General features: G+C 32.9%; 2 protein-coding genes across 2 annotated transcripts in view; one reads left to right on the forward strand and one right to left on the reverse strand.

Moving 5' to 3' along the window:
• The window catches only part of LOC129217531 (cell division cycle protein 20 homolog), a 44,704-nt gene extending 34,402 nt beyond the window's left edge, over positions 1-10,302 (forward strand). The window contains exons 9-10 of the mRNA XM_054851848.1: positions 6,872-6,989; positions 10,031-10,302. Coding sequence (XP_054707823.1) covers positions 6,872-6,989; positions 10,031-10,209 — 297 coding nt within the window. The 3' untranslated portion in view covers positions 10,210-10,302. The remainder of the gene's footprint in view (positions 1-6,871; positions 6,990-10,030) is intronic.
• Positions 10,303-25,765: 15,463 nt separating this feature from the next.
• Positions 25,766-98,021, reverse strand: LOC129216689 (ribosomal protein S6 kinase 2 alpha-like). Its single transcript, XM_054850904.1, has 19 exons — positions 97,995-98,021; positions 94,685-94,813; positions 89,420-89,501; positions 70,933-71,013; positions 66,249-66,328; positions 64,776-64,882; positions 62,432-62,606; positions 56,073-56,143; positions 54,844-54,932; positions 54,619-54,759; positions 47,262-47,365; positions 42,163-42,291; positions 42,018-42,032; positions 41,886-41,975; positions 41,451-41,609; positions 35,395-35,633; positions 30,777-30,894; positions 29,661-29,798; positions 25,766-25,885 (listed from the first exon to the last, which is right to left on the reverse strand). Exons 1-19 carry the CDS (start codon positions 98,019-98,021, stop codon positions 25,766-25,768), a joined length of 2,094 nt encoding a protein of 697 aa, XP_054706879.1.
• Between the last annotated feature and the right edge of the window lie 46,158 nt (positions 98,022-144,179).

Consider the following 144,179-nt stretch of genomic DNA (forward strand, 5'->3'; position numbering starts at 1 on the left):
ACCCCAGTCATGCAGAATGATTGGTAATACATTATAAGTAAGGAAAAACATTCTTTTACTATTGGTGTAGTGAGGTGATGAGATAGGATTATTTACTGTTGTTATTAACAGGCATTTATGCCTAACAGCGGATACATTCGTTGCGAGCACGCACATCTCGCGACAGTCATTCAAGTTCTCCTTCTTTACTTCTATTTTGTTTAGAATTAATATTGTTAATCTAAAACGTAATCATTTCTAGATAATATAGACGGATTCGCTGCTGTAAGAAAGTATTTGCTGCTTTGCGGATATATTTGTTGGGGAGAATTTCTAATCTAATAATATCTCCCCAATGTTTCTTTGATACTAGCAGAGTGAGTTCGGAAATAAGACTTAATAAACTATTTCTAACTTGCATGAAGTTTATTTAAACAATAATGTAAATAGTTAAAACACACTGTAAATGATAAAAATAAATACTAACACCATAATCTCTCCACATGCTACTTTTGCATGAGATAACTAACACTGCAATGCAAACTGCATGACTATTGACTAAAAACTTCGATGAAGTAAACCCATTGGGAAGTAAGCTAAGTCCAGCTCATCATTTCTAATAAAGGGCGAGCGGCCTGAACAAGCAAGTTCAAATACCGATTGAGCGACCGCCTACAACAAGAGATGATCCAAGAGAGAGAGCATAAGCCACGAGCAGTTTAAATATCCCCCCGGGTCATTAGCATATCAGAGTCACGTGAACGGACACATCACTGCTATCGTTAAGCACACGTGCCATCAGATTCCTTCTAGAAGCATTCTATGACATCATTCACAACGGAGTTCCCTCTAAAGGTGAACAAAAGTGAAACAAACATTCGGTCGATTTGATCAACGTGAATGTGTGCTGATAAGAATCTTTTACCCCAGTCATGCAGAATGATTGGTAATACATTATAAGTAAGGAAAAACATTCCTTTACTATTGGTGTTGTGAGGTGATGAGATAGGATTATTTGCTGTTATTAACAGGCATTTATGCCTAACAATATTCATTGCAGACATGCGCATCTCGCCATAGTCGCGAGTAATGTTCTAGTTTTCCACTCGTCCTTTTTTTCCAATTGTTAAAAAATTACTGAAATGTTATTCCTCCTTTTTCTCCCATGCATCAAGAGGTGATAACTGAGCAATTCTTTTCATGTGGCTTAGTATTTCCTTTTTCCTCTTTTTTTTTTGTGCTCATATCAAATCCCAAAAGCACCTCTGTGGCTTTAAAGCTTGTCATATGGGGGTAGCAAGTTCGATTTGCCGTATTTTTGGAAATTAGCACCGCACCCGACGTAAGCGCTACACTTTCAGTTTAACAAATAATGTGAAAAAAAAATTGTTTCTGTTTGTTTGTTTTTTTTTTTTTTTTTTTTTTTTTTTTTTTTTTTTGAAGATATCTGGAACGCAATTTAAACAGATTAAATATTTAAAAAAAAAATCCTAACTACTTATTGACAGTTAATTACCCTAAATCCGACAACCACGGGCTTTGCCGAATTTCGGATTGCTGCCGAAAATGTTTACATTGAGCATGAAAAAATCTTTGAACGATCGCCTTTATGGATGTTTAAAAAAGTTATGAACTGAATTTGAAATAATTACAGGATAAACTCTGCTTAAATTTCAGCACCTTAGTCAAAAGAACGATGCTTAAAGCAGAAGATTCGGAATTGACCGCGAAATAAGAATTCCGCAAATTTTCCAGATCATTGCTCGATTTTTTTTTTCCGATTTTAGCTCAATTGTTTTAACTAAAATCTCAAGACATAAAACACATTCTGGCATAATTTTATATTATCTTCCCCCTTAATTACAAAAGACTTAAATTACATTGGAAGCTAAATTGTGCAAAAAAGGTGGGACACGCCGATAATGAATTCATCATTTTTTTGCACAGTTGATCGCTTGGGGGAGGAAAGCGTGTTTAATAATACTACCAGAAAATCAAGAGAAAAATTTTGTTATCTTTTATTCGAAACACATTTTAAAGCGCATTTCCTATCATTTTGAAGAAACTTCCAAGCATTTAGTTTTCCTTCTTTTCAAAATAGTTTATTTTCTGTAAAATGTTGTAAACTATTTAAAAAAAAAAAAAAAACGCACCATATGCGCCACATCTGCTGTATCCGCCGCATCGGCAATGTATAAACTTTTTTTCTCAGAAGTGCCGCGATGCTTACGTTCAAAAATACGGCATAGTTTTGGAATCCTTGTGTGCATTGAGCTATTAAGGGACCAAAAGCAGATGGGGGACTTGCTCCTTGTGGTATCTCTCATCTTCATAAATAACACTTATGCTACTTGATTTATTGCACTTGTTTGTGTCCCCTCCCTCAACAAAACATTTCCAAGAAGCAGAGAATTGCTAGTTTTTCCTTCATTCTCAGAAATTTGGGTATCCTTCTGATTTTTTGACTTGACAGCTTAACCCCCTTGCGGTTGGCCAGTCCCAGAATTACATGTTAAATGGATGAGATATCTAGTCAAGAACTGCAAGGTGGTTAAGAAAAAAAAGGTCTCATCAATGTATGATTTGCAGTGGAGATATAATTCCTAAAAATATGTGAGCTTACGCATGCAAAGATATCTGCTAAAAGAAACTTAGTTTTAAAATTTTGAAATTTATCTTAGGTTTTTGCATTTATAGGATCACATAATTGGCACGGAAATTAGTTCTAATTATACCTGCTAGTATTTATTACTTATGATTAAAAATGTTTTTTCTTTTTTTTTTTATTTTGATCTAATGACAAAAAATCAGGGAAAATTGATTTTATGATTTTTTTTTTTTTGCGTTACAAAATTAAGTACTCTAATTCCCTACGCATTTTCCGCCAATTATCTGTTCAAAAAATAAAAGTAAAATTAATGAGGTGCGATTATACACTGCCGCATATTGGTGCATCTTTTTTTCTCAACGTCAAAGTATTAAATCTTACTTATTAACCACAGGATGAACTTCCTAAGATTGCTTTAGTGTCTGTTAGGTTTATTTTACCTAGCTTGAAGTTTCCTTTCACGCTTTCAATGCCACGTAAAATAAACAACCATACAGGCAAAGAGGAAGCCTTCATTAATGCCTTAGCTCCTTTGCTTTTATTCCATTGTCTTGAAGTAATTATCCTACTGTAATTACGATTTCAAGAAGAAATCTTTGGTTTTTGAATGATTACTGATGAAAGCTTAAAAGTTATTACTTCTTCGCAATTTTAATTTAATTGCTGAAATTGAATTTTCAGTAAAAAAAAACTTTGTTTTTTGCCATTATACTATTTGTTGTCGCCGCAGATTATAAAGGTTTTCTTTTCTTCGGACTTTAATGATTCTTTTAATTTATAACCAAGTTGTAGTCTTCTTTTATATGTTTTGAAATTAACAAATTGCTTTTTTTTTCTGTTTTTTTTCCCCCCTTGCATTTCAAAGTTTGTTACAAAATCAATCTAAGTTTTTTTTCGTTACATAACAAAATCATTTGAAATAGAGTTAACTTGTGTACTTAAGTAAATATCTTTATTTTTTATTGTTTAAATACTGTGTTCATTCATTAAAACCTATGTTCTTGATTAGAGAAAAGCTCCCTTTGAATGGATGTCAAATGGTTTCATCTGTTTTGCATAAATATGTCAATTAGTTATATAAGAATAACTACATTAATTCTATTCTTTCACTATTACTTTTTATTCTTGCAACAATTATTATACTGTTTGAAAATTTAGTTCAAAATAAATTCAATTACATTTTAGTTCTATCAGAAATACACACATGTTTTTAAGAGTGATTTTAATAGTTTCTTAAAATTCTTATGCTAATTGTTTCATGGAAGTAAAATATTTTTTAAAATTTCTATAATCTTTCCATGTAGAAAAATTTAATATACTGTTTTGTAGGGTTTTTTTTTATAAAAAAATTAACTTGATATGTTTTTTTAACCATTTCATTAAAAAAGTAGCATCTTTTTAAAATATATCTTTAGTTCAACAACTTTATACAACTTAAAACGTTTAAAATACTGCATTTTATACAAACATACAATGGATTTCAAGTAGAACAAAGAAAGAAAACCATTATCATTGGTAACGTAAATCAGGGAAATTTGGTGAACTTAATCAGGGAAAAGTCGGGGAACTTTTTTTCACAGTTCCTGTTGCCACCCTGTAATCCTATCGGCAGCATTTCTTACCGATTAGCGTTTAAATCTTTCATCTAAAGACTCCCAAGCACACTTCTCTTTACTTTGTAAATTATATTCAAGTGATCGAAAACACTCATTCAAAGATCAAAATTCTAACGCTAGAAGTGAGTCTGCAGCACTTGTAAACAACCGATCATATGTAAACAAAGCGGATCGTTGCCAACGGTGAGAAAGAAATAAAGGCTCGTTTTGCGCCACACGTAAGCGTTTTATATAAAGTATTTTAAACTGTTCAAAGTTGAACGAAAACTTCAAATCAAAAAATGAAATACCGGAATGAGGTGTCATCAGGACGATCTAGAAAATAGTTTGTTTGAATCGAACAATTTGTTCAAAAGTTTTTTTTTTTTTTTTTTTGGAGGGGGGGAAGCAGATAGGTCGACCCCTACTTTATCCTATTACTTACTTAATATGATATTTAATTATTTTATCTATTTTTTGACTTTTTTTTTTTTTGTACTGAGCAATATTTTTTCGATACATTAAAACACCTTTCAACTTCATTCAACCACCTTTTTTTGTCCTTTATTTTACTTGGATGAAAAAATCGGCTAAAAATAAATTCAAAATATCGTCTATAATCAAAAAGCAATATTATTAAAAAAAGAAAAGATAAAACATCGTGATATGAAAATGAGATATACTTTTTAATTTTTTATTTATCTTCTGCTAATGTTTAATTTTATATTTATTAAACATGTATTGGCATCTGTTAGAGTTGTTTATGTTCTCAAGATTTTGTAGGTCAATTGTCGCTATTCAGTGATTTATTAATATCTTTTTTGGGAAGTAAAGTGCCTTCTAATTTTTTGTACTTAACAATGTCTATGTGTGCTGGCTCTAGTGTAATAAACGAAATCTTGAGATTAAGGTCATTCAGAGCTGTGGATTGATACAATTTTTGATTTCCGTTTAGTTACAAAATTACTAAACAAAAGTAATTTAAAACATATTCATATATTTTGCAATGGAACATTTAGTAAAACAGTAATATTGTGTTTAATAGCGCCATTAGAGACATATTTTTTTTGTTTTGTTTAAGTTCTAATAGTTCACGGAACATAGTTCCTATTTTAAATACTAATAAAAACTTAATTAGACAGTTCCAGCATGTGAACATTGTGTCTTTTTATTGAGTTCATCATTTATAATAGATTTCAAGCAAGTTCACTTAGTCCCTAAGATTGGTAAACGAACTTGAACGATATTTGCACTTGGCTCATAAACTATAAGCTTTTACTGCCTAATTTAAGTTTCAGAAATCTTTTAAGAGAAATGCACAGGTCTCCTGGCTTTTGCTATTGTCAGTTGCTAAGTATCTGAATTATTATTTGTTACAAAAGCATCAATCAATAGAACAATAATTAATTGTTTCAAATTTTATTATGGCAATGTTGTTGAGGAAGAGTACTTTAACTCAATGCCATTAAACCTTGTATGAACTGACTCGATATTCAAAATAATTTTGATAAGTTTTGAAGGTTTTATTATTTTTACTTATAAATGTATTCATTACTTATTATTTTTTGCTAATTTTCCGGAAAAGTAATCATGTGTAGCAACTCTTCAAAGTTATGTTGTTTAAGACATTATCCCCCCCCCCCTTGTATCACCCTATTTAACTTATGCAGTCAAGTCTCAACTTAGGTGAGGTATGCGTTCCAAGACCACTGACATGAATCAAAATTTCTTGTTGTGGAAAAGGGTGTTTATACAAATTCTTTATAAACATACCAATTATTTTGGACATTTCAAAACAACCCTCAAGCTGAATTTTTACTGCATCTCAAAAAAGAAAAAACAGCTGTGTTATTCAACATAAAATACTGTTATGATGCACAAAATCAATGGAGGAGAGAGGCATGAAATGAAACAGTAATAAAATGCAGCCATAAAAATATTAGTACTAACCGTATATTCGACGTACTTTTTAGTTCCAGCATATGGAAAATCTTTACCTTTTCTTTAATTGTCAAAAACTCTTTTTCTTTCCATTTTCAAACTTTAGATCAACAGCGTGCTCAGGTGAAATTATATTGCATCAACTTCATAATAGTAAACAAAATAAATGAAAGATGCGGAGGGGTTTACACTAACGTTGCGATTTTTAGACTAGTACGGTCCATTCACAAAACCAGTATATAGTAGCCGATAGCAAAGGAGATAAATAATCAAGCCCCATGATTCCTTTCTGAAAATTATTTTGTGTTGCAGAGGGAAATTGCGTTAGCTCTAAAATTCCTTACTTGTGAAAAACTAGTGTTATAGCCTTTTCGGGCAAGTGGAATAATGTTGTAGCGCAAATTCATTGTATAGTTAAATAGCTCAGGGGTTCTCAAAGTGGGTGTTGCCAATTGTCCATATCATCAATATATGTATATATAATAGATAGACTAGGATGCGAGGAGAAATTCTAACTCTTCAAAGCGGGCCATGAATAAAAAAAAATTGAGAACCACTGGAATAGATTATTAAAAGGAATAGATATTTAAAAAAGGCATGTGTGTGTGTGTGTGTACTGTCAATTTAAATGGGATTTACACTCCTTCTAAAATCAATCCAATTCTGTTTTCCACTTAAGCATTTGGATTTTAGCCCTTGTCATTCAAAAGCCCTACTGTTTTTTTAACAATTTTAATTTTATTTTTAGGTATGCTCCATATTATGGTCTAAAGAATATAAGGAAATTATTTCTGGTCATGGTTTTGCTAACAATGAATTAATTATCTGGAAATATCCTTCAATGACTAAAGTTTGTGAATTAATTGGTAATTATATTTTTCTTTGTATCATAAGTAATCAATGTTGGTCTTTGCATCAAAAGACCAAAAAATATGGCACATTATTGGGAATGTCATTGAGAAAATGGAAAAGCATTATTCTCAATTGTCTTTCTTTAATATTCCTGCATATACTTTTTTTCTTTTTCTCAACTATAACACTGTTGAGTAAAATTATTCATTCCAAGAAAAGAAAGGATATATATATATGCAGTGAAATCTTGTTATAACGAGCACCAATGCAACAAAGTATCCGTTTCAAGAAAATAAATAGTCAGTCCCGATTTCATTGCCACTCTATTGTTTGAATTCCATTACAATGAACAAAATATGCAGTCCTTTGAAATTCGTTGTAATAAGATTTCACTATATTTATTTATACAGCAAACTCCTGACTATACACAGTCCTTCACACTTTCAAAAAAACAAACAAAACATTTCAGCAATGATTACCTGAATGTAGATGAATGCAACCATTTAAACTTAGCAAGTGCAGTATCTATTTTTAGACATTTCTCTTTCTTTATCCCTCTCCATTCTTCTGAACTGCTGACCCCAAGTGATTTCAATCACTTGGAGCCTGGTCAGGACTGTAAAGAGTGCTGTGCCCAATCCTCCCAATGCAAAAACCTCGTCACACTTCTTGTTTCATTGATTGGACATGTTTCCGTCACCGCAGCTCTGCTCTGACATTTTATCCTGTAGGCAGGGGCGGCAAATAGGGGGTGCTAGAGGGGGCAATTGCACCCCCAAATTTTTCACTAAGAATGATATAAAATGGTAAAATTCAATTTAGATAACTTAGAAGATCATTTGCCTGAATTTTCAGAGCAGAAAAAACTGATGGAGGATAAGTGTTTGCCTTAACTAAAGAAGTAATCTCTTCATATGGGTTAAATATTTCAAAATTGAGTAATCTATGTTATGATGGTGCATCTTGTATGAGATACCCGTACAGTATAGAGACTGCGCAACTTTTACGCGTAAATTCCATGTCATTTTACATAAATTTTTATGCTCATATTATAACTTAATGTTCAGCTAGTAAGTGTTCATTGATGCCATGTACTAGAAACACATTTTAGCAACTCGGTGTATCATATGCTTTCATGGAAACTTTTTGTAAAGATATGCTATTTTTGAAAAACATCTCACATCAAAAAATACTTTCACATCAACAAATGTATCTTGAGGCTCTTTACTTGACAATCTCTGAGTGACACAAGATGGTCTTCAAGAGTTATAAAAGCCCCCTGGAAGAATTACTGGAAAGCGACCTTTCATTGATAAAAATTTTGATGTCATTTTAATATGTATGCCTTTGTCTGAATTTTTTGTTTACTATATTTATACTGCGGAGCGTTTTTTTGATAAATGCTACACTCTATCATAAAAATTTTAATTCGCTAATCTTAATTCTTGGATTGACAATTGAAACTCTTAGTAATTTTCGCATTAATGCATACTTGAACCAGGTGTGGAACTTTGTGACAGAACTTTTCGTAACAGTTTTTAATGAATGCCAATGTGGAAGAGGTGACAAAACCCCCCAGATGAAGTTTTAGTCAAAATATTAAATCAATATTTTGAATAAACTGATCAATTCAGTTTCTCAAGAAATTGAGACAGGATTTAATGAGATATATTTATTATTGGTCTTAACTTCAATATTATGTTGGTCGGTTATAGAAAGCGAAAAAGAAAATATTACACTTATAAGTAATAGCATGAGGGAAGAGGAATTGTTTTGTGAATTGTGACTATACTTTTTAATGACACAAAATAAATACTAACCTATTTAAAAAGCTTTCTTGGTTATTTTAAAGAGAGGAATCTAAAGGAAATGTGCTTTTTTTGACATAACTTTCTTGCTTCCATTGTTTTTTGACTGTTTCAATCAGGTCAGTCATTTGAAAGATGACTTTCGTGATTAAATTGTAAAACCGACGTAAATAAAGTACAAATTTACACGAAAATACAGCATATAGCTATTTCAAGGCTACAATAATGGAGCCTCTTCATTGGTGTAAAAAAACTATGCACACAACCAGAAAGTTGTAGAACTGAACGTCAACCAATTTTGACTTTCGTGTCTCAGGAGGTTAGAGAATTGCCTTCGAAGCGCAATGAGGCAAAGCAAGACCTTCCTCTTTAGCTATACTGGCAATAAATTAAGTCATTGGATATTGATTAACTATAGTTACAAAATTTTTTGTTCTTCCTGACTCCAAAAATAGCAGATTAAAACTTTACTAAAAAATAAAAACTATTACCGAGATATTTTGTGAGATAACTTATAACAAAATAAATTTAAAGCTTCGGTCAAAAAAATTTTAATTGTTCTTTACAAACCTAATTATTCTTAACATTAAAATCATCTAATTATCAGTTCTTGTTAACCAATATGTATTTTATACCGTACTGAGGAAATTCATGTTCAAGAAACTGGACCCCCCAAACGAAATGCTGAAATGCCGCCCCTGCCTGTAGGTGAACATCCAGCTCCATCCACTGCTACCGTTTAAAGGCTCTGATCATTTTCATTATTTTTAGCATAGTTTTTACTCATACAGAAAATCTGCACATCTGTCAGAGCTCTTGTTACCTTGCTTTTTGAAATGCCCTTGTATTTACATCATTTTATATTTTTCAAATGAAAGATGTTTCATATTTAAGTGAAATTCATATAAATTTCTTATAAAAAGATGTTTTTTTTTTTTACTCAAATCTGATTTTAAACCAAGATACTTTTAAACTTTTTTGTTACCCAATATAACCCTGTTTTGACGATTATCAAGGGACTGGGAAAAGTAATCTTTGAATCAAGGATGTCGTTAAATCGAGGAGCATAGACATTCAAGTCAGTCGAATCCAGACCAGTGAAATGTATCATTAAATTGAAGGAATTGTTGAATCGAAGTTATACTGTATTATAAAACATTTTGCATGCCTGAAACAGTTACAAAAGTTTAGCCTGTTTTTTTCTATTGGTGATTTTTATATTGATTTTTTTTCATTTGTCTTTGAAGGTCATAAATCAAGAGTTCTAAATCTTGCCATGAGCCCAGATGGAGCAACAGTAGTATCTGCTGGGGCAGATGAAACATTACGATTATGGAACTGTTTTGCTTATGATCCTAAGAAGAAAAAGGTTTCCTCAGAGATAACTTCGCATCGAAGTGACATAATGAGAAGTAGAATTCGCTGAATGTCTAGATTTTTTTTTCTTGTACAAATATTTGTAATGTGATGTCAATGTAAATCATGTTGTGAGAATGATGACTTTTAATTTTTACCTTATGTATTCATGTAAAAAAATTAAATAAACATTTGAAATTTTAATTATCTGCAAAAGTATTTTAGTTTATTAGCTATATGTGTGCTAAACACGTAAATGCATCCAGTTTTGAGATATCTACTGACATTTTAATCTCTGTGATGGAAAATTATAAAACAAAGAAATTGCATTTGAAATGTATTGAAAGCATAAAGTACATATTTTATTCACATGTAAAGCAGTTTTGAATAAACGTACATAATACATTTGATTAATATCAGTTTTGGTAAATTAGCCAACATTACAAGTTGAAAGAAATTAGAAATACTAAATGGCAGCATCTGTCTGAAGTTGACTGAGGGAGAATTTCGATCATCACTTCATTCTCGATAATAATTAACATCTGAATCAGGAAAATAAAAAGTCACTATTTCTATTTTTTCTTGCAAATTTAGCAGTAACTTTTTTATTTCTATCATCAACTTCCACTTAGAGCTAAATAATACTTGTTTTCTTTACAAGTTTCACAAATACTTAGTACCCAGCTTTTGCTGCTGAACTATCTTTATAATTATCTAGTAGTACTTCATCCACAAAATTTCTTCCTCATAAAATTACCACAACCATACTAAAGCGTTTTTACTCTTTATTTATGACTAGCTGCTTTGCCTGGTCTACCTTAAAATTAATAAAAATTGTGTCAAGTGACCTATATTCAAGAATCAGGCTTAAATAAAAATTACAAATAAAAAAAACAAAACATCATGCAAAGTTTCCTTTCCAAACAATGACGACTTAAAGAAATTAAATCGAGAAAATAAAATTTGAAAACGTAACCATAGAAACACAAAATAAAATAAGTTTAAGGAATTAAAATGCGAAAGAAAATAATTAACAATTTGATTGGAAATGAGATTTTTTGAACTTGATATAAAAAGGCTTGTAACTTTTTTCCTTTTGAGATAGAAGCTTAGATCTGGAATAAAAAATGTCGCTTTTCCAATGGTGTCAAAAAGAAAACTGGGATAATTTCTTCACTTTTTATTGATGTATTTAATGAAGAAAGAAGTGCCTAAATTTCAGCTAAGACTTAAAAAAATCGAGCTAAAAACGCAAATAACATCCGCCGTTATTAAGTTAGAGCATCGGAACAAATTGCGTAGAACGTGGAAAATTCTTCCCTTTCCAACAATATGTAATACTATGTGCAAATAATTTTACTTCCCTATAATGGGGAATTTATGTAAAAGTTGGGCCTAAATTGGAATAAAAAAAGAACTCATCGAATTTTTTTTTTGAACCAGTCCACAAACCTTTCCGATGCTAAAAGAAAGATACTGTGAAAATTTCAGCGAAATCGACCGGGTAGTTCTCGGTAGTGCCTTCAAATAGATGCTTTTTGGAGACTTCATTTTATACTATGTAGAGATAACAATTTTTGGAAACTCAATGAGGGTAAATTACTCATTTTTGGGCACTTTTTATCCACTGGCAACCTTGCTTAAGAACCGGAAAAAGGTAGGAAACCTTTCTTAAGCGTTTCATTCCCATCTTTTACTCTTCATTTATGATAACAGGGCCAGAGGAAATTTGGGCCCGTTAACGGACCTTTCACAAAAATACAATTAACCGAAACGGACACTGTATTTGAAAGAGCAATTCAGAAGTCAAAATAATGCATATTTCGGAGTATAATCCAATAGTTTTTGGAAGCTTTTCTGAAGTTAAATTAGAGATCAATTTTTACAGAATCTGTTTACTTTGCAAAAAAAAAACGACTCTTGTCATGCTCCTGCAAGCGATAAATAACTACTATTTCCAAATGAATATACAGTGGAGCATCGTTTATGTTTCACTTTTATACGTTTTTTAAATTGGTCTCTGCAGATTCCAATACACATTAACGTATACCTATTATACGTTTTTTCTTTCATACACTTTTTCATACAGTCCCTTCAAAAATGTATAAACAGTGCTTCACTGTAATGCATGTTCGTTTCTTTAAAAGAAAATTAACATCTGAAATACAGTTTTGTTTCAAATAATTTTGCATGTTTGTTTTATCATAGCTGTTTTGCAGCGATGTTGAATCAACTTCTCTGAAAAGCAGCGTAAGCACCCCCTCCCCTACTCATGATTTAAACAACAATAATAAAAATAATATATGTCAGCAAAATTAACTTAGAATTGCAAAAGGATAGTAGGCGTGGGGAGAAAATGACCGCTTACCAGTTTTAAAATTATCTCCACTTAGCATCTGGTGTTAAACCTTTATAGTGGCTTCATTAGAAAATAATTCTCATCATTTTACCAGCTTGGCAATATCTGTGTTTTGTTTTTACAGTGAGATGTTGATGTTAGAATGTTATTTAGTGGAAGGAAATTATGTGGGTTTGAGTTTTTGATGCTAACAAGGATGATTAACTTTAATAAACTTTATTTACCGTTAATACTTTTGATGCCTTCATTTTGCAAAATGCAATCTGTTTACATCTGATATGAGAATCATATTTTTTATTTTTTCAAGCTAACTTCGCTTTATTAGGATGTAAATGAAAGACAAGTCTCTTTATTTCTGTTACAGCGCTTATTTCAAGTCTTTTAAGAGAAATATTATTTTCACTTCCACTGTGTCGATAAATATTGATGATATGTTTATCATAGGCCTATGAAGTGCAATTTTAAATTTTACCAAAAATATTTGTTTTACAAGCCGTTTTTGTACTTTTGACGCCTTTACTTTAAGGATTGCAATCTCTTTGCATCTGCAATGGGAATCGGATATTTTGATGTTTAGTGCACTTTGTTAAGACTTGGAACAAATAAAATCTTTTTATTTTCATTAAAATTTCGAAAATTTTAATGCTCTTTAAGAGGGTCTTGGGTCTAAAAGTTAAATGTAGTACCCCTGCCTGTTTTTTTTTTTTTTTTTTTTCATTTCAATTCTTTTAAATACAATACATGCAGCATTTCTAGTATAATTTAACATAATGTATTACAGATATTGATACTTGAAGGGTGCCCACCTCCCAGACAGCGGTGCTACTCCCCCCCCCCCCCCCCCCCACCTCAAATACTTGGGGAAACCTGCAAGGATGAAATTCTAAATGCAATTCTAAAACAACAGAAAAAAGGAAAACACTCAACTAAAAGTTTCAATAATGCAGTTTTGCCATCTCAAAATTTTGTAATTTTGTCTTTACAAACCTTTTTTTTTTTTTTTTTTTTTTGCATAATTATTTGATTTTTCACAAAATTACTTGATTTTTCGCTAAATTATTCGATTTTTTAGAAAAAACGGACCTTTTGAAAAATCTAGGACAGACCCCTGAACAATTTTCGGAAACTCTGAGGGTAAATTACTTATTTTTAGGCGCCTTTAAGCCCATTGGCAACCCTGATTAGCTACCCTTTCATGAAAGAAGTAGAAATTCTTCCTTTTTCGCTTTATTTGCAACTTTTACTCTTCATCTATGGTAACAATTTTTGGAAACTCGATGAGGGTAGGTTAAGCGTATTCAATCTCACTCTATCAATACCTATTTCTTTTTCGTTTAAAAGGTATGGATTTATTTATTTATTTTTTTTTTTTTCAAAGGGTTATTTTGGTAACATTCTTGGTAAAACTGTCCCAAGTATAGGTCTAGCACTCTGCTTTGGTTGAACCCATTTAAGAAACCATGCAGCCTGGATATGTCTATTTATCAAAGTGTCATTACATCATTTGACATAGTTGCAATTTTAAGAAAAAAGAGACTATTTTAGAGGCTTTTCTACATCTGGCAAATATATTTTGTAGACTTTCCATATTTGTGATGGAAGGTATCCCTATAAGGGTAAAGGCACAACTTCTTTTAAAAACATCTATAGCCAAAGCATCATCAAGAATATGATTTATAAATAAAAGAAGTTTTAGGAAGAGTCTAAGAATGGGATAGTACTTCATTTATGCCAAAATAAAGTGTGAAAGAGTATTTCTAACATGATCCACAGATGTAGTTTCAAAAGTCGAAAGCTGCTACATCAACTGGACAAGCTAGAAACAACATTTTGACTCTGGGAAGAGAGGGGAGTTGTTGGAGACTCTCTCTCGATCCTGTTGGAGATTGTTTCATTTATGTTGAAAATATAAAACTTTACTTTATAAAGTAGAGTTTTAGGTACATAAATAATATTTCATGGAAGTAGGTTAACTTGCATGTTCCTCGGAGAGCAATAGCATCATTTTTCTTCCCATTGAGTATTACATATTTGAATTTAACATATTCAGATTACAGTCCGTTAACGCTGGTTACTGCTTAAGGCCTGGTATTTATTGTTTAGTTCTCAAACAAAAAACAAGCAAATTTTTAGAATTTTCAAATAGGTTAACTTTTAATCTTAATTTTCATTGCATGAAAATTTCCTTCTCACCATAAATTAGGCTCAAAAATTTATTAAATTTTTGAGCTACAAGACAAATTTTTGATCTATTTAGTTAGTCTGAATCCCATCCCCCACCCTAATTTAAAACTTCTAGTATTTTAGTTGTTGAATAAAAATAAATGATTTAAAAAAAAATTTTAAACAACAAAAAACAAAATTTAACATTTTCATAAAAAAACCATTTAATTTTATTTTCAAATATTACAGAAAATATTTGGAATGCTCATTACAAAATTTAGAATACTGGAATTTATAACATAGAACTTTCATATATTTTTATAATACGAGGGCTATTCAGAAAGTAAATAACGTTTTGATCTCACGGAACCAGGGAGCGTGAGGATCACGTATAGTTTGGTGTTTGCGAGCTTGGCATCCAGCCATCAGAACGAAACATCTCTGCACTGCTTGTTTATTCAATATTCAAATTTAAAATATGCACTGCAATTGAAAAACCAGAGAGTTGTGAGGAGCAGTCTATGATTCAGTTTTTGTTGGCAACAAACCAAACACACAGAAATGTATCGACAAATGTATGGAGTGTATGGAAACAACATAATGAAAATTCTGTTCGGAAATGGTGCATTCAGTTTAAAAATGGCCGAACTAATGTTTAGGATGAAGGAAGATTGCAAACGAGAGATTTTTTCCCTCATTTGCCTTATAGTCGTTTCCAAGAATGAAAAACTGGCTAGCAACACAGCACTTTGAGGTGACAAGGAGCTTTAGATGTGCATTACTGAGGCTGAGATCGCTGGCGACAGAACTTTACAACAAAAAAAATTTCAAAGCTTGTTCACAAGCTTTCAAAGTATCAAAGTAGTGACACTACTATGATAAGTGCCTGAATCGGTCAAATCAATTTCAAAATGTTCCTTAACTTTCTGAATAGCCCTCGTAGCTGTGCATATATACATAAACAGTGCAGTAGTTTTGCTTTTTTGCTGTAAAAATAAAGTAAATGCTTTCACACCACCTTTTCTTTTGGCGAGTTCCTTCAAACATTGTTTTCCAAATACAGCACTATACACATATATATTTTTTCCTACATTTCAAGCATGAAAATATCCAAAGAATTGGGAAAATCAAGTTAAAAGAAAAAAAATTGAAAACTAGTTGCAATTTTTTCACAGAATAAAATATTTGAACCACAAAACTAAAAATTAGTTTTTTTTCTTTGTTTTAATAGTTATGTTTTTGCCAAATACATGATTTCAGTATGAAATATCTCTTAAATTAAGAGAGGAACATGCAGTAATCAAAGAATCAGGGGCGGCGCAAGCAGGTGGAGGGGCTACTGCACCAAAATAGGGGAAATTTTATTTTTTCTTGAAACTTCAGTAAATTCTCAATTATCTGCAAGATAGGGTGGCACAGCAAGTGCCGATAAGCGAATCTTCCATGTAATTTGCAAAATATTTACTCGATTATCCACGGAATAGGGTGGCGCAGATAAGCGAATCTCACGTGTAATTTGCAAGGTATTTAAAGAACGATACTAGGGTATGCAATAGCTTTAAAAAATCGATAACACTCCCATACATTTAAACTATAAACAGTAACAATATACGCAAAAGTTTAACAAAGATTTTTATTATTGCAAACTGATTGCACATACCTAAAAAAGGTGTGCCAGTAGATTAATTGAAACAGATCAAGCTAGGTTCAACTGGAAAAGTATACGGGAAGGGAGAGGAACATTTTGAGTAAAACTGGTCAGGTCATTCGTTCAATACCGTAATGGAGATCTAAAATTCAGGTTTCAACTAGTGACCGCCACTTATGTGAAACATGTTTGTTTCAAATAGTTTGTTCGAAATAGACTTAATGAAGCGGATGATTCAATAAAGCAAAACTGTAATTATACATACAATTTAAGAAAGCTTCTTTTTTTTTTTCAAATAAACAAGATAAAGTATCATTAGAAGTAGGTTGTTCTTTGATTGTTTAAAAAATTTTATCATAAGAGAGTATGAAAAAGCAATTATGAAATTCAAGCTTTAATGAATGTGCTTCGGAAAATGTCTGCTACTGATTGCTAAAAACATGTACTAGTAATTAAAATTCACTCTTTTTAAGTACTTTTATTATACTTGGCCTGATTGTCACGGTGAAATCTGAGGCCTGCTTTTGCTTATATCTCAACATCTAGACCACTTAGAGACTTCGAGATTTCACTAAATGATATCCTTAATCTTAAGGTACAACTTAATGCTAAAATATTCAATTCTAAAATTAAATTATTATTTCGGTTAGGATTGAAAACAGCAAATTTCATGTAATTTTCCCATTAAATGTTTAAATATAAAACCAATTGTTACAAATTTTGTTGCCTTACAACAGCAATATTTAATTGTAATCATAATAATTTTGAATCAAGACTTATCTGTAGAGAGCACAAAATTTAGAAATTTATACACTATCATTGCTTTCTTAGGATTTTTATCCTCGTCTATGCCAATAATCGAAAACGGGGCAAAGTAAGACACATATTAGGATCTTTATCATGAGTAACTTGTATGTTATGAAATATGAATTAGTTTCGCAAACCTTTAATATTTAAATGGTTCTAGGTAAACAAACTCAAAAACAAATCCTAGAGGGGAGCCAGGATTAATGTTTAGTGCCAAATGCTTAAAGTTTTAGACATGTATATAGTTTTTTCCTTTTAGTAAGAATCATTTATATGAAATAAAGAGGTGAAATTTTGTAATAGTAACATTATTCTATTTCTGAAATACATTTACACTAAAAAGAATAAAATAACAGAATTTTTTTAAAAAATACCAAGCATTTTTCATAATGCACTCAAAAGGACAAAATAACTTTTTTGGGTCAGAAAGGACAATATTTAAATATTCCTGTAGTTTTCAATTATTCCAAGAAAATGACTTCACAAACGAGGAAAAGTGCGGCTCAAGTAATTTCAAACCAAACTTTCCCAGAAAAATATACATGTTTCAACACTCAAATTTACGACAGAAAGTTAAATGATAAAAAAAATTTCTACCCAACTTGAGCCGCACTTTTCCTTGTTTGTGAAGTAATTTTCTTGGAATAATTGAAAACTACAGGAATATTTCAATACTCTACTTTCTGACCCAGAAAAGTTATTTTATCCTTTTGAGTGCCTTATGAAAAGTGTTAAGTATTTTTAAAAATTTCTAACTGCCGATAGTTGCACCTACACACCTCATTGTTCCAATGTTAACACTACCAGTGACAAATCCTAGAGCACAGATGTTCCATTGACAGAGCAGTGTCCAAGGGAAGGGTTTTAGGCAAACTGATTGCACATACCTAAAAAAGGTGTGCCAGGCAGATTAATTGAAACTGATCAAGCTAGGTTAAACTGGAAAAGTATACTGGATGGGAGAGGAATATTTTGAGCAAAACTGGTCTGGTTATTCGTTCAATATTGTAAATAGTGGAGATCCAAAATTCAGGTTTCAACTACAGTGACCACCGCCAAGGGCGCCCATATGCAAAACTTTAAGGGGGGGGGGGGGGCTCGGATATTTTCTCCATAGAAATCGATTTCAGTACATATTATAGTTATCAAAATTTGACATTTTCAATAACTGATTCTCTTTTTTTTTATTCAACCAATGCTGGAAAAGAAATGCTTTTACATTTTTTCAAAAAAAAAAAAAAAGTACTAAAAGTAAGGAAATACTAATTTCAAGGGGGGGGGGGGCTTGAGCCCCCTATATGGGCACCCTTGACCGCCCCTTATGTGAATCATGTTTGTTTCAAATAGTTTTGATTTCATGAAGTGGATGATTCAAAAAAGCAAAATTGTGTAATTATTTTTTTAATGTAGAATTATACATACAATTTAAGAGATTTTTTTTTTTTTTTTTTTTTTTTGTCAAATAAACAAGTTAAAGTATCATTAGAAGTATGGCATTCTTTGATTAAAGAATTTTATCATAAGAGAGTATGAAATTCAAATTTTAAGTATGTGCTTCGAAAAATGTGTCTGCAGCAGATTGCTAAAAACAGGTACTTAGTAATTAAAATTCACTGTTTTCTTTTTAATGTCATAAAACTGCCGATAGTTGCACCTACGCACCTCATTGTTCCAATGTTAACACTATTGGTGACAAATTCAAGGGGAGAGTTTTAGGAGTTAAACCCATCCTATTAGGGGGGGGGGGAATAAGCCAAATGAAGAAAATTTACATTTGGCAGGAAAGTTTGTTTGTAGCGCTTTTGAAAAAAAGAAAGGAAAGGAATCTTTTTTTCTGAAATTTTTCTGCTACCTATGACTGTTAGAGCTTTGCCAACTGGAATAATAGTTTGGAAAAACTGTGGTGGAAGAACCACTGAACGATTTGTTAATACAAAGCATAATGAGTTTGGTATATGTGGCAGCTATGAAGATGCATTGTAAGAAATTATATGCTCCATGCGGTTACATTACATAACTGACAGGGATCCCATGATTAATAACTGGGATCTCCATAACTGCATAATGGGGCTTTCCGCAATTGCCTTCTGTGCAGATGCATGAGAGCGCCTGAGTTCATATGGCTATAGACAGTCGTGAAGACATGACTGGAAAAAACCTCCGGACCAAATAGCGGGATAACTTTATGGCATATCTTTTGACCGTTCTTCGAGAAAAAGGGTAAATTGGCTGCCCAACATGTATATTGTGTCAGTGAGTAGAAAAATAAATTAGTTTGCGTGTGTTGTAAACATGGTCTCTTCAATTCTCTTCCTCTCCAAAAGTTGATTAATGGAAAAGGTGAAAAAGAAGTGGGGAAAATTTTCTTCATCATGCATTGATTGTGTTTAATAAGGTAACTTGCATCTGCAATAAGCTCTTTTTAGTTTAGTTTATTAAGCATTATTTCTAAGTATAAAACCTGATGTACAAGCTACATTATGAAAGAATTTGTGGACAGCCTTTGATACTTTCTTTGCAATATATTGCATATTAAACAGACTTGATTAAAAAGAAACAAACAAGGTTTTGGTTAAACAATAAAACAAAAAAGGTTTGCTTAAAAAGAAGCTGTAAAGTGAAGGAATACTGTTGTCTGTTGCGCAGCATAGCCAGAATTACCTTTAGGGGGGATAGCAGTCTTTACAGGTCGTCAAATGAACTTAAAACTAAAGTTTGTGAGAGATTAAACTCCCCCTCCAGTTATGGGATATAGAAACTTTAAAACCTCACCTTCATGAAAATCTGAACACGTGCCTATTCGTCGCCACCATGTCACTCTCAGTCTCACTGACTTGGTTTGATTTTTCCGATAAAACACTCACTAAAAGTGTGCAACACAATACCTCCCCCTCCTTTCACTATTTACAAAATATATATATATATATATTAAAAGAAAAAAAAAACTGTGCAGATGCACCACATGTTTGTAAGCAAAGGTTAGTCGCATACTCTTGATTCATTAAAGCGGAGTGTTCGATTCAAATCTTCGGCAGTTTTTGATGTCAAAGCTGGATTTTGTTCTGTTTTTGAGGATTCGACTCAAAAGAGGTTACCCAAATAACCCTACGCTCATTGTAGTAGTGTAGATCTAAAAATAAGTTTTTTCCATCCAAAAATCAGGTTTGAACAAGTCAGGTTATCATGACCTTGGAAGATTTGGTGTCATGGAAGGTAAAAGAAGGAAATATGTATGTCTAAAAATAAATTTTTCACTTGCTAAGTTAAAAAACGGTGCATTTATCTACATCTAGTTAATCATCGGCAAATATATATAATCAAGAGTTTACTATACATACTTTTTTTAAAATATGTACATTTTTTGTGACAGGGCCACCAAATTTTATCAGGGGACCTGGACATCCCTCTGACTTGGTTAGGTCCTGTGTCTGGGTATTTTTTCACTAAAATATTAGAGGATTTATGAGAAAATTTTGCTTAATATTGAGATAAACTAATTATTAAAGATTAGATCATATTATTACAGAATATTGAATTGTCACCATGTTTGAGGTCACGTAACTTTTAAAAGAATTGCAGCACAGGAAGTGGGTGAAAATTAAATTGCAGGATTCCAATGAAATTGTTAAAAAGCTATGAGGTAATAAAAGTCAGGACCAATTTCTACTTCAGAATCAACAATTAAAATTCAAAAGGCTAAAATAAGCAAAATGCTACCATTTACACTTGATTAAAATAACACTAGGGCAGTGGTTCCCAACCTTTTTTGCTTTGCAAACTCCTTTCAAAATCGGTACAGGTTTGGTGAACCCCTCATGCACTTAGTAATAATAAAGTAACTAAGTAATAATGCACTAAGTAAAGCACCCCCCCCCCCCCCCATACACACACAGTAAAATTTGAGCGATTTTTTTTTTTTTTTCAGAAGTAAAAATAATAATTGAAAAATATAAAAATATGGAAGAACAAACAATGCTACAAGCTAAAATGATGGCTGAAAAAATACTACGGAACAAATTCAATGAGAATTCTTTGAGTTTCTGCCCACTTTGAACTAATTCCTAATGGGATAATTGTGGATCAAAGAATTCCAAAGTTTGGCTCAAAGGTCTTAGTCTTACATTAGGTTCAGTATTTAATTTCCTTCTGCATTTATCTCTATATGCTGAAATTCTTTTTTTCCCATGGAAATTTTGTCCATAAGGTGCAATAAAATTTAAAATGTCCTGTCACAAAAATACATTTACTTGTAACGCTAAATCAGTCAATGAAAAATGTTCTTTTAGAAAAAAATGTCTCAGATTAACTAAATCATAATTTTTCTTTTAGTAAAATTAGAAAGTTCACGAAATTTACATCATCTTAGTAATGACAGCGAGTCTAGTTGTTTGATAAGGATATACTGTTTACAGTAAACGCTTGAGTGCTGAAGAATTTTCTTTTTCTTATGCTAAAAGTGTAGAATAAAATGTGTAGTTATTTTTTATGTTAGTTTGTTTTTGAAAAATAATAGAAACGTCTGAAATTAACTCTTAATTATTACATAAAAAGTAAATTTTACCCACAAAAACATATTTCTGCTCATTTTTCTGTGCAAATTTCACGAGTTTCTTTTTTCCATGAAGTGCAAATTTTCATTTTTTAATTCCGAAATTTTTTTTATGACGTTCTTCACTATGGCACCATTGCACTAACTGCGTCACTCGCATTTTCGACAAAGCTCAAGAGAAGCGCGATAGCTCTTCACCGCACAGACTTCATTTCAAACAAACATGAGAAATTTCTCCCATTACAGTATTATTTTTGCGAACCCCCTTGGTATCTCTCGAGAACCACCAGTTGGGAAACAATGCACTAGGGTAACATTGTTGCACAAATTTTGTTGTGTCATAATTTGTATTTGTTCAAAAAAATCATCTAAAGTTAAATTAGACTTTCAATGATAGGAAACATTTTGAAACTTGAAATTTTGCCACAATTGCAAACTTAGGGCAAATAATAGAGCAGCGAATTTGGATCAAGAAGCGATCTGAATGAAACTGCATGCAGTACCTGAGAGATAATCAACTTTAACATAAGAAAAGTAAGACAACTATATGATCCAACTTCTTTTTGGACTAAGGGAGCAGTTTAATAAAAGAAATAAAATATTGAATTTTAAGTGTTGAATATACTTAAATTATTTTTTCAATCAGCAAATAAACTTTAACTAGTACCAGAAACTTAGCGATTACACCTTTACTTACTTAATAACATTTTATTATAACTGTAAAGACAAGCAGATCAATTCTTGGAAAATTTTCATACTTGATATATTAATTTATTTTAAGGCACTGGGCTTTCAAAATTTAACACAATAACATTTTACAAACATTTTCATTAATACAATTCTTAATTCAAATGTAAAGAAATACTGATTAGTGAACACAATGTATAGACTAAATGCAAACATGAATTATAAAATCACATTATAAGAACACAAACACAATGATAAATATATTATTAAAACATCAGAAAACATTAAAATTATTTAATTTCACCTGGAGACAAAATGTACTGTGATAAATGTTAGTTGCCATGTTTTTTAGCAATATAAGATAAAAATTATGTTGATTTGATTTTTAAAATCATTTTAGAAACATAACAGCAAAAATGCCTTTCATTTAGGGGAGTCAGAACGGGCAATTGAATTATAATGTCTGCCACATAATTTCCCTTTTCAATACAAGTTTTAAGTTTTAGCAGTCACAACAATTCATTAAATCATTTAATCAAACGTAACCATTTTATACATTTTTGCCTGTAGAAAATTTTTTTCATTGATTCCTTATCCCTCTGAAATTTTATTAAAACTTCTTCAGCATCATTTAAATTTTCAAAATGCTAACAAATTAATAAAACAAATCTTTAAAAGAAAAAATTCCTTTAAAAAAAGGGCAAAATAAAATATTGAAAAATAATATAATGTTTTCTGAAGTTAACACTCATTTACACAATTAAAAACATCAACTTGGCACAAAATAGAAACTTCAACTACACTCAAAAAAAAAAAAAAAAAAGACGACATAATTTGGCATTATTCAACATTTTTTCATACGCAAATCAGTATGTTGCCTAAAAATATGTTTTTGCTTCAATCAAATATTTGTTAAACAACTATCACAGACTTCTAAAGTAAAATAAAAATTCAACAATAGTCAATACATACAATAAGACCAACATATGCCTGAACATACTCAAAGAAATATTTACAATATTATTTTGGCAACACCTTTAAATCCCTTTGATAAAAGTTTCATTATTAACTCAAATATCAAAAGAATGAAATACTTTTTGCACAAAAAGACAAGCACTTTGAATTATATAAGCATTAATACATTTACACAAGTTTTACTTGCAATTTAATGCTATCAAACATTCAGTTATCTGCAAAGTTTTAGTAATTAATTTCAAATTTTACCTTATTTCAGAATAAAAATTTCTGAAAAGCTAACTTAGTAAGATAACCTAGCGTTCAGAACAATCAATGCTCTTTGGGGTGTTTTCCACTACAACAATAGTATTTACTTCATTTATTTTTTACAAAAATCTGGCAAATTTATTAACTATATAATAAGAAAAATATTTTTTTTAAATAAAGCTATAAAATATTTAGAAAAAAAAAACAGGTCAAGGAGTATCTTTTTAAAACAGAAAAAGAATCGAGTCAAAAGAAAGTAGAAATCTGCTTATAATTATAATGGCTCATCCAAAAATAATCCGACAAACCTTATATTATATTTACATTGAAAGGGCTTTCTTGTGAATAGTTAAATATATATCCTTTTTATTTTAATGAAAACTTGTATATAAATGCATTTTACAAAATAGTTTAGTCAACTTGTACAATATATATATATATTTATAGTATTTGAAGTCAATTTTAGTAATATAAAATTTAAGTTTCAAAATTTTAAAAATTATCTGTATTTATAAAAATTTGTATTATTTTCAGTATGTTTAAAATTCAAAATGCAATTTTATACATTAATATAAAAATATCAATATGAAATTGTATCATATATTAGTATATAAGCTTCAAAGTGTTCTAAACTCTTCATATTTAATTTTTAAAAATTCTAGTTTAGGAAAATCTTCTAAAAATCGTTGCATCTATATATATTTACAGTCGAAGCGTAATTAAATATTGCCGCTCAAAAATTATAGCTGTGATTAGCTGACATTTATAGAACCAATTGAATATTTTGGAAACCTTGATAAAAGACACAAATTTAAAATTGTTCTTCATTCTTAAAACATTTAATGAATGCAGTATTCAAATAAGCTTTTATGAAAAGCTGTAGCAATAAAAAATGTATTGATAGTCACAAACCAACTCGAAACAAATACAGAATCAAGACAAAGCCTGTTAAAACATTGGTGCTGTAAATATTACAAAATGGTTCATAAACCAAGGCTAAAAATATTTTGCATGCATTGCTTAAGCATGCAATTGCATAAAAAAAAAAAAAAAAAAAAAAAAACCATAGATAAATGAGATACACAAATAGTAAAAGTATTAAAATTAAGCTTGACTAAAATTTTATTTCATTAAATACTTCATTAAGTCACAGTTCAAAAAATTTGTTCTAATACTCAATTCATAATAACTTCCAGTCATTATTAATTATCAGCTCCTTTTAAAAAGTTTTCTGATAAATATATGAAATTATAAATACATAACTTGCAGTCACATTGCATCAATTTTAAATAAATCATTCAAAAATCACTTGGGCCTTTTGCCTCAAGATTTGACAGATACGAAAAATAAAACTTGTTCATTATAAAATGATATGGAAATAAATGCAGAAACTAAATCATTCAACTTTCCTCAACACATGAAAGTGAATATGCATCCTAAAAAAATCTTAAACATTGTACAGATTACCTCCCTTAATGGAACATACAATGCATAAAGCTATTTTTTTTTTCTTTTAAATAAATAAATAAATTACAGAAAAAACTTTGGTTTATTGCCTCAAAACTTAATTTTTTTAAAATTTTATATTAAATATATAGCTTTTTTCGTGCAGGAGAAAATGATATTGAAGTAAATGCAAACGTAACAGAATACTCAAATTTTATAAATACATGAGAAAATCATTAAAAATTACATAGATTAGTTTTTTTAAAGTAATAGGGTAAGATTTAAGGAAAATAGAAATTGCATTATATGATTAAACACTTACAAAAATAGACCTCTTTGGCATTTTATCAACCATTAACACATTGATAGATAAAACCTCTGTTCAAGAATCAAAAACAAAACTAAAATGGGTAATTCACAAATTTAAAAAAAAAAAAAATCCTATGGAAAAAAAACAGCTGTTTCAACATTTAGATTTCGACTGTAAAGCTAAAAATTTGGCTATCTGAAAATATTTTTTAGCTATCTGAGCTCAGCATTGAAGAAAGATTCACTGGTATGTTGAAACAGACGTTTGCTTTTGTGCAAGATTTTATTTATGAATTATCCATTTGGTTTGCTTTCTCTTCCTTTAAAACATTTTCAAAAGATAAATTAGATTTGATTTGGAATGCAAAAGAATTTGTAAAAATATTGTAAAGTTGTAAAGACAACAGAAACATTGTCATATTGTACGGAAAATGTCACACCACTAGACGTCTTCTGGTTTTGCGTCTTTGTGCTAACTCTGATGCTTCAACTGGCAAAAGTTTTAAAGGCTTGGGTGATATCCTCATTGCTTCAAATGTAACCTTAACAGCCCCCTTTAAAAGAAAAACATTTATTTATACATTTAAAATGGTTATTAAATTATTCAAGATTCTATAAACTTAATTTCTTTTCTCAAGAGACAAAGCACACAACAAAAGACTTACTCAGCAATGTGTATCAAATGAAGGCTATAATGCTATAGAAGTTATGCTCACAAAACAATTATTAAATAGTTTGCCCAGAGCAGTGTATGAGAAAAGAAAACCTTTCAACATTCATTCTGGGGTGAGCCAAATTGGAAATATAAATACTGTCAACCCCGCTTAATCCAATATCTTCGGTTCCAAGAAATATTATTCGATTAAGCAGGGTATTTGATGAAGCAGGAAAACGTAATAAATAATATTAATAATGTATAATTTCGATTACAAATCAAAAGTTTTATAAAAGAAATAACTAATGATATTTGTAAAAAGTTTTAGAAATAAGCTAAGTAAACAAAACAGTTCGTATTTTATAGTACATATGAAAATTATAAAAAAGTAACTTTCAACTTGAGTTATGAAATGTTGGTATTGGCACTTTATTTCAGTCCAATGTTTTTTGAAAAAAATTCTGTAATAGTAGATTGCTTGCTCAAAGGTCTTTTGAGAACACTTTTCCAAGTACTTTTCTCCTTTCCCGTCTGCCGTGTTTTACATTCAATATTTTTCTATTTATTATCATCTGAAATGAGCATATTTCTTTGTATTATTTAACTTAGTTATCGACTGAGCTGTTTATAGTAATGGCAACGACAAAAGAAATTAGATAGAATGTAGGAAATGTTTTGATGAAAAATTGAAGTTTTTTCAAGCCTGTTGAAAGCAAAAAATATTGTTTTATATTTTTAAGTCAACAGTTGTCTTTATTCAACTTATTTCTAATTTATTCAAAAAAAAATTTTTAACAAAACTATTTGCGAAAGCTGATAAACATTATTCGATCATCCGGGGAAATTATTTGGTTAAGCCGGGATCTTTTACATTGCGTCTATGGGGAAATATTCGGAGCCGGGAGGTTTTATTCGTATAAGCAGGGTATTCGTTTATCTGTTACCCGATTAAGCAGGGCTGACAGTATTACAGCTGATATTTGAGAGCAAATATTTTTGAGATTACAATACCGTATATACTCATATATAAGTTGAGAAATTCAGTACAAAAAATGAGGGTTAAAAGTTAGGGGGTTGATTTATAAGTGGGGCAGAATTTCCGAAAATTTTCCCTGAACAACTCTTGGGGGAAAAAAGACCCTCGAAAACTTGAACATTTACCCGATTTTAGTCCACCCCTTTTGAATAGATGCTAAAAAAGTAAATTCTTACACATTCTGCTATAATTTTACATAGTCTGACTGAAATAAATAACTACTGTAAACGGTTGAATACAGGATGAAAGGCGAGAATTGCTGGTAATCGCGAATTTTCCTTATAGTCGTGAATTAATATCTTTTATTATTTTTTTTTTTTTAAGAATGTAATATGATTACAGGTCAAAATTTTATTGATATTGATTCAAAATAAAAGCAACAAGTAACAAAAAAATCGCAACAGCGAAATCAAACCCTTTACAAAAATCACAATTGCAGAAATGAACCCTCTTCGTGCAAAAGAATAAAAATCTGACTTTTTTTAACATAAGAATGTTCATTACATTTCATTTTCCTCCTTTTTATAAACATATGTTCAAAAATAGCAGCAACTTTTTACCAATTTTTTTCATAAATTAAAAGCTCAACTTATAAGCAGGTTTTCAATTTTTTTGAGATTTACTACCTAAAATTAGGTTGATATGCGAGTACAGTCAACCCTCGTTTATCGCAGTTAATTCGTTCCAGACTTTACCGCGATAACTGAATTTCCGTGAAGTAGGATTCTGTATTTATAAACCATATATTTTCCTAATTTTAGCACATAAAACTTACTTAGGACAATTTAACATTGGTAGAGCCCCCTAGACATGAAACGTAGCCACCATTACATTTGCATTATTTATAAAATTGCACAAAATATGAGAAAATAAGATATGTTAGACGTAATAGGTAGCACGTTGTTAATTATTGGGAAATAAACTACACATACAATGCAGTTCGTACACACTACTACTAATCTGTGAAAATAGCTCAATTTGTTGGATGATGAAATAATTGCCAGTTAGTGACCGTATGTACCCTTGTTCTTCCTCTACAATTATCTTCATTTAAGGTACAGTGAAACCTCTATGAACGACCACCTCTATATAGCGACCACCTCTATTAACGACCAATTTTCCATGGCACCAATTTTCCCCCGTATATACCTAATGTTAAAATACTTCTGGGAAAGACCATCGAAACCTCTCACAACGACCGGCATATCAAAACTTCAGCTGTAACAAATGCTAGGAATTTTTCGTTAGAAACCAAAAAAGAGAGACAACAAATGAAAAGCAATAGAACATTTAGTTTGCACACATATCAGTCTTCTCTTGTTAACAGAAGTGGAAAGAAACCAGAATAAGGGATTAAAATCTATTCTCCCTGTGGTTTCAAACACGTTCCTTTCTTGTCTTCTCCTGTTCTAAACCTCAAAAATGTCATAAAAAGGAGGGCGTAGTTTTTCGGACCCTTGGGAAGTTAAAAGGTTGCACAGGTATATCACCACTCAAGTCAGGCGTGCGTCCCCTATCATTGAGGAAGGGTGATAAGAATAGAAGTTCTCTAAAGGATTGCTTCTTGGAATTTCTTGGTTACTACGGGAGAGGGGTGATTAGAGTGAACAAAATCTACAGCTCATTTTTGAATAGCTAAAGTATTGGTTTCAGTGCTGCATTGGATCTGCATTTGATCAACATCGCAGTAAAAATGTCGAAAAAGTGAGTTGATCTCACGCTCGAGAAACGTATTAATGTTATACATTTAATGAAGGTGATGAAAACGCGGGGTTGACGGATGCTGTACGACCAAGGCTGTCAGCTCAACAAACTAACAGAGATAGATAATCTTATGTTGCACTCAGATTGCACTAATGATGAGGACATTAATAACTTATTTTTACAGCTAAAAGCTAAGTTAGAATCTAAAGTTGTTTCAGACGAAACTAAAAGCCTGAAGCAGGCAAATCTCTTTACATATTTTAACGCTACTAAATAGTGTTTAAATGTAAAAATCATGTAAAAAATTACATTTTACATTAAAAATTTCAAAAAAAAAAAAAGAAGTTTCTTTGTTTAAACGTTCTTATTCTATTGCTTTTGATTACCCTGCAGGAAGAATATGAATAATTTCCATAGGTGCTATATCACCTTTGTATGTTAAAAAATGACCTAATGAGACCAACCTCCATTAATGACCACTTTTTTCAGGAACGGAGAGCACTGTATTACGTATACAACTTAAAAATCTAATACATTCTTGAACACCATTTACAGTAACAGATGTAATAATGCAATGATTTATACTTTTCAGTTAGTGTTTAATGATTAAAATGAGATAGCGATTCCCAACTCTTTCTTCGACGATTTTATACCTCCACTCCCTCAACTAGTACAGCTACAGCCCTCAGAAGCGCTTACCTTACTTAAAAGACATACTTTGTTATTCTTATGTAGGAAACAGTTTACACGAGCGCATAAAAAAAGTTAATTACTATATTTGAAAAAAAAAACCACGATGTAGTGAAGACGCGAAAATCGAAGCGCTAAGTAGCGAGGGACGACTGCATACATTGTACTTCCTGTTTACTATGTAAAAGGAAGTAAAAACATGACATGTACTTGAAAGTTAAACACATATAATTAGCAGACTTACTTTTACTGTTTCAATATCTTGAAATTTCAACTGAGTATTAGGAAGAAAGTGTGGTGTCCTAATAAAAGGATGATTCAAAACATCTGATGCAGAAATTCTCTTCTTCGGATTCATGTTCAGCATTTTTCTTATTAAATCCTGCAAACAATAACTTTCTTCATTATCATTTCATTGGTAGTACATTTTAAGGGATAACAATTATCTTGAGGGGACAAACTCGTCATTTGAGCAATCAGAGGATGAGTCTCCAAATTTCAGAAACAATATAATTATACATTTTACATTTGTGTGTGCATTTTATAGCTTTTCCTTGTAAAATGCATTGAGTATATACTTGCCCCCTCCACAGAAATTCTTGAAAGAAGGTCCCTGGGGGCGTCACTTTTCTAAAAAACTTTGCACAGTATATGGGGAGGGCGTCGTGTGTAATAACACACTTTCTTCAAAAGAAAAAACATTTTTTGCGAAGAAGGGAAATGGTTTTGAAACTGTATTACCTGGAATTAGCTTTATAGTTATATTGCGGTTTTAACCAAGCTAAACATCAGTAACTATCAATTTTAAATGAGCTCTTAAAGATGAAATATACACTTTCAAAATCAGTCACAAACTTACTAGAGTCGAACTCAATTTATTTAGAAATTATAGCAACTGTCAACAAATCATTTTTTATTTTTTTGTTTTATTTTTTTAAGGGGGACAGCTGCTCTTCCTCCCCCCCCCCATGAGTTACAGGGAACATGCGCCACTGTAAAAAAGTACACACACACACAGGTAACATAAACAGCATCATAATAAGTTCCTTAATCAATTCACATTTTTGATGATTGTACAGGCCAGTTCATGGCATAAAAGTGAGAAACCACATGAATTAAGTTAGTAACAGAAGGAATGTTCAAAAATATAAAAGATAGCTGACTTACTTCAGAATAAATAAATAAAATAAAATGGAAAAATTAAGCAGGTAGAGCATAAAATGTACTTTTTGTCTCTGCTGTAAAATTTTAAAAAATGTATTGAGCTGGTTTTAAAACTAAACATTGCAATTGCAAAATTTTGCTGTTAAACAAAATTTAGTTTCATCAAGTTCCATCGATTTGGATTATTAAAGCTTACTTTTGCGATGTCTGAAACACGAGTCCAGGGACCTGAATTCATTATGAGGTTTCCATCTTCTAAATGCATTAATATTTGTTGAACATTATCTTCAATTCCAGTCGCAAACGGAGTATAGCTATTGGATAAAATGTAAACATCTTAAGCAAGACTGCATTCGAGAAAATTTTATAAATAGAGAATGAATTTTATAACATTATTAACCGTTTCCCCAAATGTTCTGAAAGTGGGGCATGACTAAAAATGTTTCCACAAAATAAAGTTTTAATGAACAAGTTTTTATCAAAACTTATAATTAATATTTTAAAATGCAGTTTGAATGTTTTTATATTGAGGGTTTTTTTTTTTTTTTTTTTGATTTTTCAAAGATTCCAGTTATTTTTAGATTTATGTAGCTTTTTCTCATTAAATTTACCAAAAATCTGCTTTTTCAGAGAATGTGATGACATTTATCATATGAGTTTGAAATACTTATAGATATTTATAATGGTACTTTGAGATATTTATAATGGTATTATAATTCAAAATAACATTTTCCAATTTTGGAACAATGGCACTTTTAGAAAGTCCAACTTCTAAGAAGTGAATTGCTCGACTCCAAGGGGGAAATTTCAAGTTTTGTTATCTCATTAATGCAAAACACATTAACTTTTTTCTACTAAACACTTTTTTCTGAGAAAATCTTACTGATACTTTCCCTGAATAAAACATGCATTTTACCCTTAAAAACATTACTTATTCCATAGAAAAAAAAAACGTTTTAACAAGGTTTCTCTTTGAGAAACACAAAAAACCCTGGGTACATCGGCTTTAAAAAAAAACAGGTTTTTGACAGGCCTGTAATAATATTACCATGGTGGCTAACAATACTGATAAAACTGAATAAAAAAACTAAAATGCCTTTTTTTTCTTGTATTTTATGAAATTCCCGAAAATTCTTCGACTTTTACCAGCTAGTAAAAAATTCCCCAACTATTTCTCCTTTCTCTAACAAAGTGGCCAGCTTGTATATAAAAATGCACACCATTTTTCTCCATTTAATATGCACTTTTTAATTTTCATGAAAACTAGTAGACCAAGAGCTGACCCCCCAAAACGCGATTTATCTCTTTTATGGCTTGGGGCCGGTTAAAATAATAAAAAAATGCAATTAAAAACTTTATCTCTAATCCCCCCCCACACTAATTTTGGGTCACACGGCTGCGTGGGTGGATGAAAGGTCAAAAAAAGAAAAATATTAAAATGATGAGTTAAATGGCTAAAAATTAAATATTAACATTAAATTAATAAGAAAAAACACGTAGCAAATTTCTCCCTCAGCTATGTTGGGGCGAACGTGGCGGCCCCCAGGGGTAAAGTATCGATTATTAAACTAAAAAAAAATGATCACTTTCGTGGGGGGGAATTTTACAGGGTATTAGTTTCATTATTTTGATTGCCAAAAAAAATTCTCCCCCAGTAACTATGGGTCAATTTGTCAAAAAAAATTTTTTTGTTCCTCTTTATTTGGTCCAAGTTGAGTATTATTCGAACTTACGCATGATTGTTTAAGTTGCAAACCCCCCCCCACAAAGTTTGAACATTTATTCGTTAAAAAAACTCGTAGCAATCCCCCCCCCCCCCCACCTATGGAGGGGGTTGCTACGCGGTGCGCGGTTTTACAACGTGGTGACCCCCCACCCCCCCGGGGTGAATTATCGATTGATTAAATAAAAAATGATCACTTTCGTGGAGGGAATTTTACAGAGTATACATTTAATTGTTTTAATTGCAAAACAAGATCTCCCCTCCCAAGCAATTTTGAGTCTACTAGCTGCATTGCCCGGTGTTGCACGGTCTACCCCCAAAAATGTACGTGTATTCGGCGTTCCAAGCATTTTATACAATTATATAAATTTTCCCATTTTCATTACATTTCTTATTGCTGCTCCACTCCTATTAGTCAAAGTGCAATGTTATATAGCCTATAGCCTTCTCAATAAATGGACTATTCAACACAAAATGAATTTTTCAGGTCGAACCCGTCGTCCCTGTAGACCATGAGCTGAGCCCCCAAAACACGGTTTATCTGTTTTATGGCGGGTGGCCTGTTAAAATAATAAAAAAATTTAATTAAAAATTTTGACTCTAATCCCCCCCCCCCTCCGCCCACTATTTTTGGGTCACATGCTGCATGGGTGGATCAAATATGGGTGGTCAAAATAAAAAAAAAATATTAATATGATAAGTGAAATGGATAAAAATTATATAAGAACATTAAATTAATAAAAAACCACGTAGCAAATCCCCCCTCCAGCTATACTGAGGCGAATGTGGGAGCCCCCCCCCCCCCCAGAAGTGAATATTGTTAAATTTAAAAAAAAAAAATGATCACTTTCGTGGGGTTGGGGATCGGGAACTTTACAGGGTATTTGTTTCATTATTCTGATTGCCAAAAAATCTCCCCCCCACCCCCAGTAACTATGGGTCAATTTATCAAAAAAAAATTTTTTTTTTTTTTTTGCTTCTCTTTATTTGGTGAGAGTCGAGTACAATTCGAACTTTCCCATGACCTCTTAAATTTAAAAAAAAATTGCAATTATTTATTCGGTAAAAAAAAAAACATGTAGAAACCCCCCCCCCAACTATGTTAGGGCGAACTTGTTGCCCCCCAGAAGTGAATTATCGATTGATTAAATTAAAAAAAAAAGATTACTTTCGTAGAGAGGGGGGATTTTCCCAGAGTTTACATTTGATTGTAGCAGGAAAAAAAATATCCCTCCCCCCACAAAAAAAATGTTTTTAATTTAAATTAGAAATTTGGAAATATTTTTCAAAATGAAAGGAAGCAATTCAGCGTCCGTACATCTGCTTCTACCATTGTGTGCTCAGCATGAAAAGAAGGAAGGGGAAAGTACACGCCTGTGAAGATTTCTTCTTGCTGTTTTGAGGGCAGTTTCGTCAGTGATCAACTGTAGCCAACACAGTGAAGTCGTTATAGCTGTTGGTTTTTCTTTTCGGAGCACGCTGTATTGCATCCTTAAACTGAAAACTTAAAAAAATCCTTTTTTCAAAAATATGTTTTGATGTTTTTATATTATGAGTGTTTTAAAGGGTTATTTTAGCTGTAGCCAGCCACCAGATAAAAGATTGAATGTTTTGACAGAAACTTTATTTGAAGGAATAAAAGTTTCAAAGATTTGAAAACACTGAAAACTGAAATTCGTGATTTAGATTTTTCCGAGTTCTTAAGAGAAGCAGATTTATATCATCGAGATTGCAGAAACATTTTTATCAAACTAGATAGACACTATCACAACCAATATGCTGAAGGTAAATAAATCTATATGAATTACCAAATTATTATTTTAAAAATTCATTTAATGCATCAGATTAACGCATTAAAATTTACAAGTAAAAAAATCGTTATTGCAATTTTAACATAAAATCACTTTTGTTTGTGAAATAAACTCATAATTACTGGTGTAGGAGGAGATTTTTTTTTTTTTGCAATTAAAACAATTAAATGTATACTCTGCAAAATTCCCTCACGACAGTTATTTGTTTTTTTATTTAATTAAATGATAGTTCACCCCTGGGAGGCACCACACTGTAAAACCGCGCATCGCGTAGCACCCCCCCCCCCACACACAAATAGATGGGAGGGGAATTTGCTATGAGTTTTTTTAACGAATAAACATTCAAACTTTGTTTTTTGCAATTTAAACGGTCAGGCTAAAGTTCGAATAGTACTCGACTCAGACCAAATAAAGAGGAACAAAAAAACAATTTTTTTTGGGGCAAATTGATCCATAGTTACTGGAGAGGGGGAGGGGGGGAGATTTTTTTTTTTTGTTTGCAATTAAAACAATTAAATGTATGCTTTGTAAAATTCCCTCCATGAAAGTGATCATTTATTTTTAATTAAATCAATCGATAATTCATCCCGGGGGGCACCGCGTAGCAACCCCCTCCATAGGTGTGGGGGGGGGGAATTGCTACGAGGTTTTTTAATGAATAAACGTTAAAACTTTGGGGGGTTTTTTTGCAACTTAAACAGTCATGCGTAAGTTCAAATAATACTCGACTTGGACCAAATAAAGAGGAACAAAAAAAATTTTTTTTGACAAATTGACCCATAGTTACTGGGGGGGGAGGGGAATTTTTTTTGGCAATCAAAAAAATGAAACTAATACCCTGTAAAATTCCCCCACACGAAAGTGATCTTTTTTTTTTAGTTTAATAATCGATACTTTACCCCTGGGGGCCACCACGTTCGCCCCAACATAGCTGGGGGAGAAATTCGCTACGTTTTTTTTCTTATTAATTTAATGTTATTATATAATTTTTAGCCATTTAACTCATCACTTTAATATTTTTCTTTTTTTTTGACCTTTCATCCACCCACGCAGCCGTGCGACCCAAAATTAGTGGGGGGGATTAGAGCCAAAATTTTTTTAATTATATTTTTTTATTATTTTAACCGGTCACCCGCCATAAAAGAGATAAATCGTGTTTTGGGGGCTCAGCTCTTGGTCTATAGTGGGAGCAATTTTATCTTCCTCACTTCAAATTCTCAGACACATTAAAGCATTTTTTATATAGATGATTGTTATACCAATACACAAGGAAAACATACCCTGTTAACATGGTACACAATGTGATGCCCATACTCCAAATATCACAAGCCTCATCATAGCCTTGCTTGTTTAAGACTTCTGGAGCAGCAAACTTTGCTGTGTAGCAGGGAGTCATTAGCAAGCCATTTTCGGCTTTCATTTGTTTTGCAAAGCCAAAATCACAAATGCGCAACGACTGAGGATCACCAGAAGAATTGGCATACATTATGTTTGAGGGTTTGAGATCTCTATGGACAACCTGCGAATATAAATATAAACGACTTAAAAAATATAAATTTTGAAGCAGAATGTTACTTTTTTGTTAAGTTTTAAAAATTCGAGACTTCCTGAATTAAAAAATAATAATATGCATGAAAGTTTAAAAAAACATGAAGGAAACTATAAATAGTTAGAGACTGGTAATTGTGAGAATGATGCCACCTCTTTTAGCTCACTTAACTACAAAACAAGAAAAGAAATAAACATTAGAAATAAATAAGACTGAAAGTACGCTCAAACTTTCGCCAACAAATTTTTAGTTTGTCCTAAGGGAGAAAAGGGACCTTTATCTTAACTTTTAAAGGTTAAAAGTAGAGTTACACTGATTAATCGGTCATAATCGGTACTCGGTCACTCTCTCTCTTGCCGATTATTTACAAACCGCCAATTTTTACAGATTGATTAGTTTTTCTTCTTTTTTTAGGCTATTAGAAAAAAATCTAATTATTGAAATAATTTTTTAAAAATAATAATAGTTAATAAAAAATAATTTATCAGCTAACTTCAAACACATTTTTACTGATTAATCAGAAAAATTTGCCCTTAGGTATCAGCCAACCCCATATTTTTTAAGCTTTTTTTTTTGTAATAAATTTCTCAACCTATACACAAATACATACAACATCATCATTAGAAATATTTAAGCTTTTTCTTAAAAAACTTATTATGCCTTTTTTTTTAATTAATTCAAAGTCATGCATGTCTAGATTTGTGAAAAATTTAGGAGTTTTAAAGGATTTGATTGCATTTTGAATCCTTCCTTCTGCAATTAAGGTCTTTTTCAAGAATGCACCCATTCCATCAATATCATGAATTGCATTTTTCTTCCAATCATAATGAAATTAGTCTTTGTATAAGTTTCTATTGGGGATTGCAATACCAGACCAAAAATTCAATACCGGTATTCGGTATTTTTAAAAGGCGATACCAGAATACTGTTATTAATACCGGCATTTGAAATTTATTAAAAAATGATCGAAAACATTCTTTTGCTTCCATATTTCATAATTTTGTACACAATTGTATTATTTATAAAAACATATTGTGAACAAAATATAAAATGAAGGAACAAATGTCATAATATAACGTAATAATAGTAAAAAACATAGCATCTATTGAATTGTCCCTAAGCCTGGAACTAATTTTAGTGCTCAACTTTCCTACAGTTGAAAATAATCTTTCTGAATTCACACGGGCAGGGATTTTCCCATATGGTATAATATGCTGTGTACTCTCAAACACTTTTTAGACAGATTATGTATATGATCGAATACACATAAGTTATAGTGATGTGGATCGGGTAAATACCCAGTGAGTAGGTAAATATTTTTTGGGTATTTACCCAAGGCCTGGGTAAATACCCAAAAACTGGGTATTTTACAAAAAAATGCAAAAAGTGAATGGGCTTTTTTTAAAAATCTAAATATGAAATAATTGGTAAAACTGATACAGACATATGTATTACACAGTTTAGAATATTTTTAATAGAAAGACTTGATGAAATTATGAAAGAAACATATTGTGTGAACCAAAAAATCTTTCTTTTCAATGTCATAATTGGAGAAGATGTTTGTGTTTTTCTGTAGCCAGTTAAGCTTTTTACTTTTTGCAGAATGGCTTTTTATATCTGAAATTTGGCAATCAACATTGATTGGGCATATCCAACACATTTAATGTGAATATCATATTAGATTGCTAAGTTGTTTCACACAATAATTCTTTAAATATGTGATCAAAATACAATTTTTGGGCAAAAATTTATTGTTTTGTATATGGTTGGTTATACAAGGTGTATTCTGAAAGTAATGCAATTGTTTTCTCCAGGCCGCTTTTATTGGTCGGAGTATATTCGAACTACTTGGTTTAGGTGAGAGAGACCCTAAGGTTTTCCGGAAAACCAGTCTCAGGGTTCTCCGAGCTGTGGAAGTGGCTAGACGTAAGTTTATGTTAACCTCTGTGCATCAATTGTGTCAGGGGAAAAATGGTACATGATTAAGTTTTGTTGCTAAACCAACAAAGTCTCTTGAAGAGACAAACAGAATGATTCGTTAGGCTTACAGGGACTCTTCTCTGTCCTATTCACAAGTTTTGAGGTGGTTAAAGAGCTCTAAAGTGGACTGGGAAGAGGTTCAAGATGAACAACACTCTGGGCGGCCGTCAACCAGCAATACTGACAACAATGTGGCTCATGTTCCTCAACTGTTAGACTTTGACCCTCTATTGACTATCAAGATGGTTGCAAATGAACTGAACATGTCGTCTACTTCTGTATTTTGCATTACTCAAGATTTAGCGATGAGAAAAGTGTGAGGCAAGTTCAGGGTTCGCAGATATATATCATGATATATATCACGATTTGTATCCCGATATATATCCGATATTTATTTTGAAAATATCATGATATTTTCGATATTTATTTTTTCAACTACGGTATTTTCAATTTAAAAAGTATATTAATCATAGAAATATTGTTCATTTATTATTAAAAATAACCAAAAAGCTATGTACTATATATACTACTGTGTACTATAATATTTTTATGATGTATTAATGCATGATTAAAATGACAAAGTAATATAAAATTCCTTTTTTACTTATATTTTATATTCATAAAATTATTAGTAATGTAACAATTTTAATTATTAAAAGTGCCTTAATTAAATGTTAAACGTTGCTCAGAAAAAAGGAAAATGTCTTATGACTGTGCACAGACTAATGCATATTATTTATTTCTGAATCATATAACTGTAAAAGTAGTTAACAGAAGAAAAATGAGTAAAATAGCTATTGCTAAATTAACTCCATTATAATTGATAGAGATGTAAAATGAAATAATAGATATAAATAATGAAAGAAACCTTAATTTTAAGTCTACATATTGTAATTATAATATAAGAAAACAAAAAGTGATTTGAGGATGCATTTACTATTCTGAAGACTTTAGTTTGTGCTAATTGAAAATATCAGATGTATATCAAAATATCCGATATATATCAAAATATCGGACATTTTTGAAAATATCATGATATTTTCGAACCAAGGGCAAGTTTGTGCCCAAGCACCTTGCCATAACGCGCTGCGAATCCAAGAGTTCCTGGCTACACACCATTTGAAAACGCTGTCCCAGCAACCTATAGCCCCAACGTCGCTGCCGACAGACTTCGTTTTTTCTCTCGGATTAAGGCAAGCCTGAAATGAACCCATTTTTCATCCCTAGAAGAGATCCAATTAGCCGTGACAAAGACCTTAGTGGAGGTCCCCAAAAACACCTTTCAGGACACTTACCAGTCATGGCAGAGACTACGAAGAAATGTACAGAAGCCCAAGGACATTACTTTGAAAAATTTTAAATGTTTGTGCAAATCTGTTCAATAATTTACTTTTAAAAAAAATTGCATTACTTTTGGAACAGACCCTGTATATATATACATAGTGGAATACATACAGAAAAGTATTTTAGTTGAATATAAATTTTTAAAATAAATACCCGGGTGAATACCCATTTTGGTATTTACCCTGGGTATTTACCTCTAAAAATAAATACCCGGGTATTTTACATCACTAGTTGTGCAAAGTGGATTACTGGGAGTATACCCTCATAAAAATTGATGGGAACATTACTGGTCAGTGGTACTGTTAACAATGTGTGACACACCTCCTCTAATTGGCTAGAAGTCCTTCACCTTCAAGTAACTCGGTCTCTTGCGTGTTATTTTTGAATAAATGGTTTTGTGTGTGTATTGTGTATATGTTTCTTTTGTATTGCGTACATTGTTATTATTATTATTATTTTAATTTATAGCAATTGAACTTCTTTCCGAGAGACGACACTTTTCCAATAGTATAATTTTTTTCCTTGAGCAGGCAAAGTTTGTGTTTGCTCTTTATTAGTCCTTTGGTTTGAAATTTATGATAAACTTGACTAAATTTGATTTTGTTATTTTCTCTAATTCGATTTTGCTTTCTTTTCAAAATTCATTACAATTGTAATTATGTTAAAATCTGAAAATATGTTTCGATTGATTATGCTAAACCTCTATGCAAATTTTCAAGGCACTAATTTCTAAATGTTATTGTGCCAAGTATAAAGCCAAATACAAGACGGGACAACAAACAACCAAGAAGTGACAACCAATTACCATTTGTTATGCTAACAAAAAGAAGTTTTTATCAAAATTTAGTACAGTTAAGACAAATAATTGAAAAAGGAAATCAAAAAGTGTTGCTGCAATTATTGGTTGAAATGATTGCAACCAATGAAAATAAAAACATGATGCACAAAAGCACACTAAAATGCGATTCATCTCATCATCTAGTAAATACAATAGCATTTTGCAATCTTTCTGATAATTTTGTTTAGTGAGATTCTATTACTTTGTGCTTTGAAGCCAAATTTTTATATCAGTAGATAGATTTTGGTTCTGTATCAGGGAAAAAGAAAGGTAATTACATCTAATAAGTCTTTTTAAAATATAATTAGACATTTAATAAGTTCAACTAGCTGCATTGCCTGGCTTTGCATGGTCTACCTCAAAAAAAAAGTTATGTCAAGTGATGCAAAAATCAGTAAAATTGTGCTTCAGCTTCCGGAAAAATAACCAAAAATTAAACATTTTAAATCTTTCGATAACAGAAAAATCCTTAAAACAAAACCCAGAATTTTATTTGTTCATAATTGGAAAAAAATGGCAACAGATCTTTCTTCTCAATGATTTTCTTCTCGCTACAAATTTTATTAAAGCATTGTTACGGAAAGTTGAGATGAAGCACTGAATAATAATTTAAATGGAGAAAAGCCTTCGAAAAATAGGGAATTTGTGTTGAAATCTAAGTATCATAATTAATAGGTTTTATAGTTTTAAATTGATATCTCCGATAATTATTATCGGAGGATTATGTTAAATAGCCAAACATAAAGACAAGAAAATTACAAATCCATCGATACCTGGATCGATGGTCAGTTTACTGGCGTTCGAGAGAAAAAACTCGGAGATAGATAGATACATACATAAAGGGTGTCCCAAAATTAACGCAAAATTTGAATTTGCCATCATTTTTTCCATAAATTGTTGACAGCCTTGAAAAAAGAACAATTTGACAGTTGAGAGTTTAGGGTTAGTAAAAATGGGGTGTTATTGTACCATATAGCTAGAGAGTGAAACATTTCAATTACTGCATAAGGCATTTCCTAGTCGCGTACTCTCTCATTTCGGTGATCAGAATTGGAACCCTAAATCATGTGATTCAACATTTTTAAATTTCTTCTTATGGATTTATTTGAATTCAAAGGTCTATGTCAACAAGCCCACAACCACCCGTGCATTACCGTGTTGCGATACCGAGCGCCAATAACAGTAACTGCTTGACCAGCTTCAACTTTCATTATTTTTGAAACAATTGTTCAATAATGAAAGCGCGTTATTGTATCGTATAATGCTCCATTTTTGATTACCCTAAACTCTCAGCTGTCAAATTGTTCTTTTTTCAGGGTTGCCAACCATTTATTGCAAAAATGGCAGCAAATTCAAATCTTGCATTAATTTTGGGAAACCCTTTAGATAGATAGGCACATAGGCTGTTTTTAATTATGTAAGATTGAAAATTCTTTAATTGAAACTATTATTTTCAGCTGATACCGAAAATACCAGTATTTTACCTCGGCAAATACCGGTATTACGAAATGCTCGAAATACCAGTATTTGGTATACCAGTATTGCAATACCTAGTTTCTATAATATATTTTCAGTTTTCCCATTTATCCAAAAGGAAAAAATATATCAAATCCTAAAGTACTTACGCCATTTTCATGTAAATAATAAATTGTTTGCATAATGACTTTAAAAACACAGCTAGCATCTTTTTCTGTGAAGAACTTTTGTTTCATAATTCTTTCCAAAAGTTCCCCTCCTTGCAAAAGTTCCATTACTAAGTAGAAACATTCTTCATCTTCAAATACCTACATTGATGTAAACATAGAGCAATATTTAAAAAACGGATCAAAAAAAAGGTAGCAATTACAGATCATAACATGAATAGTAAACAGCATAAAACTGGATTACCTAATGATAATGTAGTATTAATTTTTAATTGTGTCAGAAATATTTCAAAAACATAAAAGATAATTTTAAAAAATATTTCAATCCTTTGCTGCAACAATCTATATACATTAAAGCAAAACATTTGAAAGGAAATAAAAAGTTGAATACTTAATTAGTCCAAAAAATTTACTTACATCATATAAAGTAACTATGTTCTGGTGCCGGCCATGTCTAAACAATATTTTAATTTCTTCACTACAAGCTCTACCAGTTTTTTGAATAATCTAGAAATGAACCACTCACATTTAGTGTTAAATTTATTTAACTTCAGTAGAAAATTTCTTAAAATTAAACTTCACAAGTTACAAAACAACTTATGTTTTAATGATTTTTTTTTTTTTTTTTTTTTTTTGTGAAGAAAAATATGTTTGTTTATTTATTTTTTTATTTGAAAAACAAATAAAATATTACCTTCACAGCAAATTCCTTATTTGTTAAAATATGTACACACTTTCGACAAATAGAATAAGAACCAAAACCAAGAGTTGAACCCATTTTATATTCCTCAAAAAATGTTGTCTTATAGTCAAATTTTTGAACCTGAAATTTAAAATTTTCGCATAAATTAATAATTGCATTAAAAATACTGTATGCATTTACATAATAATTTTCAACTATTGTACCAGAGTCAAACAACAGGTGAGCATATTATTGCAACTTTCATTCCACCAGTCTTCAAATTAATATTTACTATTTTAAAAGGAAGTGAGAACGCAAGTCCAAATCTATCACACTCACAGTAATGGAATTTTGTACACAGCCTGAAAGCAGAGGCAGTGTATTTAAGACTAATTTCAGATTTTGTTTTTTTTTACTCTCTCGCTTAAATTTTTGGATCGGATTTTTGCATATGGGGGGGAGGGGGTTCACACAGTTTCAAGACTGGTCTGAGAATACAAAATTTATTAAATATTTTTGTATAGTGAACTATAGAAGTCTTTAATATATTACCCTTAGGCATCAACCAACTACTGATATGTTTTTTCCATTGTTCATACACTCCTGGAAGTGTTTGCATACAAGGCTGTTAAGGGACTTCGCCATAGCAACCTGGACCGTTGAAATTGAGTCAAACGGTGAAAAAAGATCGAAAGCAATAAAATCAAATCTTCTTATTCCTCCTGGGCCACAAAATTTTATCTTTAATTTATTTTAATCAATACACCCAAAAATTTTCAGAGTGGGGCCATGAAGAAATCAGCATTTATTTTTAAAAAAATCAGTAAAAACTGCAATAGTGTCATTATATTGTTTGTTGTAATTGATGTCCTGGTCCCATGCTGAAATTTTTTTGGATGAATACATTAAATATCATACAGGTTTATCAAAAATTTTCAAGGACACTATCCCAAAAATTTTGACTTCTTGCGATGCATTCGTGGTATCTATCAACTTTTTTCCTCAAAAATACAGTACACAACTTTTAAACACTGGGCCAAACTGAAAATCAGGAAAAAAAAATAATAAAATACACTCAAACCTGTTTTTGTGCGGGGACCATATTCAAAAAATTACATTAAAAAAATTGTTCGAAGCTTCACGAGTAGCTATAAGAAATAGTTTTTACAACACATTTAAATATTTTTTTTCATGTGATGAATAGGGACTACAAAAAATGCATCAAGTAGAAAATAACCCAAAACTTACGAAATAACTAGGAATTGCTTCTTTAGACAAATTCAATGTACCACAGCTACTTGGAATCTAGCCGAAGCTTTTATAATCTGGTTTATAAAATACACATGCAAACATCTCTAAAAAAAATTATTGGCATGTGTCCTTATTTTACACATGCAAAAATTTTTCAAAATGTATAACCGACCACTATTCTTTGCAGTATAACAGCACGCAAACTAAGGTAAACTCAGGCAGAGGACTGCTGATGGCCTTTGAAAAAAGTGAGAAAGGTGACAGATTTGAAAACAAAGGTGACTAAAAGGTGACAAAAAAGTAACTAAAAGGTGACCAAAAGCAATTTGTTAAGAACTCAAAAAACAGAAAAGGATTATCCCTTTTTACTGACTTTTACCCAAATAGCCTATATACTTTTTGTACTGATTTCTTTACAATTTTGGAAATGAATATTATAGGGCTAGAAGGAGTAAAATAAAAATTTTAAGACGATTTCAAAAAACTTTCAGTGTAAACTCTATGTAACCTTTATATATATATACATATATATATATATATATATATATATATATATATATATATATATATATATATATATATATATATATATATATATATATATATATATATATATATATATATATATATATATATAGGGTGATTATAATTAAAGTTCCATTTTCAAAACGCTATAAAAATAAAACCACTGGTCAGAATGACGTCAGATTTCAACAGCATTTTATCGAGGAAGGGGGAAAACGTATGGAAAATTAAAATTAAATAGTTGAAATTTTTAGCAATAGATGGCGCTGTAAGCATCATAATTTAATAGCGGTCGTTTATTCTTTCATCAAATTGGTCTTTGTGAGTCTGGCACAAAAAATGTTCAATATGCTTTCCCCCGTTTTCTGAAAAGTTAAAATCGAGAAACAGCATGTTCCACAACTGATCAAGTTTTTCCGGGCTAACGTTTAAAATGTGTTGCGCAATGCGTGCCTTCAGCTCAGCTAAGTTTGAGCTAAGTTCGGAGCACTGAACACAACAGCTTTCAGATAGCTCCATAGCCAGAAGTCACACGGGTTAAGATCAGGTGATCTGGACGGCCAGGCTGTATGGAAATGGCGGCTGATAATTCTAGCATTTCCGAAATGGCGCTTCAGCAGCTGCTTCACTGGACTCGCGATGTGCGGAGGTGCATCATCTTGCATAAAAATGACTTCATCCACGCATCCGTGCTGCTGTAGAGCTGGAATGACGTGGTTGCGCAAAAGGCATTCACAGCGCTTACCAGTTACGGTACAAGTAACAGGACCGGAGGCACCACTCTCTTCGAAAAAATATGTTAATCAAGACAGCTGTCATGCGCATTAAATTATGAAGCTTACAGCGCCATCTATTGCTAAAAATTTCAACTATTTATTTTTCATTTGCCATACGTTTCCCCCCTTCTTCGATAATATGCTGTTGAAATCTGACGTCATTCTGACCAGTGGTTTTATTTTTACAGCGTTTTAAAAATAGAACTTTAATTATAATCATCCTGTATGTATATATATATATATATATATATATATATATATATATATATATATATATATATATAATCAACATAATAAAGCTTGAATTTGTGAAGTAAAGAGCAAGATGATGCATTTATTGCACATATAATTTATATTATTCAATCATTTTTAGTATTGTTTTTTTCTCTCCTTTTTTAGCTTGTTGAAAAATTATCAGCATTCTTTCTTTTTTCTTAGTAAATACAAAGCATAAATATTAAACCTAAAGTCTTGACAATAGAGAATAACTGAGAAAACCAAATTGAAAAATCAGACTTTAACAAAATGATAATTGTACTTACAATGCAAAAATAAAACGTTGAAGTATGAAACTGAAAATATCATTTCATATGCCTGAAAATGTTCATATTTTTTCCTTTCTTGTTTTTATTTATTTTTTATTTTTTTAGCAAGCTCTGAAAATATTCCATGACATGGCCATGGGAGGTAAAAAATGTAGTGTTAAATCAAGTTATTAAAAACGCTTCAATGCTTTTTGCAAAAATTATGAAAATAATTTTTTTCTACTTTTAAAATATTACTTAGAATTTTTTTATATATTTTCTGAAATCCTCATATTTTCTGTATTACTGTAAATTTTCATAAAAATTGGCTGAAAAATAAATGAAATACAAATTATTTTCAATCAACGAACAGAATCGTCATAGTTTGGAAAATACTAAACATTCAAAATTTCAACTGGCTCTAAAATGAAAACTAAACCAGATTGAGAAGAAAAAATTGATCTGGAAACTTTTCTACATTAAAGGACTAAACTCACCAAGTTTTATCAAAATTTGTGTCGGTGGGTGTCAAAATGCTATTTTTTGGTTGAATTGACATGGAATGACCCTGTTTTAATAAAATCAATCTCGCCATTACATAAAATAAAGCTTTTGGAAAGCATCTGCTTCCAAAAGCTTTATTTTTACTGGAACTAGCCATAATAAGGGTTGAAACCAAATAAAAAAGACTTTCAGAGATTCTCAGAGACGCACCAAAATAGGCAATGTTTAGAAATGTTTACACAGACCAAGTTCACTTCGCATTTGCGCAGCAAAAATATAACCCAAACTAAACATTTCTGTGCAAACACAAAGTGAAACTACGAACGCAAATCAAAAATTCACTATTCCGCAATCAATAAAGACATCGAGGCACGCCTCCTTAACCCATCACCCCTTTTTCAAATCGAACTGCTTGTAGCTGCTTAGTTGCGGCTTTCGAGGTCAGTAAAAGTAAAACAAACAAGTAACGCACCCGGCTAGAGATTAGCGTGAGATTCAAAGACTCTAGATGATGTTACTTGATAAACACAGAAGACAACTTGCATTCGATGACCGCTCACTCAACAAAGTGTGCAGAAAGGAATTGAGCAGCTGAACTTTAGTCGAACAACGCTAGATGGCCAAAAACACGATAGGAAACAAAATGGCGTTTTGCCGAGACTTGCAGAAAATGCGTCTGACGGCCGAAGGGGGGTAGAAAGACTGGTTCTGCTCATAGGGTGCAATTGCAGGCAATACAAAAAATTCCCTGATTTCCCTGCAGCATAGCTATTTTTCTTAAACAACAACAAGGTAGGCGGGGGGGGGGGGCGGAATATTTAATGCTACTCTTTTAATTAATTTCACTGTTACAGCTATCATTCAGATACTTTTCAAGGATTTAATTATCTAAAAAAAAATAATCCTACGACACATTTCAAGAAAGGTGAGAAAGGTGACAAAAGTTGCAAAAGGTGACTAAAAGTAACCAAATTTTCAAAAGGTGACTAAAGGTGAGAAAGGTGACTGACTCCTCGGCCTGTAAACTGGTTCAAAATCACTCTCGTCACTTGAAGGTATTACGGCGCACTTGTTTTATAAATAGTTTCATCAATTGAGTCTCAATCTGATTAGAATTTTCATAAAACCCTACGAAAAAACTTTGCACAAAATAAGATTGCACAAAAACAGGTTTGAGTGTAGCAGTAGCAAAAATTCATGAATTTTGCTCACAGTGGAAAATTTAAGGAATCTGAAGTTATTATTACTTTCCATTACACAACTTTTTCACACTAGGACACATTGAAAATTTTAAAAAATGTTTTTCTTGCTCTGCCCTAATATATGTATGCGATGTTTATGTTACTGCAAAAGCTTAAAACCTGGTAAAGGCTGACATTTTTGGTGAAAGTCAACATTCACATAGGAAGATTTAAGCAAATATTTCTGGCAACTCTAACTGGTGAGCTGAATGCTTACATGTGCCAATCAAAAATTATAACTTTTATATAAACTTAGAGATCAGTAAGGAAAAAAGGAGATAAAATCTAACTTTGTTTGAAGTTCTTGTACTTTCTTCTAACAAATCTGTAGCCACATAACTAAATCCCATGAAAACTGCATGAGCTGCTGCACTAGGGGGTTCACCAGGAGAATCTAAGCAAAGAAAATAAAACAAACAATTTTTTTTTTCAAGAAGCCTTTAAGATCAATTGCATAAAACGTTAATACAGCAGAACTTCTTTGAGCTGAACCCTGCTCATATAAAAGTCTGTTTAATATAGACCAATCTTAATTTAAAAAATTGCAAAATGAAAAGATTACCTAAAATAATTTAACTATACTTAAGAACATAATAGATAATTCTACACACATAACTTTGTGCACATTGAAGAAATTAATCCATGTAAGAAACTAGTGCAATACCTGAAAGATCATATTTCCATTAAATAAAACCTTTTATTTATTTATAAGTCATTCTCCAGAAAACGTAACTTTTGAACGCAAATATTTTTCAATTTCAAAACCTTTTTTTTTCTTTTTTTTTCATTCTCACATGAAAGTGTTACCTACCAGAAGTAACCATAAACAATGGCCCAGCTAAGTTCCAATTATTTTACTCATAAATAAAAAAAAATAAAAAATGCCTTGCTCACAGAAATAAATTTAAAAAAAAAAGAAAAATACTTTTAATGATTAAAAATCAAGGCCAATATAATATCAAAGTAGTAATTTTGTTAATGAGAGGAAACAATCAGCTATTTTAATGATTAGTGGGAATGTAATATTAAGCTCTCTTAATTAACCCATTCGATAACCAGCCCGAAAACCCTTAACGCGCATGCCGCAGATAACGAAACGGAGTTGCTTTTTGCTACGTTGTAATAACACTTTTCTCCCCATTTTGCTATCGGTATTTTAATGTTGTTTTTGCTGTTCAGCTTGCATTCGAAAATCGCTTCACTTTATTTGTTTTTAAGCACTGAATTAAATAGTGCAATAAAATACAAGGTTGCTAATATGTGCTGAAATATTCATACATTTACGCAGTACATAACAGGAAAATAAGAAACAATAGAGGATTGGACGAAAAGAAATTATTTTCATAACACTAATTATTTTATTAATTTATTTTTCTTTTTGCTTTTATCTCAGTATATATATTTTTTTTCTTTTACTGTTAAACGTAAGATGATCTATCTTTCAAAAGGCCTCAACAAAACATTCTTCAAACAATTGACTGATCGATCCAACGTGTGAGCAAGCGGACAAAACGCTGAATGGACAAAAACGCTTTAAGTGTGGGAATGATATTCTAAGAGGATAAAAAGTATTCTTCGGTGCCTTTTGATATATTGTGACACTTCAAAACGACCAATAAACACAGAACCCTTTGATGGCAGGACTATGGTCGACTTTTATCGTAATTCAGGTGACTTTTAAATCCCTTCTGAATGCCCAGATATCAGTTGCTCAAGCGTGGGAAGTATTTTAAAGATAAATGATTACAAAAGATCAAAACTTGCGGCTAATCCCATATTTCCCTAAAGGATACTTTTGTGCATGCAACTAAAAGCCCCCAGCTGAGAGAGGAATAACTAGACCAATTGGGAGGTCTGTATTCTCCAAGGATCCTCTTTGCAAACATCCGAGCAAGTTAGTTCCATTAGAAGAATGGTCAGAAGGTTTTAGTGTTTTGTGGTCAACCCTTCCACATTATTTTCTTACAACAAAACAGTTTAGCTCAGAAAGGAATTTCAAAGCAAGCTTTTATGCTTATATGACGGAACATGTCTTCAGAAGGAAAAAAAAAAGGAGATCTTGCTTGAAATCGAGTCGGATTTTAAATCTTTTTTTTAAACATACTTGGATAAATTTTAGTTAGTTTCATAGGATTATTTACTAATTATGGCAATTTGATTATTGAAAAGAAACCAAATATTTAATTTATATTTTTAAAATCTCATAAAAGAAGGTACAATTAAAATATTGGAGCTATTTTAAGACAATAAATAAAATCTGAAAAAGAATGGGAGAAAAGGAATGTTTTGTTTCTTATGAGTAAAGCGTACAAAAAAAGAACTCAAGATATTATCATTTTATTCGTACTGTCGTATCTGTTTTAAGTTTTACATAGTCAACTTTTACGTATAGTCAATGCGGTCGTCTTTTTTTTTTTCGTGAAATAAAAAATATTAAAAACCGTATCACTAAAAATCCATCAAAGGGTGAAGCGAAAAGAAAAAGATATAATTTACGTTTCAAAATATCATGATTTAAAAATAAATAAGCACTAAAAAATAATAATAGTATACAAATAAATAAAAAGCGTAGTAAACACATTATAATAATAATAAAAAAAAAGTACTCGTACAAAATTAAGATACGTAAGATAATTTTTAAAAAAATATTGCGTAAAATAAATTATAAAATTTGAGGATTATGAACAATTTAGTGAAGGATACTTGCGTAAGAAGGTGGATTTTTGATAACAAGAAAAACATATATCTGTTTATTTGCTTTATTCAGGCATAGAAATATTGATAAATATGTAAGGAAATATTTTCACACTTGTTCATCAGGAGTTCAAATGCCAGAATGCTAAGAAACAAATCTTCCACGAAAAGATAAAAATATAATGCCTGATTATTTGAAGCATTATACGTGTCCCATCAAAGAGTACTTGAAAAGTTAATATCTTAGTAAAATAAAATAAATTACAACAAGTTCTGTGAAATACTATAAGTTACATCCCTTTTGTCTAAGAAAAGAGCTTGATTACCGCTCCCCTAAAAGCTACAGAACTCAACAGAGAAGCGCAATAACAGGGTTCTGCTCCTGGAAGGATCGCCGACACATATTCGGCCGAAGCAAAAACTGCTAGAAACGCCGTGACGACACAGGATCGTCGAAGGCAGTTAGGAACCATTTTCTTGCGACGAGCCTGAATCGGCCGGGGCAAGGAATGGGTTAAAGTACGACTTAGTTAGTAGTTTCAAATGCAGGTTAAAAATAGTATTTGGGTCATTCCATAGTGATGAATGTAACATTCAGAGAGACTGTTTCATTGCATAACATGAGTTTAAAAAGTTTAATAATCATTTACTTGTGGTTTTTTGGAATTTTGTGAAAGAATAAAACTTTTGTGTAATATTCGTGCAATAAAACATAGTGTAAATCACATAAATTGGTTTTTGAAACTAAATTACTATAGTGTGACGAATGTAACATTTTTGCAACCTTAAATTTGCAACATGAAATTCAGCTCTCAATTTCTCTGAAGTTTAGGTAGATATTTTTGTAAAAACAATTCAATGCGTTATTTTCCTTCCTTAACTTTATTTTTCATACAGAATAATACTCATTTTTCTTATAATGTAACAAAAGTGAATATTTTTTCAAAATATGACGTGTGACGAACGTAACATTGAAGAGTAACTCTGAAGTTACGTTCGTCATGGTGAAGACTCTTGTAGTTTTTTAGACCTTTACATGTCTAAATATTAATTAACAAGTAAGCAGTAATACTTTGTCTTAAAAGTAACACTTATATCAACAATTTTACAACATGGATTAAATAAATGCTTTTTTATTGGCATTATGCAAAATTTATTTTATTTTTTCTCCTTTGTTTTGAAGTGAAACTCTTTATGCGAGAGTTTTGATTTTCTCATCCCCAACCTTTTTGTGTGACTTAAGTGACGTAGTTGTTTTTTAATTGTTGCCAGAAAAAAAAAGAAAAATGATAGCATTTAAATTAAATTTTGTTAATAAAATTAACAATTTAATATCAAGGCTTAAGTAAGCATATATTTGTGAGTTTTGATCACTTTAAACATTTCAAGTGTGTAATATAGGTTTTCGAGGATTTCTTTGATTCAAGTTCAAGAGCGTAATCCACATTGCGAAGGTTTAGCCTTGAATTGAGTGTCAACTTTTTATTATCAAAATTAACTTTATTATTATACTATTATTTTTTATTGTTTTTGGCAACAGCTAAAAGACAGATTTCAAGAAATTTTTAGTTTTCTCACTGTTTAGAATCTATTTTCTTCATTAAAGTATATAATCATGTTGTGAATATGCCTAAATCATATGCAGAAAGAACAAGAGCTTGGCGTGCGAGAAAACGTAAGGGTGAAATGGCAGTTTAGAATGTGATAAAGAAGAAAATATAAAAGTTTTTATTCTGTCTTGGGTCTTTACAACACTTTTTTTTTAACCACACACAAGCGGAACTTTTTTTTTTGTCCAGAAAGCCATCAAGAAATGTAATCTTCTTAACGAAAACAATATCCATTGTAATTATTGTTTTTTCAAGAAGACTTCTTCCAGGAACTTTTTAACTTTCATTTCTTCCACAGTAACTCCATTATTATTATGATTATTTAGCAAGATAACATATAAAAGCCTATTTTTTTCTGGGACTACATGGAAGAGCATGGTTTTTGAATCTTTCCGTAATCTTAGCATGTTGAGAAAGGCGAAGTTGCATTGGTTCATAACTCTGTACAAAGCTAGCTTACTAGCTTCTCTACAATTGATTCTCATCTCCTGACTTCTCCTTTTCGATTCCTCAGTCTTCTTGATTTTTTTTTTTTTTAATCATTGCGTGCATGTGTTTTTTTTTTTTTTTTTTTGCTGTAATATTCACACACCTGCTGTTTTCCCTGTCATTTTCTTTTTAACTGCCACTCTTGCCCTGCTTTAACTGCCTTCTTTCTCTCTCTTTTTATTTTTTTTGAGCTGCCGATTTTTCCATAAAATGCAACTTCAGAAATTTCCACAAATATGTGTTGAAAATCGAGTTAATTGTTGCAAAAATTACAAAATATTATACAGTCACATTGAAAAAACAACTATTTCAAAATATAAATTCCATTCCTTCTTTATTGAACTAAACGTTCGAAAGAAGCAGTGTTAGTTTCAAGCGATTACGTTCGTCAAAATCAATATGTTACGTTCCTCACACTGATAGCTAATTGTGTAAATAATTTAATAAAAATTCAACATTTTAAATGCGTTCTAGGAAGCTCTTGGGAAGAGAATAAAGCAAAAAATTTCTTTTTACAGGCCTATAAAAAGTGTGAAAGGAAAAATACAACCTTTTGTGACAAATGTAACAGGCCATTCAACACAGAATTCAAATTAGGCTCAATGAGAAAAACATGAAAATGCAATGAAAGAAATTAAAGAAACTGAAATCTCAAAATATAAGCAATAACTTTTAAAAAAATATATTTACATTGAATGTATGCTTAAAAAATTACAGGTCGCGTTTCTTGAATGCTTTATATCTAAAATTTACATGTTGCTATGGCAGACCTTCAAGCAGTAATTATTCTATGCATGGCATCCATCATGAAAAATCTTTTACAAGATTCGAAAATTAAGAATGTTATCTCTAAAATTATGTATAACACATTAATATTGATTGAGTTTGAAATTTTGGCCTGCAGGTTGACATTTTCGTGGAATGACCCATTTAGTAAATTTGAGGACATACTGGCAATTTATACTTTTGGTAGAATGCCTATTATTGATGTACTTCCTTTCCATCAGTTATTTTCACCTCAGAAATAATGACACTGATAAGGTCTATCATGGAGGTGAGATTCACGGAAATGAGGATCTTTCCATTAATATAGGTCTAATAGATAAATTTTTCATAGAATTTTTTTTTTCCTTCGTTGCTACAATCTATACATGTTAAGCATATAAAAACATGTTCACTTCTTTTATTACATTAATTTACATCCCTGAAATTCAAGTTCACGGAGGTGAAAATAACCACACTAGGTTTTTAAAGCAAAATCTATCTTCTTGTTTTTCGACAAAAAACTCACAACTTCAACTATGCTTGAAAATAAACAAAGGGGCTCCCTTGTATCATGGAAAATAAAATTTGATATTGTTACTGCCACCTGTTAATGAGGAATGGTACTTTGTGTATAGGTAACGGAGGTGAGAATTTATTATGTGACATCACTCCTTATCTTACTAAAATAAACTAAAACACAATATTAAAAAATAAAATATACTTAAACAATTAGTATTTGAGACACTTGTGAAGAGAATAATAAATAAATAAGGATATACTTTCAAAAAAGTTATCAAGCAACATAAACAGCCACACAATGTGTGTGACATGCCACGGAGGTGAGAATTCACATGTTGTGAGTCAAAAATATACTAAAATAAAAATTAGTATTAAAAAAATTGCGGCAGGTTTAAATCGATATATTTTTGATGAAATTAAAAAACCATTGTTCAATGAATTGTTCCTTAAAATTTTTACTGTAAAAGGCGTGTGACAAAAAGTTACACTTTTTGAAGAATGACCCTTATATTACATTGAAGATCTTTTGGTAGGCAGATGTTTGCCACTAGATCACTTGACAAAGTAATATTATTCTTGGTGCGGAAGCGTTACAATCCAGAGAGTCTTGTAAACAAAATGGTTGTTAATTTTGTTTTCACTTAGCTCTTTCACTCTTTCAACCTGTAGTGCTATACTTAAAACGTATTTGCAGCATCAGGATGGGAAATGGCAAAATAGTCTGTCTCACCAGTTTCTTCTTGATAAGTCTTGGCTTACTCTCAGCCAAATTAATGATTTATTTTACATACATGGTTTCAGTGTCCCAAGACAAGCATTTAGTGACAATGTATTCAGTTGTTTCTTTACAGCATGGGATATATTTAATTAATTGTAATAAAAATGGAAACATTTCCTCATTATACCTGTTTAAATCAAAAAGGCTGATACCGTGGTACTGAGCATACATTTTGTTTTAGAACACCTCTACCTTTCCCATTTTTATCAAAATTTCGGATTATAAGATTTTTAAAAAAAATTCCAAACAGGAATCAGTCTAAATAGTCCTGATTAGCTGGGTTCTACTGTAGTTCTTAAGATGAAAAAAGCCGATAGTTTCAATTTAAATATTGGTAAACATGTTTTTAAAATTTTGCCACGTAATTAATTCAGAACCAGAAACTTTAAGAGAACTGTTTCTTTTTTTCCTTTTTTTATGTTTGCGTCAAATTAGTACAAAAAATAATTCAAGAACCACAAAATATAATTCTTTCAGAAAGAATATGTCATAGATAAATCCTTTAAACATTTGATAGTTTCATGCTGAATATCCAAGAAACTTTTTCCTGAGTCCTGTGATTTTACAAGTTTTGCTGGTCTCTAAACTGTAACTTCCTATGATTCACTTTTTAAAGTAATGTTTCATTATATCCCCTTGTTTCAATGTTACCCTTTCCCAAACTATTTTATTAAACTTACTTTTTTGCAGGGTATGGAAAGTTGACAGTTAACTCTTTGATTATAACTACAGAACCTTTTATAAGGATACACAAAAATATTATGCATGCATTATTGAAAACAAAAGTATTACCAAGGGGTACTCCAATTCCAGTTACTTCTTTAAAATAAAAAGGTACAGCTGGAATGAAAGGTGGAGGGATTTCTTTACGGTACAATTCATCAAAATCAATAGAAGAAAAAAAAGGATGCTGTTGTAACTCTTGGGCTGATCCTATAAAAACAGATTTTTTTTTAAATGTAATGCACCAATGAAAGAAATTGTTTGAAGTTGCAGAACAATCAATTCAGTTCTTACCTAATCTATTGGCAGGCCTTCTTTTAAAAAGAGCACGCAATAAACTTTGAGCAGGCTCACTCAAATATTCCGGCATTAGTAATCGAGATCTGTGGATTGAAATAAAAATTTCACATGTAAACAATGCTAGTATAATTCAAGTGATTTCAAATAAATAGTGGCAGAAACACTATTGATGCAAACAAGTCTTCATTTTAAAGGAATGTAATATGAAAAAATTTTAACAAAACTGTTAAAACATTGGAAACATTTTAGATGATGTGAGAAAAAATATTTTATTTTCACAATTGCTGCCAAATGCCATACTAAGTCAAACTTTTATTTGTGCTTTACCTGACACTGGACAGTCTAAACTGCAACAAATCTTAATATAGACAGTCACTGAGTAGAGCTTCGTTAAAAATCTGTGTATATTCGTAAAAATACAATAGTTGTTGTTGCCATATCTATGGGAGCTACATAAAGCCAAAAGCATGGAAAATTAGAGCTGCCAGTTCTGGAGCAAAATCGGCAGCAACTGCAAATTTTTCATTTTTCATCTTTGGCATTTTTGTCATCTACTGTACGTTAGCTTTATTGTAGAAGCTTGCTTATTTGGTTTCCAAGGGAAAAAAGTATGAGAAAACGTTTCATTTCAACATTTCCCTATCCCTTAGTATTAAAGCCAAAACGCATTTTTTTCAAACATCTCAAAAACTCATTTCTACTGATACTGCTGTTTACCTTCCCACAGCAGTACAGAGGACATCCTGTGGTGGTGCTCCAGGTTGAAAAAGAGAAGCCAAACATTCCAGGAACAGAAAATGGATTTGTGTCCTCAATCACCCTCCATATTCGCCTGATCTATCTTTTAAGCGGCACAATCAGCCAGTGCATTTTGCTGTTAACTGAAAGGTTGGTGGTTTAAGCCGCAAGGAGCGTGGTATATTTTGCAATTTTTTTTTAATAGCAGTTGAGGGACAGACGGAAGTTATGCTTTCACTGAATAACGTAAGTTTATAATGATGAAGGTATATTGAAACAAGATATTGAATGAAGTTTCAGTTCAGCTTTTAATGTAGAAGTTTATAATGCTGCATTAATAAATTTATGTTATTCAATAAAGGCACAGCTGCTGTCAATCAATCCCATGACTGCCATTTGCTTGTTTGTTTTTTTAATCAATTGATTTAAAACATGATTAAAATCACTGATTAACTGATATAAATTGAAGAAAAAAATCGACTCACTTCATTACACTAGTCATTGTTTCTTTTTTATTAGGTCCTTGAAAAGGAAGGGATCCAGTAAGCATTTCAAACTAAATAAAACATAAACAAATGTTATCAGCATAACATATGTATTCCAAAATATTCATGAACACATGGGATAAATATTGTTTAAAAAAATAGATTGACATTTCCACCTCATATACACCAATTAGTTTTCAACTACAATTAGAAAACAATATGTTGAGGTTATAAAATGCTTAACTCATTAATAAAAAAGAATCGCTTTTCTTCATGATTAAGTAATTCTTGGTATCATTCAAGGAAAGTTTTAATAAAACCAGTTATGTTTATCACAATGTTAATAAAGCATTACAATAATTCCAAAGTATGTAAAGAAATTTTAATTATTGGAATAGAAAAGTTAAAATAATTAAATTTAGCAATACTTATGTATTACTGTCAACCATGCTTAATCGTGTAACGGATAAATGAATACCCCGCTTATACGAATAAAACCTCCTGGAACCGAATATTTCCCCATAGACGCAATGTTAAAGATCCCCCCTTTATCGAATAATTTCCGAAAATAATGGAATAATATTGATCATCATTCGCAAATATTTTTGCTGTAAATTTTTTGAAATAAATTAAGAAAGAACATTTATTGACGTAAAAATATTAAAGTACTATTTTTCGTCGACGATGGGCGAGAAAAACATCATATTCCATCAAAACATTTCCACTATTCTATAGTTTCTTTTACAAAAAAAAAGATAGCATTGTCAATAATTCAATTAAATAACACAAAGAAATATACACATTTTAGGCAGTAACAAATTGATAAATATTAAATGTAAAACACAGCAGATAATGGGGATGGAGAATCAGAAATGTATTCCCAAAAGACCTTGATCAAGCAACCCACTGTTATGGAATTTTTCAAAAAATAATGTACTAAAAAAAAGCGTCAAAACAAAGATTTCATAACTCAAGTTGTGAGTTACTTATTATAATTTTCATACGTATTTGTAATAAGTATATTTTCTCATTAGTAAACTTTTTTTTTGTTAATTCAGCTTATTTCAAAAACTTTTTGCCAATTACATTAATAAATTCATTTATATGGCTCTTGCTTTATTATCATGTTTTAAGACAAATGTTGACATTTTAGAAAGGTAAAGAAAGTTTCCCCGCTTAATCGAATAATATTTCTTGGAACCAACAATATTCGATTTGGCGGGGCGGACAGTATAAATTATCCAAACAAAAAAACTTTTGGAGAGGAAAACTATTCTTTTCTCAAATATTTTTTCTTGGAATCACTTCTTTTCAAAAGGTTTATTTTTGCCACACATTCATACACACATCATAACATGAAAAGATAAATCACATTCTAAAGCTATAATGTAATGCCAGGGGTCAGAGTGGAGATTTTTAAAATTTTAGGACACAATTTTGAAAAAATTTTAGGACATTTTCAGGACAACATATATTAGGTTTTTTTAAACTTTAATTTATATGGTTGATTTTCGCAGTGAATGATAAAATGTTTCAAATTCAATCTTGAAAAATACAATAGAATGCATTCAATCTTTTATTCTTTAACACAGTGACACATTATGAAGTAGAATAAATGTATGTCCAATTGCTTCTTTACTTACCTTGTTGTTGTTTCATCAAAGTGAATTACAAAGAATAATGAAGAAATATCCTAAATAAGGAGGGATTTAAAATATGGTGCAAGTCCAAAATTTATTATATTTAACCTTTCAGATAATTTGATACTTTTTGTTACCACAGAATCAAAAAAAAAAAAAACCCTGTTAGTTACAGATAAATCATTTAAAAATGCAAATGAATAATTTTTTTTTTACAACAATTATAACTAAGAAAACCTCTGCTTTCAAAATTTTATATTGGAGTGGATTTGCACAAAAGCTTTGGATTGCTTCATTATAACCAAGTTGTTTTCAGTAGAAGATGAAGAACATGGAATTTAAAATACGCTTGATTTTTCAAGCTACTTGTCAACCTCTTATGTCTCGCCACATCAGCACAAGAGAATACCTGTGAAAATCCTTGATTTTCAATATTGGAAAACTAATGTACAAACAGAACAAAATGCTTTAAATTCATCCTTTTATGCACGGCACCATGTGCTGTTCTTGCATCTGTTTCTGTCTGCTTTTTTCAACCACAACAGGGTTCATACTCTATTCGGATGAAAAAATTCCATGATTTTTCCAAGACTTTTTCATGACTCCATAAAAAAATTTCATGACCTTGTTACATGAAGAGAATAGTACTATTTAATTTCAAACTGGACATTTTTTGAAATGAGCATTAACGAAACTTTTACGTGAATGCTTCTACCTCATCGAAGCACTTACTTGTGATTGAAAAAATATCAGTGTACACCTAAAAACTAAACTATTCTTATTTGTCTTCATCATATAACTTTTAGTAAAGTTAGTAAAACTACAGTGAATGAAATATAACGGTGCTTAAATGTTAATAATCTTTATAAACAGGTAGAATGATAATAAATGGGACAAAGTTGAATGAATCATTACTAAGTTTCACTACATTTTCTTCAAAAATTGCCTTTTAGCATCAGCAGTGCATTTAAGCATACACATAACTTGACGGTACTTTGGTTCATTAAAGAAAAGCCATTCTTTAGTAAATTCATGTTTCTAAACCAGATGTTTATATTTAAAAAAAAAAGAAAGAAAAACATTCAGCAGCGAATAAATCTTCAGATTCAAATGTACTTGTTTACTAATTTGCACATTTTCAAATGCATATAAATTAGTAGGTTCAGAAATTCCTGAACATAGGGTTTGATTTCTGACATTAACATAGCAGTGGGTTGCATGAATTAGTTCTGCGGACTGTATGCTGGGCAGTACTGTTTTAAAGTATTAGAATTCCCCTATTTCTGTGTTTTATCACCTGACTAAAGATCTTCATTTTCTAAAACTTTCAACAAACTGAGATAAACTCTGATAAATTTAGCAATAAAGTTTTTACGAATGATGGAAACAAACTCGGATGCAATTGAATTGCATTTTTTAAGTGGGCGTGGCAAAATCAAGAATGTGCACGTTCGCTACTACAGAATACAAAAAGTCTTGAAAATAACGGTAAATGCAAAATGAGTGATGTCCAAGCAGTAAAATCACATTGCAAAAAAAGATGAGTGGCTGCTACAGAAGTAGATGTAATGAGATTTAAAAATTCAGAATTTTTTTGGGATCATTTAATTTTCCAGTTTTAATATGTAAGACTGTTAAATCACTCAATATTTCTGATGTTCTTTTAGCTACTGTTACTTTCTCTTTGTCCAGGACATTTTTTCATGACTTTAAATAATTTTCCATGACTTTGAACGAAAACGTCAATTTTCCATGACTTTTCCAGGTCTGAAATTCGCTAAAATTTTTTCCATGACTTTCCAGGTTTTCCATGACCCGTACGAATCCTGCCACAATGAAGATACAGTCGAACCTGTTTATCTCAAACCTGCCTATTTCCAAAACCTCTCTATGTCAAAGTTTTTCATTTTCAATGTACCATAAAGTATTAATTCAATGTTTTCCCCCATGTTTGTCTCTAATGAAATTTTCTGAAAAACTGTATATCTCGAATTTCGACTAAAGTGTCTTTCTTGAATTCGATCCCCAACGATCTTTATTAACTGGAATTTTTAGACAAAAACCATTTTTTTTAATATTAGCAGTCACATAATGCTCCAGAATAAAAACTTTATGCACAAGAAGCAAGTTTTCCAGCTATTATATCCATTCGGAAACTGAGAGGAAGGGGACATTGTTGATTAGTAAAATTGCTTCCAAAGTTTTATTTTCGAGTCATTGCTCCAATTTCTTATTTTTAGAACTTTTTTCAAAACCTCTGTGTCTTGAAATCTCCATATCTCGAATTTTTCTTCTCTCCCGTAAAATTCGAGATAGACAGGTTCAACTGTAATTTTGTCTTCCGTGGCATGTTAGCAAAACAAATTACTATTTACATTTTTAAAGCAAGAAGTTAGTGACTAAATTTAAAAGGTATATGTGCAAGAAAAAATCCAACTTCAATGAACAGAAACATAAAGCAAACTGATTCTTTGCACTAGAAGTACAAGTTAATGCTCAAACCACAAAACAAGCACTATATAAGCTGTTTTTATTTTGTTTAAATTTGCAGAAGAGGAATGATTACAAGAATTACAAAGTACAGATTAAACAAACAGTTTTATATTGAGCATAAGTTTTGGTTAATTGCACCTCCCACCTAGAGTGTCCAATCCCACACCGATTCCAGTCCCGCAGGATTTCGGGATTGTATGGAGCCAATCCTGCGGGATTGACTTTATCCTTCAAAAAATTAGATTTTAATTTCAAATGGAAAAAAATATGCTTTTTAGGAAGAACTGATTGTTACTTTTGAGTTAGTAGTTTTCTCGAATTCCATACACCAATTGTAGAGCACTACAAATTCACATCCCAACTAGCAACTACCGTTTGGCATGCAAAACTGATCCCTAAAAAGGTCCAATGCATCTTAATAAAGAAGGAGCTCGTATGGGATGGGAAGGGATTTTTGCATAAAAAATAACATGCTTAATGAAATGCTGTGAGTAACATATGCTGTGGCTCCACTGTATTTGGTGTTACAATTAAATAATTGTGGACATTCAGCAAAAGATCCCTAGTAAACTTCATCACCTTTTTAAATAGATTTGTTCTTTTCCAATAGAGGTCATGCTTGGTTTTTTTTTCAAGAACTGCAAATTTTGGACAAAAAAACATGCCTATTTTATTTGCATATCTTGCTACATAGAACACACTTGTTGCTTAATTAACGTTGGTCATTGTATCAGAGCATTTGGTTCCATTACAACAGGGGTGAATGCTGATTGGTCCCACAAAGTAGTAGCTTCAGTGAAAGTTTTTGGACAACTTCACTAATATTACCTCTCATTTTAAAGAGACATTCAAAAATTTGAACGATTTAACGTATCCACTGTCATTCGAGTCATCCTGTGTATCATCCAAGTTTCACTTTTCGAGTTTTGCCGAATATTGCAGATTGCTCATATAATTACCCAATATTATTTTCACGGTACCACTCATATTTAGAATATTAACTTAATGATGAGAAAGACATCAGCAGGCATTTTTCACAGGTTAGAAATCATAAATGATGTCAGGCTTTTCACTGCTTTTTCTTTAGAAAAAAATATTGTGCACTTTTAGTAAGTTAAAGATCTTTAGTGCATTCTTTAAGCTTACATAAGCATTACAGTATTTCTTTTAATCTACTCCAGTGGGTTTTGCAATCTGTAACACACTTTCTCAATTTTTTCTAAAGCGTAATTTTCAGGGATTCAAATTTTAGTGATAGTTTTCAAAAACGTTTGCACTTTTTATGCATATCCCAATATCTGAACAAATGGAAACCGAAACCTCGAATGAGAATACCAATGCATTCTCTTGAAGGTAAATCCACCCTTCATCATATCACCATTTCAGAGCAACAGTAAAATATCTAATCGCAGAAATTACACTAAGATATCATACTGTTGCTCTGAGGTGACAATATGCAACACAAAGTTTTTCTTGCTTTTCTTGCAAATATGCGAGGGGGTAGGGGGTTCATGCCTCAGTTGATGTTTGTGAAAATATTCGTTTTATGAAGGGTAAAAGACGGAAAACAATTGCACTGAAAATCTTTGCGGGATTGGAAATCCCGCAGGGTTTTGAATTTAAAAAAAAGGCAATTAAGAGAAAACTTTTCCCTTTTTTTATTATTTTTCTCACAGCATGATAATTTGATAACATGTTTTGTTAATGTTTAACATGCAGGGAAAGGCTTTGTTGTGACAAGGCTGAACTCGATCCAGTAACTTAACTGTTTTACAGGTAAGATTGTGTTATTTTCGGGGAATGAAGGAATGAAAAAATGGTCAACAATGAACGCTACCTACTGGGGGTTTAGGGTTAATCCACTGGAGTTTGTGTTACCATTTCAAGCATCAAACTATCACCAAACAGGCAATGGCTGCGTCCAAACGTAGAAGCAATTTTCACCTGTCATAAATTGACGGGCGATTTTCCAGTATTAGTTTATTTAGCATATATACTTATATCCAATGGTTTAGAAATTAGCTATTGGAACACAATGAGGGTGGACACACTGCATTTGTGTATACAAATAAATGCATATACACCTATTTTCAAGGGCATTATTTTCAACAAAAAAAAAAAAGATCTTACTCGCCTGCTGATTAAAATACACACATACACGGATAAATGTATGACAAATAATATGCTTTTCACAAAATAAAACATGTTTTTGAAAAAAATATTTACCATCAAAACACCAAAAGACCACCAATCAGCAGCAAAAGAATGTCCTTGCCTATTGATAACTTCTGGAGCCATGTATTCAACTGTTCCACAGAAAGAGAATGCTTTATCATTTAAAGACTCCTTACTTAAACCAAAGTCAGTCAAACAGATGTGACCATCTTCACCCAAAAGAACACTGAAACATTTTAAAAAAAACTTTTAAAGCCAGATATTTTTCCTTCGTATTACTGTATTTTCCGGTCTATAATCTCTCTCATTGGATTATTACCTTAAAAAAGTGGAAATTTATGGCATGCGGACAATACACAATTTTTTTAATTCTATTAATTGATTTTTTTTTCTTTGTGTGTGATGACAAAACTTCAAGAAATCACAGATGGCACCATGAATCCAAAGATTTATGTCATTTTATTCGACTCGTCTTTTACGGGCAAGAGCCAAATTGGAGAGAAGAGAGTCCTCTCAACCTCCATTTAGCTTTCTGCATTACTAATTGTGACATGAGTTTTTCAAAATGGCAATGAGTTTTAGGCCAGTGGGAGCAATGGAGTTTGTCAGATACCCAAATACAAATTTACTGGAGGCAGCCATATGAAAATGGCATTGTAAGCTGAAATCACCAAACAGGTCAACTCCCCATTGGAACGAAGTCGCCTAATCGACAATAAGGAATTTGTTCTGCAACGTGAGATTGATAACTTCAACAGACGATAGTGACTAACAATTCAATATAAAATCTCTCAAATGAGGAGTCGATGTCAGAAGATATATTAGGAGTATTTAATGCTGAATCAGATGTATCAAGTTTTTATGGATTTATGTAAAATAAATATTGTTTTTGTAATATTTCTGTCATAAGGATATTGAAAGTTAAAAGCAGGTTCATATTTTATGCATTTTCATAACATACTGTTTTGTATTTATTAATTTGTTTAAACTTTTGTCATTAAGAAATGAAAAGTGGTATACTTAGATTCACTTTTTATTTAAAATCTGGTAAAATAAATAGTTTTGAGAAAGTCATATTCATGAACCGTAAAAACACAACTTTATAGCATAGATGTACAAGCTTCAGGCAGCTAATTCTCAAGTTTCCTCATGAGGAAAGTTCAGCGAATACCATTTATTTGTAGAGAAACAAAGCAAACTGATACTCTTATATAGTGTGTATTATAAGTAAGCTAGCAAACAGGAGCAGAAAATAGGCCCCTGTCGATTGTGCACCAAAAATACGTCAAATAAAAAATTTGCAATGTGAGAAAATAGGAGGAACGGAAGCAATTAGAAATTTTCATAGCACATAGAGTTTTTTTTTTTTTAATTCAAAAGACAGTGGAGTTGGTAAGAATCTCCTGCAAAGTATTTATAATGAATTTATGTAACAAAAGTGACTACAGTGGAGTCTGAGCAGATCTTTTCATCAAGCGTTTATTTCTGCGCAAAAATCTGTTTGCATTAGGATAATGATTCAAGAGATGCACCGAAATTTTTCACGGCATCCATATACTTCTTCGCACAATAAATGTCAGAGAAGTATGCCCTCCATGCACAATAAATGGCTCCTTCATGACTCTCACATTATATATTACAATGACCCTTAGCCAGATCATGCTATAGGCCACTTTCATTTTGTCAACAGGTTAAGTAAAAAGTTAAAACACATTTTATTTCATCAAGCCTTTTCTCAGACCAGGCTCTATTATTTTGGTTCCCCCCACAAAACTCCATGGGAAAGCTTATTTGAACATGACTTTATAAGCTCAAATACTTACGTAAAAAAATTCATTGTAAAATTAATTTAAGTAAAATATAGGTTGTTTCTAAAATGCAGAAAATACTTTGACACAAAAATGGAATTCTACAAGACAATTCCACAGGACGACTACCACTAAATCACAAATTTCAGCTGGATTGAAACTACTCCAAGATAGAGAACCCCAATTCTAACTAGTACTTTTTGAGAATTTTTAAAAGTCCAATAAATCTTAATTCCAATTAAACGACCAAAAAAAGGGAAAAAATCTATTGCAATCAATGTTAATTTTATAAAACTTGATTATATGAAATCAATGAATGACCTTTTAGACAAAAATAGATTTAAAAAAAAGTTTGCATGAGGCTCCAAATACTTCTATTTAACATTTGGGTGATGTTCAGATTTGCATGCACGAACCAGAGAATTTTTCACCCTGATATAAGCAGGAACTTTCTTTGTAAGAAATAAAGCTTCACTAATTGGCTTTAAAAGATTTCAGTAACAGAATCTGCCTTAGGTTTTGGAATGAAAGAAGAGGAGAACAAGTAAAATCTTAATTTTCAGCTAATTTTAAAAAAACAAACTTACTTTTCTGGTTTTAAGTCCCTGTAGATTATGCCTAAAGAATGTAAATGGCCTAATGCCAGTACCAATTCTGCAAGATAAAACTGTACATCACTCTCTGTAAACATAACCTGCACAAATGAAAATGCATCTATTTAATACAAATTATTTTGTTAGTTTTAAAAAGATCAATATTAAACAATACACTACATGTTATGAGAGATTATATACTATGCAAGATTATATGACTGAGAAACAAAGGAATTTATGTGACAAAAGAGGGATTTTCAGTAAAACAGATACAAGTTTAAATAGTAGGGAGCTTTAATTTAATCGTCCTCCTCAACTACTTGGTGTGACAGAACCAGTCAAGGGTACTACTAACATCTCTTGCTGCAATATAGAGGGATATCTTATGAATCATTTGCACTACTTATCTTCAAATTTTAATTTTTGTCACTTACACCCCTTTGCTTCTTTAGGAGTCGCAACTACTTTCAACGTTAGTTTGGAAAGAAACAAGGTACAAATTGGACTAATTCTTTGAATCTCATGAGTTGAGCTCTACCCCAAATCCGTCAACGGACTCAACGAAAATGCTAAATTGGCAAGCTAACTTCAAACAATTATTTGGTGAAATTCGACACGGATAAAAAAAAGGGTTGAATTGAAGTTTAATAAATGTTGTGCATGGAAAAACAAATCAATATTTTTATTATTAATTTACTTCTCTTTCTATAAAATATCCCAGATTTTATAGTAATTAGTTTTATCCACTCGATTATAAAAACATTTTATTTCACCAACAATCTCTTTCTGATCTGTAGTTATTTCTATTAATATTTTTCTCTTTTTCTTATAATTTTTTAATCTATTTAATCTCAACAAATATAATTAAATTTGATCAAGTTCAGCATTTTTCCTATTTTGCCTACCTGTCTCACTTGATTTGTTTAAATGGTACAATAATTTGAGAGAAAATCTCAAAACAAAGCCCTATTGGATCATCTCAAGCAGCTCATTTTCAAAAAAGCAACTAAAATTGACCGAGGTGTGTTGGAAAAGGAAAAGGGATCAACTTCAAAAAAAAAAAAAGTTTCAGAAATTGCTGAATGAGAAAAAACATCATTCGACAGAGTTCTTCACAACTGGGTCTCACTTTAATGCTTATTTTTATGCTAATTCAGTGCCTGCTAGGAGCTACTGCTCAAACACAATCAATGGATAACACTGCACTAGTTCATAACTGTTTAGCTCAAAGAGAAAAGCATCACTACTTGAACGGCATCATGTGAGTACCAAAGAAAAAAATCACAGGCATAGAAAATTTTATCCTCAAATTTTCAGGCGCCATGACAACTTGGTACTATTTATTTGTCAAGCTCTGTTTTAGAGACATAAAGAAATTAACAGAAAAAAAGGTTTGTTGAAAAATTATCCAGCAGTTTTAATCATTAAATAATAAACAAGTTTGATTTGTATTAACACTTTACATACTTCTTTACTTAGTCTTGAAAACAAGTCTCCACCTTTTAAAAAATCCAATATCAAATAAAGTTTCCCTTCTGTTTGAAATGCTGAAAAGGTGCAAAACGTAAATAACACAAAAACTATAAATGCAACTTCAGAAATAAGTAAATGGTCTGTTTGAAAAATAGTTAACAAAAAAAAGGAACAAAAATATATTGAAATACTCATACCTTATGTGTGCTAGAGCTGGACGATATATCGATATACAGCTGAACACCGGTTTCGTAGCCATATCATAAAAATCGGTTTTTTTAAAACCGAACCCATGATATATCACGACCGGCGGTATATCGTAAACGAAACCGGTGTCCTCGAATTCACCAACATTGGAATCGACTGCACGAAACCGGTTGAACTGCGATCTCACCGACGGTCGTTCGACTTGCCTGAAGATCGGTGATTCCCCTCCGAGAATGGATCACGCTTGCGCTACTTCGAGGGTGGATGCAGGGTGGGAGGGGACACGCCTAACAATACCAGAATTTGGTAGCAAGCTTCGTTGTTTCAAATTTCGGAGGATATACGAAGATTCGAACTTGTCGAAGCTGCTGAAACTTTTTTTCACTTCGCGAGCTTCACTGAATTTATAACTAAGCTTTTATCTGGAACCCTTCATTTGGTTTTCTGGCACTTTATTAATTTTTTTTTCTCTGTTCTCTTTACTTAGTTATCATTATTTTTACCTATTTTAAAATAATTATTGTTTATTGTTCCTATTTTCTTTTTTCAACTTTCTTCTTAGTTTATGCTTTTAGACCGTTTGATGCAACTTATATCACAATATATAGTTAAAACTTATTCTGACAGGGGTACTCACAGGGAGGGGGGTATAGCACAACTTGCGCCATCAAAAATATTTTTTTTGGGAGGGGGGGGGATTTTTTTTATTTATTTAATTTTTTGATTTATTTTTAATATAAATTATTTATTTTGTTCTGTTTACATTTTATTTCTTTATTTATTTAGTTTGTGGGTGGGTGTCATTGGCGTAGCACACAGAACTTTTCTAATAAAATAATAATAAATTAACAATATATATAAAAATATTTTAAAAAATAAATGAAATAAAAAGGAGATCTAAATAATAAAAAAATGAGAGGGTTGAGAAAAAGGGGGGGGGGGCGACTGGCACCCCTGTATTCTGATGTGATAGGCTGATTGGTATCTGAATAGTATTTTATAAATTTTAGAAATTGTCTATATTATGCCAAAATCTTTATAATGCAAATGATCCCAAGGTGTGTGTTGTAGCGCTCTTGTACTGTACCTATAAAGGTTGGGAAATTCTTCAAAACTCTCGTTTTGAATTTGAAAAAAGTAATTATTAATATGATCCTGTAAAAAAATGAGAGCCTGAATTTGATATCTATTTCATATAGGTGGGGAGAAGGGATGCAATGATAAGCCACCCTCTATATGTATACAGCTGATTATACCGATATATCATGATGTATACTTTGATATATCGCGATATGCAAATCCAGATATCGTCCAGCCCTATGTGTGTATATACATCAATTTTTATTTGGGAAAACTCAGTATCAGCCATTAATGTTTGTTTTAATATATGTATTACACGCAACTCTCAGTCACTTAGTTTGATCTCAGCACCTCAGTTCTGGCTGTTTTGGCTTTCAAAACTTGCTAGATTAGAAAATGTTGTGAAGTTTTCAATCAAACACGTATTAGTAATTAATTATGAAAATTCTACAGCGTTCAACATTATGCAAACTTGAAATGTAATTTGCAAGCTTTTTACAAAAAAAATTTTGAAACAATTTTGTTCCCCTAATTTTTCTTCCTTTTTACTTTCTTCTATATCTAATATATAGAAAAAAGTATTGGATTCGTGCAAATTTTCGAATTTCGACGGATTCGAACGTTTTGAGGTGTGCTGAGTCCATTTCGACTATTTTTGGAAAATGTCTGTCTGTATGTGTGTGTCACGTCTGTGTGTGACCAGTTTTTTGTGGCCGCTCTACAGCAAAAACTACCGCATGAAATCGAACGAAATTTGGTACACATATGTGCCCCTATGTGAACTTGTGCCCATTGGTTTTTGGCGCGAATTCCTCCAAGGGGGGTGGAGCAATGGGACGTTTTTTGAGTTACGCGTGCTTGCTATTCCTCAGGAAGTAACTGGAGGAATCAAACAAAATTTGGTCCATACGTTGCCATCAACAGGAACTGGTGCTGATTCAATTTTGGTGTCAATAACTCAAACGGGGGTTGAGCTATAGAACGTTTTTTGTCGTCAATTGTGACTGCTGTATCTCAAGAAAGAATGAACGGAATGAAAGAAAAATTTATCGGCAAGTAGCCCTTAGTAGGTATAAGAGCTGATTCTATTTTGGTGTCAACAGCTAGAAAGGGAGTAGCGCAATCGCCCGTTCTTTTTTTCCATCGTGAGTGCCCTATCTCAAGAAGTAATACTACGTTCTGGTTGAAATTTGGAATATATGTTAATCCATATGTAAACAGGCTTTGGTTCAATTTTGACACCAATCGCTCCAAGAGGTGTTGATTTTTTTTTTCTTTTTTGCGATTAAAAATAGCTTTATTAATGCAACAATAAGAAAGATAAATCGTAATAGATTGTCGTCTGCGTATTTCTCGTGATTTTAATTGTATGGAAATGATCGGAAATATTATCTCAATAATTTAAAATTTTTAACTGTTGCCATCTTATGTTTGTTAACAAATAAAATATTTATAATTAATTCAAGCAAAGCTTTTAAAATAACTTTCAATTTTCGCTCTTTGCTTTGCTTTTGTAATAATTCAGACATTGGAATTGTCGTCTAGTTTTTGCATGTGTAATTTTGTTTTTGTTGGGAATATTGCATATTGTCAAGCATGGGGAGGGATCAGAAAAAAAAAAAAAATATTTTTAGAATTGTGTTCACATGGCTCAATGCAAAATTAGATTCTACTTACAATGCACTATTAAACAGAAGATTGCAAATTTTGGACTTACATCAGTCTGGCTCTGAGATACAGAATTATTGAATGTCAAAAATTAATCTTGTTATGAAGGAAGCACACAAAGGTACACACACATTTAAGAAAAAACTTATGCTGAATAAAGTTTAACAGGTAATGCAAATAACAGACGATCCAAACTGCACTATGAAAGCGTATGAATGGATTACAAATTACAGTGAAACCTCCGAATAGCGAACAGTCAAGGGACTAGAAGTTTTGTTCCTATTAGGAGGAACTACTTAATTTACCTTTTTCAAAAATGGGCTGTTGTTCCCTTTGTAGAACATAATCAAACAATTGCGAAAGGTTTACTACATTTTACGTCAAGTGTAATTAATCTGTTTGGAGTAATACCCCGCTTATTGGGAGTTCTTTGCACGAGCAGCTCTGAACCATTTCATGACAACCTCGTCGATTTCACTGGTTTCTGTTTTGCGAAACTTTACATTTTTTAAATTTTCATTCGAACTCACAATCTACAATTTTCTAATTTCGTCTTTATCTTTTAAAATTTTGCTAATTTGAGTTTTCCCAACTTGAAAACAATCGGTAAGACAACGCACACTTATTTTTTCTTTTTCGGCAACATCCAAAACATTAATTTTTTCTTCCAATGTCAGTCTCTTTCTTTTAGTTGCCATTTTAAAACTCAAATAATATTGTCACACAAAAAAATCAACCAAATCAACACGCCTTCAGGAAAGTTTGCAACTGCAAAGCTACGATTGCTGCATGAAAAGCAGGTTCGCTTGCCTCTCAATTCATCTCAGGATATTACATCCTATTACCAACGGCGGCGATTCGGCGGAGCAACCCCCCTCCCCCCCACACTTTTTATGGTTAATTTATTTTATCTCGAGTATCACTATTGCATGATTGACAGTTGGCAATATGACCTAAAAATTAAACAACCCAACGAAACCACGGCGCCATAAAGCCGACCACTACCGGCGCCGGTCTGCTCAACTGCATCTCCTGCGAGCCCCAGATAGAAAAATCGCCCCGATTCCTCTTTTTTATCTTAACTTTTGAATAGTTATTGTGTACAAAATTCATTAAAATCTGAAGAAAAACGTACGTTAATTGTTAGACTGACATCAGTTTTTCACTTATCTGCTTCAATACTCTCAAAACTAGCCGTAACAAAATCATGACTTTTTTTTCTTTTTATGTTTTGCTGCCCGCAAAAAGTGCCATGTTTTTAGTTTTTTTTTTTTCTGCCTCCAACTGTTAAGCCCCAATTGCCTCTGCCCATTACCACCCTTTGAATTCCCAGAAACAGTGATAAAGGAATGACGGGAGGGGGGGGATCACAGAAAAGCTTTGTAAGGCACGCAGTTACTAAGATATTCTGTGAAAAGGAAAAAAAAACGGAAGTGCTACGATCGCAAGGGAAATTTTTTGTGAAATAACTGTCTGTTATTCAGAGTAAATTACGTGGAATGGCCTATATTGAGGGACTGGGACTTGCAAAAATGTCCGTTAATTAGAGGTGTCCGTTATTCGGGAGTGTCCGTTAAGGGAGGTTTCACTGTATATATTTCATATGTAGTTGAAAATTTTAATGCAATATTATTTTGAAATTCAAATGCATACTTCTTTGCTAGTCTCTAAATCTTATGCTTGATCACATGAACATAAGAAAATAAGAATTAGAATAATTTACCATAATGCAACTTGATGATAAAAGGGTGGTTAACTTCAACTAATATATCCCTCTCAAATTTACTCCTATGTCTGTCTTTAACTAAAACAAAATAGAAAAATAACAAATTTTTAATCCAATTATAAATTATTTAAATATTTTAGTTCAAGCACAAAAAATAAACAAGACATATTTTTTAAAGTTTCATTTTTAACGGAAGAAAATTAGAACAGTTTTAGTATAAAAAGTTATTGGAAGAATCCTTTTTGCAATCCTTTTAATACCAGTAACCAATTAAAAGATCAGTGATAGACTTTTGCATTGAAAAAGCACTTATCATATAATGGCATTTGCACATTTGACTTCATTACTTTTTCTATAAATTACATACAGTTAATATTGCGGAATGGTAATGAATAAGCCAGTTTTTTGTTTTAATTTTTGTAATTTTTTCTTTTCTTTTTTTTTTTTTTTTTTAGCTCAGAATTGGCTCTTTATTTACTTTACTTTAATGGTAAAATAAAAATCATAAAAGTTGGACTGGAAAATGTCTATAATGAATTATAATAGAAAATAGAAATGTTGAACTTTGGCTCATTCATCCCCATCCATGGGGCTGAATGGGCAACCTAAGGTAATGAATGAGGCACCTAATGAATTTAATAAAAACACATGGATTAATCTTTTAAATTCTAATGAATAAATAAAAATACAAGCAAACATGTTTATCAATTTAATTACAATTACTTTAAAATTTTACATATTTTTTTAATAATTAAAATTTTAATTGCTTTTGGTATAATCCAATATTATTATCATTGACAAAATGTTTAATAATAAATAAGAATTATTATTTAAATTTTCAAATAGACAAGTAATTTTTTTAAAAAAGTACTATTCAAATATACACCAACCTACAAAAGCAAACAAGGGGACATTTTCAAAAAATCAAATCATCAAAGCAAAAGTACACTATTCTACTCTAACCTATTTATTAAATACTGGATGGAATCACTCATATCAAATCCAAATGGTGAAATACTGGTAGGTGCGGTCAATAACTGGACAGTTCATCTGAATTTAATACATAAAAATCTCCTGTCACAGTTTTAGTGTTTGAACTTCTCTGAAACGACTCTACCGATTTTCATGAAATTTTTTTATGTGTATTTGGTAGGTATGAAAATAGGTTGTAAAGTATATTTTATTCCGCTAAGTAATCAGAGTATCCCTATCCAGAACTTTATTTTGAAAATCATTGTAAAATCCATTGTTGAAATTCATTGTAAAAACCATTGTTCAAAATCATTGTAAAAACCATTGTTGAAAATCATTGTAAAAACCATTGTTGAAAATCAGTGTAAAAACTGTTGTTGAAAATTATTGTAAAAGCCTTGCTTAAGTTAATTATCCCAACAAAACATAAATGTGAAAAAAAAGCCAAATTCGGTTGAAATGAGGTTCGGGGCAGACAGTGTCGCCGACAAAAAAAGTTCAGATCAAAACAGTTACCAAGTTCCATAGCAGTTCCTCATAGATATTGGATTTTCCCATATTCTTCAATTCATTTAGAAAACAATTTTTTACTTTCTTTGATAATGGATTTTAAACTTATAGCAAGTTTTAGTCATCACTATTTTTTTTTCAAACTTGCCACGTTTTAAATCCAATATCAAAGAAAGTAAAAAATTGTTTTCTAAATGAATTGAAGAATATGGGAAAATCCAATATCTATGAGGAACTGCTAACCTACGGAACTTGGTAACCGTTTAGATCTGAACTTTTTTTTGTCGGTGACACTGTCTGCCCCAAACCTCATTTCGACCAAACTTGGTTTCTTTTTCACATTTATGTTTTGTTGGGATATCATTACTTTTTGAAGAGCTAAATCAAAGGTTATGCTCTAATTTAGACAATTATAAATGCAAAAGTGTATAAATATGGTTTCCTTTTTTTCCCCCTGCTTTTACGGTGCACTGGTTTGCAGTTTCTTTTTATTAGAAGTTTTAACGATATTTCCATAACTGGGTACTTGGCACGATCGCCAATTTTGGGCAATAAGCATTGCTTTTCCCATTTATCAGCAAGGCCAAGGTGCATTAGCTTTTGGTCTTTGGCGGCATCAAATTTGTTGACAATTAGGAAAATTATTAACACTCATAATTTATGCTCACAACTTGTCTAGAATTTCTTTATTGTTCTGGGGGATTATCATAACACAAATTATTAGTATGCAGAATTAGCGAAAATATTTTTCAATTGTTGAAATTATTGCTGCCATTTTTGCTCCTCCTGTAAAAATTTGCATTTAAATGAGATCTAAAATGTTTATAAATTTTAAAGCTGGTTATTTCTTATTTTAAAGGCTTAACTCTAGACTTGCAATTTTAGTTATTTGATGGATCATTTTTCATTTTAGCGGGACTTAAAGTATCGTTTAAAGTCCCATTTTGGTTAGAAATTAAATTGTTAATTTAAAATTTCAACAAACTTGTTTTGGCAACTTTTGACAAAATATTTTGCAATCGCACGGTGAAATGATTATGCCGTGATGCTCATAAAAAAAAATAGGTAGCTTTTTCCTATTTTAATGTAGTTTTTAGACTTTTTAGATTTTTCCCTTTACATATGCATGAAAATCTATCTTTATGCCAAATTTCAAGTATGAGAGACACTTGGAAGTTCGTAAACATTTTAATGGGTGTCGGTCAGTCAGCGTAAAAAATGACACTTTTCAGATCTTAATTATTCCATAACTATAAGAGGTACATTCATGAAATTTAGGATTATAGGTCTGCTATGCAGCTCTATTAGACATACAAAATTTCAAGCATGTAGATTTAATAGCTTTTGAGGAATGAGGGGGTCAAAAGTAGCTTGAAATGGTTCGTGTAAGATACACACTGGCAGATGCGTCGCCTGATTTCCGAAATTGGATGACAAACTGCCTTGGGTCTAAATAAACATTTTGTTTGTAGACAAGCAGAAGGTAACAACATTTTTAAAAATCATTGAGATTTTTCGGCCTTTTTCCGGAGCGTGGCATTTTATTCTGTACTAGTGGTAGCCACAAGGCTTTGCCCATGGTAGAAAATTAAAAGGTCTTTTGGTTCGCGTGCATATTTACAAAAAATGTATGGTGAATTTTGTCACCAATTGGCTTGTGCCCATGTTAGGCTTCAAGTTATGATAATTTTGTAATTTACTGGTGTATCTTATGATAATTTTGTTCTTAAAATTGGAATTAAAAAAAACCACATCGAATTTTCGAAAAATTGCTTTGAGGTGCACACCCCCATGCTATAAACTAACTTTGTGCCAAATTTCATGAAAATCGGCCGAACGGTGTAGGCGCTATGCGCGTCACAGAGATCCTGACAGACGGACATTCGGACAGAGAGAGATCCTGACAGACAGAGATCCGGACAGAGAGACTTTCAGCTTTATTATTAGTAAAGATTTATCTCTGTGTGTGTATGTGTAATACTGTATTGAGAAAATAAACAATTAGTGTTTTTTTTTTTTTAATCTGTGATCATCATCTACAGTGCTCCATTCCTCTTTTTGTCAAAGATCTCATCCCCACAAATGTACAATACATTTGTTATTTTTTAATTAATAACTAAAATATTCACTAGAAAGTATTTATATGACAAAACAACGTTTGCTGTGTCAGCTAGTCATTTATAGAATTTCACTTATGTTTCTAATAAAGAGCTAATATTTCTTAGGGTTAAAATATGCATAAATCTATTCTACGAAGACAGTAATCTAAATCTATGAGAGCCAGTTATGTTTCATATTAAAGGGAAAATCAGAAAAGAAAAGGAAAAACCGTATTTTGGTGGCCCATCCATAACTATGATATAGTGGCCCATTCAGCCCCACTTATACTTCTGGAAGGAATATATTCAGTTTTTTTTTCAATAAATGAAATTCAAATAGTATCAAAATACATTTCAAAATTAGTTTACAGGTATGGAAAGACTTGCTGATACACAAATATGCAGTGAAATAATAGATACTTTTTAGCAAGTATTTATTTTACTGAAAAGGGAAAAAATTACTTTTTAATCAGATTCTTGATCATCCTACTTTAGTGGAAAATGAGTTTAGTAGAACAAATAGCTCCATCTTTTAGTGGGATCTAAAATAATTTTATGCAAATACTTTTTCATATTTTGTTACTGGCCCATTCATTTAGAATTAAACAATAAATTTTCTCCCCAGAAATAACTTTATTATGACATTCATCAAGCCTTACAAGAACAAAATAGGGCTTTTTTTCAGACTACTAGACAAAAAAAAAAAAAAAAAACAAGTGCTTCTCCTTCAAATATTTAGGGACTATAGACAAATAAAAAAAATGTTGTCTGTATTAGTTGAAACTTGAAATAAAACTACTTTTAAAAAACCATTTCTGAAGGGAAAGGTACTTAGAAAAGAATGAGCAGCATAAGACTCAAAGCACATAATCTACCTTTGGCCACCTCCATTGCTTGGCATTGTGGTTAAAGTACCTGACTATGAACAGAAAGATTGGTGGATCAAATCTAACTGCTTGCATTTTATCCCGCAGAAATACACAAACAGCACACAAATTTGGACCACAAACCATTTCAATATATTATTCAAAGAAAATCTTCGGTTGACATAAGTTTGCACTTTTTTATTTTTCAAAATCAAAACTATTTTTCAAATATATGGGACTTCTTCATTTAATTTAATGCTTTGCTTAATTTTCTTTTTAACTTTTTCATAAAGAATGTTGATCAGGATTTACTGTATTTTTGGGCGTAAGCACCGTGGCGCTTTGAGAGAAAGTTTGAAAATTGCAAATACAGCAGGTACAATATAGTTATGTTTCATATTTTAAAATTTTCTCTGCTTTTTGGAGAAAATAAACAGTTTTAAAGAGATGGACAACAAAATGATCAGAAATATGTTCAATTTTCAGGGTTCATACCCTTTAGGCAGAAAAAAATTCAAGCACTTTTCAAGGTAAAAAATTTTGTTTTCAAGGCAATATCATAAATTTGTACTAAAAATATTGTATGCAGATTTCATTTACTACAAACACATAGAAATAAGGCAATAATACAAAAAGTATAGGAAAACAAAATTGCTTTTTCTACAACAAGAGACGCTTTGATGAAAGATCTACTGCGTTGAAAGTTATTCTGAAAATGTTTGAAAAGTTCGATCATAAAGAGAAGCAGATACCAAAAGGTTCAATTTTGAGGTTTTTCAAAGGCTGCAGCAGTCAGAGGTTTGTATATTTTCTAGAATGAGCAAATTAATACTTTAAAAAAAAAAAAACCTTTCATAAGTGCTTTTAACTTTTATGGGAAGAAACTAAAATACCCAAGTTCAATGGCATTGCCAGAGAGGAGTTTTTGAAGTCACTCCCCCCCCCCCCCCCCCCCGGGTTTCAACATTTATTTCCAATAGTTATACAGTGGTTTATTACAATATGAGGGCGGTTAGGACAAACACTACCCAGAAAGTTATTTCAGTTTGACTATTAAGTTCTAAAAATATTAGGTTTGCAAATCATTTATAAGTATGCAAATCAATTATTCGTATGTAGTATGTATTAGTTGTTCAGCCAATAAGGCATTTCAACTGTCTTCAAAAAATTTAAAAATTAGGAAGTAAGAAAAGTTTATGAAAGGTCCACAGTCCAGTCTCTACACCTCAAAATACACAAAAGCAGCTTAAGCAGTGATAAATACTCTGAATGCAAACTTGAGCCTATTCAGCTTTCATTGATTAACTTGCAATAGTCAATAAATGTGCAAGTTCAGATTTATAGAGCAATATTTCGAAATTGAAAAGATTCACAAGAAGTTGACATATATTATGACAAAAGTAGTTTTATTTTGGGAACAAATGGTTTATTGTTGAAATTAGAATTTAAATTTAGAAAGGCAATAGTATTCAGGTGTGATTGTGAAAGGTGAGTTCATAAAAAATTACCTGAAAGTTTCAAAGAGCAAAATGGGGCGAGGGGGGGGGGATAATTTTTAAAACTAAGACCCCTATTACTTGAATATACATACTTACAACAATAACTTTTGCTATGCATACAATTCATAAAATAGTTTATTAAGTCAAAATATTCTGCATAGAAATACCATGCCCAGTGCCTGTTGATAACCAGCAACAGGCACTGGGCCTAGCTAGGCTGGTCCTGATCAATTTATTAGATCCAAATGAAGATCAATGACCCTCCTTAAGCTATCTACCCCTTTGCTGATTAAAGCCTCTTTCAGTAAGCTGCTCCAAGTACCCACAACCTTAATAAAGTAGTAATTTTGAACATTTGAGGAAAAGGGGAAAATTGGAGATATAGGGAGGTAAAAGCATAAAAACGAACACTACTGGATTTCAAGTGAATAATCATAACACAACCAACCCTTTTATACACCTTAATTATTTTAGCACACATAAAAAAAATGATGTACTTATAAATAAAATTCAACTCAATAAAATTATATAAATCAACTTTATATTTAAAATACAAACTTTAAGTTAATTTGTTAGGTGCTCAACTACTGAAAATTGAATTTTTTTCAAAAAAATCTGTTATGACCAAAAATTAGGTAAAGATAATCAAATTTGAAATTGCAAAAATAAATAAGCAAATAATTAAACAAGACCAAGGTAATAAATTCTTTAACTCTTTAGTTATTAAAATAAAAAATAAAATAAGCTAATCTGATGTAGCAGTGTCAAAATAACTACTAATTGCCAAAAATATAAAAATATTTACAAAATGCAAAAGGATTGAAATCTCAAACAAGGGAAGCAAATTTTCGCGAATTAAGTTGAATGTTGTCATGTTTCCCATAAAAAAAACTTATATTTTACTAAAATTAAACATAAAATATGCTAATCTAAGGTAGCAAATATGAAAATAACATCCGATTAGTGAATATATTGTTACGGATTCGGTGCGACTTCCACTTTCTTGAAAGGAAGACACAGTTCTTGATAAAAACACAGGAAATTTATTTACACTATGTACAGGAGAGATCGTCAACAACTGCTAAATTATTCATCAGCAATTAAGCAATTATCACACAACACCGTAAACTCAACGTTTACACACGTATTTACTTCCAAATACGAAAACAACACAGCGAAATGCCTCGCTATAAACAGAGCAAAAATGCTCTCCGTTCGAAATCTGAATCGAAACTCCCACTGTTTATCCATCGCTAACGGCTTATATAGACACCGAAAAGAAATTTCTCAAATATTCCACACGCTTCTCGAAATGCGTTGACCGTTATCAAATTTTATCAATGAAAAGAAAAGGAAATAGGGGGTCTTATACTTTAGCGGAATGAAAAGGGGTTGTATATTCATTACGGGAAACTATTTACAGGTTACGTTACTACAATTATTACTTTTTACAGGATTTGTAACATTGCCCCCTTCCTAAGGACTGCACGTCCCGGGCAGTACAATCCCCAGAAAGGGTGCCAAACTTCTATCACATGTACACAAATATACACATTAAATAATAACCAATAATGCATAGGAAACACAATAATAACAAGAAATATTACTAAACATTAAAAGCAAAAAAATTATCTACAACTTTTATGTTATCAACCATGGTTGTTTACGTTATACTCATGAACTATGGCCATAGTATGGGGCTAACCGATCATAATGTACAACCCTAGGTTTTGCATTAGGTGATTTTTGGATCCTCACTACGATGTCATTTAGTCGTTTAAGGACTTTGTAGGGTCCATCCCAATGCGACTGCAATTTGGGTGACAGACCTTTCCGTCGGATGGAATTCCATAACCAAACCTTGTCGCCTTCGTTGAATTCATGTCCAGTAGACCTTGTGTCGTATCTGGTCTTCATCTTCTCCGCCGCGATGTTGATTCGCTCTCGTGCGAAGTTATGAACGTCTTCCAACCGGGCCTGGAGATCCTGGATGTACTCCTCAGGCGATGAAGGCGCATCCGAAGGACGACCGAAGACGAGATCACAAGGTAGCCGAAGCTCTCGTCCAAAGAGCATCTGAGATGGGGCATATCCGGTAGTCTCGTGGACAGCACTGCGGTAGGCCAGCAGGAACAAAGGTAGCTTCTTGTCCCAATCCTGTTGATTTCTGGATAGCATAAGCGAGATTGTTCAGGATTGTGCGGTTAAATCTCTCCACCATGCCGTCCGATTGTGGGTGTAGTGGTGTTGTCCTAGTTTTCTCAATTCCGAAAATTTGACATAGGCCCTTAAACACAGCAGAGATGAAATTCCTCCCTTGATCGGAATGAATCTGCAAAGGTGTTCCATATCTCGAGATCCAATGTTGGACTAGAGTCGCTGCTACAGTGGTAGCTTCTTGATCTGGAATGGGATATGCTTCCGGCCATTTGGTGAAATAGTCGATGGAAACAAGAATGTATTTGTTCCCATCAGCAGTTCTTGGTAGAGGACCCAGGATGTCGATCCCAATTCGTTCGAAAGGAGCTCCAACGTTGTACAGATGTAGCTTCCCTCTGCTTCTCTTCTTCGGTCCTTTACGAGCAGAACAGGCGTCACAAGAATGGCACCACCTCTCCACGTCATCCTTCGCCTTGCTCCAGAAGAAGCGCTCCCGAACTTTATTGAGGGTTTTCAAGACACCAAAATGTCCTCCAGTCGCACTACTATGTATTTCTTTCAGAACATCTGAAATCCTGGATCGGGGAAGTAGTAACTGCCACCTAGATGTCTTGCCGTCGTCAGATTCCCATTTCCGGTGTAGCACGCTGTTCCGTAAATGGAGTGAGTTCCATAAAGCCCAGTATCTTTTTGTTGCAGGACTGAAGATGGAAACGTCCTGCCAGCTAGGGCGTCGACTGTCACTTTCCATGAACTCTAAAATTGGTTTTATGTCGGGGTCTTCAAGTTGATCTTTTCGCACTTGGTCATCACTCCATGGATCAGGTTCTGATGATGTTGGAGTCACTGTCACCTGATAGGCGGTAGGGCTAGTCGTTCCATACTGTTTCTCGATTCGGGAACAATAGTGGCAGTTCTCAGGACAGGGTCTCCTTGATAAAGCGTCAGCATTACCGTGAGATAACCCTTTTCGATGCTTGATCCCCATGTCATATTCCTGGAGCCGCTGTATCCATCTGGCAATCTGGTTTTCCGGATTTTTGAAGCTCAAAAGCCAAGTTAATGAGGCATGATCTGTCCGAAGCAGAAATTTTCTGCTGTAGAGGTAATGATGGAAGTGTTCTACAGCTTTCACTATGGCCAGTAACTCCTTTCTGGTGACGCAGTAATTTCGCTCCGACTTTGATAAGCATTTGCTCCAGTAAGCGATGACATGTTCATTTCCGTCAATTTCTTGGGATAAAACAGCTCCGATGCCCTCGTTGCTCGCATCAGTGTCCAGGATGAAGGATTTTTCAGGCTGAGGATAGGCGAGGATAGGCGTTGATGTTAAAGCCTCCTTCAGTCGCAGAAATGCATCTTCGTATTCTTTGGACCATTCGAACTTTTGCTTGCTCTCCGTCAGCTTATGCAAAGGTCGTGCAATGTTGGAAAAACCCTTTACAAACTTCCTGTAGTAGGTGCAGAGCCCCAGGAAACTTCGCAGCTGATGGATGTTTTCGGGACGACTCCAACTCTTGACAGCAGATACCTTCTCTGGATCGGATTGAACACCCTCAGAAGAGATGATGTGACCAAGGTAGTTCACTTCCCGGCGGAACAGATTTACATTTGGACGGGCTTAACTTCAGATTGGCTTCCTTAAGCTTTTGCAGCACCTTCCTAAGATTTGCCAGATGTTCTTCGAAGCTGCGTCCCACGATGATGATATCGTCTAAGTAGACCAGACAGGATTCGTAAGAAAGTCCTCTTAACACTGTCTCCATAAGACGCTCGAACGTAGCTGGTGCATTGCAGAGGCCGAAGGGCATCACTTTAAACTGCCATAAGCCTTGTCCAGTTGTAAACGCTGTCTTCTCTCGGTCATCAGGGTGTATCTCAACCTGCCAGTAGCCGCTCTTCAAGTCCAGGGTCGAAAACCACTTGTGTCCGGACAGAGTGTCCAAGGTGTCGTCTATCTGTGGAAGAGGGTAACTGTCTTTCTTGGTGATTTCATTCAGCCGCCAGTAATCGACACAAAATCTGGTGGAGCCATCTTTCTTTCGGACCAAGAAGATGGGAAAGGCCCAAGGACTGGATAACGGTTCGATTACATCATTCTCCTTCATCTCTTTCAGGAGGGTCTCAACCTCTTCCTTCTTGGCGAACGGTAGTCGTCTTGGATGCTGTTTAATAGGGGGTGTTCTCCAGTGCAGATCCTATGCTGCGTTAAATTCGTCCGGCCCACATCCTCCGATGTAGATGAAAACAGATGCTTGAAGTCGTCCACCAATTGTTCTGCAGCAGTTCTTTGATCTTTCGATAATGGCGCACTCCCAATTAACTTCGATGTCAAGGACTCAGAAGACACAGTTTCGGGGGAATTGATTCTTCTAATGATGCAGTTTACTGGAGTACAAGTTGCTAACACTTCACCTTTGCGAATATTCCTTGGCCTTTCACTCACGTTGGCGACTCTTACAGGAATTACATCCTTAGAAAGGTCCACAAGCGTAGATGCTACCAGCACTCCTTTTGGGTTATTGCTTAAGTTGGGGGATTCAATGAGTCCAAATCGAAAACTATGGCTTTCTTCAATGGAGCCGGGAATTAATGATTCTGACCTTGAGGGAATTGACAAATCTGTTTGGGCAATTATTTGATGAGCGGATTTTACATCATTTTCAACGTTGAAGATGGCTATGTCTTCTCTCATCGAGTGCAGTTCATTAGTCTTGAAGTCAAGGGTGAAGTCGTATTTCTTTAAAAAGTCCAATCCGAGAATGAAGGGGTCCGTGATATCAGCAACGAATGCCGTATGATGGTAGGTGGCATTCCCAAACACTATTTCCAAGTCCACTTTACCCTGAATCTCAATTTTGTCACCTGTCACAGTCTGGAGACTTACGCGTGGCGATGTCCACAACAGTTTCAATCCAAATTCACGAGCCACATCTGTCCTAACGATTGTCACATTGGCTCCAGTGTCGACAATCAGTTTGCAAGGATTCCCATTTACATGTGCGTAAATGAAAAGTCCATCACTGCCACTACTAGAAGAGGAAATCTGCAGAGCTCTGGTGGTGGTGATTTCCTTCCCTCGCGTAGCTTGGCGAGCCGGACAACTCCTTCGCAGGTGTCCTTCACTACCGCATTTCCAGCACTTCTGGTCATGTTTCTTTTGGGCTGTTATGCTGCTCAGATGTCTTGCCAAGTCACCGAGTTGTCTCTCAAGTTCAGCGAGGTGGGACGACCTGGAATCAGACTCATCAGCTTCCTGAGTCCGGATTAGATGGCGATCCACACGGGTTGCTTCTTGGGCGGCCTCGTATCTCATCGCATACACAACAGCAGAATTCAGGTCTTTGACATCCGCCATCTGTAGAGCTTTCTGGATTTCCGGATCTCGAACCCCGTCGATGTAGTACTTGAGTGCCAGGTTGTCTCGAACATCCGCAGGACAGTCGCAAAAAGCAAGATGAGACAGTCTCTCGACGTCCGCTGCTAGCTCTTGCAGGGTTTCCCCGGTTTTCTGGAAACGGGACTTCAACTGGAGTCGGCTGAAATCTTTCTGCCACTTCTCACCGAAGCGAAGCTCCAACGCAGATGTGAGGGCGGCGAAATCCAGGCGCTGGCTGTCCAGAAGGGTCTGAAGAATGTCTGCTGCGTCACCTCTCAGGGATGCTGCAAGATGGCAGGCCTTGGTAGCAGAGTCCCATCCGTTCGCTTCCGCCACTATCATGAACTGAGTTTTGTAAACCTGCCACGAAGTTTTCCCATCAAATGTGGCAAGTTTAATGGACAGTCGAGCAACCGATGTGGGAGCGCCAAACTGTACAGAGCTGCTTTCCGCGGTCGCCAATCTCCTTTCCAGGTCTTTAAAGATGTCTTCTTTAAGTTGATGAAATTTTCTATCTTCTTCTTCCAGTTTATTTTCTACAGCATTGCATCGGCCTTCAACGGAACTTAATTTTTCTTCAAATTTCTCTTCGATTTTATTTTCCACTGCAATGAATCGGCCTTCAACTGCCTCAAACTTTCCTTCAATAGCATCAACTCGATGCTCTATCTCATTAAATTTATTTTCCATCACAGTCTTTACCGAAGTAAGATCGTTTTTAATTTCCTCTTGGTTAGAAACTAGGTCATTTTTCAGCACCGTTAAATCACTTTTCAATTGGTTTTGATTAGCCGCCATATCATTTAATTGTTCTTGATTAGCTGCCATATCATTTTTTAATTGTTCTTGATTAGCTGTAAAACTTGCAGTCAAGTCACTTTTTAATTGTTCGTGATTAGCCGCCATATCACTCTTCACAGAGGTGATTGCGTCAAGAAGTTGTTTTAATTGTTCATCCATTGCGCGAGTAATCACCATAAAAATAAAGTCCTAATTCAAAAAAAGTCTTTATGAAAAAATGTCCAAAGTCACACTTACTCCAAGAAAGTCCAGAAGAAGCCCCACGTTGGGCGCCAAATTGTAACGGATTCGGTGCGACTTCCACTTTCTTGAAATGAAAACACAGTTCTTGATAAAAACACAGGAAATTTATTTACACTATGTACAGGAGAGATCGTCAACAACTGCTAAATTATTCATCAGCAATTAAGCAATTATCACACAACACCGTAAACTCAACGTTTACACACGTATTTACTTCCAAATACGAAAACAACACAGCGAAATGCCTCGCTATAAACAGAGCAAAAATGCTCTCCGTTCGAAATCTGAATCGAAACTCCCACTGTTTATCCATCGCTAACGGCTTATATAGACACCGAAAAGAAATTTCTCAAATATTCCACACGCTTCTCGAAATGCGTTGACCGTTATCAAATTTTATCAATGAAAAGAAAAGGAAATAGGGGGACTTATACTTTAGCGGAATGAAAAGGGGTTGTATATTCATTACGGGAAACTATTTACAGGTTACGTTACTACAATTATTACTTTTTACAGGATTTGTAACAATATTTAAATATTTGCAAGATGCTAAAAAATTAAAATTTCAAACACGAGAAGCAATTTTTCCCGAAGTCCGAGTTCGTTCGACGTGGCATGTTTCCCATGAAATAAATTTATTTGTTTTTTATTAAAATTAAACAAAAATATACTAATCTAAGGTAGCATATGCGAAAATAACATCTGATTATCCAAAATATTTAAATATTTGCAGGATGCAAAAAGATTGAAATTTCAAACACAAGAGTAATTTTCCGCGAAACCCGAGTAAGTTCAATGTTGTCATGGTTTCCAAATTAATTTCTTTGTTAATTAATGAAATTAAACAAAAAATAAACTAATCTAAGGTACCATATGTCAAAATATCTTTCGGTTGTAAAAAACATCAAAATATTTACAAGATGCAAAAGGATTGAAATCCCAAACACGGAAGCAATTTTTAGCGATGTTGCATACTGAGCACATGTTCAGAAAATTGCATTGGTGAAATACTTTTTTAAAACTTTTGAGCACAATTCGTTGATTTTTGAGAGAATTTAAGCACTAAGAAACTTTTTCAAGGTTTTAAAACTTTTTCAAGGTTTTCAAGCACTTGAAAATGAACTTTTTTTTTTCAAGCACTTTCAAAGGTTTTTCAAGGGCGTACGAACCCTGATTTTTAATATTGTGAATGAAAAGGTTTTATTTTTGTAATCCAGGATTTTTAAACTGGTTATTTTCCCCAATTCTTATTTTTTATGTTGATTGCTGTGTTTCACCTGAACTAATGTCATAAAGATTTTAATATTTAATTACCTATAGCATTATTTCTTGTACATTTATCAAACAAACTCATTTGCAAGCGATCAACAGAGCAAAAAATTGACCAATCCAAGATTCTGTATTTCCGCTATTTTTCACCTAAAGCTGAAAATTAGTGGTCGCCACTCGCCATGAGGCGATTAAAGTTGAAAAAGTGGCGAATAGAAAATATGTCATTGAATGCCACCCCTGGTTGCCACTCTTGCTCAGTGACTCTACTTGCATTTTTATTAAACAAATACCAGTTAATGATACGCTAATGGTCTAGTGCGATGCCACAAATATGAACAATTTCATTTTATATATTTTACTCTTGATATCATAGATTCATTGTTATCAGGTTTGTGAAGTGTTTAACACAAATTCATTTTTTTAAGATTTGAAATAAGCAGAAACATGTTGTGCAAGATTTTTAATTTCTTTTACCAATCATATTTAAAAACTAAAAGCATTTTGCAAACATTTTCTGGACATGCTCATGAATAGTTGACAGGTTACAGAAAACAATGTTTAATATATCGCTCATGCACAAAAAAAGTAACACAACTCAAAACACATATTTTGCGGTTCATTTAAAAATATATAACTGTTTGAGATGTTGCTTACAACAGGAAAAACATCATAAAAGGTCCCTATGGTTTGCAATATGATTTACTAATGCTCTAAAACCGAACTTTTTCCCCGTTTTGCACTGTACTAAAAAGTTTCTTTTTTGTCTCTTCTGTAAAATTTTATGCTTTTTGGTTGTGTCACTTTTTTTGCATGTGAGCAATATTCTGATGATACTTTTTTTCATTATTTATAAAAATTTGAATCATAGTTGCAGTTTTAAAAAGTGGCTACTAACTTTAAAAAATGGCTACTAATAAAACCGAGTCTACCGGCCACTGGCTACTAACCAAATTTCCCAGTTTTCAGCTTTATTTTCATCTAGTTGGGGTTTTATTGCAATTGATGTGTTAACTAATTGGCAGGCAAAATAAAATTTTCCCTCAATGTGCCAGTATTTATTCCTTTAGTGTTTAGTTTAAAGAGATAAAAAAAATCTGGAAATCATGCAGATTTCCAAGCACTGTTCAAATTTTTTTTGGAACTTTTATCTTGCAATAAATCTAATCCTAAAGCTTTTTTTACATCGTTCCTTTGGCTAAATTTCTGAAATTTAAGCGAGTACAACAACAGAAGGATATTTTACCATTCTTTCTGGGATTAGATGTCTCAAGGTGGTTCTGAGGCAACCATATATTGTAATTAGTTCAACATAAGTGCATAATTTTGAAAATCAATCACGGTTGAAACTGGTTAGTTTGATGTTGATCCATCGGACATGTTTAAATTTTCAGTAGCAATCTAAAGTTGGCGAAATCCTTGGTTGTTAAAATTTAAAGCTCAAAACTATAAGTTATTTTATTGAAAATAAAACATCTTTGGAATATTTGAGGCAGTGAAAAGCGAAATCATCTCCAAATTTAATTTTGACACTTACATCCCTTTGCATTTCACTGCCTCATTTAATCTGTTTAAATTGGGTTCCATTGTTTTTTACTGTTAATATTGTTTCACTGTAATAATTGTTTAACTTTGAGTGTGGCGCATATAGTAAAATTTTTCTTTCTTCAATAAATACTATGATGCAAAGCTTACAATGGCAGCGGTTGGAGTGATGATTTAAAAAAGTTAGGACACAATTTTGATAAAATTTTAAGACATTTTTAGGACAAGAAAAATCAAAATTTTTTACCTTAAATATAATTTACAAGTTTGATTTTCCTCGTGGATGATAAAACATTTCAAATTCAATCTTGAAAACTATAATAAAATGCATTCAATTTTTTATTCTGCAACGCGGTGACACATTATGAAGCAGAAGTTTATACCACATACAGTAGGATAAGCGTATGTCCAATTGCTTTTTTACTTGCCTTGTTGTTTCATCAAAGTGAATTACAAAACATGATAATAAAATATCCATAATTAGGAAGGAATTAAAAAAGGTGCAAGTCTGAAATTTATTAAGTAGTTAACTTTATATGATAATTTGATACTTCTTGATATTTCAGAATCATCAAAAATAACCCTGTAAATTACAGATAAATCACTTAAAGAGCAAATGAACAATTTTTTCACAGCAAACTAAAGCTAAGAAAACCTCCCCTTTCGAAATTTTTTTATCTTGGAGTGAATTTGGAACAAAAGCTTTGTGTTGTTTCATCATAATATATTTGTTTTCAGTAGAAGACTAAGAACAAGGAATTAAAAATATAGCTTGATTTTTCAAGCTACTTGTCAACCTCTTATGTCTCGTTGCATCAGCATGAGACAATACTTGTGAAAATCCTTGATTATCAATATTGGAAAGATAATCTACAAACAGAACAAAATGCTTTAAATTCATCCTTTTTTGCATGGCACCAAGTGCTAATCCTTGTTCCTTTTTCTGTCTGCTTTTTCCAACCACAAGAAAGAGAATTTTGGTTTCCGCGACATTTTAATAAAACAAACAACTATTTACATTTTGAAAGCAAAAAGTTAGTGACTAAATTTTAAAATTACACGTGAAAGAAATAATGCAACTTCAATGAACAGAAACGCAAAGCAAACTGACTTTTTGTGCTGTAAGAACAAACTAATACTTAAACCACACACAAGATAATATTTTTTGCACCTGGGGACGAACCATTTAAATTTTGCTCTAAATATTTTTTTAGCCAAGTGTTTACATTTGGGTTCTAACTCAACACATTGTATTTATTTTATTCGGATTAGCTATGATACCTCCCCCCCCCCCCTCGCTCTCTGCCTGGGAACTGCAATTTGAGAGAAGGGGGAATCAGAGCTAGATAATGTAGATGCACGCGCGCACGCCGTGCGTGGATACATTCGCTGACGTGTCAATACATTCGCCACGGAGTTGCACGTCGTCCGATAATCGTAAAAGTTCTTAAATAAAAGATAAAGATTAGATCAATTGAAGATCAATTTGAAATGAAAAAGAAGTAAAGACAATATCTTTACTTCTAATTCGTTTTAAATTAAAATTGATATTATTTATTTAGATTGTAAAAATTATTAAAAGATGTATATAGTACACCCGCACGTTCGGTGGATGTATTCGCTGTGTGCTCGTGCACCTCGCGATAATAGTTTAAATTCTTACTGCTTATTTCTAAATTATTTTTAAACTGATATTTTTAATTAATTTGTAAAAGTTATAAATAGATAGTATGTACGCAAGCGCGTAAGGTGGATACATTCGCTGTGGGCACGCTCATCTCACGATAATCGTTCAAGCTCTTACTATTCACTTTTAATTTATTTTAAACTGATATTATTTAATTAATTTGTAAAAAATGCTAATAGATAGTATGTACACAAGTGCGTAAGGCGAATATATTTGCTGCTGTGCGGATACATTTGTTGCGAGCACGTGCATCTCGGGACAATCATTCAGGGGTTCTCCTTCTTTACCTCTAATTTATTTAAAATTAAAATTGCTACTATAAAATGTAGTATTCATAGCTAGATAATATAGACTGCTAAAAGAAGCTTAGTTTTAAAACTTTGAAATTTAGCTTAGGTCTTTGCATCCATAGGGTCACATAATTGGCATGAAAATTAGTTCCTTGTAACCTCAAAGCATATACCTGCAAGTATTTATTTCTTTTATTTATTTATTTTTTTTTTGGAATCCGGACACACCCCCTCCCTGGTTTCTTTTTTTTTTACGTGACAGACAATGATTAGCTTGCAGATACTTTTGAGTTTCGTGCGCAGATACTTTATACTTTTATCTGACTCTGGGGGAATACCCCCTCCTTTGGTTCACATATTTTTATTTCTTTTCAAAGGGGAAAAATCAAAAACATCGGATCATATTCCTTTCCCCCCAACTTTTTCTGCAAAATTTGAACACGGCTGTTTTTATTTTCTTTATTATTTTATTCTTATATATTTTTTGTATGGGAGGAATGATTGCAAGAGTTACAAAGTATGGATAAGAAAACAGCTTTATACTGAGCATGTGTTGTTAACTGCATACCCCCTCCCCAGAAAAAAAAAGTAGGTTTTTTTTGTCTCTTTTTAAGAGAAAATTTCTTAGAGTCTACAAAGTTTAGGGTCTACATCATGAAAAGTTTCATTTTTAGGTTGAATTTTATTTTTATGCATAAATAGGGAATAAATAATGAAAATTTTAGGAATTTTAGGACAACTCCTACTCTTGCAATGGATGCGCGGCATACGAAAATACAGCAGTTGAAAAAATCAATGGGTTATCAATATCTTAATTCATTTAAATAAAATAATGAAATATCCCTTTAGTTTAGTCTTGTATGATCAAAACTCCTGAAGAGTTTCACTTTTCAAACTGCAACTGCTTTAACTGTATTATACAGGAACATTTCCAAATGTAGACCTATCTAAGTTGTATCCCAAACGAAGTTGCACTTCCCTAGATTTTATGATTCAAACAAGGCCCGCTTCTAAATGCAGGAAAATTTTGCTTCCCAAACACAGCAAAAACTAATTAACTTCATACAGGCAAAAAAAACTTTATTATTTTGAAACAGAAGGGGCACTAAAAATGAATTGAAATAATTACCTTTTTTAAATTATTATTGAAAGTAAAATAATTACCTTTAAGAGTAGCTTTCTTCAATACTTTCATAGCATACAAAGTATCTGCATCAGGACCAACAAGCTTTTTAACAAGGAATACCTAAAACAAGATAAGTTTGATAAATATTGCTTTAAAGTGCCCTTGTAGTTGAAGATAAAACATTTCGATACTTATCCAATGAAATGCTAAAGTCAAAAACTACAAGCTACATAAATTACTACACATGTGACAACCAACTAGGCTGGTCCTAGTCAGGGGCGGCTCTAGCAGTTTTGCCGCCCCGGACAAATTTCCAAAGTGCCGCCCCTCTCCACGGTAAAAAAAAATCAAACATTACAATTTTTGCATTACAAATATAGTCCCTTCTTTTTGGTAATTCCTCTTTTTTTTAAATATAAAACATTCTTTCAAAAAAAAAACGATAAGCCCCCCCCCCCCCCCTAAAATGGTCATGCTTGAAAGCAGTTTCGCGTTGTCTTCACGTATTCATCAATTCATCAATCCTAAGTACGACCATGGCTTTCCTGCACTTGGGCTGTGCCACCAGAAAATATTTATAGGGGGGGGGTACGCTTAAAAAATACCCGTATCTGCTAGAGGGGTCTGGGGGTTCTCCCTCGGAGAATTTTTTGAAATTATAGCCTTAAGAACGCAGTTTTAGACGCTCTGTGGCGGTTTAGACGGTGGAAAGTGTCAGGGGGTCTTTTGAGGGGGGAATTTTAAGAAACTGAAGTCTTAAAAACACGATTATAGGCGAAATGTGTTGACTTCAGAGTAAGGGTTGGGTCTTCTATGATTTTTTTTTTTTAAATAGATTTGAGATGACGTAAACTTTTCACCCCAATTTTTTGACACTGAAGTTTCAAAAGGCAGTTACCGACAAACTTTCATGATTACAGGAAAGGGCTCTTTGAATCTCCCCAAGAAACATTCCAAAAGAGAAGTAATAAAAAGCGATGTTTTTAAGCCATTTTCAAGGACTGGGGTGAGGGTTAAAAGGTCTCATCTTAATTTTTTGAAATTATAGTTTTTTCATTTTCAGATTGCATACGGGAGCATCGTCTCAATGTATTAAAAGAGGACTTCGCGCTAAGCACCTCAACAAAGCGTCGTTTTTAGACGATTTGTATGATATTAAAAGCAGGGTGAAACGAGATTTGAAGAGCACTTTAATGATTTTAACTGAGGGAGGAGGCTTCCGAAGCGTAGAATTTTAAGTATTTTCTTATTTTTTGATCGTCTAGTAAAAGTAAAAAGAAAAAAAAGGAGAGGTGGGGGTAAAACAAATATGAAGTGTAGTGTGGGGTGTGATTAACTAAGAAATAATCTGTAACTATAGAAAAATTTAATTTTAAGTTTCTTTTGAAAATAAATTAAGACTTTTTCACGACAATCGATATTTTTTCCAATTAAAATTACTTTGTTTCCCTAAGGAGCATTAATTTCTTCTCTTTAATAGCATGGAACATTTTTTTAAAAATGCTCAATCTAGGAAGGGGGTGGGGGAGAGAGAGGAGTCCTGTGCGCGATCCAATTCCGACAACATGCAGAAGTTCAAAAACTGGACCGTCAAATATGTATCATTATTTAAAACGTGGTAAATAATATAAATAAATACCTTTGTGCTGAACAGTAAAGTAACATAAAGTAACAACGTCTAAAAAGCACAAATTCTGCGAATTTGTGCTTTTTAGACGTTGTTACTTTACGTTACTTTAGTGGTATATAATAATTACTTGCTACGCAATTGCAATATCCCACGGCGCCCCTCCCCACGGGAAAAAATAAAAAGGGATAAATTGACAGTAAATACATGCCAATAAACCTTTAATAGATCATGCCAATAAATAAACAGCACAATGAAATGAAATCAAATTTATTAAAGCTGTACATTAAACTAGACAAAAAAAAGGGCACTTCAAAACAAACACCAAATTAACATGTCTTGTATTAAAGACCTCGAAACATAGCTGGATTATCAAATTATTGGAAGAAAAAAACAATTATAGTATTTAATTAATTTAACAATATTTCTTGAGAACAGACAGGATTTTGGAAGTGCTATGCATTACTGACAATTAAAGTGACAGCAAAGCAAAATACTAAAATGGACGAAAAAAATAGAATCGTTATTTTAAAAACATTAACTCATCTTTTTTTTTTTTAAATAATCATAAAGTAGGAATGCAATTAAACAATTTTTGTATTGGTGCATATTTTCATGACAGCTTAATGAAAATTACTTTCTCGTGTTGTACAAAAGTTTTAGAAGTCAGATTACTGTTTACCGATGTTTCTCTTCTTGTAGTAACTTATAATAAAAGTTCAGTCTGCATCAAGTCTCATCATATATATATATATATAATATACTTTAAATTGTTATAATGTAACTAGTATTAGGATGATACGTTATTTAATACTAAAACATCATTGAAATATCTACCTAAATCTCCAAGCAGAAAAAAAAAAGGCTACGGTTCCTGCTATTGCAAAACCCCCGAGTCGGCGAAGCAATTGACAGGAAGAGAGGAAGAGAGCATGGAATAATCAGGGATGAATAATAGGGCAGTAAAGCACATAGCCTAGGGCCCAGCAGATCCCAGAATCAGGCGAGAGTTCTGGTAATCAGACCCTGACCCCCCCACCCATTCAGTCTCGTTTCCCAACCAAAACAGGCAACTGTTGACCATTTGCTGTCGGCGACAGCAATTAAGGTACAATAAACGAAGAGGAAAGAAAACCTTCACGTATTTTTCAGACTCCCAAGCTATTGTGCTCGCAAAATACTCTCATACAAATTTGCTCCTAATGTAAAATGTATTTTAGACATTCGAACCAAAATGCCGCCCCTCAAATTTGCCGCCCCGGACAGGGGTCCGGTTTGTCCGGCGCTAGAGCCGCCCCTGTCCTAGTCAGTTTATTAGTCCCCAATGAAGATTGATGGCCAGTGGCGTACCAAGACAGATGGGGGCCTGGGGCGCTACTCGAAATGGGGGCCTACCTGGTACTAAAACTGAAGTTTCTCAGACTATGTGTACGTACCATATATTACAATAATTATTTTAAGTGGTACATTTTTACATATTTCAGTAGTGTTGGTTTGATTTCGGACACTGTTGTAAATACCACAGCAAAACACATGGTTTTAAGTAAAATTAAGTAAATACTATATTTTTAATAAAATTGTGCTTTGTCAGAAAATATCAAAAACAGAAAAAAGTCCTAAAATTATATTGTATCTTAAAAATGTATTGCATCTGAACATCCAAGTACAGTGAACAGAAACGTTTAGGCATTCCAGATTTAATTAATTTTAGGATAAAAATTTTCTTTTACAGAAAAAACCCTTTACTATTCCTTTGAGTAAGACACACCAGTTAACTATTTACCTGATAACATCACCTAATCTCAGAGAAAAATATTTTTAAAACATGCTTACCTAAATAAGGATGAAATTCACACGTTCACAGTCTAAATAAAATTTTTCTGCTAGGTCTCACTCAAAAAAAAATAAATAAAAATAAAAAACGCTCTTTATGTTCTTCAGACAAAAAAACTCTGGTGTGACCCTATACTTGCCTGGCGTCTAAAGCGAAAAGCGTAATTTCCCCCGATTAGTAGTGTATGAATTAAGACTAGACCATCGTAGTCTTAATACACAAAACAAAACATAAAACAGATATTTTACTGTATACTGTAATGATCAAAAATTATAAACGTGCATCTGTTATGCATTAGTTTTTTTTTTTATATAAATTGTTTGAAAAAAAAATGCATAAAACTTTGCTGAAAGCACTTAACAAAATAAAAGCAAATGATTTTTATAGGTTTAGTTAATTTAAAAATAAATTTGGGGCCCCCATTAAATTCGTGGCCCAAGCGCTCATGTACCTTTGTACACTAGGATGGGTCACTGAAAAAAAGTCATATTTAACAAAATTTATGATATATACTCGCATATATAGGTAACTGATTAATATTTCTAATCATGATGTATATGACAGATCTACTGGAAAAAATAAGATACAATTTCGGGGCTTATGTCAAAGCGGGGCCTGTGGGACATAATTTGCCCTCTCTTTGTTTAGGCAAGAGTCACTGAGAAAATATTCATTCTACATAAAAAGTCAACTTTTTATTTATCTAAACCATGACATATGGCACGTCTGGCGAAAAAGAAAACGAATTAAAATTTTGGGGTCTATGTCAAAGCAGGGCCTGGGTATCATAAACCCTCCATTGATCCTGAAGAGGTATTGATTGTATCCCTGAACAAATATTTGGTCTTTAAAAAAATTATGATTTATTAAGCCAACTTGTTTAAGCATTTAAACCAAGATATGCGACAATATTGGTGAAAACCAAAAATCGAAATTTGGGGGGTCTATGTCAAAGCGGGGCCTGGGGTGGACCGCCCCCTCCGCCCCCCCCCCCTTCGGTACGCCACTGTTGATGGCCTTCTTAAAGCTATCTACCCCCTGGTTCATTACAGCCTTTTCTGGTAAGCTGTTCCAAGTCCCCTCATCCCTACTACTATAATAGGTTTTCTAATTTCCAGGTTTGCCGCCTAAGATTTGAATAGCTTAAAACAATGAACCCCTCGTCCTGCTTTTCCTGCTAAAATTTAACCCATTAAAATCTTTCATTTTGAATTTCGATAAACTTAAACAACCAAATTGTGTCTCCTCCGACTCTCCTTTGCTACAGGTTATACATATTAAGGCTTATACGTCTTCCATCATAATCTAAATCTGAAAGTCCTCTTAATGACCTAGTAGTCCTTCTTTGAACCCATCAAAGAAATATCTTTCTTGAGATAAGGACAAAACAGTGGTCTTCTTTGGGAGAAAGTTTTAAAGTAATTCAAATCGGGGGCATTTGACATTTCTAATTTTTATTCAGCATAAACAAATATTTTGCAGTGCCAGACAAAGACATATTACCCTTGCCCTAGCCATTAAACTTGGGGGGAAACATGGCACAACTGAATAAAATAAATCTGGATATCTTTAAAAGCTTGCGGCTGAAAAAAAATATTGACACATAAATAATAAAATTACATAAAAAACTTGAAAAGTTTAATGGAAAAACACAGTATCCTGTATCACTTTAACACTATTTGCATGACAAAAGTAAAAAACACCTTCACTAAAAATAATCAGCGAGTGAAAACTTTTTTTTGAGTAAAAACCCCCAAAATTTGAGATATTCAACACACACAGAAAAAAAAAGCAGAAGTCACAGCCTTGTAAAAAAATTATTTGGAATAGTAAAATACATACTTTACCAAAAGATCCTTGGCCTAAAATTTTCAATAACAAAAATTGTTTTGGCTCAGCTTTTGGGAAACCTGCTTTAGTAACCTCTTGTATTTCAAATTCATGTACAGGGCCATTAGTAATAGCTGATTCCTATGGATAATAAAATAAATTAACATTTCATACAAAGATAATAACATTCTGTAGTTCACACTCACTGTATTAGTAAGTTTTTCGTATCAAATTCTATACAACTTTTATTTTGTATGGATCTTTCTCACAGAAATGGTAATTTTCATGTCCTTGTTGTAATTTATGAATTGTTTACCACCTATACATAATTTTAGGTGTTAATGCTATGCAAAATAGTTTAACAACTTCAAATTGTTTTAAATTTAAGTCTAAAGTAGCCAAATGTCATTCCCTTCCTCGTCCCTCACTGTTACCCACACTTGAAAATATTTATATAAACTCAAGTATCAGTTAGGGGCAACTACCAGAATCATTTTTTTTTTTAATTCGCCATTCCTTCACTAGTGAGAGAATGACCTTTCAGGAAAAGTATGAATTCCAAAAAAAATGATAATAATAAAGACCTTACATAAATCTCTCTATAAAAGGTTATCTGATTCCACTTATTTTAATTTTTCTGAACTTAATAAAGCTTAAAATGACTTTTTATGAGAATGACCAGTATTACCAGGGTTCATAATCAATTTGGATAAAAAATTTCCATGACTTTTTCATGACTTCATAAAAACTTTCATGACCTTGTTACACAAAGAGAATAATACTATTAAATGCCAAACTTGCCAATTTTTGGAAATGGGCTTTTGAAAAACTTTTATGTGAGTGCCACTACATCACTAGAGGGCATTTACTTGTGACTGAAAAAATATCAGTGCACTGCAGAAACTATTAAATTATTCTTATTTGTCTTCATCATATCAATTCAAGTAAAGTAAAAATACAATATACTGATGTTTGAATGTCGAACAAATATTTAATAAATAGGGCAGAATAGTAATGAATGGGACAAAAATTGAATGGGACATTACTAAGTTACCAATAATAAATTTACTTCATAAAAACATTGCCCTTTGGTGTCAATAGTGCATCTACTCACCAATCTAACTGAACAATATACTATATTTGTTCATTAAAGTAAAGCCACATTTTCCAGCTTTTTCACTTTTCTAAATCAGATATTTCAGCTGGCCACAAGGGGATCAGTTTTACGAGCTGTATGTTGGGCACCACTGTTTTCAAGTATTAGAATTCCCCAAAAATCAAGAAAGTACAAGTCCACTACTACAGAATATAAAATACAAAAAGTGCAGAAAATAATGCTGAATTCAAAATTAGTGATGTCCTAGTAGTAAAATCACATTACAAAAAAAAAGCGTGCGGCTGTTACAGAAGCGGATGAAATTGGATTCCAAAACTCGGACCTGTTTCTGAGATTGTTCAAGTTATATGCAATATTACTAAGCCACTCAATATTGCTAGTGCTCTTTTAGATATTGTTACTTTCTTCCTTCTCAAGACATTTTTTCATGACTTTAAATAAATTTCCATGACTTTTAATGAAAATATTAATTTTCCATGACTTTTCCAGGTCTGAAATTTGTTTATTTTTTTTTCCATGACTCTCCAGGATTTCCATGACCCGTGCGGACCCTGTATAACAGTGGGATCACTTCTCCACGGAAATAAGGTGATCTTGACTCTTGGGTATGATAAGCATTAAAGCTTCAGATTGTCTGATTGTACTTCAGAAAACTGAAATAATGAAATTTAGACGATTCTGAAAAATAATTTTCCAGGTCTGAAAATATTCACACAAACCCACTCTTTTGTAAGTTAATCTGGTAAACATTGTATAATACGCGAGAAGATACTGTATATTTTGGAATGTTGAAAAAAAAGCCTGCTGAAAATACCCATCATCTTATCCACAAAATATTGTGCTGTTTTATTATTACACACTATACTACATGTCAATCGATAAATTTTTTGCAAGAAAAATATCAAATTTTTGCTCAATATGCTTATCTACAGATGGTTGCTTAGCCATCATTTGCTTAAACCACTAGTCTAAAAGAAAAAAACATAAACTTAAGTTCAATAGTCTGAGCATATAAAGATTCTATTTGGATCATACAATAAAAATAATGAAGCACTAAACATTTTTGAGAGTTTCTACAAAATTTAAGTTTAATTGTTTTCTCCCTTATTCTGGCAGTGGCTTTTTATTTAATTCTAATCTAAATTCTTAGTACTTAAATCAAAATATTTTACAAATATCTAAAATAGTTGACCAAACTTTCTTTACCAGAAGGCCACACCTTGTGCTAAAATGAATCTCGAGGGCCAAAACATGTATGTAAGATTAAAATATGTTTAAATCTTTTCTTTACAGAGCTCATGAGAAAATGCGGGAAAGCAAAGAAAATTACAAATTAAGAACTGTAGTCATCATTACTTTGAGTAATACAAAGTTTACATTCGTTTTCCAGAAACAAATTTCTAACTATTTGGCTTCAAATTTGCAACAATTATTCCTAATACCAAATGAAGACTATATGTTGTTTTGGAAGGTTCTAGAATATATTTTTCAATTCATAACTACATTGAACCTAGTAATGGACCACATTGATGAGCTTCAAGGGATACATCTGGCCTGCGGGCCTTAGTACTTATCTAAAAGAATAAATTTTAATTATAAAATTGGTTTACGACTTCTTTTATTTGCTTGAAACATGAAAACATTTCGGGGTATTTCACACCTGTTTTGAAGAAAATTACTTACATTCAAAGATGTAAATTAAAACAAAATGTGCCTTATTTTGTATCTAAACAAGTACAGTGGATGATCAAAAATCCGCACAAGTTAGGAGAAGTGGTTGTGCTGATTTTAGATTTTGCGGATTTCAGGTCATTAAGGAGGCTGTGCCTTTACATGCAAAAAAATAAAAACAATAAATAAAAATAATATACTTACAGTTATTTACATTATTTAATATACATATTTACAATTGATACTGCCTATTTACACTTTGAAAACATTTCTGAAATTGAGGATTGTTTCAAATTTTTGTACTGTTTAAGTTTAAGATTCTTTTGAATATTGTACAGCATTAGCAATCCCCAAGTTCTGACAATAGAACAATGCTCTCCGAAATTACAATTCTTCCCTTATTATAATCTGCAATGGCGTCTATTGGGTTAATTGGTTTTTTCCCCAAAATCTCCAACTGTTTCCATTTCTAAACAAGATTATAACAGAAAAATTATGAGAAATTTTATAATAACTTGAAAAATGACTACTCACAGTTCCATTTTGTTCATCTATTACCATATCTTCAATAGGACACTGTAAGAAACAAATATTTTTATTTTATTCACATGAAACAATATAAGTACAGTGTGATTTCAGTTATATTTTGTTATTATTACCAAGAAGAAAGAATTAAAATTGTGTAATTGTGTTTTAAAATCATTTAACATTTTAAATCATGTAAAATAACAGTAGGTACTTTTTGGTTACATGCACAATAACATTTTTAATCTTGGCAATTATTTTTCATCTTATTCATCCCTGCAATTTTAGGACAAAACAGAACAAGGCATTAAACAAAACTAAATAAAAGTTTTATAAAAAAAATAAAAATATTCTGCAAACGACTAAATTAAGCAATTAAAATGTAAAAATCTGCCAAATAAAATACAGTGAAACTTTGGTAAGTCCAACTTCAATGAGCCAAAACCTTCCACAAGCTGAAATAAACCTTTATTCCAGTTCAGGGTGGCGACAGGAACTATGAAAAAAAGTTCCCTGACTTTTCCCTGATTAAGTTCACCAAATTTCCCTGATTTACGTTACCAATAATAATGGTTTCCTTTCTTTGCTCTACTTGAAATCCATTGTATGTTTGTATAAAATGCAGTATTTTAAACGTTTTAAATTGTGTAAAGTTGTTGAACTAAAGATATATTTTTAAAAAAGGCTACTTTTTTAATAAAATGGTTTTTAAAAAAAATAACAAGTCAATTTTTTTGGAAAAAGAACCCCTACAAAAGAGTATATAAAATTTTTCTACATGGAAAGATTACAGAAAAAAAAAAAAAAAAACTTTACTTCCAGAAACCATTTAGCATAAGAATTTTAAGAAACCATTAAAATCACTCTTCAAAACATACGTGTTTTATGATAGAACTAAAAAAGTAATTGAAATTATTTTGAACTAAATTTTCAAACAGTATAATAATTGTTGTAAGAATAGTGAAAGAATAGAAGTGATGTAGTTATTCTTATATAACTAATTGATATATATTTATGTAAAATAGATAAAACCATTTGACATCCATTCATAGGGAGCATTTCTCTCAGAACATAAGTTTTAATGAAGGAATACAGCATTTTGACAATAAAAAAATAAAGATATTTACTTAAGTACACAAGTTCACTACTTAAGCACACTCTATTTCGAATGATTTCAGTATGTAACAAAAAAAAAAAGTTTAGATAGCTTTTGTAACAAACAACTTTGAAATGCAAGAAAAGAAAAAAAAAACAGAAAGCAATTAGTTAATTTCAAAATGTATAAAAGAAGAATACAACTTGGTTATAAAATAAAAGAATCATTTAAGTCTGAAGAAAAGAAAACCTTTATAATCTGCTTTAACAACAAATAGTATAACGGCAAAAAGAAAAGGTTTTTTTTTTTTGGATTGAAAGTTCAATTTCAGCAATTAAATTAAAAATGCGTAGAAGTAATAACTTTTAAGCTTTTATCAGTATTAATTCAAAAACCAAAGATTTCTTCTTGAAATCGTGATTACAGTAAGCTAATTACTTTGAGACAATGGAATAAAGGCAAAGGAGCTAAGGCATTAATGAAGGCTTCCTCTTTGCCTGTAAGGTTGTTTATTTTAAGTAGCATTGAATGCGTGAAAGAAAATTTCAAGCTAGGTAAAATAAACAACCTAATAGACACAGAAGCAATCTTAGAAAGTTCATCCTGTGGTTAATAAGTAAGATTCAATACTTTGACGTTAAGGAAAAAAGATGCACAAATATGCGGCAGTGTATAATTGCACCTCATTAATTTTACTTTTCTTTTCATTTTTTTTTAACAGATAATAGGCAGAAAATGCATAGGGAATTAGAGTACTAAATTTTGTAAAGCAAAAAAAAAAAATTTTTTTTTCTTCATAAAATAAATTTTCCCTGATTTTTTGCTATTTTTTCGAAATTCCCTGATATTCCCCTGATTTTTCCCTGATTAATAAAGTTCCCTGACTTTTCCCTGATCTCCCTGATCTGTCGCCACCCTGCAGTTAAATTGAATGAAAATTATTATTTATTATCGATAAAACAAACTTGGTTGAGTTGATATATTCAATTGAATCAAATTTTATTTCCTGACCCTCCTCAGATTTTCCTTACTACTATCATAAGTCATAATCGTTTTTTCCCCCCAAATAGAATACATAAAAAAAAAAGGGAACCTGCGCCATTACATCAAAAAGCGTCTGGACAAAGGGAATACAACAAATCTCTGAGACTTAAATTTACAAAATGAGTGGAACTTTTTACGAAAGAAAATAAACATTCCATCAAACATTATTTGTTACAATTGGTAACAGAATTTAATTTTCATAAAGTTACTGCCCTACAGCCAGGGCTATGACAGAAATACATGAAATACACAACCGGCTCAGTCATTCAAGCCGAGGACTGTAGTTTCGTGCTTGTTAGCACTCATCAGCTCGGCAAAGGAAGTGACTGAGTCAGAGGTGGAAAACAACTTAAGGAAGCCAAGAGTGCCAAACAAACTGGTAGCTAATATAGAATTGGCCACAGATCAGATGACTGAATGAAACAATGGTTCGGTTCAACTCTAAGATTGAAGGCAAGGCATGGTGTTTTCATTCAATCTTTGAGTTGAACCGAACCATTGCTTCGGTGACATTCTGATCTGTGCTAATTCTATATTAAGTTTGTTTGGCTTCCTTAAGTGGTTTTCCACCTATGGCACAGTCACTTCCTATGCCAGGCTGATGAGTGCTAATAAGCACGAAACTACAACCCTCGGCTGAAATGAATGAGCTGGTAGTGTATTTTATGTAACAGAATTTATATATAAGTCTGAGTATTCTACTGATAAAGATATTTTATCCTGCATGAGGGAAAATTGCAAAATCATTTCTATTGATGAAGAGCAGGAAGAACTTCAATCAAAATGGTAAAATTACAAATGTGATGACAGCTACTCTGGTCCTAGTTAATTTACTAGTCCGCAATGACAATCAATGGCTCTCTTAAAGCTATCCACCCCAATACTCAAAAGAGCCTATCCCAAGTGCCCTCAACCCAACTAAAGTAATATTTTTTCCTAACTTCTAGATTAGCCTGAAATTTGTGAAGCTTAAAACAATGACCGCACGTTTTGCTCTCTCTGCAAAAGTTAAACCTATTAACATCTTTCTTATTAATAACACTTAACAAACACTTCTTGCGTCAAAGTCTCAAACACTTGAATTATGTCCTCTCTGACTCTCCTTTGCTCCAGAAAACATATTAAGACTTTTAAGTCTGGCATCATAATCTCAATCTTAAGTCTCCAGCAGAGCCGATCCTAAGGTGTTGGCTGCCTGCGAATAATATTTGTTCAATATAACTGTACCATGTGATTTCATTATAGGATTCGTAGGACAACAGGTGCTATTTGTTGGTCACAGGACCGTCGCCATAGGGAGGGTGAGGGGGGTGTCTAACCCTCCCAGTGATTTCATCCAGTCGGCAAAATCAGTTCATAAGTCGGCATTTTCAATGTTTCGGAATTTCAAAGTTTTAATTGACAGAAATTTAAAAAAAAAGTTATCATATTCATACAAAGTTATACATCTAACCTTTTCATACTTTGCGCAAGAGAAAATAATGAATGGTGTCTCCGTTTACATTCAGTTTTACATTGCTCACACTATGCCGATTGCTTAGTTTGCGATTGCTCATTTTGCCGAGACAATAAGCGTCTACTCAGAAAATTCAGCTAGAGTCGGCATTTTTTCTTTTTCAGTTGATTCTGTATTCTAAATTTTTGAGTAAAGTAGTATGTGGTTTGACCATGTGCACGTTTTCATCTTTTATTGAAAAAGGAAAAACCAAAAAACATGTATATTTTGCGTACTGACGACTATTCATCTCAAAGCCCACCTGAAAGACATAATCAATTCGCCGACTGCTAATTGCACAGTATTCTCAATTTACCGACATTTACTTGAACAAAGTATTATATTGCAGACACTATATCCAGGGACACCCCAAACTTAAATTCTTGGGGAAAATCCTCAATTTTCCGAATGATAAAATACGGATATGCAATGCACACATGAGAAGGGACATTCAGGAATTTTAAAAAATGCAATAATGTCTTAAAACTTGCCGAATAATCAGACAAATTTGGCCGAATAAGGACTTTTATGGAGGCTACTGGGACCTCCCAATGGGCGCCGCCTTCCTGTACTCAGTCGGCAATTTCAGCTACAATCAGCAATTTTTACTTTTAGAGTGAATTCAAAGTTCACTATATCTTTGATAAATGTTAAATGGAAGTGCATTTGGATAAATGGAAGTGCACTTTTACATTTTTGCATTTTAACAAATTTACAATGCAAATCATGAGTTCTAATGAGTGTTTATATTGTAAATTTTAAAAAGGTAATTCAATCTTAAAATATTATTTAGAAATATCTGTGAAGCTGTATCGCACATTAAGATTACCTGTGAGCAGCCGAGATGTTAAGATTCAAATATTGTTTTCAAAAATAGTTATTCAATAAACTGTATAGAAACCCACGGAAAATCTCAGTTTAAAAACACAACTACATTAAGAAACATGATAGCTTTGGACAGTGGACACATTTATAAAATTGAATCATCAATAAAAAAATTCACAGCAAAGTGGAGAAATGCATATGGTGCCGAAATGATAAAAAAAAATTAAAATAGAGAGAAGGATTTTGTTACAACACAAAGTCCCATTGGTATGTATTTTTAAGTGTTTGCTTTTTAAACGAACTTCTGAATACACATTCAGCACCTTTTAACCTTTTTCTAGGCTTACGGGTAAAAACCGAAATAGTATTCTACTCGCAGGGGTTATGCCTATTAGTCGACCACACAAGTTTATTGTGTAACTAAAGCAAGACATTTGTCCTCCAATTGTAACACAGAAATGCCGTCGTGGAGACGGCGTGGCGTAATCGCGTGTAGGGGTGACATTAGAAACGTCAGACCTTCAGGGGTCTTTTCTGTTAAAAACCTTTCTCTGGAATCTGGAACTAGGAGCTCGAGGGAAAATTAGAGAAGAGTTGGATCAACTGTAGTTGTGTGCTTAGGACGGTCTGTCCGGCCCCTGCTGTGTGAACTTTCTGCCTGAAGAAGGAAAAAGAAGGTTATTGGCGTTGGAGCCTTGAAGAGATACAAGTGCATTGCGTTTGTCCGGCTCCCGAGTTTGGCAGAAGATTTGAGTGACTATCCTGCATAGCTATTTTATTCATTATGAATTTCAAAAGAAAAAAAAAAGACTAGTTAAAGTTTTTGAACTTTATTTCTCATGTGAATGAACAATAATTCTCATTGTGGCAAGTAAGGAAAAATCTGAAAAAGCATTTTACTTGAATTTGAGAGAAAGAAAAAAAAAAGCTTATTGAAATGCAGCAGAAAAGGTATGATTATTTTAACTAATATTTTCAAAGCATTATTTTAATCTTTCCCCATTTACATAAATATATATATATATCTTCCGTTAAATATTGAAAAATAAGAGTTCTAAGTAAGTTGCTGGGATGAAAAACTTTTTGTGAAAAGTTTCAAAAAAGAAAAGAAAAAGAAGGGGGGGGAGGACAAATGAATGTTTTTTTTTTTAGCTCTAAAATTTCAGAAGAAAATGCAATTTAAAAATATTATTTAGGAACATTCAAACATGTACAACATCATTAAAATTACCATTTACCAAACCAAAGAGAGCTGAAATACATTTCAAACATTTTTTCAACCAATAGAGAAAAAGAATAGCCAGAGCGTTATAGAATTGCATAACAAGCTTCAATTTAAAAAAAACCGATAGGTAAATAAACATGATAGCTTCCTAGGGCACACCCGTGCAAAAATAAGGTAAATCTGTTTCAAATAGAGGAAAAGATTCATAATCTTGTCTAGAAAAGTCACACCAGTAACTCTAATGAGTGTTTAAAAAATGAGTTATAAAAAATTAAAGTAAAATGAAAGTTATCAAGAGATTCAGGATTTCTGATATTTAATAAAAGTAAAAAAAAGTATCTTATTAGGTATCTCTAAAAAATACTACCTGTATTCAAAATGTTAAACGTTTAACCCTTCCTCAAGTTAAAATATAAAAGGTTTAAATTATCTTAGTCTGTAAGTTCAAAATGTTAACAGATTGTTTTAAGGTTGCATAATTTTGTACTTTAAACAATTAAAAACATTAGAGTGAAAATTGAAAATTTCGTCGTAAAAAACTAAAACAGCTAAAATGTTTTTTAAAAAGAAAATCTGGAGGAGGATCTCCTACCTTTTTTTCTTTTAATAAATAAAATGATTTAGGAAAGTAGCTTAGGAAAAGGACGGAGGAATTGCAGAACCTAACCATTTCCTTTTATCTTATGGCAATGAAATGTAATCTAAGTTACGTTTTTAGAAACTTACTGCAGGAGGGTCCAATGAAATCAACGAAGATCGTCTGAAACTTCGTTTTTTGGCATTCAATTTCAGAAAGTTGTCAAAAGAGAGAGCCTCTGAACCTCGTTTACCACAAATGGCCTACAATGGCACTTTAAAGATCTCAATTTTCAAAAAAATTTCGATCGAAATCACTTCGTATCACCTTCTCCTAACATCACCAATAGTCTTTTAACGTTTAAAACTATATGTTTAGAACTACAATTCAAATAACGCTTGGGAAAACACTAGCCGATACTCCTTTCTTAAATCGTGTGGTGTAGCAAAGATTCTATTTCGGAAGAGGCCCAGTTTCTTAGGTTCTTACCTCAAGGAAATTATCACATTAATTATTTTTCATTGAATTGCTAAATTGATTTCATTATAGATAATGCTAATTATTTATATCTGCTAATTATTAATAGTTGTTTAAAACACCAATACACTCCTATTTGTTAAGTCTGGGCATTTTAAAAAGTGATAAATAACCTCAAAACTTATGCATGAGTTATATTCTTAACTAGAGGATAGAAATGCTGATATGTTTTCTCCTTCAGTATTTCTGAATATGGTGTTGGGAGCTGACCTGCTAAGAACATTGTAAACGCTATGGTTTGCTAAGTTGGATGAGGGGGAGGAGTGGAAGGTCTTACCTAAAAATGTTTAAAACTTAAGACACGAAAACCATTTTTGAAAACATTACGGAACTGCTTGGGAACCGGGGGCTCGCCCCCGAAAATCTTCCGAAATTAAAAGCCGAAAAACAAGGTTATAGGCTCTCTTAGAAGCGTTATGCCCTCGGTCCTTCTCCCTGAGCGCTGGGCCCCTCCCCTGGCAACGCAGCTACCCAAATCCATCAAAGTTGTCTAGAGAATTTTTTTTTCAAGACTTGAGTCCTTAAAATTTTTCCGGGGGGCAGCCCCCAAATATCATTGCAGATTGCGTAAAAATACATTTTTCAAACATCATTCGCAGAAAATTTCCGGGGAGAGTCTATGAAATCCACTCTTTTCCCACAACACTAAAAAATGTCATTCCCCTCTCCTTTCCTTAATATCACCAATAGTGGTCTATGATTGCCTTTCTGGAACTTTAATTTCACGAAATCGCCTAGCGAGTGCCCCTGAGCCCCAGCGGAACCAAACATGACTTACTATCACCTGTTTAAGTCTTCAGTTTCGAAAAATTTCCCGAGCCTAAACTCCTCCAAACATCGTCAAAGACTGTCTAAAGTTTCATTTTTAGAATCTTCAGGGGCAGAAATCTTCGAACACCACTTTTTCTAGCTTAACATTACTAGCATGATATAACTCATCTTGCAAACACACACAAAGCAATTTCTCTGATTTGTATACTTAAAATCCCTATTTGTGCGCCAGTCTTACATAATATAGACGAACGCGCGAACGGCGTTCGCAGAAAATTTTTGGTTCTGCAGAAATTTTTTTTCAAACTGCTACCGTTGATTTAAAAAATATATATATTTTTTTTTTATTTTTTTTAAAGGGAATTTTTAAGAAAATCCTAGAATTTATTTCTGTTAAAGCCTTTCTCCAAAAGCATTTTAAAGCACATGTGTAAAAAAAAATAATGGTTTTGGCAGTGGTTCAGTTGGTGAAAAATAAGCAAACTATATGTTATTGTAAAAAAAAATTAAATGATGTAATGATTTAAAGCACTTTTTTTTTGTCTCTTTCATATTTGAATATAAATTTAATTTTTAATTCAAGGGTGAGTGAGGCAAAATAATTATTTGCAGAAAATTTTCCAGTTAGGATTTGTGTTCGCAGAAAGCTTTTCATTTTATCTAAGTCTGTTGTGCGCCATTGAAATGTTCAATCAGAATCAATGTACTCAGAGATACCAAAACGAATGATTACCATGAGGGTCCCCCCTCCCCCCCCCCTCAAAAAATTATGTACAACATAATTAATTCACCATTATATTACAAAACTTTTCGAGTAGAAAATGTTCTTATGTGTTAAATTTTATATGGATATTTTTCTTTTTTTCGAATTTCCCCAGAATGTCTCCTCCAAAATTCGTTGTAATTCCTCACTGCCGTTTTCTCTAGCTAATCTGCCACTGTCCACTGGACATCTGTAAATACCTACTGACATCACCGGATTTAAGGGGAGGAGGAGACGGGGGTTGCCAAGGGCGGCGACTTTTAGGAGGCGGCAAAATCACACTATTTTTACGTTTTTTTCGTTGAAACTCAATTTTAAAACTTGAAAGATGGATAAAGGCGGCAGTTTCGATATTTGCCCTGCCTCGGAAAAAAAAATTAGATCCGTCACTGCCTACCCTTTCCCCAAAAGTATCCTTAAATAGCCTAAATCTGTGTTTTTAAAACTTTAATTTTGAAAAACCTTCGGGGAGGGCCCCCAAACCCCCCAGCCTTTCCTTCGCGTCAATAAAGATGGCATAAAATCTTTGTTTTTAGAAATTTCTAAGGAAGAACTCCCGAAAACCATCTTTTCTAGAAAAAAGCATATTGACTCCAGCGAAAAAAAGATGAGAATGAATCCACGGTCCTCTTGCTTCTTATATAAACCAAAGCCTAAAATCAAGTTTTTAGTATGTAAATTTTAGAAATTTTTCGGAGGACAGCAGTCTATCTTGCCTTTAATCGAAATTAATGCATCACCTTAGTAGCACTGAAGCACGTCTAAAATTGCATGTTCCAGACTGCAATATGTAACGAATTCTGGTCAGAGACCCTGAATTTATATATATATATTTATACATACATATATATATATATATATATATGTGTGTGTGTGTGTGTGTGTGTACGTATATATAATGTGTGTACGTATGTATCTGTCGGGTCGGCAAAATGTTAGGAGTCAGTCGGCAAAATCAGTTTCAACACCCCCCCAAACGAATGTACCTGGCGACGGCCCTGGTTGGTCATAAAATAAAATAAAAATATTAATAGTATTAAAATAATTGAGACTGGTCCAACGTGCTCCACCTCCCCCTACAAATAGACATTTAGACTATCGTTTCCCAACTGGTGGTTCACGAGATGTGCAAAAAGGGTTCGCGAAAATAATATTGTAATGGTGGAAATTTAACATGCTTGTTTAAGATAAAGTCAAGTTAAGTCTGTTCAAGTGTTTTTAGTTCATCATTCATTCGTCTCTTGCACATTTGGTACTCTTTGGATACTACAAATGTTAGCACACATGCTGACATTCTATTTTGTAAATATAAAGCATTAAGTCTGTTGTTATAAGGCACGGTATTTACCGTTTCCATCGAGCATGATCAAATTAAGTCCATGTTGAAAAAGTTCAACTTTTGAGCGCGATGTATTTAAGTAACAGCATTTGAATTGAATGCTTCAGTTTTCTCCGCTTTATTAGAAAATTCGATTAAACTTGATGGAAACATTATATAGAGCATATGTGAGCACTTGAAACATCTTTGTTAATTATCTATGTTTAGTTTCTTTACGATTTAAGTGCGACAAAGAGTGACGAGCAATCATGCTTTGCCGAAAATGAGAGCGACACAATAAGTGCAAGGAGCCCGCTGTTTGTTGCTATAATTTCCTCTTTACCTAAGACTACATTGTACCTAATTGGAACTTTATTTATGAACGGGTGCGAAAAAAAAAATTAGGAAAAGTTCCTGGGTGAAGCTTGCGACTGTATGAGGTGCATCGTATAATATTTTACGGAATTAAAAAATGAACTTAATTTGTAGTGTATGTCAAAAAATATGCATGTTGTCAATTCCTATGCCAGGCTGATGAGTGCTAATAAGCACGAAACTGCAGTCTTAGGCTGGTATGACTGAGCTAGCAGTGTATTTCCTGCATGTCTGCCTGGCTATAGGGCAGTAACTTACTGAATAAACTGAATTCATTGTTTAAAAAAGTTAGTCCTTCACTAGTTGAAAAAATATCATTGTTCTGAGTATACTTTCTTGTTTCAGAAAATGTAAGAATGTTAAACAGACTTTATAAATGCAAGCAGCTGTCTTAGTATATAAATGAATGTTTCAAGACGTCAAACATGACGAGAGGAAACAAATGAAATTTTCAATACAATCGAAACGATTTATTCATAACTCTGTTTATGATAATTTAAAGGGAATAGTTAAATATCCATAATGAGTGTATTAAGTGCAGTACAATAGAAATTTATGAGTAAAACGAACCTGAGTCATTTTCGGAAATTTCTCACAAAGAGATGCATCTTGTTTTGCTAAAGGCATTTTATTTACAGAATTCCAAAACTTACTAACACCAACTAATTCTAAGTTTTGTAAAATACTTTTTCCCATTTCCCACTTTAAATACCGACGAACTTTTATCACATCATTTCCGCCGGAAATGCTGCCACATTCTTCCAGCAATCGAAATGGAGACAATCCTCGAAGCAGAGGACGCGGAACCTGACTATACTAACAAATCCAAGATCTTTCGTATATTAGATCATACTTTTTTTTTTATAGATTTTTTAACTATAAGTTAACACATATTAAATAAACATAATAATGGCTTTAATAGGTCAAAAATAAACAACGAAAAAAAGGGTTGAACTTCGAGCATGCGCAAATGGCAATGTTTTGATTTTGGACCACGGTGAAATCTGTGAAGTAAACAACAGGTATGGGGAAAAGCTGAAAATTTTTATGTTCCACTATTGTGACATATGTTTGTTACAAAAATCAGTATTTCTCAACCTTTCACTACTAGGAACACTTGGTACTTTTCCGAATCTTATGCGGCGCTCATAAGATAAAAATAATCAGGTGAAATGAGATGAATTCAAAAGTGCATACATGTGCATAAATTTTCGCATCTAGATTAAGATTAATTTTCACTAGCTGTGTGTGTGTTCGCGGACCTCATCAAAATTACTCAGAGACCACAGGTTGAGAAGACCTGACATAAATAACTATTTTTGCTCATTAGTTGTTATTAAGCATTCAACAGTTGTATTCAACAATTCAAGTTTCAAAACACAGGTGGGCATATGTGTTTTAACCCGGTAGAACTTGCTTCTTGCCTGCTGAACAGCACACAAAATTTCGAGCAAGGTACCTGTTATTAATTAATAGTAACTCCATCTATTAAAATTTGTGGATGTTTTTTGATGTGTGGAGTAGATGTAAACGAGATTGGATTGCTAGGGATGGCCTACATCTGAGCTCTACAGGGGTCAAAATGGTTAGTGGTTTGGTTTTAGAGGCTTCAGTATCAAAAAACTAAGTTGGAATGGGGGGCATGGTTTAAGGAGCAGAATTCGAAAGGGTACTAACTATCGGGATTTTAGTAGAAACGGAAATAGGGTGGCTAATAAGAGAAAAGATTTTAACACTTGGGATTCAAACAATCGTGCAACATTAAATAAAAGTAAGATGGGCTTACTTAAGGTTTTCTATACAAACGCTCGTAGTATTAGGAACAAGATGGAAGAATTGAAAAGCATAATTATAGACGAGAGGTTGGATATTATTGGAGTTACCGAGACATGGGCTACTGAAAGTGATGATGATTTATTATCTATTGCTGGGTATAATTTATTTAGACAAGATAGAGTAGGTAAAAGAGGTGGTGGGGTTTTATTTTATGTCAGAGACACTTTAATTTGCAATGAATTGGTAATTAATGATAAACCTAATGAGATTGATATGATTTGGCTGGAGTTGATTAGTAATAAGGGCAAAAAACTACGTTTGGGGAATATTTATAGGCCACCCAACTTAAGCCAGGGTCAAGACGAACAGATGTTTAGTATTATTAGTGACATTTCTAGCAAGGGGTCAGTCATCATAATGGGAGATTTTAATTTTCCAGGAATTGATTGGAATAATTTTTACCATAGTAATAGCAGAGAAGAGGATTTTTTGAAAGTAATTGGTGACTGTTTCTTAGATCAAATTGTAACTCAGGGTACTCGAGAGGACGTGATTTTGGATCTAGTTTTCTGCGACATGGAAGGCTCTGTTCAGGGGTTATGTGTAGGGGAACACATTGGAGATAGTGACCACAACAGTATTAGGTTTGGGATTAAATTTGATATGCACAAAGTAGAGAATTTTAGGTTTGTGCCCAATTTCAGAAATACTGACTTTGTGGCACTTCAGCAGAGTTTGAAAGCAGTTTTTTCTTCTGGATTGGACAATAGCGATGTGAATCTTCAGTGGGCAGAGTTTAAGGAAAATCTAGGCAATACGGTTAGGGATCATGTTCCTTTTAGGATAAAGGGTGTCAACACTATAATTTGGCCAATGTGGTTCTCCAGGGAAACTAAAGACGCTCTAAATTACAAGCAAGCTGCTTTTCATAGGTTTAGAGAAACAGGTCACAGTGCAGATAGGCTCCAATATTGTAAGGCAAGGCGTAAATTTAAGTATTTGGTACGGATTCAGAAAAGAGAGTTGGAGCAAAGACTGGCAGATAACATAAACAGGAATCCCAAGAGGTTTTTTGCATACGCTAATTCGGGGAAAGTTCGAAATAGTCATATTGGGCCACTGGTTGATGAGCACGGAATTTTAATTCAGGACGATAGTGATATTGCTAATGTTCTTAATAACTTTTTTTCGAGTGTTTTTAACGATAACTGTATCTCAACAGTTGACACCAACAAGACACAAGCTATAGTACAGCTTGAGGACTTTGTATTTTCCAGGGATGACGTTTTACTTCATTTGAAAAAAATTAGAGACTAAGGCTTCGGGGCCAGATAGTATTTATCCGAAAATTTTAGTTGAATGTGCAAAGAAATTAGCAGATGTAATCGCAAACATTTTCAATGCTTCTTATAATTCGGGGACAGTGCCAGAGGACTGGAAGCTGGCTAACATTACACCGCTCTTCAAGAAAGGGTCTAAAGGGAGTGCGGGAAATTATAGACCTGTGAGTTTAACTTCGGTGGTTTGCAAAATTTTTGAAACATTGATGAAAATTAAGATAGTAAATTTTCTAGAGACTAATAATCTATTGACTAGTTTTCAGTACGGTTTCAGGAAAGGTAAATCTTGTGCAACTAATTTATTACATTTCTATGACAAAGTTACCATAGCTTTGGACAATAAGAAGCCTATAGATGTTGTTTACATTGATTTTCAAAAAGCTTTCGATAAGGTACCGCATGTTGCTCTACTTAGCAAATTAGCTGATATAGGAATAGGAGGGAAAACTTTAATTTGGGTAAAAAATTGGCTGACCGGAAGGAAACAAAGAGTAGTTGTAAGGGGAAATTATTCTAATTGGAGTGAGGTCTTAAGCGGGGTTCCTCAAGGACAGTGTTAGGGCCTGTTTTGTTCATTGTCTTTATGAACGATATTCACAAAAATATTTCTGGGAACATGAATTGTTTTGCTGATAATGTCAAAGTTATGGGGACTGTAGAAAATGAAGAACAAGCAAATCAGCTGCAAGAGGATCTAGATCATATTACGGAGTGGGCTGATAAATGGGGTATGGCTGTTAATGTTGGGAAATGTCAAGTGCTACATTTAGGGCATGGAAATAAGTGTACAAGTTATTATTTGCAAGGTTCAGTCATTAGTCAGGCAGACAAAGTTACTGATCTGGGGGTCCTAATAAGTCAGGATTTAAAGTTTAGCCAACAGTGCAGCATTGCTAGCAACAAAGCCAATAAGATGCTTGGGTTTATCAATAGATCTATTTCAAATAAATCTAAAGAAGTTCTTCTGCCCTTATATAGAAGTTTGGTAAGACCCCATTTGGAGTATGCTGTTCAGTTTTGGTCTCCTTATCTTATGAAAGACATTAATGTATTGGAAAGGGTTCAAAGGCGAGCTACAAGGCTAATAAGTAGACTTTCCCACTTAGATTATGATTCCAGGCTTAGAAGGCTAAAAATGTACAGTCTTGAGCAAAGAAGAGACCGAGGGGACATGATTCAGCTGTTTAAATTTATTAAAACGAAAGATGTTACGGGGCTAAAGTTTGGCACTGAAAACAGGACAAGGGGTCATTGTTTTAAGCTATTTAAATCTCAGGCTAACATGGATATTAGGAAAAATTATTATTTTAGCAGGGTAGTGGAACCTTGGAACAGCTTACCGGAAGAGGTGGTAATGAGCAAAGGAGTAGACAGTTTTAAGAGGGCCATTGATCTTCACTGGGGATTGTAAATTGACTAGGACCAGTCTAGCTGGGCCCAGAGCCTGTTGCTGGTCGTTACTTTTGTATTTGTAAATTGGATACTCGCCAAGCGGGACCCGATTCCATTGCCAACGGGAACTTGCGGTACCTGTATGGAACCGTATCCTGTAAATTTTGATAAAAGTTCATAGTTATTTTGTTAAATAGATATTTTTAGAAATAAATAACAATTTAAGACTTGAAATTGATAACTACATTACATGGGCGGATCCAGGCTCCCTCCCCCCCCCCCCGCCGAGAAAATTTCAAGAATAGTTAAAAAAAACCTTTTTTGAGCAAAAATGCAAAAAATTTTCCTTATAATGCATGCAAAGTCTAACAATAAGGTAAACAATTAGAGGGGGGCCATGGCCACCCGAGCCCATGCCCCCCCCCCCCCTTTCTCCCGAGAAAATTTCAAGAATAGTTAAAAACATTTTTTGAGCAAAAATGCAAAAAATATTCCATTATAATGCATACAAAGTATAACAATAAGAAAAACAACGAGAGGGTGCCATGGCCAAGTGAGAAAGTTTCAGAAATAGTTAAATTCTTTTTTAGAACTGAATATAAAAAAGTCTTTATTATTCCTCGAAGTCTGACAATATAAAAACAGCGCCGGGGAGCCATAGAAACACACTGAGGAAAGTTAAAGTTTTTTAAACCCTCTTTCCTAGCTTAAATTGAAAAAAAAAATTCATTGTAATTCATTTGAAGTTCAACAAGAATGGCCACCCCACGAAATTTTCAAAAATATCAAGTGTATACCAAATATTTGGGTTCATTTAGCATAATGGACTCACTTTGTTAGTTGTGTTGACTTTCTTCATGGGGAAAGAACAGGGAAGTGTGTGAGGAAATGTTCGAAAGATTTATGACCGTATTTTCAAAGCAATCAAGAATGGCTGGGATGGTTTCAGGTCGCTTTGGAGGGTATGCATATTTTTTGCTGTTAATGCCAGCTATAAAATATTCATGATTTTGAAATCTTGAGAGAATTTCTGTCTAGTTCATATGTAATTCAATATCAAAATATGGTATTTTGAGAAATAGATGTAGCAAACTCTTGCTTCCGTAGACTTTGCCATTCACAGAAATTTTTGTCCTCTGTTTTTCGTACCAGCGGTACACTCGTCCCCCATGTTTCTTTTTTACTCTACACCATGGAGTGCCGCAATCCTCCCCTTCCAAAAAAAAAAACTTTCTTCCTCCGCGGGACACACAACAAGGCACGAAAACGATTTGATTTGCCGAATCGCTGGCACCAAGAAGTCTACATCCACTGCTATCATAATTCGGATAAAGCTCAAACACAGCAATGCAAATTGATCTTCGATACAATACCTTCAAAGAGCCCAATGGTGTCCCAGCCGCTCAGACTGGATGGTGCCATACGTAAATCTCTGCCCTGCTAACCTTCCAAGCAGCTGGCATTTGGGAAAAAATGGGAGCGAGCACATCACACTCCCGACAAGCCAATATCTTGCTGCCAGATAAGACGAAAACTATTTTTTCAGTCCCTGATTCAACAAATGGTAAGTTGTTTTCGGGGAATATTTCGAAAGGGGATTTTAGGGGAATATCCGACCCTCAGTGGCGGATTTACTAGGGGGACGGTGGAGGCGACCACCCCCTCCATGACCGTCCTTTTCTAAAACCAATGATATAGAATTGAAGGAATTACCAGCAATCGCTACTAATTTCAATCAAGTACATTCCAAAAATTTGCTTTAAATTAAGCTTAAACAGTTAGTTTGAGGATGGAAAGCGTTACCCACTTTTTACTTTGAACCTAAGCAGCCCCTCCCCTCTTTTTGGAACTTTATTAATTTTTATATTTCTATATGGGTTTTTCAACCTTTTTCTTTCATGAACTACACTATACTGGTATGATATTGCTATTACTCAGAACAGTGGTTTCCAACCCTGGGGGGGATAAGCCCTAAAGGTGAGATTTGACTCTTCAAGGGGCGATAAGTTTGTGAGGGGCGATAGGGTGTAATTAGTATTTAAAAGAGAGGATAAAGCTCAGATCATTATAAAGGGGTGGGGGGGTGACTCCCTGCCTCCCTACATGACGGGTTTTGGGGGGATGGCTTTCACGGTTTTCAACCGCCACCCCCTTGAATATACTGTAAATCTGACCCTGCTCTGCTCCTTCCCAGATTCTGACCAGCAACCCTTTTCACCCTCTGCAAACCGGTCTTTCTGGGATCTTCCGCCCCCCCTCTCGGAATATTGCTCTGCTGTGAAGCGTGGTTTGCCTCGTGGTTTTTTCAAATCATTAATGCATTAAATTATTTTTTTATTTTAATATATGAGTTTCCATGATCTTTGCCACATCTATGGATTCCCTGCAAGCTGTGAGTACCACTTCTTTTTTGTGTTTTATTTATTTCATTCTGTATGTGTATTTCATGTTTCATGACCCCCCATGTTTTGTCAAGTATAATTTTGTAAAAATAATGAATTTGATAAAGGCTAACATTTGATTAAATTCTAAATTTATGATTTAAAATCGCTTTTTATTTTTCGCCGTTCAGATGCGAATGGATTATGCCCCGCTTGAAGGACAGTACTTTGGCAGCCATGCCATTTTATATTTTTAAGAATTATGGTAATTTTAAGTTTTTTTTTCCCCCAACTGTTGCCTAATTTTTTGTCCCTATTCTATTACTTATGTTCTGCCGATGAAAAACAAGGAATAACTTTTTTACAAACCTAGTGCCGTTGAAAATGGTGTTTTTGAGTGTTTATTTATTTATTTATTACCTCATTTTTATGGGTTAATATCATTTGTTTCACTGCCTTTTTTGTCGTATTTTGTAGATTTTTTTTTTTTTTTCTAGTTACAGTAATTTTTTTAATGTATTTTTGAGGGTTTATTTGTTTATAATTAGTGGTTTTTGAGAATTAAATGATTCAAATAATTACTCTGTTTTGCTGCATTAATTAATTGTTTTAGTGCCATTTTATCGTGTTTTGAAGAATTTATTTACCTAGATTTAGTAGTATTTTCATGTATTTTCGTGGGTTTATTTATTTAGATTTGTTTATAAGAATTTTTGAGTATTTTTCTAGTTTTAGTGTACTTTAATGTTATTTTTCAGAGTTTTTTTGATGACTAGTGTTTTTGAGCATTGAAGTATTTTTGCAAATTAGTTAGGTACTGGGTTTTGGGACATATTCCGATTTCAAAACTGCTTTTTTGTTTTAAAAAAAAGCTCATTTTTCTTTTTAAAATTCTGGAATTAGCAATTTTCTGTACATTTTTTGTAGTCTGTTGTCATTCGTTTTTCAGTTGGTTAGTAAAAAAAAAAACATACGTTTTCATTTTTTTCATTGGTAGAATGAAAGTAGTAATAGCGTCTAGACTTTGGTGCCAAAACAATTGGCGATAGTTAAAAAAGTCGCCAAGAGTCTACTATATCTCAATTTTCCCAGTTTTAGTAATTAGCACTTACCCAAATTAACTATTCTATGTAGTATTAAGATAAAACTAAAGGAAATTCCAATTTGATTTTTAAAAAAAAACACAAGTGCAATTAGATCCGCAGATTTTGTATAGTATATAACGCTTTTTGGCGTTGTTCATTTTCATTTCAAAAACTTAGTTTTTCTAATGTTCAAATTAAAGGTATAGATTTTGATTACAAATTTACGTTATGAAAAACCTATGCTAATGTATATTGGAAATGAAAGCAGCTCCAAACCTAAGATTCAAAGAAATTTGTGCAGAAGTTTTTAAAGAAACACTTTTTTTTTATATAGAATAATATTTTTAAAATATTTTTTTTTACTAGCCTGTCAATAGGTGTACTATGTGTTCAATATTCCATCCGAATAGACAAACGAAATTTTATTATTAAAAGTTAGTAATAATAAAATACATTTAATGATTGCGCATTAATTTAAAGTTAGATTTAAGTTTTTTTAACGATTTCTTTTCATGAGATACAAATACAAATACAAAAGTGACGACCAGCAACAGGCTCTGGGCCCAGCTAGACTGGTCCTAGTCAATTTACAATCCCCAGTGAAGATCAATGGCCCTCTTAAAACTGTCTACTCCTTTGCTCATTACCACCTCTTCCGGTAAGCTGTTCCAAGGTTCACTACCCTGCTAAAATAATAATTTTTCCTAATATCCATGTTAGCCTGAGATTTAAATAGCTTAAAACAATGACCCCTTGTCCTGTTTTCAGTGCTAAACTTTAGCCCCGTAACATCTTTCGTTTTAATAAATTTAAACAGCTGAATCATGTCCCCTCGGTCTCTTCTTTGCTCAAGACTGTACATTTTTAGCCTTCTAAGCCTGGAATCATAATCTAAGTGGGAAAGTCCACTTATTAGCCTTGTAGCCTGCCTTTGAACCCTTTCCAATACATTAATGTCTTTCTTAAGATAAGGAGACCAAAACTGAACAGCATACTCCAAATGGGGTCTTACCAAACTTCTATATAAGGGCAGAAGAACTTCTTTAGATTTATTTGAAATAGATCTATTGATAAACCCAAGCATCTTATTGGCTTTGTTGCTAGCAATGCTGCACTGTTGGCTAAACTTTAAATCCTGACTTATTAGGACCCCCAGATCAGTAACTTTGTCTGCCTGATTAATGACTGAACCTTGCAAATAATAACTTGTACACTTATTTCCATGCCCTAAATGTAGCACTTGACATTTCCCAACATTAAGCACAACTTTGGAATTTGTTACTATTGCCTTGCTAGTTCACTTTTTCAATAATTGCAACATGTAAATTAACCGAGAAGTTTTGAGCCATGAATTGACAATATGGAGATCATCGAGATTTCTCCTGGTGTCCTGGTGATTAAATAAGATTTGACATTAAATTGTGATCGAACATTGAATTATATATCTGTAAAAGAAAAGTAATTAGACAATGATATCGATTTCGAAGTTTTTTGGGTATTTTATTGCCTTTAAGGTCCTAATTTTTATTCATATAGATTTGATCATTATATGGCAAAAGATCATTTTAAGTTACTGTTACAAATATAATTTTCTTTTATGTACTTAATGTAATTAATCATTTTTGCCTGCCTTTTTGAAGTGTTAATAGTAGGTGCAAAATATTTAATTTATGCAAGTTAAAGAAAAAATAACAGTTTATTAACAGACGTTGTCATCCTATTCATCCTTTCAGGCATTTCAAAATAGCCGGAAAAAGCTGAATACTAATCCAGTTAGTTCATATTTAAAAAAAATTGATAGGAAATCAGAGGATTCACCTAATAATGAAGAAATTATGGAAAATAATGTAGGAGAAACAACTTTTAGACCTGAAGACAGAGAAGGTGAATCAAATCATGTGGAAGAAAACTTCTCTAATGATATCGGGCTATACATAAATGAAAAAATTGATGATTTCACCGAATGTCAATTGCTAGAAAATACATGCAAGCCACCAAAATCCTATAAATTCCCTTTTTCTACTCATAAAAAATGTGACAAGGAGATTAAAAGATACGTTGGTCATCAACATTTTGAACAAAAGAACTGGTTAGCTTTCTTCGACAAAAACAAGGATTACTTTGCAAATTTTGCCTGTTATTTCCAGAAGAAAAGTGTGGGCATAATAAAGGAGTAACACCTCAAAACTTAGTAACTTAACCTTTGACATCATTTGCAAAACTTTTAGGTAAAGACAGTCACCTACAATCCCACGAAGAAACGAATTACCATAATAGATGTGTCCTAGCAGGTCTTAATTTTTTGAAAACTTATCAAAATCCAGAGGAATCGATTAATAATCAATTAGATGCACACCGATCACAACAAATTCAAGAAAATAGGGAACGATTGCGGCCGATACTTGAAACAATAATATTTTTAGGCCGACAAAACATCCCTTTGAGAGGCCATAGAGACAATGGTCGTCTAGAAGAAGAAGCCACGACAAAAAATGAAGGGAACTTTAGGGAGCTGTTAAGATTTAAAGTCGCTTCTGGAGATGAAACTCTCAAACAGCATTTATCTACATGTTCATCAAGAGCAACCTGTATAAGTTAAACTACACAGAACCAGCTTATATCATGTTGTGGTGATGAAATGATAAACGTAATTCTTAATCAAGTGAGAGATGTTAAATATTATTCGGTAATTTTTGACGAAACTACCGACTTCTCTCACGTTGAGCAACTTTCATTCAATGTCAGGTATGTACACAGCAACCAAATTAGGGCAGACTTGATTAAATTTGTAGATGTGTACCAAAGTATCCCAACAGACATAGAGCTGGGGGAGATATCCCAGCAAGACCAAGAAGCTGAAAGAAGTCTTAGTGGAAAATCCCTTGGTAAAATAGTACTTGAAATTCTAAAAAACCTATCTTTGGATCCGAAACACTGTGTTGGAATCGGAACTGATAGCTACTATGTTATGTCGTCCGAAGTTATCCGAGCTTTGTAGTTGAAATTCAGAAAATTGCAAAAAATGCATTTTGGTGTCCATGCCTTAATCATTCTTTAAATAACTTGCTTTCTAAGTCAGTAAAAGTAATATGCATATGAAATGCGGTGGGAGTGATGAAATCTGTGATCTTCTTTTCCAACTGGTCTGCTAAAATAAATCTAGTCTTAAAATCAACACTCGGACACCAATTGAGTAGTTTATGTGAAACAAAGTGGGTTGAGCGCCATGTAGGAATTATTCAGTTTGGATCTAGTTTTCGCCAGATAATAGAAGCATTAGAGACAATATCATTGTGGAAAGAAGCGAAAACTTCAACTGCAGCACCAACTTTAATTAATTCCTTGTGTACTGCTGAATTCCTGCTGTCAATGATGGCACTAATTGACATTTTGAAAATCACATTACCTTTGAGTCAGCTGCTTCAAACACCATCCCTGGATATAAGCCAAGCTTCTAATGCAGTACAGAACACTGTTACGGCAATAAATGATAGGAGGTCAAACAGTGCTCAACACTTTTCTAAAATTTATATAGAAACAAAAGAAATAGCAGAAGTGGTAGATGTGGAGTTAAAACTTCCACATCTAACACTGAAACAGACGAACCGAGATAATCATCCTGCAAGAAATATTGAAGAATACTTCAGGAGATTCCTTTATATACGGGTCATTCCGACGAAAATGGTACATTTCATGTCCGGCACTTTTGGATTTTTTACAGAAAATGTGATAGTTAATATGAATTAATCATATTTTTTCCTTACTTTTTCAGGCAATTTTGTATCATGAGGTATTTTTTGTTTTTAATATTTGATTTAGGAATTAAAAAAAAAAAAATATGTTAGTCAAAAAGGCAAAATATTGATGACAGCTTCAGAACCGGGACAGTTAAAAAGTGATTTAAGTAATTGCTTAGATGCAATAACAAAAAAAAAAAAAAAATCCAATTATATTGCAACACCTTTATTGTAACAATTTAAACAATAAATTTTTTTTTAGAAAAATATTTTTTAATGAAAATGCAGGGAATTTACAATTGTCCCTACAATTTACAAATTTTGAAATGTCCACTCTGATACAGTCATTAAAGAATAAAAAAAATACTTTTACAAAAAAAAACTAGCAATATTTTTTAGATGACCAGATGGTAAAAACTCCATGTTTAGCTAACCTTAGTTAATTCAACAGTCAACAAGCAAGATAAGATTCATTCTTTGTCTCTGATAGTAAATTTCAGTAACAAAATGTCCACTATGTTACCATTAATTTTACTAATTAAAATTTTTAAAAAAATCTAAATTACATATAAAGTAGTAATTTTAGAGTTACTCTTTGCTTTTGTATTACTATTTTAACTGTTACTTTATGTTTAGGTTTAGAAAATTTTTTTAACTACTTATTTGTCCACTCTGTTACACTTCTTGTGTAACAGAGTAGACAATATTTATGGAAATAGTCAACAAGTCCCATATGCTGTTGATGTTTTTCAAAAAGCTTAGCATAACAAATTTATAGAAAAATCTAATTAAATACAAAATTTTAAAAAACGAAACATGATCTATGTGTTTTCGCTGCTTAAACATACAGATTACTTCTATTTTAAATAATAGTGTCCACTCTGTTAGATATGTCCACTCTTTTTCAGGAATATTTTAACTGATTTGATTGTAATTTTTTTTTAAAAAATATTTACTTCAAAGGTTAAAATTTGCATATAACTACACAATTACTAACTAGAATAATCCAAAATTTCAATCTTTTTTCAAGTTTGTTTCATATAATAATCTAACTTTTACAAATGATTTTTTAAAATTTTGTATTTTTGAGTAAGATAATTAGCAATGAAACTTAAATGTGCCTTTTACAATGACATTTTGAGCATTTGTATGAAAGATATGTTCCATTTGTTTATATTAAACAAAAAAAAAATAAAAAAATAATTGAAATTTTTGAATTTGTTATTGTTTTTAAATGTGTAACAGAGTGGACAAAATCTTTCATTTCTGATAAAAGAATTGAGAAAATTGGATATTGATACCAAGTTGAGCTAATTAAATTTTATAGTTCAGATAAATTAAACCCTTTTGCCATTATTTGACATTAGTTTTTGTTGGATTAGATGACTTTGAAAAAAAAAAAAGTTTTGAAAACTGAAATGTACCATGTTCACCGGAATGACCCATACTTCTTTTGGATGATATTTACAATGATGTCAAAAATAGGATTAGTTCAAGTTCACTTGAATGTTTCGGATTACGTGGAGTAATTCCTTCAAATTTATTAGAATCTAGTAAGCAAGATGAAATTATTGAACTCCTTAAAAAAGTTTAAAAAGTTTTCTTCTATCATTGGTGATGGAAATGAAAGCTTCAACATGGTTTTATTTGAAGGGGAGATAGACTTATGGAAGAATTTATGGAATTCCGAAAAGAAAAAGGTGCGTCATTGCCTGGAGATGTTTTAGAAGTTTTGGAAAAATGTAATGGCACTATGTTTCCCACAATTTCTGCTCTCCTAAAAATCTTGGCTGTTCTTCTAGGTAATTTTATTTCAGTAGCATACTATTATAAAAAATATTAGTAATCAACTATAAGAGTTTTTGAGTTAAATTAAATTATAAGTAAGTTTTGAATATTTTTAGACGAATAAGTTGTGTCTGTTTAAATTATTTTTTTTTTATATTATATTATTGTTCTTACATTGTTTGTGAATGCAGTTAAATTATGGTAAATTATATATATATATATATATATAAGCTATATATATATATATATGGTATTCTGAATTTACCATAGCTAAAAAGCTATGGTAAATTCAGAACAATTTTAAAAAGTTCATTGTCACTGGAAACAGAAAGATAATGTTTCAGTCTAAAATATTTTAAACAACAAAAACAATCTAATTATGATGTAATAAGTAAGTCAAAAGTTTTTAATATATATTAATGTATCACCAGCAATCGCGATTGATATAAGTTATTCTAAACTATGTTTAATCCTAGCACTTAAACCATAATTTGAAAGATTGTTAAATTTTCAGTTAGCGTGTCTACAGCCGAAAGGACATTTTCTACTTTTAGAAGACTCAAGACATGGCTGAGAGTGAGGATGAATGAGAAACGTCTCACAGGCCTTTGCTTACTTCAAGTTCACAGGGACATTGAAGTAAGCGTTGAAAAAATAATAGAGAGATTCTCTAAAATGGACTCCAGATGGCTTGAGTTTGTATTGTGAAATAAATTTATATAATTTCGATATCGGAACAAGTTCATTCTTCAGATTTGGTATGTATTCTTTTATTTTAAATAGTTTCTTTGCAGTAAATTTTGATTTTCAACAGCATTAAAGAAACTATTCATTGTACAATAAAAATTTAAAAGTTGCAACACCAATGTAACTATCTCTTTTTTAAATGGCCTTTCACGCATTACATGACATATTCACGAACAAATACTATACGCTGTATAGGTATCAATTTTATCGAAGCTAACAAATCGAAATCCTTCACTAATCTCATAGACTAAAAACTATATATTATTTGAAAACAAAATATTATTTTATGATATCTAAACAGCCCTTTTCCTGCTAGTTTGAGTAAAATTGACCGGGCGAACCATGTTAGATTTTAAGCATGTGTTAAAGGTGGGCTATATTGATGTTTGTAAAAGTCAAAATTTTCCAAAGCATGGTATTTTTCCAAATGCCCCCGAGAATTCTCTCTGGATCCGCCCCTGCTACATTACTACAACAAGTTTTTAAGAAAAACTATTTCAGCAAAAAAAGGAACAAAATTTTAAAAAACACTATGAACATGCCCATAACTGAGTTTATTACTGACATAATTGGAGTGAACCTTGCAAGCAAGTAGTTCAGGGCAATTCCACAAAAAAATGTCCTGAGTCCTGACCCACCAAAAATTTAAAAAAAAAAAAAAAAGAAACAAAACTTATTTTAGGACAAAAAAATATCTATACTTTTCAATTCTAGCATCAATTTTGAGTTTAATATATTTTTATATCAGATTTTTGCCTTATTTGATAACATTAATACGAAGTTAAAAAAAAAAAATGCATTGTTAGTGAAATAAATGTAAGAGCCATTTTTTATACTTAATCATTCATTTTTTTTGGAGAAAACTATCAAATATCATGAACCCAGATGCTTTACTATAATTATGTCTCAATTTTTTTTAATAAAGACTTTTGATAAGTTTTTACCCCCCCAAATATGCAGGTCTCTTTTTATTGGTGGCACCTCGTAACGTAAAAGGAACAAAAGTTTTTCCTCAAGGTCAATAAATCCTTCCCTCAAGGTTTTTAATAACTTATTCATTGATGGATAAAAAAAATTTTTTTTTTACTTTTTTGCTAAGAAAAAAAGCATTAAAAGCAAGGAAATTCTCATCTCAAAGGGGGCTTAAGCCCCCCCCCCCTTGCCCCTCTATATGGGCGCCCTTGGATGTCACACACGAAACGCTCCTGAATATAAAACCATTTTCACGGAAAAAAGTACTTTACATAATTCAACTAAAAATATTGTGTGCCGGCACTGAAACCAAGACTCAATTTAGAGTTAATAAATAATTAATAATAATAATAATAATAAATGATTAAGTAAGACTTGTTTATTTCATACCCAAAGAGCAATTGAAACTAAGTGTTTGCAATCTACATACTTTAAGATAAAAAATACAATGTTCTATTTACCTTAAATTGCGTTAATATTTTTTGATAATTTTTGGTTTTTAAGATGAGAAGTGAATAAATTCTACAGATGATTTAAAACATTAAACCACATAAGTAACCGTTAGAAGTTTGTGATAGTTAATAAGGTTGACATTTTTTTTCTTCTTTCTACAAATAAAATTTAATTTCACTTCATTCTTTGTTTTGTGAATATATCCTTTCAGTATAAGTATTTACTGGCAGCGTTGCAGGGTCTACTTCGAATATATGAGTTTTGTCATGTGACGCATTTTTAACAATCAGGGTTAAATAAAAAAATAGTGTAAAACTTCCCATCAATGTGCAGAAAAGAGCAATTTTATGCCTCAAAATTTAAATTCAGACATCTTAGGCTTTTTTTTTTAATTCAAAAAAATGTTATCATTGTTTATAATAGACCTAACTATCCCATTTCAGGGATTTTCTGGCAAAAAACCCTAAGGGGTCGACTCCCATTGGGGACCTCTGTCCTCAATTTGGCAAAGATTCGACGCAAACTGGATTTTTATTAGGAAATCCCCCTCAACTGCTGCATGCGGTCACACACGTAACGCTAATAAAATATTTTTTATTGCTATTGTGCGAGCTGTAGAAGAAAAAATTTATGGAATACTTACTTGGTATACTTAGACACGTGCACAAAAAAATACTGTTCATTTACCTTTCAAAACTTCACAGGAAATTACAAAATAATATGAGACACAGCTTATTTTCAGATTTTCTGAGTCATTCATGTAACGTTGCATTTAAAATTCTATAAAAAAAAATTTTAGAATTGTTCTAGAAAAAAAAAAACTGCCACCTAAAAACTCTTACATATGTTCTGTAACTCCAATAGAAATTGTAAAGAGATATTAAATAAAATATCACATTGGTTTTTATTGCAGGCCGAGGAGTCAGTCACCTTTCTCACCTTTAGCAGTGGCGGCGCGAGAGCAAAAGTAAATGTCGACGATGCAGTTTTGCGAGGCCCTTTTAGTCATAAAATATTGTGAGACAAATAATTGAATTCATAGAATTAGTTTTTGTACTAACTATTGGCACTTAGGGTTCCCAATTCACTTAATTGCTGTGACAAAAACATTTCGTGATTAGTAGCACAGTCAAAAAGAAGTTTTTTTCGTGGTGGGGGGAGGAGCCGGCACTTTGACTGTGGAAAAAATTACCTGATAGCAAGGGGGGTCTGGGGGTTCTCCCCCGGAAAGATTTCGAAATTTGTAGTTTAAAAACGCCATTTTGGGCTTTCTTTGCTGATGTTAAGGTAAAAAAGGTACAGGGGGTCTCGGTGGAAATTTCTAGAAATTGAAGCTTTAAAAATGCAATTATAGGCCATATTTATTGACTTTAGGGTCAGAGACTGTCCCAGATCGATTCTTTAAAAAAAAAAAAAAAAAGTCAAAATCAATTTCCTGCAAATTCTCGTAATTGAAGTTTCAAAAACGGAATTTTAGACAAACTTTGAAGATTTTACCGGAAGGAAGGGAGATCCCTCGAAAATTTTTGAAAATTATGGTCATAAAAACTTAGGAATATTTTATATTCAGGAGCCATTCCACTTGAACTTTCTGTTAATGAAGTTTAAAAAGCCTAATTGCTTATGATATAAAAGAAAGGCGATATGGGGACCCTTGCCCGAATATTTTCTGAAATTCAATCCTTAAAAATGGGATTGTATTGCCATATTTTGTAATATTGCGCTCGGTAATTTTTGAAATTCAAGCTAAAAAAACGCAATTTTAAGCGATTTTCGACGTTGTTGAGCATTTGGGAGCTTTAAGCTGGAAATATCGCGAAGTTTAAGATCTGGAAACAAAATTTCAGTTGCTCCATAATGCTTTCGGTGTGTGTGTGTGTGTGTGGAGGGGGAAGAGTTCGGAGGAGCAGCATTTTGGATATTTTCTTACTTTTAGATGAACTTAGGAAACAAAAGAAAAAAGAAAAGAACTGAAAAGAAGAGAAAAAAGAAAGGGGGGGGGGAGAGTTAGCTGATCAATTAGCTGTTGCCAATGAATATTTTTAATTCAGGCCCCGACAGAATTGGGCCAAACATTTGCTAAGGCTGACTCTGTGCAGTCTCTCCTGCACGCACTATTTTGATTACTTTTGCGTCTGTTATATTTAATGAGAGCTTCAATCGAAAACATGGAAATATCTTAAAACTTCTGAGAATTTACTTCTGAGAATTTTGCGAGGCCCTATCTGCGCGAGGCCGTCGGCAGTTGCCGACGCCTAGTGCCGCCACTGACCTTTAGTCACCTTTTGAAAATTTGGTTACTTTTAGTCACCTTTTGTAACTTTTGTCACCTTTCTCACCTTTCTTGAAATGCGTCTTAGGATTTTTTTTAAAAAAATAATTAAATCTTTGAAAAGTGTTAAGTGAGCTCCGTGAATTTGTTATGTTGCTTGAAGAATAATTAGAGATCAAGATGCATTTTTACTTGTATTTATTTAGAAAAGGACAACAACGAAAATATAACGAAACTACAGCAGCGACCATTTCAAATATAGTAAAAGTACTGTGTTGCCACAATGGTAAAGATAAATGTATCATAATTTAACACGCCTCCTTACAATTATCTTTACCAATTACAAACAGAACAGAAATATAATTTTTTTTACTACGTTCAACGTTTTTGTACAAAATGTCCAAATTATTAAATAATATACTTTTTTTTATACATATAAATCCAAAACGTTGAACTAAACATAAATAAAATACAATTTAGTTTTCTACCAAAAACAAAATTTATATCAGTTTCAACATTTTTATGAACTTGGTAAATTTAATTCTTCCTAACGACTTAGTAAAGATATCAGCAATGTTTAACTCTGAATCTATCTTAAGAATTTCAACAATAATATCATTAACAACATTTCTTACAAAGTTTACTTCTGTCACAACTTCAGATAATGCAATATATTCTGCAAAGGTAGATGTATTAGCTACGCAATTTTTTTTTTTTAGATTTCCAATAAACAGGATTGCCAAATGATTCAATTTCAAATCCGGTAGTTGACTTCGTATCAGTAGTATCTCCTGGTTTTCTTTTGAACACCCATTTCACATATACAGTGCCTTTATCCTCTGGTTTACTCATTAGTGTCCAAGAATTATTTTTGACAAGAATGTTCATATCTATGTCCCTTGCCTCTCCGTCGAATAGCCTCATTGCATTTTATCGCCTCCTCGAAGTTACCAGGAACTTTAGCATCACAAAGATTCACATTAACACAATAATATCCGAATTCTTCATTGAATCGAACGGGTGGTTTGTCTTGCCTTTTCGGTCTCGTTTGACTTTTAATTTCATCATCATTTTTTGCATTGTCTTTGAAACTCTTTTTATAACTTTGCCTATTCGACACTTCTTCAGATAGTGACTTATCATTTGCATCATGATTGTCATCTTCATCACCATAGTTTACACACATAATATCTTCTTCAATAATGTCAACATGCCTGGCAACTATTATTCTATTATTAACCAAAACCCTGTATCCAACTTCCGTATATCCAAGCAAAATTCCAAATACAGCCTTTTTATCCCATTTGGTTTCTCTTTGTTCATCTGGTACTCTGACATACACTTTACTGCCATATAGTTTTAATTCTTTTGCAGAAGGTTTTTTGTCAAAAAATATTTCATAAGGTGTCTTCCTCTGTACAGTATTTGTCAATGTCCTGTTTTTCAGATAAACAGCTGTTTTAACTACTTCAGGCCAATAACGCCAATCAACTTTTGCTTCTGCTAGGAGACATCTAGCCATATTCATTATTGTTCTGTTATATCTTTCGGCTGTGCCGTTCAATTCGTGTACATATGGTAGACATGGCTTTATCTGTATTCCTTTTTCTTTTGCAAAGTTATATATCTTGTTATTCATATATTCTTTACCATTATCACATCTCAACTCTTTTATTATCTTTCCAGTTAAATTTTGAACTTCATTTACATATTCCATAAAACAGTCAAAGACTTGATCCTTCGTCTTAATACACCAAACTTTTGCCAATTTGCTATAATCATCGATAAAAGTAACGAAGTATTTTTCCCCATTGCATCCAGTAGTTCTGTGAGGTCCATTTACATCAGTGTGTACAATCTCCAATATATCTTCAGCTCTTCTTCTATTATTCTTAAAGGGTAAATTATGCATCTTGTTTTCAATACATATAGCGCACTTCATAAATTCTGTTTCTATTTCTTTAGGTATTCCTTCTAATAATTGATTTTTACACATAATGTCCAAATATTTAAAATTTACATGTCCAAATGTACGATGCAGCTTTTCTTTTAATGTTAGTGTTTTATTGGTAACATTCGCAAATATTTTATTTGAAACATAACTTACTATTTTGTATAATCTTTCCTCTTTCTTCGCTATTGCTAATAATGTGCCATCAAAATTATAAATTTTTTAGAACCGTCCTTTTGAAACTATTTTATGATTGTCTGTAATCTTCGAATAACTTAATAAATTTGCCTTCATTTCTTTAACATAAAATACATTTTTCAAAGTTACTTTCGATTCAATGTCATAAACAGGAAAAAAAACTTTAATATTTCCAACCTTTGTCGCTTCTAACAACCTTCCGTCTCCAACTTTTACTTTAATTGGGTCCTTCAATGTTACTTGCTCTTCAAAATATTCATCACTATTTATTATATGATCGGTACACCCACTGTCCAGCAACCAGTTAATTTCATTTCTCTTTGTCATAATACTTTCATCAGAGCTTGACATGTTGCTTTCAATTATTGTAGTATGGAAACGTTCTTCTAACCGATTATTGTTTACACTGTGGTTAAAGTTCGCTCCACGTGCGCGATGATTACCAAAATTTTGACTTCGTTCCTGATTATTTGCAAGGCTTTGTCCACTATAACTTTTGTAACCCCTGCCATGATAATTCATTTTGCTGTTGCCATACCAACAGTTCTTTTTAATATGTCCAGCTTTTCCACAATTGTAACAAATATTTCCTCGTGGGCCCCGATTTCTTTGTTTCAATTTTAAAAGCATGTAATCTTTCCATTGGCGCACGTTCGTCACAATCATTTTTCTCCTCGAGCGATTTCGCTTTAATTTTGCTTTTCTAATATTCAACTGTTCTATCCTTTTCCGGTAAAGCGTCGATTATATCGCCAATGTGGCTATAGTTTGATGGTAATGCTCTTAGCATATAATTCAATTTCTCTTGTTCCGTTACGGTAGCACTGGCTTGTTTAAGATCGTTCTAAACTTACATCTGGATAATTCTTTAACTTCACATTTTCTAAATTATTTCTACGTACAATTTGCAAAGAAGTGGAAATTTTCAAATACATTGTGTCAAATTTGGCGATAATTTCAAACGCAGAATCGCATTCATGGATGTATTCCAATTGCTTACTTGTGATAGCGCCATAAATATAATTTGTTGCTTGAACATCTTTTTCTTCCCATTTTGCTCGATCATCGTTAGCATTAACTGTCGGTTGAACCACTTCCTTACACTTTTTGAACTGCAAAAATTTCATCATTCGTGTTTTCCAATTAAAGTAATCTGAACCATCGAAAAGCGGTATACCAATATCATTACTTCTTGCATACGCCATATTAGGTTTCTTTCTCTTATATATATCACTATTTCTAAAGCAACTTACTAACAAATCTTCTTGATCTTCGATTGTTTTCAATAACTACTGCTTCTGCTACCATGTTAAGTGAGCTCCGTGAATTTGTTATGTTGCTTGAAGAATAATTAGAGATCAAGATGCATTTTTACTTGTATTTATTTAGAAAAGGACAACAACGAAAATATAACAAAACTACAGCAACGACCATTTCAAATATAGTAAAAGTACTGTGTTGCCACAATGGTAAAGATAAATATCATAATTTAACAAAAAGTATCTGAATGATAGCTTTAGCAGTGAAAATAATTAAAAAATAGCCTTAAATATGCCCCCCCCCCCCACCTTGTTGTTGTTTAAGAAAAATAGCTATGCTACCGGGAAATCAGGGAATTTTTTTTTATCGCTTGCAATTGCACCCTATGAGCAGAACCAGTCTTTCTATCCCTTCTACAGATGGACTTGCTCCTTATTTTCGTGAATGTATGTTAAAGGAAGCATGTTTATCCTATTATACTTTGAGCTTTGATGAAACTACCAATGTCAAAGACAAAAAAGAACTGCAACGAACAATAAAATATTGAAGTAAGAAAAACAACGTTAAAAAAAGCACAAATTTGCCAGTTACAGCAGACACGTGTTTCGGCGTTACAGGGAACGCCTTTTAACAAAACACGTGTCTGCTGTAACTGGCAAATTTGTGCTTTTCTTAACGTTGTTTTTCTTACTTTATTGTTCAGCACAAAGGTATTTATTTATCTTAATAAAATATTGGTCTGAAAGCCAATGTTGCATCACAACAAGGCATTGCAAAACTTTCTTCTTGGGCAAGGCAGTTGGTGAAATTTCGATTGAGAAGCTATGTGAAGCACTTACCGAGAGTAATTATCCATGAATAAATGTCTCATGCTTTGCTTTGGATGGTCCTTATGTTAATTAAAAGGTTTTTAGGTTGTTTGACACTATTATCCTTGAGACACGAGAAAAAAGCCTAATCAATATTGGTACTTGCAGTATTCATACAATGCATAATGCGTATGTCAAAGCATTGCAATATTTAGGTGAAGAAGCATCTGAACTTCTTCTTAGTATTTATAGCTATTTTGATGGTTGACCTTCCCGTTGGGAGGACTTCGAAGAAGTGCAAGCTCAACTAAATCCACCTCATCACAAGTTCCTGAAACACACAACTACCCATTGGCTTACCCTTTGGACCTGCAGCAAATAGACTACTGGAACAGTGGGATGCTCTTCAGTATTATTTTTTTAAACATGTGCCTTTAAAAAAGAATTCAGCTATGCAATGCAGGTCATATAAAGCTGTTGCAAATGTTTTAAAAAGACCTTCTATAAAAGCTGAGCTGCATTTTATCTTTTCATCTGCTGATTTGTTTATGCAGTTCACGAAACACTTTCAATGCCAAGCACCTATGATACATAAATTGTACCAAGAAATAGAGACCATTGTTCAGACTTTTATGGCTCGGGTTATAAAAGCCTCTGTCATAAAGTAAGTTGATTTTTTAAACGTAGACACGGATGAACTGTTTGTAGTTGGTAACAGACTACCTCTTGAAGATCTCGTTGTTAGTGGAGAGGTGACAGATGAACTGTCAAAACTGAAAGAAAATGAAAAGGTTATGTTTTTAAGAGCTGTTAAAAAGCATTGTGTGACTGCATGCAAGTATGTAATAGAAAAAAGTTGCATATCAAACGGGTTACTGAAAAGTTTTAAATTTTTGGATCCAAAAGAGAGAAGTAAATCTAGAAGCTGTAAGGATTTGATAAAGGTTGCCAAAATCATGCCTTTTAATGTTCCACTCGATAAGTTGTAAGATGAATGGAAACTTATGCAGCTGGAAAAAGATGATGAAGCATCCGAAAACAAAACCATTGATATCTACTGGCAGCAGCACATTTCAAAAAAGGACTCAATTTCCAATGATCTAATGTTTCTAAGGTGATAAAAGCTTCACTTACATTATCACATGGTAATGCTGACATTAAAAGACTATTTTCTATTTCAAAGCACCTTTTTGGTGAAAATAAGACAGCAAGGACCGAAAGATTTTTAAACAGCATGCTTATAGTTAAAGACGCTGTAAAAGAATATCCTCATTTGCTTTCTTTACCAATTGGTCCAAAAATAATTAAATGTGCACAACAAGCACACGTAAATTACACAACATACATGGATGAATGTAAAAGGAAAAAGGATTTGGAATTGAAACAGAAGCAAAAAGAAGAGCAAAAAGGAAAGGATTGTGAAGAAGAAACTAAGAAAATGGAAAAAATTGAAACATATATTGAAAGTGAAACTGTAGAAATCTTTACAAAAAGCATATAGGGCTATTTTGGTATAAGTCAGTAAGAAGGGATAATCCTTTTCTGTTTTTTGAGTTCTTAACAAATTGCTTTTGGTCACCTTTTAGTTACTTTTTTGTCACCTTTTAGTCACCTTTGTTTTCAAATTTGTCACCTTTCTCACTTTTTTCAAAGGCCATCAGCAGTCCTCGGCCTGTTATTGTTTTTTGCAAAGAAATGGTGTCAAAAATTCACACACATAATGCTGGAATCCCAATTGGATTTGGGCTTCAGTTGCAGCTAGCTATCCAAAAAATGTGCAGCTTCTCAACAAATGAAAAACACCAGCTACTGGCAATCTCTATTAAAAGATTACATTTAGAAATTAAGCTACCGAAGTTCAGGCTCATGTTAATCGAATTGCACGCTCAAAAATATTTTTTTTATGTGACTGGGACTTACTCAGAACCCCAGGCGCAGTTCTCCCAGGCTAATGCTAACAAAATTAGAAATTCTTTTTATGCATAAAAAGTGAACAAAAAACAGTTCCCTTAGTTTGAAAAATCATTACAACACCCTTTTTTATTATTACAAAATGTCTTTCACTGTACACAATATGGTAATAACATGTGCCTTGAAATGGTCGTTTGAAAATTATTTATTGATTGAACAATTTGAAAATACCATTTACATGGTACAAAGAAAAAAAAAGAATCAGCGCTTTTGAAATAATGCAAATGTGTTGCAAAAGGAAAGTGCACAACAGTATTGTTAAAGGGGTTCTACTCGCAAAATTTCAATTTTCTACAGCTAACCGTTTTAGTATGCAGAAATAGAAACGTTGCAGAAAACTTTGTCAAATGAAAAGTGATGGCCTAAAATGTTTCTTCAGTTGCCCACATCTAAATTACATGTTTGGTAAGAAGAAAAACGAAACAGAATGTAAAGCAAAGCCGAAATCATAAATAATATGTATATGCACTACAGCAGGCTCAGATCTATGTACCTGCAGTGCAGGGGGGGGGGGGGGGGCTCACGTCCTTAAGGTGCCCAACAGTCCAAGAAAGTGAGAAAAAATTGCAAAAACTAGCACTAAGACCTTTTAATGTTGCAAATATACACTGCTGGCCTCTGGGAAGGGAGGGGGTCCAAAATTTGTAAATCCAAGCCTGTCGACTCTCAATAACTTGGAAGTCCCAAGGATCCAGTTAAAACCTTCAATAGGTGTATCTTATTTTTGTTATCAGATTTATACTTTTTTCTTCCTCACGAACAGTTTATGGAAATTGCCATACTGAGAAAATGAGACACGTCAAGTTGGCAATCAATTTTCTATACCGAATTTTTTTTTCTATTAGTTTCAGCTTCCTTTGGAATAAAACCACTTTCTCATTGTTTACATTTTTTGGCGGTTTAAATTTCTTTCATAAATTAGCAAAAACAAGTCTTTTTTCATGTTGAAAAAGAAAATGGTCAAGAATTGTTTGCATTATTTATATTGAGATCACAAAAAAAAAAAAAACCCCAAAAAGATGCACTTGTTAATATGCTTGGCAAAAAATTTTGAAAATGGGCCGTTTCTTTTTCCACCAAAAATTGTTATGAGTTGTCAGCTTTGTTGTACCACAAACTTTTTCTTTGCTCTATGCACTTGATTCTAAATGACTTCACTTCTATGGATCATGTTGCAGGTGTAGCTGCTTCATGTCGGCAAGTCTTTTTCCTGGCATCTCATGCTGCCATATTTTTTTGCCTAGCAGGAGAACAGAGAAAAAGCTGATGTCATGCAGTCTGGAGAATTCTCATTCGATTAAACCTGCAACTAGGTGCAATTATTGCATGCAATTATCGGCAACACCAAGCAGTTTTTCCCAGTAGAAATGCATGGAGTTGCAGGGGAAAATTGCAGATGGTTGCATCACGTAATAAGATCAGAAAAGGAGTATATTCGAGCTATTGAGACAACTTTTGTATTTGAAAACACTAAATAATTTGGTGGGGACCAAATAAAAACTTCCGAGATAAAGGAAGATCCGACTTATAAGACTTCGAGTTATCAAGAGTCGGCCGTTTATGGTATTTTCTTCACGATTTGCCCATGATTTTCATGCGTTATTGGTTTGCTTACTAGCTTGAGAATATTTATGTACAGTTAAAGCCCGTGACAACAAACTTCAAGAGAACCCAAATTTTGTTCGTTGTGATGGAATTCAAACAATGCAATGGCAAGGGACTTAACATTTATCTTGCTAAAACAGGATATTTTGTTACATTGGCATTCGCTGTAATGCAGGCCTGGCATTTCAATTTTCGTGGGTTTTCTATAAAGGGTTCTCACTGTAGATTCTTTTAAAAACATCAAAAAACACATCAACCTAGATGCAAATTAGAGATATGTCGTTCATGAACGAACAGGATTAAATGACCGACTCCTAGCAATGGATGTTGCAACACCATCTCCTAAAAGACGAAAGACTTCTTTCAAACAATGATATTAAGTTTATTGTTCTTTCTCTCTCTCTTTCAGTGGTTTTTTTTTTTTTTTTTTGACTATTACTTTTATTTTTTACATATTCAAAATCATTTCTTGTTTTATTTTTACCTGTGACCATTCTACCTTTGGAGATATATTATTTTGATTTAAAATTAGTGCACCATTTCATGTTATTTCATATTTTGTTCTTTATTTGTATTACTATTTTTGCAGCATTGAATATTTTTAGGGGATGGTATTCAGTAATTTTTTTAAGATCAATTTTGCTAATTTTCTGACATCACATCAGTTTCAGTTATTTATTTTTATTTATTTTTTTTTTTTTTAATGTTCTACCAAGTTGGAATCAAATGCATCTTTGGAATGGAAAACAAGATATCTTACATTTGGTCTTGGGGTCATTCCATGTCAGTTCAACCACACCCCAACACCCACCAGCTCAGATATCAATGAAACTTTGTATACTTCTACTTTTCATAGTCCTAAGTAACCTCCTAAAGTATTCCTTCTCTATTAAAAATAGTTTTTATTTTTTGACTCTTCAAAGTTTTGCATTAGTTGTCATTTACAGTTCTCTCAGAATGAACAGCAGCTATTTGCAAAAAAAAAAAAAATTCTCAATAATTAAAGATAAAAAGATTTTGAAAATGTTTATAATATGTAATAAGATTTCAAGTATTTCAGAAAAAAATATGTGAAAAATCTAAATTTATATTCAGCAATTAAAAAAATTAACAAACTGAAAAATTTAAAATTTTTTCATTAAAAAAATGATTGTCAAAATTTTAATTTTTTTGGCATGAGAGTCTAAATTAAAATAATTTATATATTTTTTTTAATGATCATTAACATGTGTGCTAACATATAAAATGAAAATCTTTAGGGAACTTTGAGGGATTCTGCACCCCTGCCCCTATTTTGATAAATGAAAAAAAGTTGATCACAGTATTACAAACTAAGTTAATAAAATTGCATTAAAGAAAATAAAATATTGAAATACATTGGTGTTACTTGAATGTAAACATATAAATACTCATGATTTTTTAAATTGAAAATAATTAATAATAAACAATAAAAATAAGATATCGCAAAATTCGAAATTTTCCTACAACAATTTATGCATACTAAAAATTATTGTTGAACTTAGGGCAACACAGAAATAAAAACTTATCATCTAATTCTAATTTATAACTAGGCAATTTATACAAAGTATTAAAAATCCTATAAATACCAGCTCATAGTTCTTAAATTCCTTTTACCTTATGTCTGTTTTTCATCTTTTCTACTAAGAAGATTAGAAAAAACGTATGTCATTCTAATTGTGTGTGGTGGTTCTACAGTACATCATCAGACCTAGGCCAAATACAAGTAAAAATTCCATATCTGTTCAGTAATGATATCTCTAACCAACTGGGCAGAGAACAGACTAAAAGACAGATTCAAAGCTAGAAACTAGTTTGCAATATCAAACTGAAAGTTGGATTTTTTTTATCTCTCATCCAATGGAGTAATCCAGAAAAGTTTTGGTTTAACTTAGCAATTTATTGGGTATGAGTTTAAAATGGTTACCATTGCCCAAAATGTTTACAATTAAGGCTTTGCAACAATCTCATTTGACCCTAAAAGTGTGTTTCTTTTTATCTTGAGTGTTTCTATGATTATAAATAGATCCTAATAACCTGACATTAGTACAAGTGACAGGTATTTTTATTTTACACTTCACTTATGGTTTCTTTACTAGCTCCCACAAAGGAACAGCTGGTATTAGATGGCAGTTGATCAGCAAGCTGTATGGTTTATATTTATAGTTGCTTATATTGTTACAAATTCTGTGAATAGTAATCATTGTAGTAACATAACCTGTAAATAGTTTCCCGTAATGAATATACATCCCCTTTACATTCGGCTAAAGTATGCGACCCCCCCTGATAGAATTTGATAACGGTCTACTATTTTCCAGAAGCGTTTGGAATATTTGAGAGATTTCTTTCGATGTTTATAAAAGCGTACCGCATGATAAAAAGTTGAGTTTCGATTGAGAATTCGAACTGAGAGTGTATTATCTCTGTTTATTGCGAGGCATTTCGCTGTGTTGTTTTTGGTATTTGGAAGTAAATACGTGTGTAACCGTTGAGTTTACGGTGTGGTGTGATATTTGCTTAATTGCTGATGATTAATTTAGCAGTTGTTGTCGATCTTTCCTGTACATAGTATAAATAAATTCTCTGTGTTTTTAATCAAGAACTGTGTCATCCTTTCAAAAAAGTTGGATGTCTCACCGAATCCGTTACAATTGGCGCCCAACGTGAGGCTACTTTAGGACTTTCTTGGAGTAAGTGTGACTTTGGACATTTTTTCATACAAACTTTTTGAATTTGGACTTTAATTTTATGGTGATTACTCGGGCAATGGATGAACAATTAAAACAACTTCTTGATGCAATCAACTCTGTAAAAAATGAATTGGCGGCTAATCAAGACCAATTAAAAAGTGATTTGACTGCAAGTTTTACTGCAAATCAAGAACAATTAAAAAATGATATGGCGGCTAATTAAGGACAATTTAAAAATGATATGGCGGCTAATCAAAAACAATTAAAAAATGATATGGCGGCTAATCAAGAGCAATTGAAAAATGAATTGGCGACTAACCAAGAACAGTTAAATAGTGATTTAACTGCTAAAATTACTACAAGTCAAGATGAAATAAAAAGTGACCTAACGTCGATGAAAACCATGATGGAGAATCAACTAACCGCCATGAGAGATAAAGTTGATGCTCTAGAAGAAAAATTTGATGCTGTGGAAGAGCGCATCGCCAATGTGGAAAATAAGTTGGAAGAAGAAGACAAGAAATTTACTTCATTTAAGGAAGAAATAATTAAGGACATGGAAAGGAGATTGGCGACCGCGGAAAGCAGCTCTGTACAGTTTGGAGCTCCCACATCGGTTGCTCGACCGTCCATTAAACTTACCACATTCAATGGGAAAACTTCGTGGCAGGTTTACAAAACTCAATTCATGATAGTGGCGGAAGCGAACGGATGGGACTCTGCTACCAAGGCCTGCCATCTTGCAGCATCCCTGAGAGGTGACGCAGCGGACATTCTTTGGACCCTGCCGGACAGCCAGCGCCTGGATTTCGCCGCCCTCACATCTGTGTTGGAGCTTCGCTTCGGTGAGAAGTGCCAGAAAGATTTCAGCCAACTCCAGTTGAAGTCCCGTTTCCAGAAAACCGGGGAAACCCTGCAAGAGCTAGCGGCGGACGTCGAGAGATTATCTCATCTTGCTTTTTGCGACTGTCCTGCGATGTTTGAGACAACCTGGCACTCAACTACTACATCGACGGGGTTCGAGATCCAGATCCAGAAAGCTCTATGGATGGCGGATGTAAAAGACCTGAATTCTGCTGTTGTGTATGCGATGAAGTTGGAGGCCGCCCAGCAAGCAACCCGCAAGGATCGCCATTCAATCCGCGGCGTGAAAACTGATGAGCCTGATCCGGTTTCGTCACGCTTTGCTGAACTGGAAAAGCAAATAAAAGAAATTGCAGGAACCCTCAAAAGGATTTGGCTCCCAAGGACCAAAATGGACAATCACTTAAGTGCTGGAAATGTGGCGGTGAGGGTCACTTACGAAGAAACTGTGAAGCTCGCCAAGAAACCAGAGGGAAGAGCACCTCTCCCTCTCCGGTCCAGGAAAACTAAGCCATGGCAATCTCGCGGGGCGGAGGTCGCCAAATTGGAATGAGCCCCATCTTAAAGTTTTCCAGATTTCATCGACGAGTCGCGGCAGTAACGGACTGTTTGTTTACGCATATGTAAACGGGTTTCCTTTCGAACTGATCATTGACACTGGAGCCAATGTTACAATCATTAGAACAGATGTGGCTCGTAAATTTGGACTCAACATTCTATGGACGCCACCCTGCGTTACCCTCCAAACTGTGACAGGTGACAAGATCGAGATTGAAGGTAAAATGAACTTAGAAATTGTGTTTGGAAATGCTACTTACCATCATACGGCATTCGTTGCTGCTATCACAGACCCCTTCATTCTCGGATTGGACTTTTTAAAGAAGTATGACTTCAACCTCGACTTCAAGACTAATGAGCTGCACTCGATGAGAGAAGACATAGCCGTTTTCCCCGCAGAAAGTGACGTAAAATCCGCTCATCAAATAATAGCCCAAACAGATTTATCGATCCCCTCAAGGTCAGAATCATTAATACCTGGCTCCATTGATGAAAGCAATAGTGTTCGATTTGGACTCATTGAATACCCCAACTTAAACAATAGCCCAAAAGGAGTGCTGGTAGCATCTACGCTTGTGGACCTTTCTAAAGATGTAATTCCTGTGCGAGTCGTCAACGTGAGTGAAAGGCCAAGGAATATCCGGAAAGGTGAAGTGTTGGCAACTTGTACTCCAGTAAACTGCATCATTAGAAGAATCAATTCCCATGAGACTGTGTCTTCTGAGTCCTTGGCATCAAAGTGAATTGGGAGTGCACCCTTATCGAAAGATCAAAGAACTGCTGCGGAACCGACGGCTGAATGAAATCACCAAGAAAGACAGTTACCCTTTTCCACAGATAGACGACACCTTGGACACTCTTTCCGGACACAAGTGGTTTTCGACCCTGGACTTGAAGAGCAGCTACTGGCAGGTTGAGATACACCCTGATGACCGAGAGAAGACAGCGTTTACAACTGGACAAGGCTTATGGCAGTTTAAAGTGATGCCCTTCGGCCTCTGCAATGCACCAGCTACGTTTGAGCGTCTTATGGAGACAGTGTTATCAGGACTTCCTACGAATCCTGTCTGGTCTACTTAGACGATATCATCATCGTGGGACGCAGCTTCGATGAACATCTGGCTAATCTTAGGAAAGTGCTGCAAAATTTTAAGGAAGCCAATCTGAAGTTAAGCCCGTCCAAATGTAAATCTGTTCCGCCGGGAAGTGAACTACCTTGGTCACATCATCTCTTCTGAGGGTGTTCAATCCGATCCAGAAAAGGTATCTGCGGTCAAGAGTTGGAGTCGTCCCGAAAACATCCATCAGCTGCGAAGTTTCCTGGGGCTCTGCACGTACTACAGGATGTTTGTGAAGGGTTTTTTCCAACATTGCACGACCTTTGCATAAGCTGACGGAGAGCAAGCAAAAGTTTGAATGGTCCAAAGAATGCGAAGATGCATTTCTACGACTGAAGGAGGCTTTAACATCAACGCCTATTCTCTCATACCCTTAGCCTGGAAAATCCTTCATCCTAGACACTGATGTGAGCCACGAGGGCATCGGAGCTGTTTTATCCCAAGAAATTGACGGCAACGAACATGTCATCGCTTACTGGAGCAAATGCTTATCAAAGTCGGAGCGAAATTACTACGTCACCAGAAAGGAGTTACTGGCCATAGTGAAAGCTGTAGAACACTTTCATCATTACCTCTACGGCCGAAAGTTTCTGCTTCGGACAGATCATGCCTCGTTAACTTGGCTTTTGAACTTCAAGAATCCAGAAGGCCAGATAGCCAGGTGGATACAGCGGCTCCAGGAATATGACATGGAGATAAAGCACCGAAAAGGGTTGTCTCACGGTAATGCAGACGCTTTATCAAGGAGACCCTGTCCTGAGAACCGTAATTATTGTTCCCGAATCGAGAAACAGTATGGAACGACTAGCCCTACTGCCTATCAGGTGACAGTGACTTCAACATCATCAGAACCTGATCCATGGAGTGACGACCAAGTTCGAAAAGATCAACTTAAAGACCCCGACATAAAACCAATTTTGGAGCTCATGGAAAGTGACAGTCGGCGACCTAGCTGGCAGGACGTTTCCATCTTCAGTCCTGCAACAAAAAGATACTGGGCTTTATGGAACTCACTCCATTTACGGAACAGCGTGCTACACCGAAAATGGGAATCTGACGACGGCAAAACATCTAGGTGGCAGTTACTACTTCCCCGATCAAGGATTTCAGATGTTCTGAAAGAAATACATAGTAGTGCGACTGGAGGACATTTTGGTGTCTTGAAAACCCTCAATAAAGTTCAGGAGCGCTTCTGAAACAAGGCGAAGGATGACGTGGAGAAGTGGTGCCATACTTGTGACGCCTCTGCTGCTCGTAAAGGACCGAAGAAAAGAAGCAGAGGGAAGCTACATCTGTACAACGTTGGAGCTCCTTTCGAACGAATTGGGATCGACATCCTGAGTCCTCTATCAAGAACTGCTGATGGGAACAAATACATTCTTGTTTCCATCGACTATTTCACCAAATGACCCGAAGCGTATCCCATTCCAGATCAAGAAGCTACCACCATAGCAGAGTCTCTAGTCCAACATTGCATCTCGAGATATGGAACACCTTTGCAGATTCATTCCGATCAAGGGAGGAATTTCATCTCTGCTGTGTTTAAGGGCCTATGTCAAATTTTCGGAATTGAGAAAACTAGGACAACACCACTACACCCACAATCGGACGGCATGGTGGAAAGATTTAACCGCACAATCCTGAATAATCTCTCGCTTATGGTATCCAGAAATCAACAGGATTGGGACAAGAAGCTACCTTTGTTCCTGCTGGCCTACCGCAGTGCTGTCCACGAGACTACCGGATTTGCCCCATCTCAGATGCTGTTCGGACGAGAGCTTCGGCTACCTTGTGATCTCGTCTTCGGTCGTCCTCCGGATGTGCCTTCATCGCCTGAGGGGTACATCCAGGATCTCCAGGCTCGGTTGGAAGACTTTCATAACTTCACACGAGAGCGAATCAACATCGCGGCGGAGAAGATGAAGACCCCATACGACACAAGGTCTACTGGACATGAATTCAACGAGGGCAACAAGGTTTGGTTATGGAATCCGATCCGAGGGAAAGATCTGTCACCCAAATTGCAGTCGCCTTGGGATGGACCCTACAAAGTCCTTAACCGACTGAATGACGTCGTAGTGAGGATCCAAAAATCACCTAATGCAAAGCCTAGTGTTGTACATTATGATCGGTTAGCCCCATACTATGGCCATAGCTCAATAGTATTACGTAAACAACCATGGTTGATAACATAAAAGTTGTAGATAATTTTTGCTTTTAATGTTTAGTGATATTTCTTGCTATTATTGTGTTTCCTATGCATTATTGGTTATTATTTAATGTTTGTATTTGTGAACTTGTGATAGAAGTTTGATACCCTTTCTGGGGATTGTACTGCCCGGGACGTGCAGTCCTTGGGAAGGGGGCAATGTTACAAATTCTGTGAATAGTAATCATTGTAGTAACGTAACCAGTAAATAGTTTCCCGTAATGAATATACATCCCTTTTACATTCGGCTAAAGTATGCGACCCCCCTATTTCTTTTTTGTTCATTGATAAAATTTGATAACGGTCTACTATTCTCCAGAAGCGTTTGGAATATTTGAGAGATTTCTTTCGATGTTTATAAAAGCGTACCGCGTTATAAAAAGTTGAATTTCGATTGAGAATTCGAACTGAGAGTGTATTATCTCTGTTTATTGCGAGGCATTTCGCTGTCTTGTTTTTCGTATTTGGAAGTAAATACGTGTGTAACCGTTGAGTTTACGGTGTGGTGTGATATTTGCTTAATTGCTGATGATTAATTTAGCAGTTGTTGACGATCTTTCCTGTACATAGTGTAAATAAATTCTCTGTGTTTTTAATCAAGAAATGTGTCATCCTTTCAAGAAAGTTGGAAGTCTCACCGAATCCGTTACAATATTATGACTGTGAGATTGGTAACTACTTTTTATTTAAAAGACACTTTCTTTTTCTTGATTCTTCTTTCAACTACTGAATAGTTTAATCAAGGGGAGCGTGTTCTTTTAAGCCAATTTTAATTTTGTACAAATGATTTATAAACATTATATTCTAAATATTTCTGATTAAATGCAGTGAAACTTCAGTAACGTGAGTGATCAGGGAAGTGTAAAAAATAAAATCATGGTGCACAAAAGAGCACGAAAATGTGAAGTTTTGGAATTTGTCGATCTTATGGAATAAAAAATTTTATTTGTTCAGAATTTGTTGAAAAAATTAAATACAGACAAATAAAATGTTCTTTGAAATGTCTGACAATATCATTTTGCAATCTTTCGCTATTTGGTTTAATGTTATTCTATTAGTTTGTGCTTTTGAAGTCAAATTTTTACATCATTAGATTGGTTCAGTAAGTTACTGCCCTATAGCCAGTGGGTTTGGATCTGTAGCATGGAAAAAGAAATGTACATTAAAAAATATAAGTGGACATTTCATAAGTTAAAGTGAACATTCTTTAATTGAAACTATTATTTTCAGCTAATACTGAAAATACCGGTATTTTACCTCAGCAATACCGGTATTGCAATCCCTAATCAGGGTTGAATTTTTTCAACCAGCCAGATCCTGACATTATCATATGGAGTCATTATAGACATTTTTACACATAACCATATAAGATCGCATGTTGAAAAATTAACTTTCATTTGCTCACACCAATCATGCATGTTCAAAATCGAATTAATAAATTTAATTTTAATAATAAATTTAATTTTCCTATAAAAATTAGGGGTTTTTTTCCTGCATTTTAATACTAATAAATCCAGTTTTCAAAGTTCTGTTTAAATTGTTTTAATAACTGAAGAAAAACTAAGTTGATCAGCATTCAGTGACTAATTATAAATTATCTGAATATTTTTGATGATGTTATTTTTCCTTTTGTAATTGAGTAAACATCAACTCAAATATTGGGTCCCACACGCTTGAGAAGGCTGCGGGAACTTCCTATGACTCAAACTACTGATAACTAGTCAGCTTATTTCCAAATTATCGAGAACTGACTGTATTCCCTGGTAGTTATACTACTTGCTTCTGAAGCTGAATTTTGATATGTTTGGAGTGTCGCATCTCAGTTCAGGATGTTTTAGGAAACATATTGGTAGAAAGTTTTAGAAAAACCATTGTAGCTCATATTTCAGCATAAATTGAGATGTTTTGAATTGATTCTTTCCTAATTCAGAAATAAACCTTGTATACAAGAGGCTTCAAGAGTGCAAGCCTTGAGGAAAAGAGTATTTTGTATGTATTTTAATATTATGCAAAATGTTAATTAGAGATGTCTTTATATATATATATATACAGTAAACTCCCGATTATCCGCGGAATTGGGTGGCACAAGTGCCGCGGATAATAAAAATCGCGGATAACCGCAAAAAAACTAAAATGGGGGACAAATCAGGTAAAAATTGTCCTATCTCAAATTCTTAACTGTATTGATGCATAACACTTTCTGCAAACAGTGAAAATATATATAGAGTACAGTACAAATGTTTTGTATTTTTGCACAACCGAACTTAACTTCAATAACAAACAAGTGTATGTACGATGAAGAACGCATAATAATAATAATAGTAATAATAAAATTAAATTAAATCAATCAATCAAGCAAAAACAACTGAGTGTAAATTTACAATTTTTCAAAAAAAAAAAACAGCCACAGGTATTAGCTTTTTACTGCGAAAATACATGTTCGTGATTGTTGATTGATTCGCGGATAATCCGCCCCGCGGTTAAACCGCTCGCGGATAATCGGGAGTCTACTGTATATATATATATTTAACACTATTAATTATTTCTGTTCTATAATAGCATTTTCACTCATCTCTTTTATTCTATACTATAGAATATTAAGGCTAGCAACTAGATAATCCAAATGACATTTGAGATTTTTTATAGCATACCCTTTTAAATCTAAAACAATCGAAAAATTTACTTTCGTGTATAAAAACAAAATTCGTAAAACTAAAAATCCTTTAAAGTCATTTTGTTGCCAATATTATAGTTTCAAACAGGTTTTGTACAAAAATTTAGATTACACTAAAAAACAAATTTTAACGAATTTTCTGTTCCTTAATGTACATTGGGTGTTTCCTGCGCCGGATCTAGTAGTTCTGCCGCCCTATGCGATATTGACAAGTGCAGCCCCCACCATTGAATAATACTAATATAGAAAAATGATGTTTTAATAAAATAAAACTGATAGTAAAGTGTACGCAATTAAAGG

The sequence above is a fragment of the Uloborus diversus genome, chromosome 2, assembly GCF_026930045.1.
Source record: "Uloborus diversus isolate 005 chromosome 2, Udiv.v.3.1, whole genome shotgun sequence".
NCBI lineage: Eukaryota > Metazoa > Arthropoda > Arachnida > Araneae > Uloboridae > Uloborus > Uloborus diversus.

Excerpts from the sequence above, each read along its gene's own strand:
- LOC129216689 (XM_054850904.1), bottom strand. The coding sequence starts at position 98,021 with ATGGTAATAGATGAACAAAATGGAACT. Across the intron at positions 56,144-62,431 it reads GGTCTTTTGGTGTTTTGATG|TTTGAAATGCTTACTGGATC; the intron begins GTAAATATTTTT and ends TGTTTTATTTAG. Across the intron at positions 29,799-30,776 it reads GTGTTTCAGACATCGCAAAA|GATTTAATAAGAAAAATGCT; the intron begins GTAAGCTTTAAT and ends TATTGTTTGCAG.